Source organism: Anser anser, assembly GCF_964211835.1.
Source record: "Anser anser genome assembly, chromosome: 3".
NCBI classification, from domain to species: Eukaryota; Metazoa; Chordata; class Aves; order Anseriformes; family Anatidae; genus Anser; species Anser anser.
In genome coordinates this window covers 38708306-38848887 of record NC_139722.1, presented here as the reverse complement: position 1 = coordinate 38848887, position 140582 = coordinate 38708306, and the positions used below count along the sequence as shown (strand labels likewise).

The window sequence follows — 140582 nt, the reverse complement described above, 5'->3', positions numbered from 1 at the left end:
ACTCGACAGACTTGTATGGGCAACGAGCTCTTGGTCTTATTGTGGAAGCCAGCACTGAACAAAGGATAATGCATATGTAACAACTTTGGGGATTAGACGTTACTAGAAGTAATTCCTGGAGCTTTTGACACTGTATTTCTTCCATGGCATCTCTGTCACAGGGCCCCAGCAGCTCACAGCAGACATTGCAACACAGTTGGTTTCAAAATAGTCTGCAAGTGCCAAGAACGGGACGCCACTCAGCTGCACCGGATGGCTTCTAGAAGGAGTCCTTACACTGAGGCCAAAGCAACCCTCTCTTCAGGGACTGGCTTGGAGGTGACTAAGCGCTGTCACAGATGCTGGCAGCCAGCAGGGTACACGTCCCGCGTGGGCGGACCTTCTCATGCTTTGCCACAAACCTTCCAGGCTTGCATGGCTGAGCAATCAACCGAGCTGCAAGGAACGGTGTTTTCTGGTATTCCTCTGTTTAGAGGTGTTACAGGAACAGCCAGACTTCTCTTTGGCTTTTATGTAGAAAGGGGCTTTTTTTGTTACCCTAGCTGTTTGTTTGCAAGGCTGTAAACTGAGGTCAGCCGCTTCTTACCCAAGAGTGAGAGCCGAGAAACAATGAGCTGCCTCAGAGGAGCTCAGAAAACTGTCTGTGTCATAAAAAATGTTGTTGGTTTCTCACAAAGCTCATCACCTCCATGCATGGCTTCATTTTGTCCCAGATCACATAATCTGAGAGGCGTCCTCTCATCGATTCTCCAGGGCTGAACAAAACACACTTCCTTCTTGGGTACAATCCCACAGCTGTGGTGTTATCTCTGCCTCCCATGTCTTAAAAGTCTGAATTTTCATTGCTATGCTCAGTCCAAACAGACTAAGTCTCTTTTGATGCTACTATCTTTCTCTCTTTTCATGTTATCAGTAATTGTTGTTGGAGTCATGGCACAAACCCAAGTAATCTACTGCTTTATCTCTGGTGTAGAGTGATTTTACGTTAGTAAAATCAGAAGGAGAAGTGTTTTGCTTTCATAGAGAAGAATTCACTAACTGCTCTGCGCATGTCACTGAGGTAATGAAGAAAAGGAGACAGTGGCTACCCACCACCTGTTAGTTTTGTAGGGGGAGTGTACACAGGGTTCTCAAGCAGTGTGGCCAGTCAGAAATGTGCAAAAACCCTCTCTAGAAAAAAGGCTCCTTCCTTCTCACAGTACAGCAGAGGTGGAGTGGGATGGGGCTAGTGGCGAATACCGCCCCTTCCAGCTGGGAAAGAGCAGTTGTTATGTTACCTCTTCCCTTGGCATGGAATAGCAACCTCATGTGGTTGTTTCAAGCCCCTGCTGATGCCGAAAGTGGATTTCAGTTCCTCGGTCTCTGTTCCCATTCCCATGGTGTCTGCACGCCATGGTGCACTGTGGTTAAAGTGCATTTCACCAGTACTGTTTACACCTTCTGGACACAATGTCTGGGTTCAGCTATGTATTTTTGGCATATGATGCTTCATTTCTACTTTACTGGGAACTGTTATGACATTGGTATTATGAGTATTTATTGCCTGCTCTTTAGAAGCATGCAGATTCCAGCCCCAGAAGTGTCTCAGATGTTAGGTGTTACTGAGACCAGACATAAAGAAGCCTTAGGCCAGAGTTTACAGTCCAGATTAAGAGTGCATGGAGCAGGCTGTTAAGCTAAGAACTAGATACATGGGTAGGGAAAAGTATCAGATGGAAAAAAAGGTCTGGGAAAGATAATGTATAAATCTAAAATATAAGTTTTGAGATCATAGTTGGATTTTACTTATGCATTTATTGTTTGGTCAGAAAACACAGTTTGGAAATCTAATCCACTGACTAGTTTGGTCTCCTCTTGCCTGACCTGTTAAACTGTGTAGTTGTACATATTGTGCCTTCCATTAATAAAGCAGGTTGGTTGTTACTAGCAGTGTGAAATATCACCATATTTTTTAAGCTATGATGCATGATATCTAGTTCTTAAAAATATTTCCCATAAGGAAGTAACTACCAAGACTGGGTCTCACAGTAGTCAGTGTGAAGAGAGAGGCATCCTGCCTTTCATGGTCACCTACTTTAGAATAAAATTTCTACTGATGGGATCAAGTCTAGATGACTTTTGTTAGGTCAAATGAATCCCATGTGCACACAAGATACAAACATACAGTCACAATTTTATACGCGCATAAAACACATCAGGGTGATGTATGAAATTAAGATGAAGATAGATGTAAGATATTTTTAAAAGAAAGAATAACTCAGAGCCAGCATTGGCCATACAGTTTTAATTTGTTTTCATGTACATACGCATTATGGTAGGGTTTTCATTATAAGATCATACAATATGCTTCTTGGTTGGACTTCTGATTCATGTACTGTGCAGGATGGACTATGGAAGCCTTCACTACCGTACCTGAACATTACCAGAATGTTACTTAATTTCTAGAACGCCTCTTTGAGGCAAAGTAACGATGTCATCGCTGTTTTACAAATCAGAGGTTTATGATGCACAGAAGTTAAGATGAGAAGTGTCACCTCCCTCAGTCTCCTGAGACATGGCCTTTCAGAGCACTCGGGTGGGTATAGTCCTTTTCTCAAGCATGGTATAACTTCAGTTGTAGCTTTTGGTAGTCCTACACATTGCAGACCAGAGAGCCTCAAGTCACGTGTACAGATGATACGATCACCACTCATAAAACAAAAGTGAGCAGCGACTGTCTAGCAAAAGTTTCACCAAGTGAATTCCCAAATATCACGGTGAACCTACAAAGGTGCAAAGGTGTTGAAGTAAAGCACTGTTCTTTCTTCAGGGTTTGTCCAGTGGCTTTAACCATGACAACATTCTTTTTCTACAAACCTGTTCCTCATGCCTTGTGTCATTTGTACCTCTGCAACAGATGAGGTCTGAAGGAGGAAACGAATGAGGCCAGAAGGAGGAAAAACACCTTCCATCATTGTATAAACTTGATCATCTCCAAAACATTTTTTTTTTCCATAAAAAGCATGAAAATGTCAGTGGACAAATAGTAGGTGGCCATATACTTTAAGATGCTGTCATTAATACATGGGGCTGGATAAAAACAATTTTAATGCTGGTATTGCCTGATTTATCTATATTTGACCTGGAGACCTTAACAAAGTTTTATTTATTTATTTATTTTTTTAAACAATTTTCCTGCAATTCTGTAGGGTTTTTAAAAAGAAAATTTAAACAAAAATAAAACCCTCTTCCTGCTGTCTTCAGCCAAAATGACAGACAGCAATGGCATGTTTTCAGTCTTCATGGTACAATATTGTAGTTGGTCAGACAAGGGGTTTCACAGAGACTTGCGGGAAGCAGTACAGTGTCACATATACATCCCAAGGCCTGTAGAGAGAGATGGTCTTTACTGATAACAATACGCTCTTTCTGCTTGTTCCCTCCCTATTTGAGTCCTCCTGTCTCATCTCTTCCATTATTTTATTTTATTTTATTTTATTTTATTTTATTTTATTTTATTTTATTTTATTTTATTTTATTTTATTTTATTTTATTTTATTTTATTATTTTATTTTTTATCTATTTTTAATTTTTTTTCTAACTCTGGCTCCAGGTACTAGTCCCATTCTCTTTGCTTGTACTACTGCTTATTTCACTTTCTGGCCCATCAGTCCTACAAGTTCATTTGATTTCAATGCCCTGCACTGTCACCAGCTTACCAGTCAACTTACTACTTCTGGCTTGGGTTTTCCTGGCTCCCACTTCCACTTCACTTGCACTGTAAATCCCAGATTCTTTCTCCTTTCTATCCCCAAAACATGTATGTTGAAAAATACAATTCATCACTTTGGAGTATCCAAGTATTATTCAAAATGCATAAACAGAAAGGTATCATTCTTTTTCTGGGCGAATTTCTTGTTTGCACCTGACCCATTTAATCAGTGGGAAAATAGTTCGCTGCCGTTGCGCCCAGGCACTGCTCGTCTAGTGTGATGCTGCACTCTGCTGGCTGTGGCTTGTACTGTCACTTGCATTTTTCAGTCTGCTCCTCTTTTTCTACAATTAGTTTGTATTAATCAATTTTCAGTATAAATGCAGGTTTAGCACAAATCATTCCTACTTCGCAGCACTGGTTTTCATGAAAGCTGATGGACAACCTTCTTTCTGATTTGGCTTCCATTATGCTCAAGTCTTACAAAAAAACAATTAGAAGAAGAAAAGATGAAGAAGTGGAAAAACGGCCGATCATCCAGGTGTTTCCTACATGTTTGCCAGACCTCAGTTTTGCAGGTGCCATCTCTTGTGAGAAAGGTCTCCATAGTCCATGCCCCTTTGACCAAACATCCCAACTATGATAGGCTCCAGGCATCTTTCTGTAGCTCCTCTTTCTTAGAAGCACCGCTAAGGAAAAGTCTGCATGGAATTTGCAAACAATCAAAGACTCAACTGGTCTAATTAAAACAGAATGTACTAAGAATGTACAGGAAAGCTGGAATGGACCAAAAGGAGCTGTGTGAGTAACTAACTCAGTTTACTCAGCAAATGTCAGGCCAGGGAGGTACATCTTGGATTCATTACAAAGGAAGCAATATCTTACTTGTCCTCTGCTCCTATCCTCGGGCAGCTGTCAGCAAGACAATCTTTTCCTTCCTCTTCTTTCTGATCCTCTTGACTATAGTGTCTCAGAGACACAGCCTCGAGTGTCTGACGTTTCTCGTCCCTACTGCTCCCGCAAACACTGTTCCTTTATAGCCTGTGACCACTTTTGATGTTCAAGTTGTGACAGATTTCATTACCTTATAAGATGGGCTGGTTGCAGTTTCGCAGTTATATTTCAACAACGAAATGTCTGCACCATCTGGGATAAGAGTCTCCTCTCTACAGTGGTTAACACCTTCTAACATGACCCTCATCCCTGCCCCCTCCAGCTAACTCCGGAGTTATATTTCCCAATTTCCTTTCTCAGAACTTGGCATTTCAAAAGCCTCTTTGATCTTGCCATCACCTCGGTATGCCTGAAGGGTAAAGATGTGTAGACCGTGGTTTGCATGTCAGTCTCCCCTCATTCAAGGTGTTGGACTGGCTAGGATGATTTGTCCAGAAAGCAGCAACACTGTTATTTTTGTACTTTTTTATTACTGATGCTTCTCCTCCATAACACTGATGAACTACTGACTCATTAAAGTCCATCCATCCCAGTGGCTAAGAATTCATTGTACCTTTTGCTCCACGGAGTCCTGTTCTTGGGTATTTAATTCTGTATTTTTCATATCTCACGTATTTGATTCATGTTTGACCTCAGTTGTCAGCAAAGCAAAAGAAGATTCCACCAGTGAAGTAAGGCGCAAAACTGAAGAATAATACTGTGCTGCTGACTCCTTTTGTACGGCAGAGACTGTGGTATCTGCATGGTCTCATCTATAAACAGGAAGTCCAGTCAAACTTTGGATTAAAAAGTTAAAACATGTTTCACAGAGGAATGGCATCATACTACCTGCCTGGTAATTTCCAGATTCCTTAGAAGTATAAGTGGCATAAATTTTGTTCCACCAATGCTATGCAGCAACAAAAGACATTATTTTATTCTTTACAAACCCACGACAATTTCAAGCTGTAAAGATTTCACTATAGAACAACTTGAAAACTCTGTAACTCTCTTTCATGAGCTCTAGCTCTGGTATTTTCCTTCTGATGTTGCCCATTTTAAAAGCATTTCTTGATCCTCAAAGGCCATGCACACAAGAAGGACCCAGCAGACCCTGCCCTTTTGCCTTATTATTTTGCACACTCATAAACCAGCTGCTGTTTCTGAGCTATTCCTATACAACCGAGTACATCTGCCAGAAGAGTCCTCTTAGAAAGTCAGAAATATTTCCCCTTAGCTCATCCCTTCACCATCCATCTCATGGAAACAGTTGTTATTAAGCAGCTATGTGATTATTCTGCCTGTTGAAATGTTATCACCATAGCTGAACAGCAACAGTAGGTACTACCAACTGATAGCCGTAGATACTAGAGGCACCAGGATCTCAAAAGACAGAAGAGAGCTAGAATCCCTTGGTACTTATGACACCAAATAGCGTTAGTGACATATTGTTATTCCACTATACAAAGTTGATTTTTGGAACAGAATGCCATGTTAAAATGATCTGTTCCCATTAATATCCTGACTGAAAAGTGTCAGTCTTTAAAAGGTGCAAAGTTACAAACATAACCTGCTTTTTTTTTTTTTTTTTTTTTTTTTTTTTTTTTTTTGTGTTGTATACCCATTTGGAATTTTAGCTCATTTACGCTGAAATGGGTGGAAAAGTGTTAAGGTCAAAATAAAGGTGTCTGTTACTCTTCTTTTTTTCTTTTTTTTTTTTTTTCTTTTCAATAGACCTAGTTTATTTTCTATTCAGATCATTGGCTTACAAACGTTTTTATAGTGTTGGCTTTTAGGATGGGTTGAGAGTAGGACTTCTTGTTTTACGCTAGAAACGTTTCCTGCACTGCTCCAGTGCCCCCCTCAAGGGATGGGTATTAAGCACCAAGACAACAGCAGGCCAAGGTCTGACAACCCGGCTTAGGACATGCACGAGGCAGAGTACGAAATAAACGTGGAGAAGCATTTAGGCTGTCAGGTTGGATGTGGACTCGTATGGGTTTAGAGCGAGTCTTGTGAGGAGCCAGTGCTTAAAGCCCGGAGGCTCGCCAAGTCACCTCAGCTTCTTCAAAATGGCGGCGGTGGCAGTCCCGCCGTGGCCGCTTTCCCGCCTTTTCTACCGGGCTTCGTGGCTGGAGCCTAGCCTGTAATGGCGGGCGCCCCTGGCCGTGCTGCCCGCTGGCCACCGCACTGTCGGTGCTCGCGTGGCGTGAGGCGCTGCTAGGGCTCGCCGCGAGAACCGACGCTGCCTCCGGCGTCCCCGCACAGCTCACCGCCCTCCTCCGCCCCCTGCACGGCCTGGCGAAGCGCCGCGTCGCCGTTCAAGGCAGTCGCTCCACGGCATGGGGCACAGCGCAGCCCAGAGCCGCGGCAGGGCGGATGGAGCCCGCCCCTGTGAGCGCCTTTCCCCCGGCCTCCATGAGAGGGGGCTCCGGCTCTGCTCATGGCTCGGCCGTCCGGCCTGCAGCCAGAGTGGTTGGGACGTGCTGACGGGCGGGAGCGTTAGTGTGAAGCTTCATTAGGAAGTATTTGGCTAATTAGGGGAGACCTGGCGGTCGCCGCACCGAAGAAGAGGGCTTTGGGTATGGAGCGGACAGACCCAGGCAGGAACGCACCATAGCAGGGTCTCTGCCATCTCCTACCCCGGCACACTGTGCTCTTGGGACTCCTGCTTGGAGAAATCCCACAGGTGCAAAAGGAGCGGTTTTTAGAACAGTTTTTTCCTTCAGAATGAGGTGAATCCAGCAACAGAATATTTCTGCTTCGAGACAGCCCTTGTGATAAGCAAAGGACGGTGGCAAGGCTACCTGAGCGGGGCAAAACCCCCTTGGAAGATGGCAGGCATCTCCCCTCAGAAGATGGCAGGCCAGGGGTTAGGGATAGGGAAGGTCCCCAGAGTGTGTGCTCTCATCTGGGGTTTGGGCTGCTTAGACTGGCTGCACACGGTGGAGCCAGAGATCTCCTGGAGCAGATATTGCTGAGGAGATGCCTCATATGCCCCATCACAGACAGGAGTGATGCAATGGCCTCTCTCTCCACCCTGGTAGTACTAGCTGAGCCTCAGTTGATGGCAATCCCAGGTGGAAAAGGATTACTCAAATAGTAATTCCTAAGTATTGCTGTGTTTCAAAATTATTGGGTTCTGCAGTAGACCTGAAACCAAAGTAAAGGGTGGCATGGAAAAGGCATGTCTCAGGTCTCTTTCATCAGAAACTGTTATCTTCTACTTTCACTATCAGAGAGAAAACCTAACAATGACACTTCGTTCAGATTTAAAAAAAAAAAAAAAATTAGCCCTGGGAGAGCAGAGCTTTGCTAACAGTTAAGCAGATCTAGGTGCAAAATGGCTGCTGCCTTTGCCTATCAGCAGAGTTGACAGGGAAAGTGCATGCAGCTGTCTGCTCCCCAGCATCACCCCTTCCTTGATGCTATCCTTCTCCTCAAGCCTGAGAAATTGGTTTTGCTCTGAAATTTGTGGGTATTTGCATTTGTAACTTTGTATTTGCGATTCTTTATATATTGCCTGACTATTTTTAGGGGTCTTCAGGCAGTCAGACTAGTATTAAACTCTTACATAAAATTTATGAATATTGCAAGGGTTTGGATATTACACAGTTATGTTTCTTTTTTCCAGTGTATAGTGTGTGGTTGATACGAGTTTGGTGAGATTTTGTTTCACCAGAGATGTTAGCTCCACTCCTGATACCTCTTCAATTGAAAGGAAAGTCTTGTGTCTATTTTTTGTAGTGGTCATAGTGGCTGACTTAACAAAAAGCTCCAAGTATGTGACTATATCAGCTCTTAACTATGTTTTGAGAGGACAGTTGATATTCTAAACGATAAAATTGAAAATGGTAAATAACACTGAGATGCTGAACACCTGAAGGACAGGTAAAGTCAAAGGTGGGGGAAACAAGTCATTGATTTCCTGTTTTCTTACAGTTCTGTTCTGTATGTAATGTTCTAAGAATATGTGAAACAGGGTTTGCTGAGAGAGTTAACGTGTTTTATTGGACTAGCTTATATAGCTGGAAAAATAAGTGCAAGCACTTGGGCACATAAGTGCTTCTTCAGAGAGCTTGCCTGTTTTTTCCAGTTGTATCCTGTTTTCTGACATTTAGCTGAATATCTGAGTTTCCAGGTGTCTGAATTTGTCAGAGTCTTTAAGACCTTTTTCAGTGCCTGCTATAGAAATTCTCTAATTTGCGTGAAACTTCTTTCAACTCATTTCTTTTAGAACTGTATGCATAAATATTTTTCTCATGCATCCCGAATGCGTGTATGTGCACCCTTTAATATCAATAACTGAAATGGAAAGAAATCTACAAAAAAAAAAAGGTTATTAAAACATTTAAGCATACAGAAGGCCGAAAATTTATAATGCAGGAGCTGAGAACATTCTGTATTGAATACACAATTTAGGATGTGCTACTTTCCATATTCAACTCTTCTGTCTCAATAATAGATAGCAACCATCAGAGGGCACTCCTGATCCTACAAAGAAATAATGTGGTTTGCTAGAACAATAGTGAACAGTCAGACTTTCCTAATCTGGAAACATGCTTTACATGATTTATATCCCATTGGCATCTGGATTATGAGTCAACAGATGATAAAGTCAGATATTTATGACACCTCCATTTACCACCCTTTACAGCACAGTGCTAAATACCGTATAACTGATGCACTTGATTTAAAAGTGACTTGCAGCATAGTAGTTCTAGTTATTTCTTCACAATTTAATATGGTGCTTAGCTAGGCTGCGAAGGAAGTTTGCTAAAAGAAATGATTAACAATAGGGTCTGTGTTTCTTTAGCAATGTCCTTAGCGTCCATATAAGAGTGTTATTTTGGGTCAAGATGCTGTGTCTGGTATAGTGTAGTATGTTCTAACTCACAGTTGCATAAGGATAGCTTATTTGGATATATGTGAGAGAAGAGGCAGTCAGATAGCTTAGGTTTGTGCTTAGCAGAGAAGTGTGGTAAGCTTTAATATTTCCTTTCATATGATCTTACACCTCTGCAAATTCTACCTTGTACGTCTTTTTGTAGTTGTCTTTTTTTTTTTTTTTCCGATGAGAAACACTTCCGAAGTACAAATTTCTTTGTTTTCATTGCGCTTCTATCTACTGGAAGGGAGCACTTTTTTCTCCTTGCAAAAGCAAAAACTTGAAAACAGTGCAATTTCTGAGTTTATAACAGAACACTCACAAAAAACAGCAAATCAACTACCATTTTTTTTTCCTGTTAGGAGCTTTGTATGTTTTTTAAAAAGTTCTGATGGCAATCCCTGACTCTATGACAGGCACGGAAAGTAGGAGTAACCTTGTCATATTTTTTTTTTTTCCAAGCCTCTGAGCCACAAGTTTATTAGTGTTTATTCCTTGAGAAGAGGGAACTTCATGCAATTGATTATAGGACTCCACTTGTAACACTATCAAGATCGCATGGAGAGAGATTCAGGAAAAAGGAACATATCCAAGCCAAGGGAACAGCAGGCACTGCTACATGTATGCTCCAATACCTCAGGAGTAGGATTCTTGTTTGGTGTCTGGTCTGGGCTCCCTATTCTTCCCAGTGTTCCCATCTGTGTTTATCTTGCACTCCTTCCTGGGTTCATGCACCAGCATCAGTGACATTTTAACAGGTAGATCCCTTTGCCTCTTTTTAGGGGAGACAGATTTGGACTGGGTGCGCTGTTCAGTTTAGCTCCAGTACGCTACTGTTAGAATGAGTTGCAGTGACCGTGTGAAATGGTTTCTGCGGTGTTGAAATTGCTCCATGCTTCTGTGTTGGTATGAACTCTGTTGACATCTAACTTGACCCAAAATCCCAAATCCCAGCCCTAATCTGTGGTTCTCCAGAAGAGTTCTGGGGAGAATTTGCTGTCCTTTGCCACTAATGTCCCGTGTCGGCTGATGGCTGAAAAGCTAACACTTGTAGGCAGTTTCAGAGATAGTCTAAGTTGCCCGGATCACAAGAGGGAAGGTTGTTTCCTTTACATTGTCATAATAGGCATAGGCTTATTAACGTAGATTTTACTTTTCTAGAATTTGCCTGCATACTATTTGCAAGGGCAAATAAGACAAAAGACATTACCGTATCTCATGTAGATGACAGAAATACCCAGATGACAGTAAAGATTTTTTTTAGACTACGACTCTCTTTTTTCTTGGATGCAGATTGCTGTTGTGTACTTGGGGTTTTAGGAGGTACTGCTGAATGTTGACTCATTTCTCTGTTTACAATGTAGATTCAGAAATGCTTTTAACCAACCAAACGCATCCAGACCTTTTCTGTGGCTTGTTAAAATGTCTCCACTGATAGCAAAGAGTATGAAAACAAACTGTGGGTTGTGAGGATTCAAGTGAGGACATGCCAAAAGTTGATTTGTCTTCATCAGGTCAAATGTTTCTATGCTGGGAACAAGAAACATTTTTAATGGCCTGCCATACCCAGCAGGAACTGTCTGACAAGAGGGCGTGTGGTGTATGTGATGTGCTCCTAAAGGTTTACGGGAAGCTTGTAGGCACAGATAGTCCCTTGGCTGGATCCATGGTGCTGAGGTGAGCAGAGCTGAGCAGTTGTCACCTGCTGCAGGACATGTGGACACTCAGATACTTAAATCCCATCTCAGTCCCTTTGCCTAGCCTGTGGAGGAAGTTGGGCAGCGCTGGCAGCTTCTGGACAACGATCCAACGAACAAGACACTGAGCCTGGAACTACCTAAAGGAATAGGAAAGACAAGTTGCTTCCAGTCAATAGGAAATACTGAGTGAACGTTCCTATGCTCAGAGGACTGAGATTTGGGTGGAAATGAGGCTATTAGAGTAAGGCTATTCCATTCTGTAATTCTCTCTGCCTCCTTAAGTAGGGAAGTACACGCTGAACTAATGATGAAAAGGCCAAAACTGGTCATGCTCTTAAGAGGGTCAATAGCCACGTGTCTTAGGATCTTTGTGGTCAGAGGCCAAGAACCAATGTGGATCGTTAAGCGTTTTGTGTGCTTAGAAAAGCACAGACCTCCTGTTTTGACATCACTTCTAACCCTCCTGGAGAAGGACTGTACAGCAGGTTTTCTGGGGTTCAGACTAGCAGATTAGTACATATTTGTTTTTTGCCTTTTTTTTTTTTTCTTACACATGGGAAATTATGACAGAACAATTGTAATTACTTGGCTAGAACATTGCTTTAAACTGTCTGGTGTTGACTGTCTGTTTCAAAAGTACTTTATCTTATCAGTGTCCCTTTTTTCATGAGCTCACACTTTCACAAAAACCATTAAATGCCCGCCTGCTGGAAAGACTTCTGCAGGGATTTCTGCTCCTCTTAAATCAAGGGCAGCAGTCATGCGGCTTACGCTGCATCTGATCATAGGACTGTTTTTCATATTTTCCTGAAATGATCTGTTCCTGGGGAAAAATGATGGAGTAATGAGATGCTGTGAAATTCAGAGATAGCATCTATCTGGAAATGGACTTCAAGGGGCTTAGGTATGGTGGCGGCAGGCTTTATAGCCCCGACTGTCTGCCACCTGCTGCGGCTGGAAGCGACTGCCCCCAGGGTGAAGGAGATAAGAGGGGTGTTGAGGCACCAGTTTCTGCCATCCCTGCCGTGAGGGTGGTCGCCTCTGGGACAGGGGAAGGCACACAGTGGGGTGCTGCTGTCTTAGGCTGGCCCAGCTCTGCCAGCTGATCCAGAGAGCCCAAGGAAAGGAAGGGTTTGTTCTTGACAGTTTCAAGTGGCAAAACAAGGGGCTACAACAACAAATGGTGGCTTAGGAGGTTAGAGTGGAAGTTAGGGAAAGCTTTTCTCTTTGGAGGGCAGTGCAGCGCTGGAGCAGGCTGCCCAGGGAGGAGGTGCAATACCTCCCTGGAGATTTTCAGGACTTGGTTAAACAAAACCATGACTGACTTGATCTGGTGCAGTAGTCCTGCTCTGGGCAGGCAGTTGGATTATATGACCTCTAGAAGCATTCCCAATAACAACATTTCTGTGATTATGTGAAAAAAATATAAAGATTTTGACTTCAAATAACATACAGTTTTCAAGCAGCTTAGAAGAGGTGATTTCTTTTTTTTTTTTCAAAATGATAGGCAAGAGTATTCACAGAAAGCTTTTACCACCACTTCTCAGTGTTTTAAGCAATGCTAGTCCAGCTATAGGCTTTGCTTAAAAGTTATTTTCTATTTGAACACTTAAAAACGAAGCTTGCATCACTTAACTTGCACAAAATAAAGAACTCCTTTTCTTTTCTTACCACCGAGTAAGCACTGTAGTTGATTAGGTACATCTCCTTATCCAGTATGAATAGCTGTTGCACGTATGTGTGTGTGTGTGTGAGAGTATATATAGGATATCTCTAAGAGGGATAAATGCAAACATTTTTTCACTCAGCAGACTGCTAGCTCTCAGTTGTCACCTCATAACTATAAATAATAGTTTTGGAGCTAGGTATATTTCAGACAGAGGCACAGAAAGAGCGAGCAAATAGAGTTATTTTTTTCCATATCATTGGCACACCATTGTTCCGCTGTGGTCAGTGGTAGGATGTACAAACAGTATTTGAGATTCCGTAGGAACCTGTTTTGTATTTATGCTAGGCCAGCATCATGTGGTATTCAACCAGCGGGGAGGGATGGGAATGATAACCAGGAGCTTGCTTGGGCAAGAAAGGAGAGGTGCTCTTCCATAGTTAGTAAAGAGGCAGAAACTCGAAACGAAGTCGCACTAACGTGCATGGGCTTAGAATGCAAATTCGCCTACGTCAGCTAAGTTTTGTCATGGCAAAAGCGCAAAGAGGAATGTGGGAACGCTTTCACCAGGTTGTCTTCATCTGAAAAAACAAAGCAAAAACGTGAGCAAATTTTAACCAGAAATTGAATGTTAGCCGCTTTTGTGAGTCTTTCAAATGCTAACATCCATGGAAGAAATACTATATTGCTGTGGCTTTTCCTCGGTGTTTTTGCAGGAAATGCCAAACGGCAATGCTCTCCAGTTTAAAACATGACACAAGGAAGACGCACGTGCAAAGCTGATTACTGGACTTTTACAGTATCTTTTCTGCCTGCTTTAATAAATTTTAATGAGGAAGTTAGCCTTTTGGGGTTGTTGAAGTCAGCTTTTTGTTACGGTGGAGGCGGGGAGGTAACTGCTACTGTAGCAACGCTGGGTGGCACTCAGCAGTACTCTGGCCCAGTCCGGCCGCTCAGATGCACCCCAGTTTGCTCCTGTCACATGAAGGGTGCTTTAAAAACAGCCATCGCTTACAGATTCCACCTATAGGAGTTTTCAGCTGGCCCTATAGCACGTCTTTATGACCATTTCCTTCACTGCTTATTTATCCTCAGAGAATTGTGAAATGTAGAGACCAAGTGGTTGTTCAGGTTCACTGAAATGCACAGGAAGGATTTTTACTGATCATTTCAAATCCTCTATTTAGCTGCATGGAAAAAATACTTAATATCATTAGTAATCTAACCATATAAACCCCCTTGCCACTTTAAGGTATACTTTCATGCAGTTTTAAAGAAGGAGAAAGAAAGAGAAGCCATGTTGGAGTCTAATCTCTAAAATTTGTGGAGATTCCTTCATAATTCTATTCTGTCGTCTCAGGTTCAGGGAACAACTGTTACATATTTATAAATCTGCATCAGCGCAGATTAATTCTTTGCAATCTGCCTTCATAAAACTGGCTTGGCAAAGAAGCAGTGTGGCTGTTTAATTGTACAGTGATGCCCAGCCAGCTAAGCAATTGTTAAGTGGGCTATTCAGGCAGCGAAGGTCACAAGGAAATACATATCCATCGGTTGAAACAAAAATTAAAAAATAAAAATGAATCATTTGATTCAGTTTTATCTTTAAATTCATTCCTGCGGAAGTTTTCTGACATCAGTAATGGAAATACTAAATGACCTTCCCCAAAGTCGCATTTCTGTTTATTTTATGCTTTCATTTTTATCACTAAGAGAATTATTTGGGCAAATTACAATAAAAGTTACTGGCGTTTTATAAGTTTATCTGTACTCTACTATTTATTTCAGTACCAAAGGGCCAATGGCAGTTATGTACAGTAATGCAAGTTCTTACACGCTTAAGTCTGGTCCTGCGAGTATAATAAATGAGATCTACTCTGAAGAATTTGGAAAGCCAGGAGGTTGCAGGGTTAGCCTGCAATGAAATACCAGGGGACTGAGGCCCTGATCCCCAGTCCATTCTTATTTGTAAAAGCACTTCAGCACACATGTATCTCTAGGCATGTGTTTAAGACCCATTGACATCAATGAGACTTTAGCTGATGCTTAACCTCTGAGCATATGCTTAAGTTTCCTGCTGAATAAGGAGGGCCTTGAGCATATGCTTAAAAATACCCTGCTGAATTGCTGATCTCTCTCAGGCCTCTAGCCTGCCCTAAATACAAACCTTTACTTGCTTCTCTAGGTCACTTGTTTTGGCTTGGACTTCAGATTTTTTCTTCTTTAGCATTTCCTTTTCACTCAGCTGGCCAGATCTATTTTCTGCAGCCCCCATTATCACACACACATGGTGTTCATTATCACTCCACATTGCTCCACATTACAAAGTTGAGTACCCCGTTGGCTAATTTAATGCTTTCAGTGAAAGTGCTATCTATTTATAGTTTTCTGCAAATTTAAAATCGTGTATGGGGAAGCTGTTGTCAGTTAAACAAACACGTTGTTTATATTCAGGTGCTGTCGGGATACAGCCCTTTCACCGTAATCCTTTCACACTCTTTCGCTGTACAACATTATTACCGTATTTGCTGGGATATTTAAAAGGTTCCAAAATTCACCGTAGCTCTCACAGACTTTTGGAAAAGTTGTATTAGCTGTTGGCCACAGTATTTAGCGCAGAATATTTTCTCACCAAAAATGCTGTTTTGTTGAAGCTGAATTTTTATAGCATTATTTCCAGTGGAAAATTTCAATTTCCCTGCAACAAATTACATCTAATGGCGTTTTTCATATCGAATCAATGTTTCCGAATTAAATATTTTTTGAATTATTTTATTTTTTGGTGTAAAAAGAATAAAACACTCCTTTAAAATTGTTAAAAATTTAAAACATTTAAAACCTACAATTTCAAAGGAAAATGCAAATAAAGGTTTTCTTCCATAGAACACTTCCCACATGAAAAAGAGGGTTTCCATTTAGTTCTAGTTAATAATGTAGAATTTACCTGGCATCTTTTATTACTACCATGAGAAGCATGTGAAAGAATTACCTCAGTGTAGGCTCTCTGCTCTGAACCTTCGCTGCAGTGTTTGTTGTGTTAGAAAACTGACTGCGCTGATCCAAGTAATGGATGTGGAAACCCCCCCAGATTCAATGGTCACAAGGTAAATGTTTTTCTGGTTTAGTAACACAAACGATAGTTCTTGAAAGTGCCTACAGCTGCTGGATTTCTGTTAGAACATAAAATAATCTTAGTAGATACCTAGCCACATGTGAAAGGGTAAGCATCTTCCAGATACAATGTCCACCTCTTTGGAAATTATAAAGAGCTGCTTAAATGTTGGTTTTATTATCCGATGCCCACTTCCAGACGTTTGCCATTGAAGGTTCATGACTGAAAAGGGTTTCCGCTGCACATGCTGTTTAAATACATTTCTTGGACTAATCCAAGAAACCACCAATCAGTGAACTGAAACTCAAGCTTGTACTCGTCAAGAGATTTGAGATCCTCATGTTACACCAAAACATAACAGACTGTTAAGACTATTTCATGCTTTGTTGGCATCAAATAAACCAGAAGTACGCAGGAAAAGGTTTCCTCCAACTTTGATTTGTCTGAATTTGCCAAAATTGAGATGTTCCGCATGCTTTGCTCTTTGCTTCAATCACTGTATCATACTTCTAGGGTGGTGGATTTTGCTTTCTCTGCAGGTAAGGAACAGAAACAACATTTTTTTCACCGAGGCATTATGGTTCGGGCACGAGGGGGCATTTTTTATTTTACTGGCAATGCAGGACTGCATCTTGAGCTTGCAAGGTGTTGCTGGTGGGTGATGGATCCCTGTTCCTCCTTGCAGAGTGGAGGTTGCAACATCGCTATAGGCTCACGGGTCCCATGCGAGTGCCAGTAGTTGGCACAACCAGCGCGATGATCCCCTGGGGCCATTGGAATCCAGTGTGTATTTTAAGATTTGAGGACAGACCAGATTCTTAATTCAATGAGAAATTCCTTTTTGCTTCCTTTTTTTGCTGACTCAGCATATTGTTTGCAGCTGGACCAGAATGTGAATGCCTCTGTAGAAGACTTATATGACTTTCTGGCAAAACTAACTAGTATGGAACTAATTGCAGCCCACCCAAACCTAGCAGGAGGCAGGGTTTTCCTTTCAATTAAAAGCATTCTGCTAGAAGGCAGCGCACAAGATGTAATATGTGTGTTCAGATGAACATTTAATAATAGCTTTCGTGGGCTTTTTTGAAAAAAAAAAAAGAAAAAAGTATTCAGGAATGAAAACAGGCGGTGGAATTTAAAGAAAAATATTAACTACAGGGTCCAACTCAAAACCAAAACCTGGGAGTATCTTTCCTGACAAATATTTCTCATCTACTAAAGGGATAGATCTGAAAGAATAATTGGAAAGGCCAGTATTAATTGGACTGATCTCATTTGTTCAGGTGGTACCAGTCTTCTTTGCAACCACTCTCTGGTTCTTACAATGTCCTGTCTGTTTGGCAGGTGTAAGGTACTAACTCCATCCTGGTTGTAAGGAGGGGAGGCAGTTAGCTCCAAAACAAAGGGAGCTGTGATTTAGGACAGCAATTTAACCTCTGGAGCAGCTTGACTCAGTTGACATTTATGTTTGTGCTCTTACTGCTCAAACTACCCACAAAACCAACTCATCCCCAGAAGGCTAAAGGGTCTGGATTAAATATGGTGGAGGGACACTCTTCAAAGCAAGCTGCCTTGTCTGCCAGGGGCTAAAAATGAGGTTTCGAGCTGCCTGCTCTACAGAAACAATTGTGAGCAGGGAAGAAGGGAATGGAAATGAGGCTGTGGAAGAGCAGGGGGAGGTGACTTCATCTCTAGTGATGGATAGGCTAGAGACAGTGCTGACTGGATTATTTACTTACATGAAGTAGTACAGGGATCTTTCAGAAAGTGGCAGAGGAAAGGGAAGGGTAAGAAGGGCTGAGGGAGTCTGAGTAGAGCTGGCCTCTGATGGGAAGGGAGCTAAGGAAGGCCCGCGGTGCTATGAGGTGCTACGGGGGAAGAGCATGGGCCACATGCACAATGCTGGCCAGGGTGAAAGCTAAGGTGTGAGGAGTCCTGGTGCCAGGGTTTTGGGGGAGGGAGGCAGAAGTGGTGAGGGCCAGAGGCAATGAGGCATTCCCTGGTTCCTCTTTTCCCTCTGTCTGTGGTGAGATGCTACTCAAATGTAGGTAACAGAAGAAAGGGGCCTGTATTCAGGGAAAGGACGGCAGGAACCTGGTGATGGGTTAAAGACAGAGGCCCACAGTACTACTGCTGGTCAGGAGGGTGGTGGGGAAGGGAACCCAGGAGATCCTACTGTATTTTGGATCCTACTGTATTTTTTGTGGTCCCTCTGGAAGTAGCTGGGCTATTCTGCCATCATATAAAGTCACTCACCCGTTCCTATGTCACTCATTATTTGGGGCATTGCATGGAGAATCCTTCCCCCTCTTTTAGAAATTTACCCAGTAGTTTTCTTTTTTTCCAATGTTTTTGGGTGCTAACTGAAAACACCCTGTTATCTGCTAGGGACCTCTGGCCGCCTGTCTTTGAAGATCACTATTTGAATGAAGACTGTTTTCCATCCAGGAATAATGGAGAAAGACGTGATCTTGGTATTGTGGCACAAGTTGCAAAAATAATTTCTGCTTGCTTGGTAACTTCATCCTTTGAAGTATCCAGATGCTCTCAAGGGTGTATGTGACCTCACCTTCTAGTTACCAAACTTTTCCAAATGTCGGATTACACTCAACACCAGATTAGGAATGTGCTTGACATTTCTTTATAAAGTGCAGGAAAATATCTGGGTAGAGATGAAAGCAGATACAAGTGTAACTGGGATACTGGAATAAATTATATATTGCTACTATTACACTTCTCTTCCTGTGCTTCAGCCTACCTTCGTGCTGGAGCTTTGGCTACCATTCAGTTGTCTACATACTTTCTGAGAACTCATGAAAAATTGGTTCATTTTAAGTCCAAATCACCTCGGCAAAGGAACTGCAGCAGTGCGCTCTGTAGCATTTATATTCAGAAACAATCTGACAGTCTACTTTTACACCCTTGACTACTTACATCCACATCTTAAATTATAGGACACAAAAACCTGCCATTGCTGGTCCAGTAGAGTTGGCAGTTACGTGATCATGGACTAATGGAAATGCCAGTACGGTGTTTGATCCTGCTGCTATTTGTATCCAGAATTTATGTGCAGAAAGCCGTAGACCAGCACCTGAAAATGTTCCAAAACAATTTTGTTATAAAAGCATAAATATGATGAATATTTTACAGATGAGTGAAAGACTGTTCATATAACTCAGGAAGATGCATCATCTGTCTTTTATGGATAAACATTTTAAAAATACTGAGACAAAGCTTCACAATTTGGAATAGGAAAGAAACAGAAATTTGCTGGGAGGTACGCGGGGATATTCCATAGGAATGTTCAGCTCTGGTCATGACATGAATAATAGAGGCATCAGCAAGATAACAATCTCTGAGCATTCAATATTTCTTATTCATTCTTATTCAATAGCATTCCTATGGAGCATTCAGTATTCTTTTGGCATGGTTTATGTTAATACATTGTTGGTTTTCTTAGGCAGAATGGGTCTTAGTATTTATCATGATTTTAACTTGTGTAAATTAGTTCAAATCAATGTGTAGAAAAATAAACTAGGTGTGTCTAGTCTGTTTGCTTTTCTCAGTATGTTTCAAACCTACTTACTGCTTTTACTTTTTCCCTGAACAGTCATCCATTTCCAGCTGACTTTTCTTGGGGATAAAATGACCATTTCATTCACCTCTTGCTTCTTGACCTCTCTTCCTTATGTCATCTTTAGTTCTGGCACTAAGAAAAAGGGCCATTGCCTGTACCTTCTCTTCACCAAGTGCTGCTCCACTCTTCTCTCTTAGCAAGTTCCTGTTCTCTGGCCACTATCTCAGTACTTTCAGAAAGCCATCACTCCTGATTTTCACACTGCTGTTTATACAGAGCAAGGCCTATGTTCTCTCTGCCATTCTCAGGCGCCTTTTTCCTTTTCTTATGTTATGGAAGGATTGTCTGATTGTGAGCAGGTATGCTGTTGAGAATAATGTCTCACTGAGAATTAATGTCCCTGTGTGGGTGAGTTTGTAGCTGCCCATTTGCTCGGTTCTGTCACAGTTCTTGAATTGCTGCATCCCTCTGCCAGGCCTCAAAGTCCACTGGTCTGCCTTGGCTTGAAACTGCTTCGTATCTCTCAGGGAAGACCTCATGGTCCGTGGACTTTGACTCTTCAGAGAACTTTGTTGCTTACTTCTCGATCATTACACTCCCCACTGGTATATTCAGAGCCCATCTTGCCCTCCAGCAGACTAGGGGTGATGTTATGGCAAATCAACTGTATTCTGTTTGTGGCCTTGTCTTATCGCTTCATCTGCTGCTGCTCACCCAGGGACTCCCAGCATGGTGGTTTACAAGGCAGAATGGTGGAGAGAACCTGAAGCTGAGTAACACCGTGATATGAAAGGCTGAGTAGTATTTTTTATTTGAATGTTAACTCTTCATGTTAACTCATTTTGAAACCTGCATGTTTCTTTGGATTGCCTTGTGCTATACTACATACCATGAGGCTTTAGATAGAATCTTGATTTCTGAACCAGGGCTTGTTTGGGCAAGGGGTTCCCTAGAGCTTCTTAGCAAGTGAAAGCAATTTATGAAATGAACAGGTGTCCACGGTGTTTTTTCTTTAATTTGATTTTAGGGGAAGTGATGGGGGTTGCATGTGTGCATCTGAGATTCAGGCAGTGCCTGTGCTCTCACCCTGAATGACCTCTGTCACGTGTCAGTCAGTCCTGCACATGCCATAGGGACTGAAGCATGTGCACAGGATAGGAGCAGGAGAAAGGGTTTGCAGCCAGTCCACTCTTAGGAAAGTTGGTGGCTCAGGGGCATGTTCTGTGGTCACTGAACCCACAAGCAACTCGTACAGTGAAAGCTGAACCCTGTCCCTGGCAGAAACCTGAGAGTGGCTGTGGGCCTGTTGTTATTGTTGACCTCTGTCTGTCAGAGATCATGTTTTGTTTTGTTTTGTTTTTACTATTGGGCGATGTGCCCTATTAATCTATACCTAATTTAGAAGAGACTCTGAGGCTTTTTTGGAAGGCGAAGAGACCACATGTTTTCTGTGCAAGTATTTGAGAATGACTGCTGGCTTGTGGCTACTTTTTAAACCTGAGGGAATGTTGCAGAGAGCACCGGTATCTGCCAATCAGTTAATGCTGATTAAAAAAATTGGAGACGAAGAACACTTGTGATACTGTAATTGCACTTTCTGAATAATGGATCTGGCTGTAATTAAGGCCATGGCATTCCTCATACACAACCCTGCCAGTCAGAGGTTTTGTAAAAATTCTTGATAAATTGGTCCGGTTCAGAACTAGGAAATACAGAGCAAGGATAACAGTGAGAAAGAATGTGAATTTGTATGGGATTCACAGGCTGAGGTCTGGCATTTGAAGAGATAAGGAAGGGGAGATCATAAGCGTATTGGAAGGAGCATGAAGCTATTTATAGCAGTAGTGGAGAGATCAGGATGGGTATGCTCAGCTTTGGGGAACTATTGGGACTATCCACACGAGTTAAACTAGTGAGGCTACTCTTGTTCTGAATCTGCCTCTAAAGGAGCTGTTCTCTACTGACAGTGGAGAGAGTCAAGAGGAATTAACATCTCTAGGCTAAAATTACCCTTCTTCAGTTGTGAAATAAGACTGCTATGGGAAATGACTGAAAGAGCTCATCTACTCCAGTCAATTATATACAAACGTTCATTGCAGGCATTGATTCTTTTCTTAAAATTCTCTGTTAATAGATTGGGACTGTTGAGTTTCCACTGCACCGCCTCACCAACCTTGCCAGAGAAAGAAGTCTGTAACATCTGAAAAACTAAACCTCCTGTAAATACAGAACATTTTTGGCCAATTCAAAATGAGCTACGTTCGTGATAACTGGTTAATTTCTTTACTTTGTGCTACCTTATCTTTAAAGAACTGCAATGATTTTGCAGATCAGTCTGTTCTTTTCTAGACATCAATAACTTGAGGTCTTTCAATATTTCCTCATTTTCCTCCTATTTCTAGACTTCTTCTCCAAACTCCCTGAAGGATGCTCACATCTTTACTGAAGGTCTATGCCACCATCTGATGATGAGACATGGAGTGGAAGAATTACTGCAGATGTGGAGATGCTTTTTGATAGTGTCCTTGTCATTGCTTCTTTAAAGAGCTGCCAGTTCTCCAGGACTCTTTATTTTCCTTATCTGTTAAAATGGCATTTCTTGATGGCCATTTCCCTGAAGTTCTTTATGCGCTTTGCCTCTTCTTCTAAAGAATCCACAGTCAAAATTACACTCCTTTCTTCCTTATCTTGTTCCTCCCTACTCCTTGGAGTGGAGTCCAGACAACTTCTCTCCTTTTCATCCCAGGGCAGACACGTTCCAAGAACTTCCTGGGGAGGAGTCTGCTCATGTATTGTACATCGAGATACTCAGTGCCCAGTCCAGATGTCCAGGCTATCTCTCTGGTCAGGGGGCCACATCCAGGAATGATCCACTCCATTCTATGATATCAGTCTTGGATTAATAGCTCTTGCCAAGTACTTATGTCTCTTCAGTGAGTATGGAAGTATTGAGTATTTGACTAACTTAGATGAGACAGGTCTTGTAATGTTCCTTTTTCAACTAAAGCTTGGGAAATAAAAGTCTCCTGTTAGCACCAAATTGTACAGGTGAGGTCATTTTGATTATGATCACCTCAAGGCTTGCCATGTGGATTTCCCTGTGTGATATTATGCTGTGTTCTGATCAAGGACAGCCCCACTAGCCCTCTATCCTTTCTAACATTGTCTGAAGACCTTAAAGCAACAGATCTCTCTCTGTTTGGATCTTGGAGAAAGTATATATGTGCTTCCCTGTCCCTTCTGCTTGAACAAACTACAGCCTCCTATAAATATGTCAATTCTCTTATGCCAATGAAGTCATAAGTCTGATCTTATGATAAAACTTCCAACATAGTGTTCTTTTTCCCATTACTTCCTTCCTGGAAAAGACACAATTAATTGACCACCATCCTACTTTAGCGTTCTAAAACTTTATTACAGTTTTATCTTTGATGATTTTAAGCCTCTCCTGCTGGTTGTTCTTGCTTAATGCTTCCTTGAGGACTTCAACTTCTGGTCTCCACCAGTACTGATTTAAAACTCTCGTTACATTAGCAAGCCAGTGTGCGAAGATATTCATCTTTGTTAATAGAAAGTTTAGGATGTGAGGAAAGATACTGGAATGGTGGACTACTGGGGAGAAAGCCTGTGGAAACAGTCAAAACACAAAACTAAACTCATTTGATTTGAAATTTATCACCATAAATTTGAAGGATAGAATTAAAAATCTGTTTTCTAGTTTGCAGTTCTGGCAAAACTTCTCAATAAGGTAAAGTATTTTTTAGTTTTTAAAATGTTAGTCAGCTCACAGGAATGATAATAGAAACAGGATCAACTTCATGTTAGCAAAACTGTTTTTTTTTTTTTTTTGCGTGGCTTGTTCCCATTTTCTTTCACAGTGCATTGATGCTTTGAGAACTTGACTTAGTGTAGCAGTGAGGAGCTTGAAAGTGTATGTGAAGTATAAAAGAAGTATAAAAGAGGAAAGTAGAAGATTTTCACTGGAAATTCTGTACTGCAGAGTAGTTTGAAGCAGGCTTTTTCTTCATTCTAAAATTAGTTTGAGTATGAGAGATCTTTTAAGAACAAGCTCGCATGCTTGGCAGTGATCTACGTGATTTCCATCCTGCTCCAGTGTGAAATGTCACATTCTAGACGGGCAATGAAGTTCCCTAATGTGCTCATTTTTTCCACTGGCCACAGAAAAATAGCAAACCTGGTTGTGATTGTACTTTGTTTAATAAAATGGCTGTTAAACAGTGTTTCAATATATTTCAGTCAATATTCAGTTACTAGAGAACGGGCCCCACCTAATGCATCCCATCAAACTTAAACAGCTTAGCAGGTTTAGCGTTCGGCATCAATTTCAGATTTTCCAGAATACCAGAATTGCAAGTAAGATATTTGACTATAGGGGACTCTTCTTGCAAAGAAGCAAGAGCCATTTGGAGCAGTAGCCTAAATATCACGTCAAGCTCTTTGTTCCAGTTTATGTTGCTTTCTGAGTTCTTTTAGAGATGATACATCGTACTACCCAAACCAGGTCTAAACTCAGATTGTGAGTGCCTTTCACTCAAGACTCCTGGTGGATATGCTGCTGGTCTCTGTTTACAGAATAATGATTTGCCATAACTTCTCTACCCTGTAATGGTGGTGGCCAGGGTGTTCTAGACCCTCTCTATGCCTGAAAAATTGCTGGACCTGCTGAGAAATTCTGCCAGTGCTTTGGTACAATGCAAAGAATGGGGTGTGTATATATGTGGCAAGGACGGAGAGGTTACTGATGGCAATTGTAAAGTGATGAACCTATTTGCTTAAGAAATGAGCTTTTAAGAACCCAAATTCATGTGTACAAAGTAACAGTGCTTCAGAAAGTAAAGTAAAATTCACACATTGGTTTCCATGCTCCAGATGTTATTGTTGTGTCTCTGTAATTTGTGGATGTCAGATTTGTGGATATTCAAACATGAAGTCTAGTCTTTGTCTGTGTGAGGATACTTCTACAGAGTGGTCTTATACAGATCTTGGCTGATTATTTTGTGAAGCAAGAAAACATATTATTTCATACAGATAGTCCATAGGTTTATTCTCTAGTCACAGGATAGCAAAGAGTGGTCATTTTTGTGAACTGGGGGAGGTTGGACTTCTTGAAGAACAAGCCCTGATTTGAAACTAGGACTCAAAAAAAAGCTCCTTAAAAGAGTTAACTCTAGAAGCATGAGGACCGGATCCTCTGCAAATTTGAAAGGTAAGTTAACGTGGCTTCACTGATGTCAGAGAAACTGCATCCATTTATACCAGTTGAGGATGACAAATTTCCAGGGTCTGTATTAATAAGAAGCCTGAAAGTGGGTGGAGGCATGGAATTACTTCAGTATTATTACTTCAGCAAGGCCTTCTGCACATGTTCCTACCATGGGACCACCACGGAGCGTTTGTCTGAGGAGAAGTTTTGTCACATCAAACTAAATGAGTTTCTGTTTCTGCTCTCAGCACTCATTCCCATCAAGGGCCCTCACATGGCTATTCCAGCACACAAGAATGCATTCAGGAAGGAGCTGTGATCAAAGCTTCCTGGCTCCACTGAAAATTGGAGGCTCACAACAGGACCAAAGCACTTCTGCAGAGCAACACACCACTGGTGTGTGCTCGCTAAGGTGAGCAAAGAACAGCAGGCGGGCGTGGATTTCAGTTCTGCTCCAAGTCGCATGTCTTGGCTTACATTTCTTCAGTGGGAAGTTACGTTTATATGTATTTACTTTAATGATTTACTCTAGTTTGTCTTTCTCTAATAGACTTTATAGAAAAAAAACTATTCTGTATATCAAAGAAAAAGCCAAGCCAACTGAACTATATTGCCTGATGTTGGGTTTCCAAGAGTCAGTGCCTGCCGTTAGCTATAGCCCTGGCTTTAGTTCATTTTTCAGGTTTTGCTGGGGCTAGAGGTAGATCCTGGGTTGTCTTCTACTTGCAGGTTTGCAGCAGATGTCTCAGCTGAAATAAGCTCGCCTCTCCCCAGAAGCAGAGCTTCTCAAACACGGATTGGCAGCTGAGCAACAAGCTTCATGATGGAAAAGGGTAGGTGCTCCCAGAAGAGTGGTCTCACTCCCTGTCTCCATGCTCCAGCCACTTATTTTGGCTTGGCTGTGGGACTGAGACCCCTGTGGGAGCTGACTCAACTCGCTAAAGTGGCAGAAAACGAGCCCAGCAAAGAAGCGTGTGATTTTCTGCTTTGTTGTGAGCAGTGGCACACAAACAAGGGTCCCAGGAACATCACAATGCATGGCTGGGAGTAAGAGAGGAGGGAGGAGGAATGAGACACCCTCTCTAACTCCTTTTGGGAGTGAACGTATGACTGTAAATTAGTTGTCTGGGGAGTCTTCGGGCGGAGGAGGGAAGTGCCTGACGAATTGAGGCGCCTAAAAGGTTACGCTGCTCTGGAAAGCAAGCTAAGCGGATCACTGCTGGTGTACGTCGGGTTTAGATGCTGAAGTTCCAACTTTGGCAGCGTTTGAGCAAGCCGGATCCCACCCTGAAGGATTTGCTTATAAAACAAACAAACAAAAGAGTTGTTCTGTGTTTTTCACTGGAATGCCACTAACTGTGTTAATGACAATGGGGACCACCAATAGTGTGAACTCCCTGTTCTAATGCAATACTTCCAGGCTTCTTTAAACTGCATTTTATAAGAAGCATCAAAGGAGAAAAAATTCTGCATTAGCTCTACGGGAGCTGCGTGCATACATCAGAGGGCAAATTTGGCCCCCAGTGTTCTCCCTGCAGTGAATTTGAGTCTCTGATAGCATCAGTGCAAGAAGAATAGAGCAGTAGCTTAGGAGGCATGTGGCATTTCCTGGCTGGGTGCAATGGATTCCCCAGCTGAAACCAATAAAAATCAGTTCAGGAAGAATTTTTCAGAAAATCAGTGGTGAAATTGACAGTCTTGAAATGCTCACACAATTCTTGCAGCTGTGGAGTCCTTAAAGTCAATGAGTTCCAGGAAAAATGACAATAGTTCTGGAAACTTTCCCATGACTGCCTCTGGGCAAGCATTCAGAATAGCTCGTTTACTCAACGATGCTAATTCATTAATCATTAGAGATACTTTTGTTCAGTTTCCTTTGAAGTTAGCCACAACTTTTCTTTTCTCCTAAGATGAAATGTGGTCAATTATATCCATACATAGATTTAACACGGGGCAGGTTCTTCTCTCTGACAAATTATTTACTTGCTTTGTCAACCCAGACTTCTAGCTCTCTGATGTTTCTCGGTTGTATATACTGATCAGAAAATGTTGCAACTCTTCCAGTTTTACCGCATTAGATTGGCTTTCCTTTTGGCTCAGCCCTTAATGCCCTCAACGGCTGTGGCAAACTTTGATGTGATTGCTCCTTAATTTTCTTATTGCAGGACAAATCAGTTTTGTGCTCACTGCCAGCTACAGCATCGTTATCCTTTAAAAGACATGACTTGTCCAGCCCCTTCTCCAGGAACTGATTTTTGGCAACCTCTTTGCCTGTCCTGCCCTTCCTTCCATGTCTGAGCTGGTGGGTGATCAGACTTGAAGCCAGTTGGTGTCTCAACCTTCCTCTAGGCAGGCTTATCCTCAACCAGTTCTTTTCTGGTGGCCTGGGCCCTCCAGCACTGCAGCAAGACTGGAAAGAGCCCACGCTATCTCCCCTGCTCCTCTAGTTTATCTGGCCTCTGACAGGCTTTCTCCTCTCCTGCGGGTGAGGTTTCATGAGGCGGGTGAGTCCGCCCACGGGCTTGCTGCTGGTGAAAGGGGCAAGCCCATTCCTGGGCACATGCTCCATTTGTCTCCCTTCTGTCATCTCTGGGATGTGTCTGATCCATTAGTTCACTTAAGTGGTGAAAACTATTCACTTTTTCTTGATTTGTTTTGTTTTGTTGGGTTAGGTTTCTGCCAGTTTAGTGAGCTAAATTCACTTTCTAAAGGGGTCAAATGAATGCCAGAGCTGGTGAAAGGGAAGGGTAGGTCTCCGTAGCCAGCAGCAAGAGGGGGAGAGGAAATGCTCTTGGTTAAACAGAGCTGTTTTGAAAGAGGATGGCAGCTGCTGCTGCATTTTTAGACTTTTTGAGAACACTTGGTGGATTGAGTTGTCTCTGGAGAGATTGACAAGCAGTGCTTGGTTTGTGGATCTGCACAGGGTTCAGGCCTAAGGTGTATGTTGAGCTGCTCAGGCTCTTCATCCTGGGCTGCTACCCAGGGCTTGTCCAGAAATGAAGTCTAGAGGACACAGGGGACTGTGGATTTTGGGGATGGGGTCTCAGTGGGGAAGTGAGCATGCGTGGCGATGGGCACGAAGTACTACATGTTGCAATTTTGGATATTAGTGCCTAAATTTTACCTGAGCTCTCTTTTGGCTGTGTGCATCTCTTCTTTCTTTTTTGCCAAGAAAATTGTGGTGGTGAGGATGACTGTTACTGTAGGACATCCTACTACTGGTAGGTGGAGGCTATATTTGGGCTTGCAGTTTCAGCATGTAGTGTTGAAAATTATCTACAAGGGATACTCAACAACTTCTGCAGTAGGCAAGGGAGCTCTCTACTGTTGCTCTGAAATATGGCAGAGCAGATGAGCCAACTTTCACGTTGCTGTAATGTTAGAGATGCCAGAGCAGGACTTGCTGCCCACTGCTTTGGAGGAGGTAGGAAAATGGCAGTGGGAGCTCCAAGAAAATATGCCATCGGATGGTGTCCGAAGCTCTGAAGATGTCTGCATTGTGTTTTCAGGTGGTTCTAGATGCCTGCATCCCAACTAGTCACTCTAAGTCAAGATTGCATGAGTCATTCCTTATTTTAAGTGCTTATCCTACAAGACAGATTTTGCCCAAGAAATACTTGCTTTTCTCCAGTGTCTAGAAAACCTAGCTTGGACGTAAAATTTCCATATAGATGCCCACATCTGATCAGCTGAATCGGGGTTTGGGTAACCACAATGAACTGTCATCATCAGCAAGGGCAGTACTGTCATCAGTTTCTGTATGATCAACAGTGTTCTCTACATGTATAGGACTGCTATTTGTGTGTCGGATGACTGTACTCAGCTGATTTCTGGGCAAATTTGTGGCTGTAGGAAAGCTGTTTCAGTCCTCACATGAGTAGAAGGGATGAGTCTGGAGCGAGCTACAGGCAACCATAGCCATGCCAGAATTACAGTCCGAAGAGGACACTTAACTGAGGAGGAAACACAGAGATCTGTAGCAGATAAAAAAAAAAGCAGCAATAGGTCATATTTTCAGTAATCTGCTCTGGAAGAAGTCACACAAATTCATTTACTTTAAACCCTTTAGATGAGCAGTTGAAAAGCCAAAGCTTTCTCTCCTGAAACAACATCTTTCTCTAGGGAACCTGCTTTTCTCTAGGGAACCTGCTCTGGAAGGGGGGTTGGACGCAGTGATCTCTTGAGGTCCCTTCCAACCTCTACAATTCTGCGATTTCTGTGATTCTGTGATCTTCAGGACTGAAAAGCTACTGAATTCTGACAGATTTGTGCAAGGGAAAGTTTGCGACCCAATAGTTTTTCAGAGTTTGTAGACTCAGGAATTAGCTATATAGTTAAGTCTAGTAAGTCCTAATATCTGTTTTCTTTCTTAATTTTGCCAATTAAATTGAGGTCCAGACTTGCACCTGTGGAAGGTTTGACATTTTTTGATAGGTGTATCAGTTATAGTTCGCTATTTACATCTCTTTTAATTTATGGGAAGTTGCAAGGTTAATTCCTGTATAAGTCCTGGTGAATTGCTTATACTTTAAGTGAACAGGAATTCCTTTGTCTTTCTGGAGTCCTGCCCTGTTCTTTTCCGGTAGGTGGATTTTTTTTCACTTTTTTTTTTTTTCATAGTCTTTTAACACAGCAAGAACTGTTGAACAAACTGAATTGGTGGTCACTTTGTCTTCTGGATGCATGACTGCTAATTGTGATAATACACAGATCTGTCAGAATGACACATGTATAAAAATTATAGTGCCAAGTATGCTTCTCAACATTCATATAATACAGAGCGCTAAGAACCTTCCACTTGTCCCAATGTTAAATAGACCCTGTGAAGACATTGGCCAAATACAAGTCCTGAGTAGGCAAATGCAGTTCTGCTAAATGTCTCTCACATTATTTGAGGTGGTGGAGTGGATGTTGTGAAATTTTTGTGGAAGAATGAGCAGCTCTGCTGGACATTAACATATAAAAATATGTGACACACATTTGGTGGAGGGTGGAGAGGGAAAGGAAGTAAGCAAGAAGTACCAGGCAGAGAGTGAAAGAGAAAGCAGGCCTCTTTTGTATGTAGTTTGAAGTCATGGGATACTTGGGCCTCTTGGGGACCATATTTACGCACCTGATGCAATCAGCCACTCCTACTGCTGTCTTCAAGTCTGAGAGTTACACCCATCTACATCAGGGGATGGAAATGTTCCTCAACGAATGCTTGACTCTTAGGGGTTTTGACCTTTAAGCTACTTCGTTATTTGTTTTCTGACCTATCCCATATCTGTGATTTAATTCTAACTGCTGTTCAACTTGGCTTGTAGTCCACAGAACCACAGAGACAAAGCAGAGGTAACTGTGAAACTAATTATTTAAGGAAGCACCTCTTTTAGTTACAAAATCAAGCTGATTTTGCTCCAAATCTTAATTCTGAGCTTCCCATGTTATTTCTAACTGATAAAATAGCACAGGCAAGCTTTTGGGCATACAAGCTCTCTTTCAGATATGAAGCAGAAAGAGTAAACTTCAAGTTAAGGGCATAATTTATTGCATGCTTCTCGAGAGTCTGTGCCCCATGCCATGAACACTTGTGCTTCAGGCCAGTCTGCTGACTCCTGTGTTATGCTGACAGATCATGAAAACAATACAGGTGAGAAATGGCTGTGTTTTGCATACTTATTTTTCAGCCAGATGAGCTCTTAGGTGCATTGCTGCCTCAATGCTTGTGTTGGCACAAGGGAGAGGAGAACTGAGAGTGGAGAAAAGAGGTTGATGCTGGGCAAGGGCAGGGTCTGGGTAGGCCACCTTTTAGCATTCGGCTGTGGTCAACACAAAATGAGGATTTATCAATGTGATGCAGAACTTGAATTTAGGAATACTGATCTCAGCTTATATTAGAATGTAAACATGTCCTTTGAAACTATTTTCTGTCTCCCCTCTCTGTTTCTGTTCAACCTACTTATACTGGCAATTTCAGATGTCTGTGTTATGATACATCCCCTGTGTCCTAGTTGTCCTTTCCCCTCTGTTTCCAGTCTGTCATGCATGTTTTTATGAGGTACAACCATATTGAGAACTTGGAAATACATGTATCTCACCATTCTTGCCTTACTATTGCTCTAAGTCATTTCTCGTTGCTTTTGCACATTATCTGCCATTCCATCCATACCTCTTAAAATTCTTTTCCATTCTCTGCAAAAATTTCTTCTTGAGTTACTCTTCTGCAGATTCTTTCTGTGATATCAACCTATGTCTCCCGTTGATTCTAAGAGGACCTGAGGTTATTCAGAACTTTTGAAAACATCAGGAAATTTTAAAGTAGATACTTGAAAATGGATTTAAGTCAAGGTGAGAAAAACTTGTTGAAGCTCATTTAATGAACAACTCGGCACAGTGGTCACTATCTCCACCTCGGTGTCCTGTCACAAACTCAAAGGGCTATTGCATAAAGAATGAGAGCTGTGGTGTGATAGAATTTATCCCTGTGCAGTAATTCTCAGTTTAATTGTGTCCCTGTCTCTAAAACGATGCAAAGTATATTCCCAGGAATTATGTTCCTGAGAAATAGCGGCAGCACAAAATGGCATGTAGCTCTATGCTGCGCTGCAGAGAGTGACCCTTTGAAATAAAATGAATGTTCTCTGACATTCTTTCTCTCTTCATTGTAGCTTAACTGGCATCAATACAAAGGTTTACATCTGTATTAAAGATGTTGGTGATTGCTGAATGCATGATACATGGATGGCCATTATCATCTGCAGAGAGTTAGTGTACTATGCATATAATCAATCAGTTTCTGTTCTTGTCAGGAGCTGGCCAGCTTGTTACAGCCCGTATCACATTAACCCTTGCAGTGAAGTGATAGAAAGCAGAAATATTGTGGAACATACCATGAGCCCCAAGTAGTGAGTGAGCCAGCCTACCTGCTTCTTGCTTGCCAATCCCATAGGTATGTAGATTCATTAGACACCAGCCCAGCTAGCCACTCTTGTCTAGTCTGAGCCTATTTCTGACCAATGAGAGAGTTCATTTCCTGCTTAGAATTGGGCTGATACCCAACTTCTACACAGATTGGTACTGGCTGAAGCCTCCAAGATGGGTTTGAAAACTAGATCTGGCCAGGAAAGCAACTGCCATCATCTGACATGCTGAGATTTGCCTTTTGCAAGGTGGACAAGAGGGAAAAGCCTGTGAGTTTGGAGGTGCTGAGCAGGAGGCAGGAGGTTCCTGACTCTGGTGCTGTACTGCACACTGTGCCCAGACCGAGGGCAGAATTTGGATTGCAGACCATGGTCCCAGGCCTCTGTTGTTTTATCCAATGGCAAATCATTGAATTAAAGTACAAAACACAATTGACAGCATGGCCTGAAAGGCCAGGTTTGTAATGTGCACATTCCAGGAAAATGAGCTAGTAAAATAATAGAAGAAATAATGCACTTGCTGGAAGAGATAAATAACTCTAATAAAGCCAGTTCAGCTGCAAGATATATAGATTTAAGGACATTTATTGGCTGTATTTAAAGGAAATCAGATAATCTATCTGGCCTCATAATCTAGGAAAAGCCTTGATCCCTGGCTTTGCTGCTCTACTGATGCTTTATGGCCATGATGTTGGCTTAACTGGCCATAACAAGCATGGGGTGAGAGAGAGAGCTTCAACAACAGCTGGAGAGAGATTAGCTATCTGGAAATCAGTCATTTAGCCATGACCTTTTCAAGGAACAGGAAAAAAACACAAAGAACCTCATGTTTCAACCGTTGTGGCAGAGTTAGGTTAGCATGACTGTGGCTTTCTATGCTCAAGTAATTGCTAATTTCCACGATGACTCTCAGGCTTTACAGGATGCTGAAGTTGCACTGAGGGACAGCCCAGCCCACATCTGAGAAGTCCAAAGATGTCCTCAGACGTGTGCTCCTACCTTTTGAAATGATTGTGCTGAGATCTGAAACCCTACAAACAGCCGGGGAACATCTTAAAATAGCCTGAGTGTTTGTAGTGAGATGATGACATCTTTGAAACTGAGTCAGGCTTTGAAATAGACAGTAGCAAAACTGAAGCTTCTGGAAATGCAGTCCCAGACCCTGGCACAGATAAATGCTCTTCACCCTGCATTGGTTTACAATCGTTGGCATAATTTTGGAGTCACTGGAATTTCAAGAATAAGAAATTCTTCTAATCTAAACAAGTAAAATAACACTATAAATAACATTTAATCTTCATTGTGACTAAATTAAGTGAAGCAAGAAGTTATTAAACATATTTCAATTCATTGCTATAGCTTCTCTTAAATTTTATGTGAAGCAGGAAGCTGCAGTTGAAAGCAGTAGAAGACAAAAGTCTCTGACTGAGCCAAGGATGTGGCACAGCTGGGAAAAATAGTAAATATAAATCTCAGGCAAGATACTGTTAGCAGAGGCATTAAAAAAAAAAAAAAAAAAAAAAAGAGATTTTCTGTGTGGTACTGATATGACCTTAGCTGAATTCTTACACTATTTTATCTGCCTGTTTTCAAAAAACCCCAAACAATTCAAACTGGAACAGGTGCAGGACATGATGACTAGACAACCAATGGAAGAGGAACCTGGTTTGAGGAGAGCAGACTCAAAAAAAATGGTATTTAGCCTTACTGATAAAGGTTGAGAAGGGATGTGAAAAGCTTTTATAAATACATTTTGTGGGTTATGAGAATGACAGTAAACATGAGTGGGTGTCTAACTCTGGAAGGCAAGCACAGCTCAAAACTGATACAGCTACATTTAGGCTGTATCTATAGCATCTATATCACTGAAGTACCAAAACTGTGGTTATTTTGTTCTTTTTCTTTCAGGGCTAATGCCTAGCCATAACCAGGGTCAAATCTTCACCAATTGGGAACGAGACCAAAAAAAAAAATAAAACCAAACCAACCAACCAACCAACCAACAACAAAAAACAACAAATCAGCCAGCCAACCAACCAAAAAAAAAAAACAACAACCAAACAGGAAACAGAAGGAGAAGAATTAAGTCAGGAGGAGATCTGATGAAAGATGGAAGGACATGGTGTGAGCATTGGGAAGGAGGACACTGAGGGGCGAGGTGGGGGGCACTGAGTGCCCAGGGCACTGGTGGGTGCTGCCTGGTGTGCTGGGCTCTGCTCAGAAATGCGAGCAGAGGAGGGAGTGGACATGTCGCCCTCTGCCCTCTGTGCTTCTGGGACCCTCCTTGCTATCACGTATCCTCCTCCTGGGGACATAGGAGGCCAGCTTGACCAGGTCCAGGAGGATACTGTTGAGGAGAGGTCCCATGACTTGGTGGAAACCACCTCCTAGTAGGGCCCCCAGGGGAGAAAAAGTAAGATTTAAGTTGGGACCTTTCTATACAGGTATACTTTCTTAAATAAAATGCTCAGAGGAAAAATAACTCTTCTTCCAGTCAGCAATGTGACTGCTACAATCTGAAGCCTTGTTTTGCCTCACTGATTAACTATGTATATGGTTCGTTAGAAACCTGCTGAGTAGCATTACCCTGCAATTATATCTTTGAGAAAACTAAGTCTCTTTTTGTATATATATGTATTTCCTAATCTTTTCTAGAGAAGTATGTCAAAAAGCTTCACGTTTTGTATCAAAGTCCAATCGCAGTAATGAGGCTGAGCAGGGCTGGTTGTAATGACAGCTGCCTGTGTGATATTTACATTCAGCAGGGTTCGTGCACAGGGTTCTTTTAACCTAAAAGTGGAAAAATGCTTCTCGGATTAATGTTTTTACAAGTCGGTATTCCATTCACTGTGCAGAGATGGATGAGAGAAAAGACAGTCTTGATGATGTTATGTGCCAGAATCTGTCTTGTAAAGACATCTTTCAAACACTTGGCGTTGCAAAGCTTTTAATGTCTCTAAGAATCAGATAAGAATAGAGAGAAACTGAGGACATTGCAGCAAGAGCCAAATGCAAAATTGCTGAGGTTACTTCAGTAGGAGTGGAAAAGAAATGATTTCCCATTTTCTTTGGGAAACTTCATAGTTCACAACAGATTCATACTGGAAGCATAATTCCAACAGCATTCCTCAAAGATGTTTTATAATTACCCTTTTATCTTTCCTTCCCAGCTCTACAGCTATTTCCAGTCCCTGTGAATTTACTGGAAAAATGAATGCTGCTACAGCTACAGCAGCTTACATGTCCTGAGGATCTCTTGTAGTTTTCTCACCAAAGTTTCTTTAGATTCCAATTGATATGAAATAATTTATTGCTGTGATATGACAAAATAACATATATTTAATATGCAAGTAAATACATCATTGCTGTTGTTGGATGACCTTCTGGAAATAGTATGAGACACTGGAGAGACTCTGGTTTATCCCTGTTTTACCTGAACTGCTTTTTCAAGCCCTAATCATTAAAAAACTTGTTGTATATCCCTGGGAAGGCAAAATTACATGTAGAATAACCCAGAGTGAAAGTGATAATTTTAAATGAGCTTTTAGCTACCAATTATTCAAAAAGGAAAGCTAAGAAAGCCAGTCAGAACTCTCCAAACCCAACCCTTGTTTAAACTTTTGCATTTTAACTGCCCAAGGAAAAAGCTCATCGATACCGTGAAAATAAAATAATGCTCAGAGTATAAGGTTCAGTACCATGACTCAGTTTCGGAAATGATTTAGATGTAGCCACCTTTGCTAACTACAGTGCAGAAACTTGTATTCAGTCCTGAAAGAAGGCAGTTCTCGGAAGGGCAAGAAAGATAGCAGCAGTAATAGCAGAGCAAAAGGACAGGGCAGTGCGTCCCCTCTCTCTCACTGTGCCCTAAATCAGCTAATTGTGCCGCAGCACTTCAGACTCCTGCATCTTAAGGGCTTCTAGTTCTGCAGTTTCTCTGGGAACATTTTTCTAACTCTTCTCTGCCTGTCTTTACTATTGGAAGGGTTTTCATTTCTGTATTTGCCTTACTGTCATTCTCTTCCTGTCCTAACACTCCCAGAGATGGAGAACAGATTTGCTTTCCCCTCTGCCTTTTACCTGTTTGAACACTTACTTGTATGAGTAACAGTGACTAAAGGTAAATTACAGCCTCTTGCTCTGCATCTTTTACACCCAGTAAAAGTGCTGTTAAGGCGCTCAGGTAGCTTCAGCTATCATGTGGAGTAGACATTGAGGAAGACAGCACCAGGAAGACTTTCTTTACAAGCATATAAGCTGAGTGACATACAGTGTGGTAACAGTTGGGGCTGACTACAGGAACTGACACTGGGAAGCACGGAGCACCTCAGGAAAAATGGCTGTAATGATGTCTGCTGGGACAGCAAGTTTCATGGGGCTGTCTTAAGTCTGCAGTCTCTAATGAATGTTTCTCTGACATTAACGTAAATAGTACTAATCTGCACTGACCAGAGGTCACACCAGTTATGGAATAGCGCTCCTCCTGAGTTGGAAGTTCAGTGTTTTCTCTACCCTGTTTTGCTCATTGTCTCTTTCAACACTGCCCTTTTTACAATAGAACTTCTGGACAAGTGTTGAAGCATATTTTGTCTCCATTTTCTTTTATAGTGTTGCAATTATATAAAACATATGCGTTTTGATATTAGTTAAATACAAAGCTTATAATTTTATAATGCTGCAAAGCCCTTTCTTCCAAGAAATAATGACCAAGCAATGCATCTAAAAGAAGTACTTTGGTGTCAGAAAGTCTTGTTGGCTTTGATTCATTTTTATATGGTTTGTCTGGCCCTATTAAAAAGACTGTCCTCCTTTTGGCTGGGATTTGTCTCACCTGAATTTAAGTGTTCGACATACAAATTCAACAAAGGGTTTAGTCTGGGCTGCCTCTAGCACTTGGACAGGCACTGCCATGATTCATCTTGCTTGTTCAAAGCAGCAGGTCTAGGGTGAGATGTCCCACCATCGGAAGCACTTCCCTCCCTCCTTTCACCACACCTACGATTTAAGATGAGCTTTGAATGAGTATTTCACTTCTGAATAATCACCTTGAGATGTCTGAATGAATCTGCAGTGTTCAGATTACGGTAATTTTAACTCCAAGATGTTCAAATGCTGTGATGTATTTAGTGTTAGCTATGGCTAGGCCTATGTTAAGTAACTAGCTTTAATAATGATGCTCTCCATAATTAATATTTTACTTACTGGTGTTGCAGGTTTCATTACTTGCTCATGAGAAACCAGTGTTTCTTTTCTCTTGCTCAACAGTCTGTGTCGATAGGCCATTTAGAAGTATTTGCTTAGCTTGTATTAGTTATGGTATCTCTTGGACGCCATTCGCTTGAGATAAATAAAATGTGGGCAGTTTACACAGATTAAAAACATGTGATTTGAAACAAACATGCATTTAAGGAAAGGAAACATTTGGAACTTGTTAGCTTTGTGAGCATTTCTTGCAAATAGATGTAATTCTAATGGTCCTGAGGATCTATGCAAGGAAAAGAAGGGCTTTGTCTTCCTTGACCTCTGAAGCAGAATGATGGCAAGTATTGGGACTTAATTTGTTGGAAAACAAGTGATCTCATGGTTTAAATGACTTTGTCAGTGAGTGCAGTAAGAATTATGAAGATGCAAATCACAGGGTATGAAAGAAATTTGGTTCCACATCGTTTCGTTATCATGAGTGTTTTCAGTAATGCGTTTACTCTAGCATTCTCTATGCTGATGTACAGTAACATCTGTTAGTCAGAGAAGTCCAATTTTTAATAATTGTCTTGACAAGGCACAAAAAGATCAAGTAGCTTGCTCAAGGTCACACAGAGAGTGAGATTTAGTTTGTGTTTGCAAAGAAATATTGCCTGGATCCCAGCCTTTTTTTTTTTTTTTTAAGCTGGCAGAGCTCATTCTCCTTAATATTTAGAACTTGTTCCATATAACACATGATTAAAGCACTTACCGCTACAGCTTCGAGAGATGCTGTTATTTGAGTTGGAACCTAAAGCACTTCTATTCAGAGTGCCAATTAAAGATATGAGATAGAAAAGTAAACAATGCATAATTTGGTAATATATAGCTCTAATCATATGGAAAAGCTAAACTTGCAGAGGATAGTGCAGCTGCTAGCAGCATAATAACTAATGTGCAGTATTTTAATCCAGCGTTTTCACATTTCTTTCATTCAACCTGGAACAGAAAAAAAGCCTGTTCTTACGTATCTGTTATTTAACACACCGAGCTGGTGATGTTTAAAATATGATACTTCTCATTTCTTAAATTTGCTCTTTACTTATAGAAGGATGTTTCACTTTGAGGTCTTTTGGTAATTAAAATAAATGTTCTCTTAAAGGAAAGTTTTGGGATTTTTTTTTTTTTTTAAGTAGAATCTTAAAAATGTGATAGAATCTTCCATGGGAATAATAATAATTTCAGTCTTCTAATGAAAATTTAGGCATGTGACACTGCAGAATCTAAAACTTGTTGGGTGTTCATTCCCATTGCAAGTCCTTTGGCAAGATCACTGCTCAGGGGTCCAGCAGGTTGAAACAAATTTGTAACATCTGTGGTCACTTCAGAAAAGCCTTAGAATGGTGGTTGTAGTTCAGATTAAGGGTCCCTTTTACCATCTCCCAGCCCCAACAGTGGCCGAAAGCAGATGCTAGGACTGAGCAAGAGCAGGACAAGCCCGTGTTGGTACAGCCCCAACACCTCTGTACTCTCCCAGCTCCCCTGTCAGCTCAGGAGCTATTCTATTTTGTGATCTTCAGTGGTTGTCTCCAGTGAGTATGTGGCACACCTTCCCTTGTGATGATGCATGCAGACCTCATCTGCAACACCGCTTGGCAAGGAGCTGCACAAGTTTAGTGGCTGCCACCACCTCCACCTTCATGCTGAATGTGGCTCTTCCTTGCTTCGCGTGATGGCTCCTGGCTCTGCGTAGTGGAAGAGACTGTGCGTAGTTGATCCTGTCATCATGTTACGCAGAATTATAGAGTCACCAAAAGTTTTCGGGATAAATGGTCCTAGCCTAGCCTGCAAATCTCTGCAATGATGCCCAATTTTCTTCAGGGTGTATTTCAAAATGTTATTTACAGTCTTATCCCGGAGATAATTTCATGCTTTCTGGCTTGCACTGTTTTCAGTGTTTCACAACCCAGCTTTCCACCCTTCAGGTCTGTCTAGAGTTATTTCCATTTGGAAGCCCTACAACACACTGGAGTTTTCTGCCTATGCAGTAATCTCTAGGCTATGTCAGCAGGAAGATTCCATTTGAATTATATTTGATTAACTGATTTTCATTGTTTTAGTGTCCATAATTTAATCTTATGTTGAATCTCCTTAATTAAAAGGAAGTATGCTATGAATATAAAAACTTGGGTCCTCAAATATTACAGTGACAGGACTGGAAAAGTGTAGATATTTTTAGTAAGCTACTATTCCAAATACAAACAATTGTAGTTCCTTGCTGTATTTCTGTGCGCCGTATCAATTCCTGTTCCCTGCAATTGGAGCAGATACATCTGAAAAATTAAATTATAGTGGAAGTTCCAATAACAAAGAATCTATTATAGTCATAAATCTTATCATGTGTGAATCACTTATTTCCTCAATATTCAGCTTTGTGACATTTCAGGCTGTGGGGAGGAATTTGGCTCCAGTGCCAAATAAGTTGGCAGAAACAGCCCCTAAGTGACCTTGGACATTCATCGTTGCATTGTGTCTGGGCACCAGGCTGACTGATGTGCTTCTCCATGAGTAGAAGCAGAGAGCACTGTTACAGGATGGGGCATGTAGGAGAGGTTGAGTGAGAGAGGGGTGGCTTAATCCAGCGCTGCCGCTGAAGAGATGCTTGTAGATGTGTAAATGTGACCTTGGCATTGCAGAACATGCGTTTATAAATGTTCAAAAATGTTGCCTGCTTAACTTTATCCATTTGTACACTTGGATGCTGAAGAAAAAATGGAAAAGGACTGGGAATACTGTGTAAGAGCCTCTTACATCAGAAAGGAAGAGAAGGGAAGAAGGTAGGTTGATAAGTAAGTGCTGCTGGGGAAGGTGATTGGCTCAAGCAGTGCAATGCAAGATGACTCTTGTCCAGAACTCTCCTGAGATGGTCAGCTGGCCAAAAAGAAAATTGTACTTTGTTGTTTGAAAATGCGTTGTGCTTTTGGTAACAAATAGTACTGCCAATCTGAAGTGTTCCAAAATTGTGAATCAGGCTCCAGAAATCACAAGATTAAGAGGAAAAGGAGAATTTTTAGAAACAGTATGCAGCTGAAGCTCTTCGTTTCCTGTTTTTCAAATCTTTACTGTGCATTACGGACATATTTTCAGCTTTCTTCCACATCCTTGAGGAATAACAGGTACCCTTAAAAATTGAGATTTTCTTCATATAACATGACTTGAAGAACTTGGGCTTTGTGGAAACTACTGGATATCAGAAACCTTGATAATACATTCAAAAGGTTTAACAATAATGAATAAAAGAAAACAGAAAGGCCTCAGAAAGATTATACTGCCTGTCTTAGTGAGTTGACTCACATTGTTACTGAAATTAAAGTGAGGCTAGCCAGATGAGAAGAGATTGCAAAGATTTTATTGATTAACCTTTTGCAGGGAATATACATCTCATTTTTCCTGGTAAAACAGAACAGGCTCCAAAGGCTGAAACGTGGTGATTTTGAAAACGCTCAAAGGAGAATCAATGACAGGATTTATGGCATTCCTAAAAATGCAGAAAATAACAAAAATGTGGGAATGTTGCCTCTGTCACTTACACAATACTTGCATTTTAATAGTATTATATAAAGAACTTATAGGGTAGGAGCACGAAATTCCCCAGATCCAGCTAAGATACATAGTTTTCTGTTTCCAGAATTATCAAACTCAGCAATATTTCTTACAGACAGCCTGGCAGAACAATGAAGAGCTGTATAAGGATAAAATTATCTATTTTGATGACAATTACTACCCTGAAGTTCAGAAAATTTGGAGGCACATTGGAGCTAAGCAAAACCAGCTTAGGAAAAGGGGTAAGGTCCTTCATTTCATAATCCTCACAACTAAGATGGGTATTATTCTATAAGAACAAAAGGTTCTGGAGAAGTATTGCCAACACTTGACAGTTCAGGCATTGTAATCCTTGAAACAGAAGCAGCAGAAAGATTAAACATCCCATTAGACTTCTTAAAGCAAATTCACCTGTATTTTGCAAAAAGGCAGGATGCTTGAGGTACCTCAGGACTGCAGAAAGGGAGAAACAGAAAGAAATGAAATACAAAGTCTGGATACTCCACTGTGTCTGAGGAACAAAAAAAGGACACCCAGAAGAGGATGTATAAAGCTGCTTTTTTCTAGGATACAGTGTTTCTGCATCCAGACCCTTGGAGGAACTTCCAGCAAACTTCAGGCTGTTTGGGGTTATGCATTATCTGGCAATAGACTCAAGGGACCACTCAAGCAGCTGGGGATCACCTCAGAGAAATACTGTCTCCTGGGGAAGCAGTAAGAAGAAGGGGAGATTCTTAACCCAAATTCTCATTTTCTAGTGAGTACAAGAGCACTTCTTTATAGCCATGCTATTTCCTTGCAGGCTGGCTATGTTGGGCTTAAAAGCAAAATTTATGGGTCATGGAGCCATACTGAAAATGTGGGCAAAAAGCTTTACAAACATGATGTTCTTCATTGTGCTACCACAGCAGGTTTAATAGCCAGATGTTAGGGAGGAGTATTATGGATAGTAGGAAGGGAAATAACTGACAGGGTGAAGGTATTAAAAAGACAAGGCTGTATTTTGGGTAGGATGTGCAAGGAGCTACTGATAGAAGGGGAAAGAGGCAAAGGAAAATAGGGGGTGGATAAATCAACCCCAGCTATTTCAGATTTGCTGTCTTCTTCCCCCTTTAGTTCTTATTTTGAAAAACAAAGGAGAAAACATCAGCAAAAAAATGTAAAATATATTGCAACATTCTGAGCTGTTTCCTTTTCCCATATTCTTTTACTACAAAGCAAAACTTGTTCAGGGAACTTTCTGGGAAGGTAATTCTTTGCCTACTTTACTGTCAAAAATAGTAGTTGCAGCTCTCAGCCTACTAATCTCTCTGAAGCCAGAGAGATTTTCTGCCCAAATGAATTTTAGCTCATGAACAAGTGATTTAAGTTACTTGTTGATCCTAGCTGAGAGTTTTCACCAGGTCTGGATGGCTCCATATCTGGAAAAAAACCCATAGCCCTTCCGTCCTTCATGTGGGAAAGCAGTTGTGGTGCTTTATGTCCTTTAAATTAGTTTATTTTGGGGAATGTTAATATGAATATATAGATTTGTAGAAGATTTTGTGACTCAATAATGAAACACAAGTATTGATCATTAAAAAGAGTGAACTTAAATCTTTGTAGGGCTATGGTGAAAGAAGCTGTGGATAGTATTCGCATACAAACAATTTAAAGGGCTGAACATCATAGAGCAGCTACAAGATTAAGTGCTGATTAACCTCTCCAGGTGTGGACTTCTAAAACTCAGATGCCAGGAAAGAGGAAAAATGCATGAGATTTAGGCAGCAGGTTGTGGGCTAAAACTTCTGAAAATCCTCAGCCATGCTGTAACTATTTACAGTGGTATGAATGCCAAATTAGCCATGCACTGAGCTTAAGACACAGCCAAGCAGCCATAGGGACTTTAGGGCTGAATAGATTCGGCTTTGTTCAAATATAGCTAATACAAGCAACACATCTGTTGATGGTTAAGGAAGCCTCAATGTGGCTGGAAGACAATATATTGTAAATTGTATGAGCAAATTATTGTTGGCTCTGTCTGTTACTATGACAGTAATGGTGTGTAAAATATGAAGCTATATCCAAGGTCAGGATGGACGGTATCTCACTAAGATACTAAGGTTTAACTTTCAGTGTCATTCTGTCCAAATATAAATTCATGCTTACTGCATTGCTTAATGTGGCACAGTTTAGGTCTCTGAAGACAGAACAGAAAATCATGCTGTGTTTAATTCTCAGTTGATTTATTTGAAGATAAGAATAGATGCAAGTAGCCCTGTATAGACAACAGTTTCATATGGAATATTTACCCCTGCTCTGTATGATCTTGACATAACAGTGCAAAATGTACAGAGGCATTCTGCTTATGTGAATTTAATAGATGACATAACTTATTGATGCTAAGATTCACTTGTATCTGAACTGTCAGAAATATGAGATCATCCTTCTTTCTTACTTAAGTTGACCTTTTCCTCTAGAAACTATTTTAATCATAATTTCCATTACAGTTCTGCTTTAGGCATTATGTACATGCACAAAAAAGAACATCTCAAAAGAAGTATTCTCATCTCCTTTCCAAACCTGAAAACACCACATATCCTGGGACATGTCAGGTGGAAAAGTAAAGAAAGAAGTGGGAACGAGGTAAGCTGGCAACTGGTTGTGAACACTGTAATAAGTAACAGTCTTAGCACCCCAGCTGAGAATTGTCAAGCATACTTGACCTAACTTGCTCCATAAATTATTGACCTTACTTTGGAAGATATGCTCAGTTGCTTTTAATTTCACTACCACAGCCTAACAGTTGTTTCAGTTTATTTTCAACTGTAATATGTTTGGTAACACATCCAAGGAAACCAAAGCAGAAGGGTGAAAGCTTGAACAACTTGATCACATAAACATGTTTTCATTTTGAAGCTATTATTTATGGAAATCCAGGGAATATTTTGGGTGCCATATTCACCCTTCATGGGACTTCCTTGAAGGTCACAGAGTTGCATGAGAAGGGGATGAATTTGGCAGTAGTTCTGTGCAGGGACTTTCATTGCAGGCTCTGGTTAACCTCCTTCCTCAGAAGGGGTACACAAATAAAGACAACAACAGCAACAAACACCAACAAAGAGTCTAATAAAACACTCCCTATAAGGAGGAACTGTTGTGTTATATACGTTCAAGGCAGCCTCCTTCAGTCTCACCTTGGGAGGAGCTCAGTACTGAGATGAGATTTGACCAGATAGTGAAAAACAGCTTGTAAAGAAGACTGGGATCCTTTGGAGCAGAAGATACTAGAAGTAGCTCAAATTGGAAATTGCTGAATCTTGTATCTGAATTCTAGAATGATGATTTAAAACAATCTACACAAACCCATTCCTGGAGTAACCTGAGTAACTTTGGAGCAGCTTTGCCAGCACTGAGCGCACAAAGACTAAGCCAGGGCCTGAAAAATGAGGAGTTCACAGTATGATTGTGGGGATTACTACCTGGTTCTTTCATGTAGCTTTACAATAATTAATTTTCCAGGTAGAGTATCCTAGTGACTTTGTCAAAAAGCTGCATTTTTAGTTTAGCAAAGCGTAGGATCCACTCTCCTTGAGGGGGGCTAGCAGTCCTACAGGACTCCATGGCAGATACTGTCCACCATCCGCTTTTTTAGCCTCAGAGCAATACCTTGGATAGTTAAGCTCTTCCATACCCAATTAAATGCCGAAGGCCTGCATGAACCCAGCCTTACGCTCACTGCTTGTCAAGGCTCGCCCTTTCTTTGTGGTCTCAAAAGGGGTTTCTAATGTCTTTTCTCACTTTGGACTTCAAGCTCATGTGCAAACTTGCTACAATCTGTCGTTTATGCTTATTTTCCCCCTTCTTCTACTTTCTGCTGTCTTTGTCTGGCTGCTCCCTCTCTTTCATCCCTTGCCCCCACACTTCTCTCGATCTCCTCCTGCAGGTGAATGCCCTTTTTCCTGAGGTGCCAAGGCAGGATGTTAGAAAAGGCTTTTAGTTTCCTTCTGTTCCTCTGATCCACTGGCACCTGTAGTCCCTGTGGGCCAAAATGGTAAGCACCAGAGCTGGGCTCTAATCTGTTCTTTTAGTGCCGTTTATGCTATTTTACCCTAAACTAGAAGCCCTAATGGACAGGGTATAAAACACTTCTCTGTAGTATTTTCTGTGGGCTTCCCAGTATGGTCCCTGTTACCAATCTAATCTTCACCTGCCTGACAGTCCTGTGCACAGCATAGAGAGCACTGGTGAACCAGTGTTCCTAAGGGTGGTCCCATCTTCTCTTCACAAAGGGAAAATGTCCCTCTCTTCACCTTTGTAGCTCTGCCCTGTCAGCAGCTTCTGCTCTTTGCTTGGATTTGGCTCAAACAACCTCAGTCTCCAGGTGGTTTGTCCAGCCCAGTGATGGAATCACCAGGCAGGCTAGGGCATGTGTGACATACTGAGCGGTATCTCAAGAGGTAGCAAATATGGGCTTGTTTATTCAAAGGAAATGAAATACAAGATAATGAATAAAATTCATTGGTTTTCGCTTACGAAAATATGCCTGGTAAGATTTATTTGAAGACTAGATCTTTGTCTGTGTTGTTGTTTAAAAAAGCGCATGGATGCCAGAGTTCCAGGTATTTTTTTAGGATAAGTTCATGAATTCTTCAGATGCGTCTTTGAAGCTTTTCCCAAACTTTTGAAAGCATAAGTAATAAAATTGGGTGGGTTCGGTGCCTCAGATGGAATCTCCTAGACGTAAAATCCATCTACTAAGGTGTTTCATATTTTCTAAAAGCCAAAACCGTGCAAACTGCAGCCCAAACTACGAGGTGCTTGTTAAGTGTAGGCAGAAAACAGTGTCAAATGTTCTTTAGGCTGCCTTTCATAATCACTTGTTGGCTCCACTCCTGCAGGACCTCCTACAAGGAGGTCTTGGCCATGTTCTAAAATAATACATTTATCCATAGGCAGCAAAGACTACAGCTGCAGCCTGCTGTTTGTGTGAGATTTAGACACAAATGGAAAGGTCTTTTAACTTCTCTGAATTCCTCATTAAACTGCTGGTGTGATTTTCTGCAGCCACCTCAGCTGAGAGTAGCAGTCCAACAAAGAAGTGCTGGATGAGACTGGCATCGTATACTTCTCTATGAAATATGGAAAACCAGGAATAAACTGGAATCCCCCAGAAAGAAAAAGCTGAAAAAGTGTTTTCAAGCTGCTGTGCTGCAGGGACTTTTGCGGAGGGGGCTCTCCAGCAAGGGGCCGATGGTGAGAAGTTCATGGAAAAACTGTACCCTCAAAACACTGCATGTTTTGTGGAAGCTGTTGACTTAAAAATATATATATATACATAAAACAAAATTGTTTGTATTGAAGTCTTATTCCCTAGATGGGCTTTCCCCTCTTCAGATCTCTGTTTCCCCCATTCGGATCTCTGGGAGCTCAGAGAACATAGGATAGGAATGTCAGGGCTGGATATCTATGAGTATGATTACGAACAGGTTTATTTGTCCAAGGAATAATGAAAACCAATGGCCTGAAACTGAAACCAGACAAAGTCATGTTGGAAATAAGACACAAGTCTTTAACAGGGGAAAGATTAGCCTTTGGAAAATAACTGCTGTGGGGAGCGTTAGTGTCTCCATCTCTGGACATCTTCAAACGAGAAGAGAGCCCTGGCACTAGGGCTGTGTGCTGTCTGGCACTGCCGGCCTCAGCAGAGCCCAGTGCAGGCACCTCAGCCAAGCACAACCTCCTGGACCCAGCACAGGAGTGCCTGGGTGCGATTTAGAGCAGGTCAGGCTATGTCATCAGTTGTGAAACTATTTGAGAGTGTCCAGAGGAGGGCCACTAAGATGGTGAAGGGCCTAGAGGGGAAGACGTACGAGGAATGGCTGAGGTCACTTGGCCTGTTCAGCCTGGAAAAGAGGAGGCTGAGGGAAGGCCTCATCACAGCCTACAGCTTCCTCATGAGGGGGAGTGGAGGGGCAGGTGCTGATCTATTCTCTTTAGTGACCGGCGATAGGACCCGAGGGAATGGTGTCAAGCTGCAACAAGGGAAGTTCAGGCTGGATATCAGGAAGAGGTTTTTCACTGAGAGGGTTGTTGCGCACTGGAACAGGATCCTCAGGGACGTAGTCATGGCACCAAGCCTGTCAGAGTTTAAGAAGTATCTGGCCTGTGCTCTTAGTTGTATGGTCTGATTTTTTGGGTAACCCTGTGTGGTGCCAGGAGTTGGACTCGATGATCCTTATGGGTCCCTTCCAACTTGGGATATTCTATGAGTCTATGATTCTATGATCAGTTGAAGTGCATCCTCCTAGCCTTCCGAACGTGGGATGCTTCGTAAGGAAAGTAAGAGCATTGAACTTCAGTCCAACTTGAGACTGACAGGCTTACCGCTATGACATGGTTGCTTTCACTAGATGTGTAATGGCATAGTTAAAAGGTGTAGGAAATAGTTTTATTTACAGTCTGCTAAGGTGTGTGAGCTTTTGAAAGCAGTTTCTCAAGGTTAGCATGTACCCGGTTTAAAGACATTTCCTAAAACAAATATAGTTAGTTTTGTCATATTTTTTAACACTACAGCATGACAGATTTGCTACCTGTTCTTGTGAAGAGATGGTCCATTGACTAAACAAAGAAACTATGGATCTGCTGTCCATAGGTGTGCTGTGCAGTGCCCTGCAACACGTTCGGTCCTACTGAAATGGATGGGACTGGATGTCTAGTATTAATGATGAGGAAGGTTTCAGAGTCAGACTGGCAGTGAATATTTGTTGCTCACACATGACCAGAAGCATTTTACATTTGAAATATACTGCCTGTTTTCAAATGCTTAAAATCCAAAAGATCCAAGTTGCCAAAAAATCCAAAAGATCCAAAGTGCCATTGTCACAGTGATTATTCTGAGACAAACTTGGGGGGGCTCTGAAGAGGCCAGAATTGTGTGTGGGGTGAGTGACAGCTGAAGAGTCATCCCTGCTACTGGAGAAGATAATTAGGGAGATAATGGGTGAGATGAGTGGTGAGGCCCTGGCACAGGTTGCCCAGAGAAGCTGTGGATGCCCCATCCCTGGAAGTGTTCAAGGCCAGGCTGGATGGGGCTTTGGGCAACCTGATCTAGTGGGTGGCATCCCTGCCTATGGCAGGGGGATTGCAACTGCATGATCTTTAAGGTCCCTTCCAACCCAAACCATTCTGTGATTCTATGATCGTTAGGAAAAACAACCACTTATGTATTGAAAGCAACTGGAACGAGAAAGCAGTTTTTGTCCTAACATCCCTTGAAAAGAAATGTGTGGCCATAACACTGTCTTGGAGGTGAAATCTAGAAGTGTGCTTGGTCTTATTTATTGGTACATTGAGTCTTTGCAACCACTTCATTGCTCAAAAGTTGTCAGTGCTGGCACTTAAGAGCATGGAAATATCATTTCTTCTGCCAGTGCTGATAGTGCTATTTAGAGCTATAATGTTAAGAATATCTGGGATACTGCTGATGCTTTTAAAGTGGCAGTCACAGCCAGTATTGCATGAGGTGATGATGGCTTTGTATCTGAAAATTTTTATTAGATGGATTGTTGCATTTTAAAACCCTACAATTTCCATATGTACTTGCAGAAATATTTTGCTATATAAAGTGTTTTTTTAGGGATAAAGTCATCTGGTGTTCCCCTGACCATGGAAGGGCCATGAGAGTTAAATGGCCTAATAAAGATTTTAGAGTCAAAATGATAATTTTAATGTAGAATTGGGAAGTGAATTGTGGTGAGGAGTATTTCTCTTAGTGTGGACAGGTAGATACTGAGCCTGAAAACTTTGTGCTGCTAAGGAAACATTATTTGTGGAGGAAATAGAGAAAACCAGCAGTGGTTATCCACTTCAGAAAACAAATGAAAGAAAGTGTTGTATATAGCAAATTGTCCATGTGCAGCAAATAACTGAAAGGGAAGAGATCTGCAAGACTTCACTTGGCCTTGGTATATTGGTGTCCCAGAAGAAGTGAAATCTGCCTGGGAAATTGTGGTAGAACACCTATGTGAAGGGGTGACTGTTGGTGTGGGTTCAGTAGATGCACCAGTCGGGAAGGAAGGAGAATTCAGCCACGCAGCTGAGGACATTACTGAAGGAGGCTTTGGAAGACAAAGGTTGTAATCAAACTGTACCACTAAAAGGCACTGTGTAGGAGTTGAAGTGTAGGTGTAGAATTGAAGGAATAGGAGTTAAAGTGCTCTGTGTGGCTCAATGTCTGCTGGCATAATTATATTGCACCTTCTTGTTCAGATTCAGTAGCATAAAGCATTCATCACATCCTAGTCTATAATACTGTAGAGAGCTTCTCTGCTTTGGTAAGCATTTACGACAGGTTGTCCTAGAGGCTGAGCACATTTCAGCAGTGGATGGAGCGGTCCCTGTGTACATTGGCTATGTATCAGTTTAAGTTTGCAAAATGCTTTGGAATCCTTTGGGGCAAAAGGCCATGCAATGTAGGGCCATTATCATGTTTGCTAAGAAAGCTGGATTTGGTGCCAAAAATGACAAAATCTCCTTTAAGCTTTGAAAGTCTATAGCTAGAATCCACATTAAAATAGTGCAGGAACAAGGCAAAATGGGACTGACTGGTAATTTTATTGTTGCTTTGGCTCTGTCTCTTCCTGATGTAGGCAATGTTGATCCTATTCCTTTTCACCTTCTTCCTCTGGGTTCTCCAAAGTCCGTGGCTATAATCATGGGGTGGACTTGGCAGCGGTGTGTAGGACCTGGAATGTGTTTTTCCAGCAGCCGTGTCTGGATTTGTGGCTGACTTCTTTGGCTGACGCCACCGCTGGCCCTGCTGGCAGACAGATCTTCTTGGGGGCTGTTTTGGGTTCACAGTGCTGTCAGCTCACTTTGTGTTCTGCCCTGGATGCCATTTTCCTTGAATCACACTTTTTTTTTTTTTTTTTTGGAAGACTGCATTTGTGGACAAAATTCCTCATATGAAAACACATGATATGGCAAAAATCTTTCCATATTTCAGGGCTCTTGTAAATGTTTCCGTGTGAACCAAGAGTAAATTCACACATTTGCTCAGAAAAGTAACTCCTGCTGCAGACGTGGTCATTTCCAAATAAAACTGTTTGGCTGGGGAATTCTGTGGGAATTTCTGTCTCTTGTATTGTGGTGAATCCCAATTCCCATGACAAAAAACGCCCTGTAGTGCCCTTCACTGAAATAACACCTCGATCTGCAAAGGTATTTAGGTGACTAACCATTATGTAGATGCCTCATTTCCACTGACTCACACGAAGTGCACTAACTACTTTTAAGGCTGTGGGCTTAAACTGTGCACACAGGCAGCGCCCGCAAGTCATGTTGCTGATGCCAGCTGGGCAGGAAGGATGCTAATTCAGTCCTAGATTTCCACCTGATCACTTCTTTGCTGACTGGTGGCTCTGCAGAAGTTTTGGTGTATTGCTGTGAGCAGTTTCACCAGAGGATGGGGTATATCCATTCACAGTCAACTGAAGGAACCTCACTGGATCCCAATGAGAGCTGTCCAAGTTGTTGCTTGGACAATTGTTTGGTTTTTCTGAGATTTTGAAACATATTTTCGTCAATCCACTTTTTATTGTGGATTTATTTTTTTTCATCCTCAGTTATTCCCTTTCCTTTCTTTTATCTTTTCTTCCTTTCTACCTTCCATTCTTTTACTTTCTAGGTTCCTTCCTTCATGGATAACACTGAGAAGAAAAAAACAAACAAACAAAAAAAGAAAAAAACAGGAAAGTAAGAAAAAAGCTAAAAAAGAGAGGAAAATGGTGTAAACCCCAAATCTTTCAATTTGGAAAACAGGGCTCATTTTTAGAAATGCTTTGAACAGAAAATGCTCTTACCTTGATAACTGGATCGAGGCAGTAATTATTCTCCATGTATGTAAAAAATGTTTTTGGGAAAAAAGGATTTTCCCTTTTATCCTAGAAGCATTTTACCTTTTGATATCTGTGCTCCTTAGATGAAGTTATGAGCCTGTGCTCCAGGCCACATTGGCACACTAGCAAAGTTCATATAGCTGGTACCATCTTTCGACTGCGGGCCCTGGCTTTCCCACTGTCCACACAGCGGAGACACTGGTTTATTCCTGGGCTTTTCTTCTCAAATGAGCCGGCTTTGATATAAGGTCCTTTCTTACACTGCTGAGCAGCTAACTGACTAGCATTAAGGTCAACAACCATACCTCCTTTACATGGCTGAGCTTGATTCCAAGTATTTCCAAAAGAGATATATATGTAGAACATGTTTTTGGTGGGGATCATTCCCTGGAGTCTGTCTTGAGTACATTTTTATCTTTTGCACCTTCTAATCCATCTCTAAAACACAGAAGTAAGACTAAGAGGGAATTAGTAAATAACAATATGGATTTGTGTAAGAGTAGTGGGAATATCAAGTTCCTCTTTTGAAATAAATGGGAATTCCAGCTTTTTAACAGGGAACAAATTTTTCTTGTTATAAAGGGAAGGCTGAGCAGCAAAGGAGAAGTACAAAATAACATTTATTGAAACTGCAGAGGAAAATGGGAATCCCTGACTGGGATGTATGCGAATATAATCCCTCTGGATTACAACCACAGTGATTTATACATTCATTAGGTAGAGACATGAGGATGATGTAGTAGAATACAGTGGTTTTCTGACAGTAATTCCAAGTTTGCATGCCTCTTAAACAATGTTTGTTTGTTTTTAATATGCAGTGCAATGCGGTTTTATTCATGTTAGAAGTACCTGACAGAAAACACCTTCAGGAAGTGTTTATGAGGAAAGTACACATAAAAATAGTGCATGGTTTGCTTTACTGTTTTAGACAAGTCAGGCTAAGTGACATAAAGTAACTTATTCAATTGAATAAGACATCACTTGTATTTTGCATTTTGATTTATAAATATCATAAAGGAAAAAATTATCAAAAAATAATAGCTGGCAAGCTTTCTTGCCAGCCAGCCCTAGATAGGTCCCTATATCTTTCTTTCTTTTTCTTTGTTTTTCTTTCTTTCTCTTTCTTTCTTTCTTTCTTTCTTTCTTTCTTTCTTTCTTTCTTTCTTTCTTTCTTTCTTTCTATCTTTCCTTCCTTCCTTCCTTCCTTCCTTCCTTCCTTCCTTCCTTCCTTCCTTCCTTCCTTCCTTCCTTCCTTCCTTCCTTCTTTCTCTCTCTCCTCTCTCTCTCTCTCTACCTCCCTCCCTCCCTCCTTCTCTTTCTTCCTCCCTCCCTTCCTTCCTCTCTTCCTCTCTTTCTCTCTCTTTTTATAATATATTTTTTAATTATTTCAGTGATTTGTCCAGTTTGCTCACAAGGATACTAGGAAAAATAAAGCTGCTGCTGCTTTCCTTCAGATACCTCTCTCCAGTTAAGAAATCTTGTTGTTAGTCATTTCTCCTAGTATTCTCATTTTATACTTCATTTGGAATTTTAAGTTACACCTTTTTGTTCCACACTGGTTATTTATTCCTTTCATTGGTGTTTACACTCTTCTTATATTTGAAGTGGTTAACATATGGCTGTTGGACATTGTACAGACAATCAAACATCATTCCTTTAATCTCTCCTCATAAATCAGCTCCTCCAGCTGTTCAGTCATTTTTACTGCTTTCTTTTCACATAGCCATCATTCCGTTCCTCTCTTTCTGATATTGGAGTGCCCAGAGCTGTGCAGAGATTCCTGCGTATAATCTCCTCAGAGGGAGGCAGAGTGGTTTACTCTCTGGTACAGAGTCTGTGACCACATGCACAACTAGCTATGAATTCTGCTTTGGGTTGCTGTCTCACATCTGATAATTTGGTGCCTTCTTACACTTCTGTCATGCTGGTTAATTCTGGAACAGCATCTTGGACTGCCTGAAAGCTTGATTTAATAAATTTGTAGTATTTAGAAATTTTAGGAAAGGTGCTGTCAATTAGTGATCAGAGATTTGCATAACAAATAACAACACATAAGGGCTGGATGTGATATTGCAATGTCAAGAAGAGATGTATAAGGAACAAAAGTTGTGATGTTACTCAGGAAGGAGATGTAGTATTTGCATACACTGGAGGATAATTAGTAATATTACTGGATCAGAAAAATAAGCTGGGAAGGATCTTAAGGCATCACCTAGTGCATTATCTTGTCCAGAGGAAGGATCTATTGTAGCTAGGTTGCTCCTGATGGGATTCTTTCTTGTTATTAAGAATGTCCACAAGGGAAGTTCTGCAGTTTCTACAGGAAGTCTATTACAGTATTTACAAACAGTCCTGCTAGAAGGCTTTTCCTGTTTTCCAACCTGCATAATTTTGATTTTCAGGCTTCTCAGGAGTATTAAGAGTTGTCTTTTTTGCTACTTTAAACAACAACAGTGATGAAATATGGGACTGGGACTTGGGTGCACCTGTTCCTTGCAACAAAAAGAAGACATAAGTGATGAAAGAAATATGGTGACTGTGTGGCCTGTCATTATTAATCTAGTTCTCCAGTCACAAAATATCTGAACAGCCACCATCAGTGCTCTTGAGAATGACTGTCTGGGAGTGAGATGATGACAAGAAGTACTATTAATTCAACAAGAAAGGGTTTATCCATGCCAGAGTCCCAGCTGCTGGCAAAGATGATTGCAGTAGTGCTGTGCTGATTTGCACCAGCTGAAGGTCTACAATCTCTGAGTTTGTTTGAAAAAAGACAGAATTGTGGTACAAAATATGCCTCAACTCCTTGCATGTATACCCACAGTTTCCTCTGAACTAACTAAACTTCACATGTAAAATACTATCAATTCAGAAATGTCCTCTCAGTTAAAAATAGCAGTGCAAGAGGCAAAACCTGCACAAGCCTGGAAATACTGTAAGAAATTATTTAATTTCAGGGGATATTTAGAATCACCTCCTCCCCCCCCCCCCCCCCCCCCTTTTTTTTTTTTTGGCTATAAATACATTGTAATTGACTAGTGGTTTTATTGATGCTTTGATCCCATATTCTAGCTAATGTCAGGAAATACAGGAAGAGATCATGGAGCAAATGCTACCCAAGTCTAGAAAGTGTTTAGTGGTCTGGGAGATCATCCAGACTGGATTTTCAAAGCAAAATATAGCACATATCTTGAACAACTCAAAAGTATTTCAGTTCCCCTCGTAGTATTAGCATTTACTGAAAATGTAGTACAGACATCCACATGGGCCATGTTTGTCCAAAAAAGGACTCATTTGATGAACAAGTAAACACACTTTTAAAAGTAAATACTCAATTTCTCAATTTTGAGCTGTTGTTACTGAAGAAATCATGAGTTTTTGTTACTGAAGAAATTGCGTGCCATACTTTCTGCCATTTGCTGCTCATAAATGTACTAGTTGTAATATCCTCTGTTACCAGGATGAGCCTGGTAACAACAAGAAAATGTTTCCCCAGGTTAAGAACTAGGAAAACATATAAGAAATGCCTGATACCTCAGACAAGGGTACCACAGGTAAGAGTAGTTCTTTGGGTATGCATCAATCAAGTAGGAGCAAGACCATCAAATATGTCAAGAGTGTGCACTAACATCCTCCCCAGTGTTGCCTAGAAGTCAATACTGATCTTAAAGTCTAAACACTAGTGTTGGTAGAAAACAGTTCTTTTTCCTTCCTCAAATTGAACCTGAATATATAATTTAATTAGAAGAAAAGAGTATTCTTTTTACTAACTAAACTAAAATTATAAACCTTAATAGTCTGCTCAGAATGATTTTTTCCACAACCCCCTTCCAGTCAATCAGCCTCCCTGTGGGGTTCTTTGGGGAAACAAGTAGTGACCCAAGGGACCTCAGAATCAGTAAAATCAGACTCTGTGGAGAAAAGGGAGGGAAAAAAAAACCACTTCAGAATCAAGAATTTGTCATTTAAAATGACCAGTATCTAATATGATAATTTCTTATGTAACATGGGATCCAGTCACCTGAATGATGGAATTGCTGTTATTTAAGATGACACTTAGAAAAACTGTATAGAGGATTATTTTGTACCACTCAAATTGCTTTAAGTCCACAGCTAAGAATGTGTATTTCTGTGTATTATGAATTGTGTATATAAGTATATGAGTATATAATGTATATGAGTATATAATTATATATTATATTTTTCAAATGTCTTTTTGTGTTGGTAAGCCCATGCCACTACTGAATTGTTTTAGCTCTAGTGAAATACATAGTTGGAGATGACAAAGAAACTAAGAGTTAAAGCATCTACTTCTAATAAACTAGGAATTTTTTCAAGGATAGCATATCTAGCAGTATGTACCTCACTAAAAACTAATGCTCTACTAGTATTTAGTGTACAGTTCTGTTCTCTGCCTCTATTTTACTGAAGTTTTCTGTTCTAAGGGTAAAATTTCTCTTCTGTAAATTAAGCATTTAAAAAGTGGGTTGTCAATGTCTAAGCCAGTCAGCTTCATATCCATATGTATTCAATGGAAAGAAATGAGCCTCCCAGGGGTCAAATGTTAGTATTTGGTCAAATACAGTGTAAGTATAGTATATATGCTAGTGTAGGTCAAATCTGTCTTTTCCTAAAACAGGATCACAGGTTGGAAATGAACTCTGGAGTTATTCTAGCAGCTCAAAGACAGCTCAAAGACAAGCCGGATGGACCAGGTTGCTTGGGGACCTGTCCAGCCTGGTCTTGAGAATCTCCTGGGAAACTTGTTCCAGTGTTTCATCGTCCTCCTAGTAGAAAGTTTTTTCTTTTTATGTGACTGTAATTGCTGATTCAACTGAATTTCAGCTTGCATCTCTTGTGTCTTGTTTCATGCCTGTGCATCTCCGAGAAGAGGCTCTGTCTTCTGTAACTCCTCCCATAATGTAGTTACAGACAGCAGTAAGGGCACCCCCAGCATGCTCTTCTTTAGGCTGAACATACCCTGTTCACGCAGTCTCTTGTACATCCTTGTGCATCAGCCTCCTGCCCACCTTGCTGGCCAGACTTAAACCAATGCATCCATGTCTTTGCTGTACTGAGGAGCCCCAGTACTGGTGGGACCAAACTGCGCCCAGTACTCCAGGTGCAGTATCAGGAGGGCCAAATAACAGCAAAGAATAAGAATAACTGGCTTCAGTAGCCCAGCTGGGTAGTGCCAGCTCCCTTGGACAGGGAGCAAAGTCCTTGATCAAGCAACAAAATCATGGTTTTCAGTCTTTTATTCTTTGCTGTTTTCTGACTTGTATACTGGTTTTAATTGTAGAGAGGTTCATGGCAGAGAAACAGGGCTGTATGATCAGCATGGTCACAAGCAGGTAGGTAGTCAGTAATGTGGATCATGAGAAGCCTTCTTGTTCTTCAGAGGTCACATACTGCAGTTTTGTAGGAGCTAACTTTTGACATGAAATGTGATTAAATCTGATAAAGATGGCAAAGTTACTTATGTCTTATGAACTAACACTAAAACTGGGGAAAGAAGGGGGTACAGAAGGCACCTGTAAAGTATTTAGAAGCACTTAATGGAAGAGTCACCTGCATGAAGTTCTTCTGCTGTTGCTCTGCAATGCTTTTCTTTTAGGGGCAGCTGTACTCACAGGAGACACACACTCAGGGCAGATGTTGCCCCTACTACAGGTTCTTCCAATCCTCATTGTGTCCCGAATGTTAGACTGTGTGGTTGGTTGGCTGATTTGTCTTAGGTTTTATACATCAAGATTGCAGTGAAAGTCAAAACACGTGTCTTAATCTAAGCAGAGAAAAACAAGGCAGTAAAGCATTTTCCATCCTAAATCTCCTAAAAAGAGTAGTCTATATATCATATATTTGGGGGGGTTTCATCATCACACTAAATGGAATCAGAAGAGGTATCTGTGAGAGTGTAAAAATAAATCAGTGAAAAAGAAATAGTTTATCTCATGAACATCTCTGCCAGTGCAGTCCTTCCTATAATATATGTTGTAATAACTATTCCAGGTGATTTTTGCCTGCCAGGAGAGAGGTGTTTCCATGGAGTGTGCAACCGCCGAGGGCCTGAGCAGCTCCCAGCAAGGGCCAGGGATGGATTCCAGGTGACTTTAATGCCTTTTCAATCCAGGTCTAAAGCCTACAGTTAGCCTAAGACTACAGTTAAATAAGACCTTCCTGTGCTTAAATGCCCAGAACCGCTATAGCAGGCAGTGCCAGATTAGCAAGGCAGAAATGACTTTATAGATCTTTAGGCTGCTGTAAAACTGCTATAAACGAATCTTGGCTACCTGTGAGCTCCAAGAGTACATCTGGTAGCAAAGCAGGAAGGCAGTATCGAAACTGTACCCTCTAGCTAGAGGAGGGAAGGTGGCATTAAGCTGCTATTGCTGCTTTGAATTACCAAAGTTCCCCTTCTATGGAGAACCATCAGGAGAGAGAGCCTGATGGGTTTCTGGCTCTTTTGCACCGATGAGGTGGCAAAAAGCAGCTGGAGCAGACTTGAGAACCAAGCTGTACAGCTCATTTCATTTAGCACACTAATATATTTTTTTTCCTGTTTCTGAGCTGTACAGAAAATGGCAAAACTTTCGATTGGCTTTAATTACACAAAATGTAACTAATCACTCATCATGCATTAATTACCAACAGATTTTTGAAGACACTTACTGACATTGAATGATTATGTAGGAGATGCATGTTGCTTATAAAATGGATAATCCTCAATAAGTTTATTTCTTGCAATCATTCTGTAATTATTTGACACTATCTATATTTAGGTTTGGTAGCATAAATCATAAAATGCTAAATTATTATTTAAAACAATATTTTAAAAGTCAAAGCTATGTAAGCTAATCCTACAGAAATATGTCTTCAATAATCAACTGGGATTTTTTTTTAAAGTGCAATTAGAATCTTATTAAATCTAAATTAAAAGCTTATATGAAAAACAATTTAAAAATAGATATTGAAACCTAAGAATTCACACTCTTCAGTGTTTGCTCCTATTACAATGCACACTTAAGAATTTCATAATTTTTTCCAGGTGGACAAAAACAAAAAGGGTTTAAATTTGTAGCTAGTTTCAGATTTTAAAGTAAACAGGCTATTTGAATGGAAGGACGTGGTTTGCCCTGTTGTACCCATATGAGAACATTTAATTTTAAACACATCATAAAAATAAGACATTAACATTTCTAAGCAACTTTATGCCATTTGAAGGGAGATTTTATTTTCATTTCAGACACTGAACTTGACAGACACTGGACTTGATTTTTCCAACATGCAAATTCTAGGTCAATGATAGTCACAGGGAAGCAAAACCAAGGACATGGTGGGAAGGCATTCATTTTTGCAAAAAGAATTAAAGTGAAAAAATCTGCAAAAACCACAGGGTATTAGAGTATAAAGTACAGTGAGTGTGCTCAGTCACTGGAGTGATGCTGAGCTTGATGCCACTGGTTAAGCCTAAAGCCATGGTTTGCTCTCCTTGCTTTAATGGAAGGGCAAAAATCCCAGCTCTTAGTTATTGCTAAGCCAGTTTTTGGTCACTGCTTGCAAACTGGGCTATTATGAGGTTCTCTTACTATGCCGTTATGTTTATACATTGAAATCTGTGGTTGACATTTCTTCTATCATATCCACAGGGCAAAAGCAGATTTAGACATAGAAACAGAAAGGCTCCTGCAGAGAAAGCAGCAAGAAAGGGCAGCTTATGAATTCTTTCTGAGATTGCAAAGAATTATGTGATATATGATTTGTAGTCACAGGCTGTGCCTCTTGAGCTCAGATGTTCATTAGCTGATACTCTTCCATCCTGACATATCTAATGGGATAACATAATATCTATATGACAGGCATGATTTTACTGACTTTCATTCACTGCTAAGTAATGTTGAGGCTTTCTGAAAAATTTTACCATCTTTACTATATGTTCCGTGAGCACAGAAGTCTCTCAAATATCCATTGTTCTCTAAGAATTGTCTTTGGTAACTCAAAGGGTGCTTGCTTGATTTTCTGGAAGATAATGAGCTCAATGGAAGAAAATCAGGCTTACTTGAGCAGGGTGTCCGTACAGCATTCCAGACAAGTTGCAGTAGGTTTTCTGAAATGTAAATTCTCTCCACAGCCACAGGATTGGGTCATTCACCTGCTTACCTCTGGTGAGAGCAGTGAAGTGACTGGTACACATTTTTGTTCTTCTAGAAGTTTGTCATAACAAAATGGCCTGAGCTGGTACCCTATCATCAGGTATCATATCAAGGTCTCCTCCTCTGCAGGGGGAACTCTTGCTTTCCTTACTGGACCTATTGAAGCGTACTGTAGAAAATACTGGTGTGAGTATCCATCAGCATTGAAAAGACTTGTGTAACATAATCCCAAATGTTTTTCATGGCCTGCTCTAGCTGCTGCAATGGATAGGTTTGACGTTTAAATCCTTCTTTGGTCTGTATACTGGAATCCTCATTTTCTGCTTTACGGGACTTACATTACAAGAAAGGGTTTGTAAAAAGTGGTTTTCCATCTTCTTGATGGCCTCAGAAGTCAGTTACAGTTACTAAATGCAGATTTCCCAATTGAAGTATCTACTTATGTAGAAACAGCTGATGTGGTTTAAGTACCTTTTTGATCCTCTTCTGAGGCTTTGGTATGTGTTTCAGGTAAGGGCATAAATATCTTACCATCGTGCTCATGTGGAGGCCAGCAAAGAGTTCTGCTGGCTATAGCATTTGTGAGATGAGATGCATGCTCTGTTCTTTTTCCCCCGTCTGTGGAAACTCAAAGCCCAAAACAGTGGATAAAGTCATCCTTGGGGCAGTGCAGGTGGGCCAATCTTGAAGAGCCTGTTCAGGGAGCTCCAAAATTAATTTGTTCTTCCACTTTTCCAGAAGCTCATAGTCTCTATTGAGTACAAAGAGACTTTAGATATCCAGTTTAGTCGGTGTTGCTTTATAGAAAAATAAATGCATATATATATTTTTCAGGCTCAGTTCTAGTATTGTATGCACTGACATTCTACTTTTAAAATGGCTTTTGTATGGTGTGTATCTTTTGGATTTCTTAAACCTTTCATATACCCTATGATTAAAACCCAGGGAAGTCAAAGGAGTTGATTCATTTCCAGATCAGGTGTTGTTGCTTTAACACTGTTTATAAGGAATGAGCAAAATGCTCCTGCTTCCCTCTTCTCATCCTCTTGCTGGCATAGACGATAGGTGAACATGAGCTGTTGATTCGCAGGGTTTTATTTTTCATAAGCTGTAATGTGAGAGGGCTGTGAGAGAATGGGTCAGTCATTTCAACCTCTCTTCAACATTTTACCTAGTGTGGGTGTGTCAGCATTACAAAGGCTATCTCATGTCAGAACAGATGAATTACTCAGGGATTTTTCAGAGGCTGAAGAGAAAATCCTTTACTGGCTAAATTATCAGTCTTGTTCATTTATGTATTTAAAGAATGATGAAATTAAAAATGCAGTATGAATGCAGTAACATTTTTTTTTTCAACTGTAGATTTGCTTTTGCTTCCTGATATGTTTTTCTAAGTGTATATTTGTACTCCATCCCTAGAATTTCCTGTGGTTTGAAATTTTTTTGCCGACATGAAAACAGTTGTGATTTGAAAAGCAGAACAGTGTCGAAACTGGTAATTCATAAAGCAGTTGAACTTATTAATATGGCTCAGCAACAGGATAGTAGTAAAAGGTGCCATTTCCTATGTGTAAATGGAAAACCTATGAAATGGAGGGCTGGGAATCTCTTGTGATTGCAATGACAGAGCATTCAAAAAGCAGGACCCACTCACAGGGACTCATTTGAGGGATTCTATGTGAAGTTTGTTTGTAAAAGGACTGCTGTAGATGTAACGAAATAGCTAAATGAGCCCTTAGAAGCTGTCTCTTTGGGAGCCTGTTATTGTGTTTCCTCTGCCAGACTACAGAGAGGAGGTGTGAAAGCCTTGCTTCCTGTCTTCACCTTGCCCTGCATTCTATTAGCGTTGGCTTTTTATCAGAGTTGTAATAAGACTCTACTCAGTGTTAGGTATTTTCAATAACTCTTCCTGAAGTGGGGTGCTGTGGGACTCCTGGGCAAAGCATTCAGCTTCCCTCCTGTCCGCTTCCCCCCACCAATAAATTACACTGGTCAAACACTGCTTGATATGACTCAGTGCATTTATGGCCAACTGCATCTTAATGGACATTTCTTTTTGCCAAGCAGCAATGTCCCCTTCCTTAGTTAGAAGCATGTTTTTTCTTTAAGTTGTTTTAAATAAAAGGGTGGATTCCAGAGTCCCTCATTTCTTTCTGCAGACATCGCATCCCTGAAGCGTAAATTTATCACCTGTTGAAGGGAAATGATTTTGTGGGAGCCACTTGTTAAAATATTGGCACCATCTCCCTGGCTGGGCCACCCATGCAGTCTGGCTGCCCGGAGGTGTTTCCATCGGCGAGCGCTCCATTATCGGCTGTAACGCACAGCACTTCCTGCCCCTTCCAAACTCAACACATGATCGGGGACCAGCGTTTATGGCATTGACCCATTAACCACACTCATCCGTTCTCCCATTCAGGAACGAAGTGGCTTGTATTTCAAAGTGTTAATGTACGTGGTGGTAGATGAGGGTTCCTGTTCAGATAGGGCTGCTCTGTGCTGGTGGCAGATGCGTTTTTCAGTGTTGTTGGAAGAGCTCAGGAGAAGGCCAGGTTGAAGCTAGCCCTTGAATCCATGTATGGAAAGGAAAGGTAGAAAATCTTTTTTCTCTCCACATGATGTCTGTCTATAAAGCAATACTCAGCTGTGGAATGTTGAAGAAAATTTTATTTCTGCGCTCTGACCTTTAAAGGGCCAAGCACAGCGAAAGGCATACTCTTAATATTCCTTGCTTTTTAGTAAATCAGTCCTAGAAATAAGAAACCATACTGCCTTGAGGATGGAAAGAATAAGGAGGTGGCAGAGACCCCACAAAGACACTTACTTAACATGGATCTTCTGGGCTTCATTTTAGGTAGGTGCTGCAGTGAGGAGTGGGTGTTCGCCTGAGGCTGCGTCTCCTTGGCACTTCCATGGGGGTGTGTAAAGGAGAAGCACAAGCTCATCTTGTCCTCTCTCCGAGGGCTGTTGGAGGAGCTGGAAGATGGTGTTTGTAAAGTGGAGTTTTGACTCAGTGGAAAAGTTAGAGTATTCTGATGTTATTGTCATCTAGAATTAGGGGATAAAGACAAAATATTAAAAAGTGTAAAGGAAAGAAATTTTTCTTGGAAAAAAAGAATGATGCTGAGGAAAAATATTTCAGACATTTATGGCCAAAATGAAGTAGTTCAGTATTGTGAAAGGAAACAGTAAATTGAAATGTCAACTTACAGCTGAAACCATTTGTTTCAAATAGTATATTTAAACAAAAAACATTTTCTGAGGCAGATGCAAAGCTAAAAATATTCTTGAGACATAAACATTGTATAAATCCTAAGGAAATCAGATTTCCCAATAAAAACATTATCTGGGAATCACTCAGCTACCTCCAGGTTATGTATTTCATAGTCCCACAGTTACATGCACAGTAAATGTCCTCCGCACTGCTTGTTAGCTTGGGTCCGCATAAGGCAAGTGCTGAGTTTGTGCTTGCTCACCACCTGCCCCTGCCCAGAGATCAGGGCTCCTTCCTTCCCCTCGGTGCTCTTTGTATAAGCCAGTGATTAGGAGGCACATAATTCTACAGATCACAGCTGCCTTCTTCCCCAGTTGAAAAAAGAATCAGAAATAATTGAGCAAAATCTAAGCCATTAAAGTGTAATGGACTTAGCAGTGCTTAAAATCTAGGGAGGCAAAGAACTTGGATTCATAAATGTACTCAGCTTATGAGGGAAAACAAGATGCCTATAACTTGTCAAAATCTGTGGTTATTTAAGCAATAGCAATGTCATGAATTTAGTTGTAGGGATGACTATCCACTTGACACCCAATTATCATCTAGTATTACTTAGAAACCCTTTGCGCATCTGTTACTTCTACGTGTGAGCTTACAAAAACTCCGTGGCAGCAAACATGAAGACTCCCATTGTATCCTTACCTCTGTTGGAGTAAATCAAGTTTAAGTCTGTTGAAATTGGGGGATTTAGACTGATATAAAATTGATTTGAGTACAGAATCAGGCTCCAAGCTTAGTGCTATGAAAACATAACTAAGAAGTGTAAATCATTGAAACTGAAAGCAAATGTGTGTTTTCAATAGTCAGGGACAAATGTTGCAAAAGCACACAGTTGCAAGTATGCAGTCCTAATTAAGCTGTTAAATTTACATGGAAAATGTGTTGATTTGTTCCTTTCAGGGGAGTTAGGTTGCATGGTCTCCAATAATAAGAATACACACAGTTAAAATAATAAATTAGTAAAGATCAGTGTCATGAGTATTTTATTTATTAAGGTAATTAAAAAAATCTATTCTTCCATGTTTGGTACTGTTTGTTTACCTCTCACATTATATTCACAGCTTAATGAAAATCGCCTAACCAGATTTATTTCCTGAATGCCATGTGTAAGTACAAGTGACACAAGGTTGGGATAATACAGGTGTTAATTCAAAGTAGTTAAAAACATATCTTCTGCCTGCAGTGTCCACTTTTTCACCTATATATACTTGATGCTGTTCTGTTACAGTGGTGTCGATTCTTCTGCATCTTTGGTGTGCTCTGCAAAATTGGTAACCCAATGTGTGATAGATATCAGAGGATATGCAGCTGAAATCTTATTATTCTTCCCTGTATTTGGAGATGTCTCATTTTGAGATTTGATTAATGTCTCCTGCCTTTCTTTTCTCACTTTTTTTTCTGTCCCTCCTTGTTTCTTACCTGTCCCTTCCTCCTATTTTGTCCCGATGCTCTGTGGGTGTTTTACTTATGTGAAATTTAACCTTAAAATCTCTGTTGTTTTTTTTTTTCTTTTTTTTCCCCCGCCTGATTTCGTATGGTGGAGGTAAAACTGGAAAATGTAGATCTGTAGCTTTAGGTGTATGTCTGAGTTGGATGAAGTTTCTCTTAGTTTTCTTGCTGAAAAAATGAGCTGTGTTTTCTTGAGACTGCCTCATACTTCCTATGGTAAGTGTTTGCTGTTGGGACGTGGGGAATGTTGGTGGTTTTGAACAATTGACCAGGGGCCAGATATTTGTATGGTGCCGTGATCCCCCCAGCCTGGAAATCTTTCTAGCCATGATTTCTCTCAGGGCAGCCTGGGAAAAGGGGAGATCTGGGGAAAGTCAGTCATTAGGAGGTTAATATCTTTATCAAGGTGCCACTGGGTTGACGTGGAAATATAGTTATCTATGGCCTTCAGAAAGTCCTTAAATCTCATGTCCTGCTGAGGCAAATGACTCCTGGTAATAATTCTGTTTTCCATTATGAATTGAGGAGGCAGTTTGCTTGTACTTGTCATTGCTTGGATATCTGAAGATGGAGGTTGGTTATTTGTTACTGTGGGTTGTGATTTCTCATGAAGACATAATTTTCTGGCTTCAGTAACGTCCTTGAAATCATTCAGATTCTTCTGGGATTCCAAAAGCAGTTGATGTGTAGGCTTACATGGTGTACTTTCACTTGATGACTTAGGAGGTCCAAGGTGAACCAACTCTCTGTCTGCAAACTTGGAAACTAGGTAGAATGTAGAATGTCAGACCGGCTTCTGCTGCAATGAAGAAAAATAACATGTTAATATCAAAACAGCTTCATCCCATAATAAAAAGTCAGTGTGATTGTAAACAGAGCACTTGAAAAGGCATAAGTAAGAATGGGTCTTGACATAAGATGTAATTTTGCATTGAGGATTTAAAGTAAATGTTGATCTGGAGGTAGGCAATCAGCATTTTTTGGATGAGGTGAATGGTCTCAAATGAACGTCTCAGCATAAAGCTGGCTGGCTTAAGTGGCTATTATTCATTTATGCTTCTGAGGCTATTTATCACATTAATTTAACCATGTCACATGAGTGAATAGATGTGGGCATGCAATAACTGAAGCAGAAATAGATCTAAATTCAGATCTGGAGTTTGATTATACAGCATCATGCATTGTGTACGTTTTTAGAGACTATGGAAAATGGTGCCATGGATGTGAGTGCAGCCCCTTCTTGAGGGTAGAAAATGTATGACTCATGCCATGTTCACATTCAGCTTGGGAATTTAAAGCACTTCCTTTCTTTACTCATAAATGTCTATTCTTGGAAGCACCTTAGCAATACTAGCTACTAACTTTAATGACTTGCAATTATTTGTGATCAGTACCTGCACAGTATAAACTGGATCAGGTGTTTGCCTGCTATTTTTTCACCTAATCAACATGAAATTAATCACCAAAATTGGGGCTGGGAAACAGTTGATCAAAATAACTTGCCATTCCAAAGCAAAGTGAAATAATATTTCTGTAGCATTTTAAGGAACAATGTTCCCTTTTTTGCCCTGACAGATATCCTAGAACCTCTTCAGACTAAGACAACAAGACTATATTGCAGAGCAGTATCTTCTGGCAAGTTTTCTTGGTTTTCCAATGTAATTGCAATCTCATCTTCTTGAGTAGCATCTGGCACTGACAGGGTTAGTATAGAAGGAAAAGCCTTATTGTCATAATTTCTGAGATTTTCCAGGGTGTCCATTTCAGCCTTTTGGGAAATCAGGATTTTTGACTCCTTATTCAAGTGTTTATTAGGATTAATACTGTGTTTTTCTATGACATTTTCCCTCTGCAAAATTTTCAAATACCATTCAATTAGTATGGGACAAAAAGCACCCTGAACTTCAAAGGAAATCACGGTATAACATGTGCAATGGGAAATCTTGCTTTCACACAAGCCTTATTTCTACACACCATCTTTTTCTCAGAGCAGACCCCGTGTCAGAGGTTCTTTAAGCTGAGCTGCTTGTGGAGTGGCATATTCTTCCTCCTACCATACAGGTCATAGGAAGCAAGTCTTCATGGAAATCTGCCGGAGACTGGAATACCATCTTTGGAGAGTTCATAGCATCTCCTTTGAGGCTTATGGCTCACCAAGTCTGCAAACAGATGTCTAAGGTTGACCTGGGTACCACAGAGCCTGTGCTGCAGAGCACAAATATTACAGGATGCTGTGAGCTATCCCTCAATCCAGGAGAAAGGTTATTGTGGGACTGTCGCTGTCTGCTGTGAGGGGAGGCAGTCAGCATGGTGCTGGACTGGTTCCAGAAAGGTTTTGCAGTGGAACTACACCAAGAGGACCTCCATGGACAACCTGGCTAAAACAGTACTGCAGTTTTTCCCCACTAAATGCAGAGAATTCACACATATAACGATGTAGTTTATGCATTTGCTGGCCCATGACAAAGGCACACTCCCCAAGTACCTGGGAGAGACCCATTTGGTGGGAGACCTCCTGTCTGTTGGCAGCATCTATATTTCACACCTTCAAAGTGCTACACCCTTTTGTCTGCTCTGTGGCTGCTGGTACAGATGTGGCTTTACAGGATAACCTATTACTTGCTGACCAGATAAATATAACTTCCAAGATCCTGAAGCAAGAATGACGCTGCAGTGCTGCAATGTGGTGACAGGACTGTGCTGTCTTGCATGAACATGGGCTCCAGGACTTCCTCCTGCTGCAGTGCCATCAGACTTCCCCCCGCATGCAGCTGGGGGTATTCTCATCTGCAGGACACTTGTCTGTCCCACGATCCAAGTTTTCAGAGTCCCACCTCCCCACTGTGGTAACCCCGCAGGCTGAGTTTCAAGGATCAAAACTTTCTGCAATAAATCTCTTGCTACACAAGGTCCCGTGTGAGCTATCTGCACCATGTGCTGCTTCTGCCAAGACCCTCTTCCCTTAGGGCTGGAACTCCCGAAAATGAAATTTCTGAAATGCATTGATTGTCGACATGGATGTTCTAGTACCAAGCTTATTTTATATATTCTCTGTAGCATCTCTGTCAGACCCTCCCTGTTATATAGCTGATGCTTCAAGGATTGTCAGTAGTCAGTTTTGATCTTTTCACTGGCATCCGCACCTAATACAATCTTCTGGCTTCCAGAATCAGAAAAATGTACAGCAAAGTACTCCCTGTGTGAAAGATACCTTTTTAATATAATGTGCCATTGTAAAAAGTGGGTGTAATTTGTGAAGAAAAGGCACTTTTTAAAGCTTGCATGTATATAGTGAGTTAGCAAAAATGTTTGGAAAAATTTGAAGGGCCCCAAACCTCAAGCTTGTGGGGTTACTCCATCCTTCCTACATATTTGTAGCATCCAATCACAATTAAGGAAATTATTTTAAAAGTATTTATAAAAAGAAACACAATATGTTTAAGTTGACAACATATTGCTAAAACCACACTAGATCAGTAGGGAATTTGAGATGTCATAAGCATTTTAGGCTATGCAATCAAATAGTCTCCCAGGATTTTACACACTGCTAGTTAAGAAAACAAATTTTCATCTTACATTTTGCAAGCTGTCACCTTATATACAGTATATCAGAAAACTTGCCATGACTGCTTTTACTGCCAGACCTCTTAAGAGCTAATTGGTTAAGCACCTGGGCAGGAAGCTTTTTGGCAGAAATGCTATTTTCTGCAAGGACTAGCTATAAAGTTCTGGATGGCAAATTGTAATCATTAAGGCTCCCTCTTCTGCAACAGAACACATAAAATGTAAATACATTGCTTGGAGAAATTACAATGCATAAAAGGACAGGCTGTGTTTTAAGTTTATCCAATGACTTATGGCCCAAATTTGAACATGGAAAGGATCTTATGCCTTTTTCAGGGTCAAGCTTTCAGCAGGCTTCTCTAATTGCACCCAGGAAAATGAGAATCCCATCTGTTTGCATCTACCCAAACTATTATTTGCATGCACAAATGCTAACTTGTGTATGCAAGGAGGAGTTGCAAATACAATGACTCGTACTGTTTTTTTCAAACACAGGTCCTGTAGTACATGAAAAATAATTTCCATGGGCTTTTTTCCAGTTACAGATTGAAAGTGCTGCTGAAAATTTGTCCCCAGGAAATTGTACGTTTTGCTGGTATTGTGTTAGAAATCACAGCCTAGCCTGCTGCCTGGAATGAGTTGAATGCAGCGGTTTGTGAATACGTGTTTGAATTCCAAACATGTTTTGCTCTGATTGTATTGGTAGGGCTTTTTATTACTTGTTATTCATGAGCGCTGTCATGAATGCAAATACTTTTTCGTTTGTGTTGATATTTGATATGTTTGTTTCTTTTGGGGCAGAATTTTCAGAAGAGGTGGATGCCAACTTTCTCTGCAATTTGCTGAGGGGAGGGAAACTTTTAGTTTGCTCGCGTTCTTCTGAAAATGTTAGCTCTCTGTGAACATCTCTTTTCATCGGCAGACAAGAACACACAACATCCTTTACAGAAATTTTTTAAATGACTGGCAGTTTGTTTTCAGACCACTTTGTTTTACCTGTGAATTTGTTAGTTATTACTTGTTTCACTCAGATTTAAATTGGCATGCATTTAGATGCAAAAGATAATGTTTATGCTTTAATTTTATGCACACAAGCTGTCTTGCTGAGCTTGGTCAGAGTTAAAGCAGATGCACACATTTGCAAGATCTGGGAAGCTGGAACAATGTTATGTGATTTAATGACGGCTCACACATTGCTAGTAATAAATAGCGAATAGTTGGCACTATCCAGAAAAGAGAGAACATCGATCTATGCGTTTTGAAATATCCTTGGCATAATTTACAGCACAAGTATCAAGTACCCATGCTGTTGTAATTAAGCTCCAGTAACATTAACAGGGTATCAACAAGAAGACGAAGAACAAGTGGGAAACTCCCCCCTTGCCCTCTGTTGACAAACCTCACATTTCTCCCTCCGTTTGAAACCACGGCTGAGAGGTCGGAGGCAAGCACAGCAGCCTGCTAAAGAGGTGGTTGCGTTTGGCCTCGCTCAGACCAAAGCAGTGAATCCTCCCCGGGGCCGATGCCCTGCCAGCTGCCCCCTGCCAGGGCTGTGCCAGCGCAGCGGGGGCTGGCTCGGGGCACCCGGGGGCTGCTCTGGGCTCTGCCTCTGCCCCCAAATGCCATGCCACCCGTGCGAGCTCTGCCCTCGCAGCCAGGGGATGCATTCCTCTCTTTTCCCTACATACTCCATGTATGCTTTGGGCTAAGTTTTGCCTTTGTGTAAGCATATGTGCGAAGTAGCTTTTGCTGAAGATAGGTCCAGAAAATACTGGAAAAATAAATGTTGAGCAATAAAGCTCCACTTAATTTCTTAGCCAGCCTTCCCCAGTCTTCTCCCATTTTTTTTTTTCCCCAAACCCCAGCCTTTATGGGCAATAGGAATATTATTGGAGAAACCGACAAGGGGGTGGCAGCACTGGTAGTATCATTTAAAAAAGCTCTTTGGGCAAATTGACTACACAAGTTAATTGTGTGTAAGGCTTGCATGTAAAGCAAACAACAGGTGATCATTGTTGACTATGAATATTTGCAGAGCCTGACTACCAGCAAGGGAGAAATACTAATTTTCGTAATACAGAAGAATATAAGTGGGATTAGAAGGATGAAAGTAAGAAACAAACAATGTGGAGTGAATATCTGGGGGAAAAAATAACTATGAGTTTTACAAAAACTTTTTGATAACAATTATCTCTAAATGGTACTAGTAACAGGCTTTGAGTTTCTGAGCTTAAACGTAGCATTTACAAGCTCAGTGATAATAAATAACAGGAAACAAACATTTAATGGCAGAAAGTTGGTCTCTTCTAATTTTCATGATTCTTCTGTAACAGATATTAGAAGGCATTATTTACGATAGAGTGCAATCTTCCAAATTTCTTCATCTAGGTCATGCCTGTATTCCAGGGTCTCAGCAAAACCATCCCTCTAAAACTGAGTCATTTCCCTGCTAAGCCACCAAAGAGAGACTCTGTCTGCCTAAAGGCCAATTTCAGAAGTCCCCATAAGATGGAACCCGGAGTGCGTAACTGGTTCACATGGCAGACACATCCCTGTTAGGGTTTGAATGGTAACACAATGTTGGGCTGGTGACTTGGGTAGGTAATTTCAGGTCAATACTAGCTGGGATTTTGACTGTTGACTGGAAAAATGTAAACAGAGAGAGAGAAAACACAAGTCCTGCCTTTTTAAAATTTCCCCTCTTTTCACCCTTGCTCTACCAAATGCTGCCGCTTGCCCCAAAGACTCCAACTCCAAGGGCTGTAAATCGGCTTGATATCCAGAGATTCAAGAAAGCTTGTCAACAACCTTCGCAATACTGCTCTTTTTGAGTGACCTGTGATTTAGCGTACCCAATTTAAAACTGTAATATGAAAAAAGTCACATATGTGAAGAGGAACCTCCTCCTCCTCTGCATGCACACACTCCCCAGCTCATATTTTTGAGTTACGGCTCTGCCTGCAAACACTGCGCAGGCTGCTGCGACCTTGGGGCTGTGTGCTGGGATGGAGATCTGGATCTGCTCAAGCTCATCTGAATAATTTCTGGAGGAGTCAACTGGACCTTCTCAAAATACAGCTTCTCCGGGGTGAAGGCTTTGAATGGGAGGCTAATCGCTGATGTGTGTTGTTTTGTAGCTGAAACTTTTCCCATTGCACTTGTGTGTTAGAAGCTGGAATTTGGCTTCCTGTCTGCCGAGTTTCTGCCTGAAGCAAAATTTTTATGACTGAGCTGTGAACCCCTGAGTGGAGACGGTTGTAAAAGAAAAGCTTACAGCCTTTTTAACTAATTGTGGCCTTACCGGCGATTACCGTAAGTTTTTCAATTTATTTTTTAAAAAATTTGTTCCCTCTGATCTCACTCCATGTTCCTGAATGTGTTGGAGCTGGTGGTGTCTGAGTGTAAGAAGGTAAAGCGGTAAAAATGCCAAAAAGATACCAGGAAAAAAAAAACGAAAAAAAAAAAAAAAAAGTTACAACTCACAGTTCCCCACTCACCTCCCCAGACTTTGGATCAGGCCCTCACAAACCAGTCTGAAAGGGCAGGGATGGCAAGGTCATTGAGATGCTAATGCTCCTTTTCCTAAAGGAAAAATAATCTTTTATATAAAGCAAGAATAATTCTCAATCCCATTACTACCAGCAGCCCATTTTTTAATATTCATTATTCATTAAAAATATATATATATATTTGTCTCTGGAAAAAATCTCTCAAAATAATTACCTCTGAGAATGTCAGAATGCAGGTTTCCACGGACTGCACCCAGACCTGCAATTTCTTTACTGTTTTGGGTAAGTGTTGTCTTCATTCCACAGACTGCCACCCTTTCATTTTGCTGCAAGTCTGTAGTGATGCTCCTAATAAGAGGAATCCAGGGAGGAAGGTATGTGTTGTGATTGTGATATCTTACCTCAGCTCTTTTCTGTTCTTTCTGGTGCTTGAGCAGTTTCATCATCATTAAGCAATAGGAAGCCATGGCAGAAGAGGGTGTGTTATTTATTAAAATGTTGATAACTTCTGAAAGACTGAATTCCATCATTTCTGTCATATAATTTAAAACAACAGGCTTCAGTTCATTGAGGCAAAGTCTGAAACATTAGGGAAAAGGACTTAAGGTGATGCATCCAGGCACAATGTCAGGATTTACAGCAAGTAGGCAATGCACTCCTTATGATGTAGCTGGAGGAGGCTGGGAAGATTATACAGGCAAACTGTGACATGCTGTTGCACAAAAATATTCTGGCTACACTAACCTCACTGGTGGGCTAAGGCTTTGTTACTGCATTATTAAATACCTGATTGTTGATATAATTCATTACTCCAAAAGGACACCCACCAGGATTAAACTTAAAAAATGGAAAACAGCATTTTCTATTTTTAAGCAAGTCTGAGCATTTGGGTTCTCAGTACAGTATTCTTGAATGGATTAATGGTGAGAGATAGCATGTGCAGGTTACTAAGAAGACAGGTAGAGCTCCAAAAGCAGGAAAATCTCGAAGGACAAAACAACAAGAACAAGACGACAACACCTAAGCCTAAGAAAAGTGCAGGATGATTTTTGGTTTTATAGAAATGAGATTGTGAAATTAAACCGGTTATGTTATAATGATAAATATTTTACTCACAGGCTTTGTGGGCAGTAAAGTCCACTAGAGGCGTTTTAGAAATGGTGTGTTCTACAGCTGCCAAGACATTTCTTTAGACTTGTCCAACTTTTGTGTTAATGGGCACAGACACATCTGAGCAGTTGGAGGATAAAGGTAGGAACAGTGGACAATTCTCTGAGAAATGAACAACACTGCAGATAGATTTCCAATAGCCCTGGCTGTGCCTGATGGTAGATCACAGGAATTGTGGTAGGAGAACCTGCTGTGCTTCTTGTAGACACCATTGCAGACAGTGAAGATTTTAAGCTTTTATAAAAATCTTAAACAATACAGAGGCTTGCTAAGAAAAAATGGAGACTAGTTAACACCAGTTACAAAGATGGATGAGAATCAAAATCATCAGAATGAGAAGAACTTCAGTGTAAAATAAAAATGACATTCCCTCAGTTGGGAACGTGAGACCTTGCTTTGCAGGAAAGGATTGAAAGCAAACTCTAGAAATCAGTGGCACCAGTGATGCATGTCAAGAGCAAAATTATTGATATCATAGATATAAGCAGTTCCATGAGGTTGTTTCCTTTTGTATGAAATTCATCTACGGTTAGAAAAGTTACTGTACCTTCTGAAATAAAATTCAGTCATTTTGGAACAGCCTGGAGCTGGTAACAAATATCTCAAAACAACCAAAACCAAACCAAACCAAACCAAATCCCAACCCTGCTATACCCAAACACGAAATTCCAACCCCGCAAGTTTTTTTTACCTGTTCTCATTGGTAGCAGTTTCACTACTCGCTATTTTGCTGGCAAAGCCTTCATTCAACCATTTGTCTTTCATTGTTTCTTTGACTTTTAGTAGAGTCAGGCTCAAGTAAGGACTGCATGAAGTGTACAGCTCCTGTCCAGTATTTGGATGAAATGATATGATTTTAGTAATCTCTGATTATTTGGGCAGATCAAAATTTTCCTTCTTCTTCAGAAATGTAGCACTTTCCCTGCCTCTTCACATTGTAAGAACGTAAGCTAAAATCCCCTCTCAAGGACTACCTCCTAAATAAAACAGCTCCACTTCTCCTCTGCGACTGCTGTGGGCCCCTGTGGTGCCCCTGTGCCCTCAGGGACACCTGGGCAGCTTGGGTAGCATGAGCCAGACCATGCCAGGAAGCATGCTATGGACCAATGGATGCTGCTATGGACATAGATCTCAAACTTGCTTCCAAATTTGCTTCATTTACCCCGGTGAATGCAGCGTCTGGCATCAATCACAATCACAGCATTGTGCCCACTCAGTGTTTGGTCAAGGCTGCGGGAGGGGGCACATGCCCTGTGCCAGCTGACTGCCCCGGATCTACCTCACTTGCACAAAGAAGCTAATCACATTGACAAAACTGTACCAAGGGAGGGAGATGCACCCCGGTGCCAGATGGCATAGTGCACTTGGGCTTCCTGGAGCTGGGACAGCAAGCTCAAACATTCCCATATGTCAGCCTCTCAGTTCCAGTACTGCATAAAGTCCCTTTTTTTTTCTTTTTTTTTTTTTTTTACTTCTTGGGAAAACTGAATTCTTCCATATTCCTTGGGGATGCTTTGAAATGAGCAAAATGGCAAGTGAGCGTTAAACTGGGGGAGTAATGCTCCTTTCACTTGCAATCTCCTTTGGAAGGACTTAGATCAAAAATATGCAAAGTTTGTGTACTACTGCTCTCTCACTAAGTTCCCAGTGGGCAAGGGAACAATGGAGTTATCCACAATCTTCCACTAACTGTGTGGGCTTTGTAGAAAAGCAGAGATAATGCATTTATTAGTAGAAGCTATAACAATAGCATAAATAAGAAAAATCAGAAATATTATAATTGCATCTATGGAGAGCTTGTAGAAAAATGGAGCTGTTATCTGGTAGCCAATCTCCAAAGAAAGATAAATGAGAAATTAACGTACAAATGGTCTGGACAGCTATGGTAGATATCCTCATACCATTTACTGGGGGAGAAAAACAAATTATATCATCACTTTATCTTAATATCTTAATATTGTGACTGAGGACTAGATCCAGCTAGCTTGGTCTGGAACTGTCTGCTGCTTCCCAGTGATTAGCTGCAGGCAGCCACTGCAGCTCATCTCAATGCCTCCACTGATCCTTGCTTAACGCCACACCAAAGCTGCTCAGAACGATGGGGAGATCTGAACTTCGGCTGGTCAGCAGCTGGGAGAAACAGGGCTCATTCTCTCTGCCTCCTGGCTTCATCAGTGAAGCTGCAGAATTTGAAAGGGCTGTGAGAAGATACCAAATCCTGCCTGTGACAGTTGGCAGAGACGATGCTAGTTGAGGTGTAGAGGAGGAAATAGGGACTAAACTCAGAGGTGTATTGGAAATTTGAGCTTTGTAAAAGTAAATTTGGAAATTTGAGCTTTGTAAAAGTAAATTTTTGAATGCTGACCCAGAATGCATGTACACCAACATTGTTTCTGGGTTTTAGAGCCATGGGCTCTAATCCAGGCTGGAGCTTCTGAGAACTGCCTCTGCCAGTTGTCCTAGAAGACTCCATAGGCTGTACCACATTAAAGACTGTCAGTAAAATTCAGTGAAAAATGCATTTCAGTTTTGTCTTTTTTTTTTTTTCCAATGAAAAATATGAATAATCTCTTCACGAAAAGAAAAACACCCTCCTCTTTCTTTAATTACCTAGGTGTTGTGGGTTGTTTGTAGGCAAAAGATAAGTTCTTCAGGAGAAATGATCTAAGGTTTTTATAAATGAAATTTGGGAAAGACAGGAAAGAAGGCCTGGCTATAACCTGCATATGGCGCACTGAACCTAAGGGTGTTCTTATTTACTGCAAAACTGCTCTGCTTGTGTAAAAGTAATGTACATTTTACTCCACCTGTATATAAGGACCAAGCACAGTGGTCTTCTGAAAAGAGACAAGTGTCATCTTCTTATTGGCCTGTGAGACAAAGAGATCTTGCCTAAAACACAGAATTTATTTCTAAATTGAAACAAACTTGAAAAGGTACCTATTAACCACCAGTGAGAAAGTTTTTGTTATTAAATTCATTTTATTTCATGGATTAGACCTTATATACATTCGTATTCTTTATAAAAATTGGAGTGCATTTCTGGGGGAGATATCTGATGGAATAGGGCTGATTTCTCCAATTACCATCTTTTGATGTAGTTGCTTGATATTAAAAGGCTCCACTGTGAAAGGTAATGTGCCAGTTAGCATAGCAAACATGCTAACACCTCTGTCAAAGAAAAAGTCAAATATCAGCACTCTATATAATGCTAATAAATATCTTGAAAAAAATCCAACAAATCTCTGAGTCAGGTTTTAGAGATTTGCCTTCAGTATCAAGAATGAGGTTACAAATTATCCCTAAACAGCAGTTTACATTGAGTAGATGTTATGCTTTTTCTTTTGTGTAAATGCCATTTTATTGAGAAAAGAATGCTCTGGGAAGTGTGCATAAAAAAGGCTGTACAGTGAGTGACTGGAAAGCCTGCAGTGTTGAAAGTGGAAACCTGCTGTTTATTTTTAAAATAAACTCATTGGAGTGCTAGTGTAGGGTACCCAGCCCATCAGAATAAAGTATTTCAGTTTGGAGGCTGAGTGACAACACAGAGCTGCGACTGATCTGGTAGATCCTGTTCCAAATAGTAATTCAGTTCTCTGTGCTTTGCTCAGATTGCTAAATTAGGTGTGACTTACGCCTAGAAGGCATTCGTTTGGTAACAGCTTGCTGTTGGCTGGAGACCTAAAGCTTTAACTCTATCGAAATAGTAATAGTTTGCTAGCAGTGATGAGCAAGCTTTATGAAGGTTTGCCATTCAGGATAAGTACCAGCATTGGGAAAGCCAGCTGGGATGTTTCGAGGCTGTAGCTTGGGTGCTTTCCCTGGACACTCCATGGTGCTTCCTTCTCCCAGCTGAGCCGCACCACTGCAGCAGCACTGCTCCTCGCAGTCCCTTGTCACATCTCTGCTGAACTCAGCTGAGATGCTCATTTTAGGAAATCAGGCAATTCCAGTGTGATTGATCTGGTTCAGATGCTAGTGCAGATGATGACGGTGTTATTTGTGAAACCAAGATCTGCATGTGGAGCGCTTGCAACCACAGCCTTTTTAAAATATCTTCAAAGAGCTGAAAAATGTGAAGAGATGATGTCACTGTTAAAATAAACTATGTGATAAAGGTGGCACTTTTTTCTAATTGTTGAGCTGGATTGCATTTGAACCAGCAATCTATGGATAAATGGATCTACGCTTTTTATTACCAGGACTAGACTAGGACTTACCTTGCCTCACTTTAAGCAGCTAAAACCTAGGCATCAATCATTATCAATGGAAAGAGATGGGCCTCCCCAAGAGAGTCATCACAGCTATGTTATACAGCTATTTTATGCTACAGTTAAGCATCTTAGGAGATCAGCTTCTTGCACTGACAATAGCAAGACTGCCTGGTATAACCCGGATGCCTGGTTATTGGATTGCCAGAACTAGGTGACATCATTCTCTTCTCACTTTACCAAACCTTCCTATAAATCTAGTCTTTCAATGCATTTTTTTTTCCAAAACTTTTTTGATGAATCCTCTGAGTAAAGAAGTACTGAGATACAAAGGAAACTTATTGCAGTGAAACAACACCTATATGCTAATTGATTGAATAGCAAGGATTAGAGTTCTATAATGCATAATATTGTGTAGGATAAATGTAGCTGAAGTTAAAGTGAGAGGCCCTGGTGAGTGGGAGCAGCATGCAGTACAAATGGATCTGTAATGTCATTACAAGATTAAATACATTTCTCTTTTCAATGCATCAAACACTATCATGCAGTTTAACTTGCCGGTGATGTTATACACAATTGGTGCATTACACTGGCAGTAGTTCATTTCATCAGCCTACTGGATGGGGAAATCTCCATGGCAGAGGAATTTGGGGAATGGATGAAGCTGCTGTCCTAAAGTCTCTTTCAAAATCTTACACGCAAAAAGTAGCTAGTTAAGAGTAATGCATGAAGTAGCTGGCATCTGATGGTATGTTAAACTCGAAAGTATTAGCTGTAACAGGCTGCTTCTCCTCTATCCCACTGATCTCTGTGTATTTGTTTGAATACAGCAGCTGCTTTCTTAACTCAGCTGGTGCACAACAGCTAAGCACTCTGCAGTCCTCCTAAGAATCTTTAAAATCTTACGCACGACAGTCATCAATAGGCAAAACAGGTGTTGCTGTTTACTGTTGTCTCATAGGAGCCTCAGCTGTATTGCAGTTGAATTTGGTTGGTTTTCTGAACGTGCTTCTGCCAGAATATAGCTGCCTTCTTCCCCATGTTACCACTCCTTGTCAGCCTTGCTGCATAATGCCAGTATTTCTCCACTACACTGGAATCTTTTGATGGCAGAGTCCAGTCGATCTGAAATCCTTTACTTATTTTGTGACAAGTCACAAGAAATATAAAGTAAATTATCTAATTAATATTTTAGTCCATCAGAATTCCTTCTTCCGTGATGAGAATGTGAACAATTCAGGTTAAATTGTGAATAGGTTTTATACCTAAGTCTCAGAATGTGTCTGTGTTAATACCAAGGGCCTTGTACAAATTTTATGTAGCCCTTGACCTATTATGCGATGTATATCAACAGAGTGAGCTCGATAGGTGGTTCTAAGGTTACTGCTTTGCCTTCATTCAGCCAACTGAAATGTGAAATAAGTATAATCCTATTTAAGTGCTGACAGCATCCTCTAGACCTAATTTGTCTGGGTTATGTCTAGGTAAATTCAGAGTAGCACTTCTGAAATCCAGACATACTGAAGTAGTTCAGTAGAATTTGTCCTTCATCCTTAACATTGTGTACTGTTCATATCCTGTAAATTTAGAGTAAGCTGAGGTGTAAGAATCATAGCTAGGTCAAAACCCAAATATATATTTTATCTGTCAGAAGTAGGTCTTGAAAAGAATAATGTACATTATTTTGTTATGTATGCATACTCTTATAAAGTTGATTGAGAGACGTAGTCTCTTAATGCAGATAGTTTGAATCACTCTCTGGGTGATATAATTCCTCTCTCTCTTTTGAGCATATAGGGATGGAAAGCTTCTACTTTAGACATCCGAGTTAGATGCCTATATGTAGCTACCAGCACCACTGTAGATCAAGCTAAAACCCTTTGCTGTCTCTGGATACATGGTTTAGTAAGGACTGCTGAGAACTCCTGAAGGAAATTTCATATACTTGTAGCTGGGCAATGGTGTGGACATCCCGCTTCAGAGGAGTTCTGTACATCCAGGCCTCTTTTTCCTCCCAGCAGGTGTCCAAAAAAAGGTGGTTTGGGTTTGGATCAAGTGCAGTGTTTTGTGTTGAACAGCAGCAGAACATTAAGATCCGCTGTATCAGTGCAATTGTGGGGTGGGATGGGAGGAGGCACTTCTAAGCCAAAAAGCACAGTTACTCTTACATGCCTTGTGAGCTGTCTGAAATCCACTGGCTTTTATCACTGGCTTCAGTAGCACCCTGAATTTTACCCTACCACTTGTTAGTTAAGATACTGAAGGAATCAAGGTTGCAGTTGTGGGAGTGGGGTGGGAGTTGTGGGGTGGGAGGAATCTGGATGAAGGTGCATTTGATCAGCTGCAGGATTTTTTAATCTTAATGCTTTCTATCAAGATTTAGCTTAGTCTATATTACTCATATGTACCTTCTTTGCCCTGAATCATATCTGCTAGAAATGGGCCTGGTGTGCCAGAATGGCAGGAGGGTGAGGGATTCTTCTGAGGGGTTGGTACGTGCAAATTCTTTCTGTCGTTTCAGAGCAGACTCCCAGAGCCACATGCCCTACCTTCTGCCAGCTTCCCTTGACACAGGGTTACTCTAGAACAACATGTGTTGCTCATTCTTTTTTTTTTTTTTTCTAATGTTTTGCAATGGACACACATTTCAAAATACATTTGTCACGCTCTTACATTATTTTTCCTGGCAATCCTTCTCTGATGTTTCTCTGCTTTCTCTGCATTGATGCCCCATAGCAGAGTGCCACCAACCCATTTATAGCAGAGTTTTGTCTAAACCATTCAGTGCTGAGAGTGTTTAGATAAGTGTTCTTTTAGATCTACTTACATGGACCAGATGTCCACCTTTGGGTCATATTTCCTGTGAGGAAGGAGTTCTGGGGCAGCGTAAGCTGGGCTCCCACACTGGGTATGTAGCAGCTCCTGGAAGAGACCCTCAAACTTCACCGTATTGTTCAGTCCAAAATCTGATGGTCACAAAAACAAAGGTGAAGAGGTCTGTTCCCAAGATACTCTACCCATTGTCCAAAGACAGGAGAAAGATAAAGAACCAATACATGTGGTGAGTCCATGCTACTTCCCTAGTAGGCCTAACATGGTGGTCGATGGCATGCCTGAAGCAGCGCGGTTGAGGGACTGGGCCGAGTGGAGACTCTCCTGCTGTGTGACCACCTCAGGAGACAGCCAGGGGTTTTCATCAAGAGGCGTGGGGCCTGGTGGTCACTGCTGGTGGCCCAAACAAATCCCTATGACTTGCCTAGAGGAGGAGGAGGAGGAGAAGGAGAGCTCCTATGATCATTTACAAGAAGGAGGCTAACAGAGTAACCGTCCCCTCAGGCGTCATCTCCTCTTGGCTGTATTTACTGACCAAAGCTGCCCAGCCAGCATTAGCATTTGGCCACATCTCAGCTGGGGGTGCCCGTCTGGGTTCAAATAAATGTGCCATGGAGGAGTAGAGGAGAAACAGACGAGTTACCCAGCCGTGAGGCTGTACTCCTGCTTTGGTTGGGTTTGGTTCTAACTCTTCTGGCTTGCCTCAGTTGACTACATGCTAGTACAAGAGCTCAGCCCCACAGCTGCGTGTGCATGGCTGAAAGAGTTACAGCATACATCTCAGTGTCTGTGCTTTGAGCCTGTTGTAAACGTGGGGTAAAATGTGCTGGCGTAAGCCTTTTTCTCTGTATGTGTGCATGTGTGCAAGGGGAGGGAGGAGAAAGGTGTGATTGTACAGGGCTAGCTGGCTGTCAGCCTGGGGTGAAGAGCTGGTTCCTTTTTTCTCAGAGGTGTTAAGCTTTTAAAAGTTTGGGAAACACTGGGTTAAACATGTGGCGTCTCTAAAAGTGAGCTTCCCTTGTGGGGATTTTTCCGTGTGGTTTCTATAGAATAAAATTAATGTTTCTCTGAGCTGTGTTAACTGCCTGGTGCAAATTCCCTCATTTTTATAAATGTTTGCTTCAGAACCCTAGCAAAGTTTCTTTTAGTGACCAAATGATGAGGTTTCTAGTTGGAGTAATGACTTGACAGAAGCTAATGCACCCATACCTGCATTTCACCCCAAAAGATTTATTTCTTTGTCTACAAATCACTTCTGCTAGGAACAGCTTTCTACACATAAAAGCTGTAATTGTTTCTTGCTTCTCAGCAATACACCAGGGAAAATGCTAGACAAAATTGTTTGCCTTGCTCTCCTAAAAATATGTTTTAATTAAAACTCAAATAAACAAGCTGTGAAGTTATACTTCGTAATTCTTATTTATACTAAAAGCTAAACTAGATTCGTTGAATAATCATAGGTTCAATCATACCAGCATGCTGTTTAAATAGTAACTGCATTGTCACTGAAAGTCACCAAAAATATAAAGTTGAAAAGACAGGTAATGTGCACCTACCAACACTTTTGATGTTGTTGTTCTCATCAAGAAGAAAATTTTCAATTTTGAGGTCCCTAAAATGAAGACAGAAAGCAAACTTTAAGATGTCTGATGTCCCAGCTAACCATTTGCAGATATTTTTTAGCAGAGCTTAATTGAAATAATAACAATAGTTCTGCACAATTGTAACAAGATCCTGAAGTTTTCAGTTGGGAGAATGGAAACTTTCCGTATTTAATGGAGTATTTTATGAGTATTTTAAAATAGATTGTTCCTTTTAGAAATCATCCATTCTACTGGTGTATTATTTTGGAAAAGAAATAGTATTTATTTCTTTGTTTGAGTGAAAAAGGAAGTTGCAACGTGCTTGGACCTGGAGTGTTTTTGTCTTCGCTTGAGGCTCTGAGCGCTGTTGAGTATTTCTGCTTTCCTGTGGAGTAAATTGTGTCCGTGAGATTTGAAAGACAAGGGGGGAGCTGGGAAGCGAGACTTGCCTTGCCCATGGAGGTGAGCCTGAGCTGGGGCAGGGGCAGATGCCCTGAAGGTGGAGCCATCCCTGCAGTGAAGTCCATGTAGCCAGGACCAGCCACCCTGCTGAAGGAGGACATAACTCAGAGCTGCAGGAAAAATGCTCCTCACTGGCTCAGTGGCTTACTTGCTTATTGTGGGAACATTTATAACCTCACAAATTAAAACCAAAAGCCAGAACATTGCTCCGCTGTGGGGAGTGCCCAAAGTGGCAGCTGAAATGTTTCACAGTGCAGGGGAATCCTCCGCCAGTGTAGGCTGGGTGCTGGGAGCCGGTCCGGCAGCCTGCGATGCTTTGCTGGCTCCCATCGTGGCCCCCCTGTGCCACTGGGGTTGGCACAGCCAGGGGCAATGGGGAGGTTTCCCTCGGCTCTGCGGGGGCACAGAGGGGAGAGAGCAAATTTGAGAAGTGGCTCTGGGTATGTGGAAGCAAAGACCTGGGAACGCAGATGAGGAGAAACCAGGAGGAAGTATGGGAGGAAGGATAGGAGCACAGAGTGAGACTTGGGAGGGCCAGCACCATGCAGCTGCCCCAGGCTGAGAGCAGGATGGGGATGGCTTGAATGATGTTTTTTTAATAGCTTTTCATTTGAATAGATTGTGTTCTGGGCTGGCAAATCAGCCAGCGCCCAAAAGCTCCAAGGTAGATTGAAGATAACTTTATGCATAGCCTACCCCTGTGACTGAACCCTGTGCAATAAACTTGGTGGTTTAAAACCAGCTGGGCTTCAGGACGCTGCAAATCTGACATTTCTATCAAATCGAATGCCCCATGTGCAGTCTGATGACTTTCACTACTCTACAACTAAATAATGTTACTTTGGATCCCCATATCCGCTGGTCTATAGACAGAGCCGAGTGTTCAGTGAATAAAAACATACACTTTCTTGCCTGATAAACCTGATAGAGAGCTATTAACATTTACAAGGTGTCTGAAGTTATCTTGCATCAAAAATACATCTTGCTCTTTTTTTTTTTTTTTTTCCAAAGGAGAACCTTCCCAGAAATGGTGCAACTTTAAGCAACATCATGCAACTTTTCTCATTCCCATGGGGACTTCAGAGAGAGTGCTTAGAGTTCAGCCTGTGATGTTTGTCCAGATCTTTGGTCCAGTTGTGATTCAAAAGGATATAAGTGGGTTTTATATGGGAGAGGGGAAATTTTCCAGGAAAAATATCCAGGAAAACTTAGGAATTGTACACAGAGGCAAGTTGCTGACACTTAGCAAGCACCAGCTGTAGGAGTTGGTAGCTGACTGTGTGCATGCGCTAGCCCAATCCAGTTGCGAGGTAACGTGATTTACCTTATATGCCTTTATTTGAGGCTTTTAGACTAAGATACATTACCTCACGGCTTGGGCATGTCTAGAGCAGGCACAGAGATAGTTAGCAGAGCTCAGCTGGTGAGTGCGAGCTCGTGAAGCTGCTCAGCCTGGTCTTGTGCCTGAGCCCTTTTGTATCTGGGACAGCAAAATGCTGTGTGCAGGGTGAATGGGCAAGTGGGACCGTGCTCCGTCTCGTTGCTCATTTTGGCAACTCTGGCATATAAATCTACTGTGCTCTTACGTGAATGAGAAAGGTGTTACCTTTGCTTTGAAAAGTAGGCTTAGCTTTAATTTAAGCCATAAGCGTTTGTTGGATCAGTGCTGATTTTAGTGCTGAATAGGAAAAGTAAAGCTCAGGGAAAAAATTAGCTGTCAAAACATGGCACAAGGTTTCTGATGAGCAATATTAATTTGGACTAAAAATAGTTAAGAAACTGGCTAGCTTTTCATAAAGTATCTTATTAAGACAACGGAAGATACTATTTTTAAAAGGTATATCCCAGGGTTATAAAGCAGAAATGTCCATATGAGCAAAAGTGTATTAAATTAGCCAATTCCTAAGCTCACTTAGGAATGAGATCTTGCAGTCACAAGCATCTCCTTTCTAGCAAAATAAAGAGGCTCCTAGCACTGGCAGACAGTTCACCATCTCATGAAGGTGTGAGCATGATGCCTGGTTTTACCAGCACCTCCCAGCAGAGCCCTGACACCCCCAGGGTGCTGGAGCAGCAGCCACTCCCAACAGACAGCTGGGGATCCCTCCCTTCCTTTGGTGAAAGTAATGCAAGGAGCTGAGCTCTACTGAGCGTTTAGATGAGAAAATCAGACTGACTTTGTGAGGTAACTTTCCTATTCCTGTGCTCATCTTTCTGGAAACATTGATGCCTTCTTTTCAGAAGAGGATACACCCACAATTATCCTCATCAGTGTAACCTCCGTGGCGAGTCGCTACAAATCACGGCAATTAGAGCTGAGTGGTGAAGCCCTTCCAGATCCACAGGATGCGCTGAGGATGGCAGGCCATCCCTGCAGTGGGACAAATTCCTGTTGATGCTTCATGCCCATGGTCCTGTTGCTTGGCTCCCTCCCAGTCTGCTTCTGGCATGGGATAAAGGCCAGCACTCTGACCCCCAAAGCTAGCAGTGGGTCATGAGCTGAGGAACCCATCCCCACCAGCTAGCAAGGCAGCTGGGCACCTGCGGGACCATGCAACTTCATAAACCCTATGACAAAGTGCTTGAGAGACAGGGATTTCCTTTGCTTAGGGGGTTTGATAGTAAAAGAAGTATCCCGAGGAGCACTTTGCACCACCTAGCACCTGACTGCTCTCAGGGTGTGCAGCATATTTCTTCTCTCGCAAATCTTGCCCAGCAAAACAATAACAACAGTTCAAGAGAGAAGCAGGGCAAGAAGTCAGGCTACTCCCCCTGCTCACTGGGAAGAGTTGTTTCTAAGCAAAGAGAAAGGAAGAGGCTTGTGAAATTCATGAGGAGTATTGTCATGGGAAGAACTTAGATGTTATGTTCATGGGCACTGAAGAAATGCTGTAAAATAGATTATCTAGGGAACCAGCAAGGCAGAGATGTCATCCTGGACTAAATGGGTGAAGCCCCTGGGGTTTCTTTTCTGGTGTTTTTTTTTTTTTTTTTTGTATGTTTAAATTATCTAGGTCAGATAATGACTATTTCTTTCTTGTCCATTCATTATTAATTAAAAAATCCTTATTAATCCTTATTAATCCACTTGCAAATGCTGAGCCATCACATTCACAGCTTATTTGTTTCATGGTTGCTGTAACAATGCAGTCAACTGGATTACTTGTTAGGTCCTGGGGGTTTTCTTGATGAGTGCATTTATCATCTAAAATGAAGGATCTAGTTGACTTTGAATTATTATATAAAAAAGAAAAATGGTGGGAAAAAAATGCTGCTTGCCTATTTTGCTTAAAATGGAAGTCCTTATTCAGCTGCTTTTGGCATACGCTCTGGGATTCGCAGTGGGGGGAAGAAGATCAGCTCTCCTTGCACGGACTGCTCAGGGTCCTCCAGCAGCGGCTGAAGTCGTGATCTGTCCCCATAATGCAAAAGCCAGCCTGGCAGGTCACCTGATGTGACCCACAGGATGATTTCTTTTTGCAGCTGGTGAACTGTGATTCTTCAATCACAGCTCGCTTGATTGCTGGTCTGTCCTGGGTGATGTGTGGATGTTTCAATATGTTGTGGCTAACCAAGTGAAATCACTATTTATATGCATAGCCACACTGGAATATTTGAATTTGATACAAATTTGTCATCAGCTAATTCTGAGATAACCATAACAAAGTATTAATTTGTCGTGCTCATCAGCTCTTATCCCTGGACTTTGTTACTTTACTCCCCAAGGACTGCATAACAGCTTATCTTCCACCACCACTTCTTATCTTCTCCACCACTGCAGAACAAAATGCTCTATTAAGATGGGCTGAGAGAATGCGGTCTTCTTTGGAAACCCTATTTTTTTTGAGGTAAAATTGAAGAAATTCTCTCTGTGAAGAAGAGCACTCTATATTCTCGTAGGATCATAGATTCATGTATGTTTTTGCATGCTTGCTCTCTTGCATGCTTGCTTTCCTTGCTGTTCTTTGGAAGGGACCAATGTCTTACCTGTGAACAATCCCATGGCAATGCAGGTGCCCGACTGCAGACAGAATCTGTCTGGCGTACCTCCTTACTTCCCTTTCCACCAGCCTCTTTTTGTCCCAGATTCTGTCCAGGAGGTCCCCGCCGTGGCACAGCTCCATCACCATGTAGTAGGAGCTGTCAGTCCCCAGGGTCTCATACAGCTGGACAACATTGGGGTGCTTTATTATCTGGTGTATCCGGGGCTCCTGCTTCATGTTTTTTAAAATGTAGGAAACCTACTTGGCTTTTCTCTTGTCAATGACTTTTATAGCTACCTAAATTATGGGATATGTGTAAATAAACAGCAAGCTTTGCAACCCTTTCAAAAGGATGGGTGGTAAGCTGGCATGTGGGACAAGCTGATGTTGGCATGGTGTTGATAATTGCTGTCACCGCAGGACACATTCATAGTGGAAGAAAACTCTTTTATTTCTCTTGAAAGCCAAACCAGAAAGGTTGAGCTCTGTCTTATCTACTCCCTTGATTGCAGTAAATAGTATATATGTATGTAATTCTCTCAAATGCAAAAAACCTACATACTAACTGCACCTGTACTGTTCCACACTTTTTTTTTTTCTTGCATGTTGCCGTCTGACTTGGTGTAAGAGCCATTCACGATATAGTGGGCTGGGATAAGGCCCCTGCAGTTTGAAAAGGCGGTAAAACAGTGAAGCTACTGAAGCCATGAGGAAAATAAAAATCAAAAGGCCAGTTTAGGTATGATGGTAATCCACCTTTCCACAGTTACAGTTTGTGGTACATTATGTTAGCCCAACTGAGCTACAGGCAGCAGGTGTTATCTGTGTCCTGTCATGTAAGTGATTGCTGTAGGAGTGGCTGGCTTTTCAGTAAGTGTTGTCCATAGCTTTAAAGGTCAGATACATGGCCCTAATTACTCAGCAAGGATTACTAGGAAGCAGATTTGAAATTGTCCTTGTGCCATATCCTTTTCTCTTTCAGTGGGAGGATATCTTTGTTGCCTATATTGTCTCATAATTGTGAAAACAGTTGCACTCAGTACATGTTCGCACATGTGACTGATTATACATGAGCAATAAACTCTATTTATGAGGTTAATTTATGAGGATAAGGTTCAGAGGATAATAATTCGCTGAGTAGATTGTGGTTTGCAGATCAAATGGTCTGCAATTCTCTGACATAAGCTACTGTGAGGTTACTCGTGATGCCTGGTGTGTGGTACCCTCTCACCAAGAGCCTACCTTCTGCCCCATGGGGATGTGCAGCCCCTCCATCACCTTGGCAAAGGAGCCCTTGTTGATCGTTTTGCCTACTAGGTAAGTCCCAATTTATTTGGTGCGAGGAAAATTCTTCCCAGTCTCTTGGGACTTCTCGTTAAAACAAGCAGGTATTTTTATATCCTTGATGTTTTTCTCCCATTCTGGTGCTATCCCATCCAAGTAACCAGTGTCTGTCATTTTGTCTTCCAAGCCTGCTTTCGTTGCTGTGGGCATCCCTGGAGAGCCAGATTTCTGTTGCTACCTTCCAGATGTAGCTTCTGATTCACAGCAGATCCAGGCATTAAGTCTGCATGTCTTGTGGTGCAAGTGCCATCCCACTGAGCACAAAGCAGCTAGTCCTTTCCCTCTGAGACTCCATTTTTGTCACTGGTCTCTACCCTGGGCACACGGCTCTGCTCAAGCAGAACCAAGAGGCAGATGATTAACTGAACCTGATATGTGGTGCCAGTGAATGCCCCAGAGCTGCTAAGTCAGACACCACATAATCCTAGCATTAGCCTGCAACACAGTGCTCTCTTCCACCTGCAATAGCTCTCTAAACACATGCCCAGTGCAAGTTGCACCAACCATAGCATTCCTTGCATGCATATTGCTGGTGTGCAATTCCCCAAGTTCATTCTCAAAACACTGTGGTAGCGAGTGTGAGTGCAAAGCCGAGTTCTGTACCTGATGCTGTGCAAGCAATCATGCATTTGCTGTACAGAGCACATAAATGTATGTGCACTTGTATCACATCTAAGTCCCAGAGTCCTGTGAGCACAGGTCTCACAGAGATATCTTGCATTTCCTGGGACTTGATTCCTGATCTGTAACGTAGCAGAGTGTGTGTGTGCGTTTTTCTCCTTGCAGAAATGACTGATAAAAACAAGAAAAAATTTTTTTTTGTCTTTTTTTTCTTTTTTTCTTCTTTTTCTTCTACAGCTGTTGTCCATCTATATCTGGCTTCATTACCTTGGTCCTTTCCAAAGTCATGGAGAGAAAAGAACCTTTCCAGAGTGCTTTCACATACCTGCAATTTGAGCTGGGAGTTGCCATCTCTCTCCACTGACTGCAAAGAAATCTTAGGGAACCAAACCTCTTCCCATAACTTAGCATGATGACGAATCCTTTCTCCACCCTTCATCACTTGGAGATGAACAATAAGCAACGTTCTGCTTGCCTAATTTTACTCATGAAGCTCGAGAGGGGCAAAAATTTGCCAGGATGAGTGAAAATGAGAAGGATTTTTTTTTTTTTAAAGTGTTTAAAATTCAGAATGGATTTACTGTACACTTTACAGTTTAAATTATTGTGGACAAGTTCAATGCATCACCATATGCATGCAGCTGCTGGCAAGCACAGGCACTCCTTGCCTTTTAGTGCCCAAGTAAAAGATAAAGCCCCACAAAGGTTGTCTGTTCACAACACAGTTTTCATGCTTTGAGCTGTATCAGTGGCTCTGCTGGAATGGGACTTTACTAAATTAAGTGGCTTTTTTCTGTTCTGTACAGCAATCCAGAAGCAAAGAGACATGTTTTTTCGAGGAAGCAACGAGGGAATTCTTGATTTGTACTTGCTATTTGCTCTGCCTCCTTCCTGTCTTCCTAGACTGCTGTTCATCAACTTTCCCACTAAAAAAAAGGAAAAAAAAAAAAAAACATAAGTGAGGGGAACCACTGCATGGGACAGAAACCCCATATTTCTGGCACATTTCAGAAGAAAGGAAAAAACCTCTTTAAAAATATAACAAACCTTAAAACATGATATCTAGCTAAGTTAACTATTGCTATTGTTGGGGAAAGGCCCAGCCTGACACCTTCAAAAATGTTGAAGTCGAAAAGCTTCCAAATATCTTCTAAAGTAATTTTTTTGGCATATTGAAGGATTAAAAAAGGGAGACAGGGCAGAAGGAGCAAAAGAGAGGCTTTCTCTGTGAGGGAGTCCACTTTTGTTGATCCCAAGCCAAATGAAGGCCTCACAAAGAAGAGAGCCATCAACCAGTGGCAGTAGTGCCTTTGTTCTGCCATACGACTATTACATGTCTTGTGGCATTGCAATGTGAAAATAAGAGACTAAATAAAGCAGATCTCTGAGAGAAGAGAGTTGCCAACAAGGGATTATCTCCAGCAAAGAGGAAGGTTTAGCACAGCAGAAGGAACGACCACCTTAATGGCTTCAGAAAACCAAACAGCCCTCTTTCTCAAATAAGCCCTTTGCCAAACCATCTCGTATTTTTACCACCTTGCATTCATTTGGGTGGCAGTTATGCTGCTGTGAGAAATAAAAAAACAAACCAACAAAATCCCAGATGTGAAAGAGGTATACAGTTTTCCTATCAGCAAGTACAAAAGAAGGCTTTCATATAAATTGGAGACTAGTTCCAGGCTTGAGAAGAGAAAATTTGCTTTATCACTCCATATTCTAGTAGATTTCAAGGGAAACTGAAAAGAAAAGTGTTTCTCCTCATATCCGTACTGCTGATCCAGAAAATTTGAGACAATGTGTATGCAGGAGTTACTTTACTCAAAGGCCAGACTAATTAAAAAACCTAATTATGTTCAGCAAAAATAAAGCAGCATGAGCAGGAATTTGTCACTTTGCAGGCACCATCCTGGATTTCCTCCTGCAAAGCAAAATCCTGCCTGTAGCTGTATCCAAAGCTTTTCTTGTCTCAGGTTAGAGAGGAGGTAACATGGTCCTGGTTTCTGCTTTTTGCCATTGCAGGGTGAAGCCTTGGCCTAACGAAAGGCTGGTTTTTACTTCTTAGAGTATTTCTTTTTAAAGTCCTAATTTATACCCTTGTGAATATTGCTAGTTATGAAAGTTATAGCATGAGATTTTTCAAAAAGTCCAGAGTCAGACTGTTAGAACTGCTAAGTCCCACTGATTTGACTTGAGTTTCCTGAAAGTCCATCCCTGTGTAGTTGCAGAGGATATGCTATACCTAAAGATGTGCTTTCCAAGGGCATGAAGGGCATGCCGATGTGGTGGGGCTGCGAGCAGCATCGCCATGTGGGAGTGACCCTATTGTGCTCTGGGAGACAAGGCTTGTTAGCTGGGATGCAACATCCAACCCTCAGGATAAAAGTTAGCATCTTCTCCTTGATGGACATTGTCACGGTGATGTACCATCCAACAGAGAACCAATTAAAAGATCTCAAAGTGTTGTGCTTCAATGCATACAAATTCCTGGGTGCCTTGTTAAATCTCCCCACTCCCTTGACATTGTGTACCTTTCCCACTAACCACTGCTCTGTGCTGCAGGAGGTACTAATGGTGTTGGCTTAGTTCCTGAGCTTGGCCTGCTTTGGAGGACTTGAAATCTGTGAACAGTTCGTGTTTCCACATGGCTTAGGTTACCTGGGTGTAGGACATAAGCTCGGTAGCTCCTGACTGAAGCTTTTCAACTTTCACACATAGAAGTGGGGATTTCCTTTTCAGAGAAGGAAATCCAAGATGGTGGCATTTATATGTGGTGAATGGAGTGAATAAGGGGAAAAAATGGCTTGAAGAAATACTAGGAGGAATTTCAACTAAATAGCAACTTCACGGTCTGTATTGTAATAATTCTCAGGTCCTGGAACCACTTCAGCCTATATTTTATAACGTACCTAAGACGTGCCCTTATTGCACTGTAACACCTGCCATATTGTAAGTTATTTCTGACTTCTCATACTCTTTTTGGCAGCTGTGGAGTTTACTTTAGAAGTTACTATGTGTGCAAGGTCAGCAGCTTTTCTGCAGGATTTACTTACTGCCACGTGCTAAGGGGTTAAGAAGGCATGGAGGACTCAAAGGCAGTCCAGACTGTGCTTCCAGAATGGTGCAAATAAGGGCTTACCAGAGCAGGCAGTGCAGTTACTGTCTTGTGAGAGTCGTAGTACTTCCTTAGTCAGTGACTGCTCTTTGCCACCAAGAGGTTGGTGGAATCGGAAACATATGGGTTGTTATTTTCTCGGCATCGATCTGGTCCAGCACTGACACAAGTGAATGGGAATGTTTCTTTTGTCTTCATAAGGAATTGGATCGGGCTGTAAAAGTGCTGAAGACTTTGTTGTCCATAATATATTAAATTTTAATTCATGTAAGTATGTTTCCAAGATGTCACTTAACGAACATGTTTTACTCGCACAGTCCATATCTGCACTGGATCTGTCTGATTCTGTACTGATTCCTTAGTCTAGCTGTTAAATTAAAAGAAAGAAGAATAGGTTTTGTTTCCAGATAGACTTTGTCCTTCTGCCAAGCAATAGGTGCTTACAAGACTTGCAGAAAGTTTCTCATGCATGTGGATATTCATTTTCATATTATTTTCCATTTCTAGGAAAAAATTCTTGCACCTTTTATTAATCATCTGTGAATATTGATTCATGGTACATTTTAGATGGAATATTTATGTCAGACGTATTTCCTTCAAATGAGGGTCTTTGTTCCTCAGGCATATTGGCAACTTTGTTCTGGTACCACTTACTCTACTCCTGGAGGTAGACTTTATAGTTTCTTTCATGTTTCACTATCATGTCTGTTTCTTGAATGTATACAAGAACATCAAAACCAAAAAGCATCCATACTGGGTCAGACTGAAAGTCTATCCAGTTGTTGTCCAGTTTCTGAGTGTGGCCAAAACCACATACCTGGAGTTAAGCGTATTAGGTGAAACCTATATGGTAATTCCCGGTAATACATCCCAGCTCCAAACCCTCATCGCTCAATGGCTTCATAAGCCAAAAGTGTCTTCTGTGGACACAGTAAATGTACACTGTTTACAACAAAGTCTTTCAAAGTTTATCATCAAAACCAACACAATCTCAAGTGCTGTGCTATAAGGAGAGGAAATACTCTTCCATGGATCTGGACCAGGCACAGGAATGGCAGAAGTGTCTCAGTAACCTACTTCCAATTTGGCTTGAAACAGTGGTAGGAGAAGAAAGAGCCATTTCCAAATCCAAGCCATATTTGGCATCTACCACCAAATGTGCCCACAGATGATAGCTACACCCATCTTTTGGAAACCAAAATGAAACATTCTGCTCACTTCATGAAGACATTAAGGATTTAGGGTCAGAGGCATGAGGTGGATTCTGATGGCTGATAAAAGTGAAGAGTTTCAAAGCCTTTTGTTGAAACTGGAACTCTTTTTTTTTTTTTTTTTAAATCAATTTATTCTTTTCTGATTAAAATTTGTTCTAAATATTTTACATTAAAAACCAACAACTAAACTTGCTAGGAAAAAAATCTGTAAATATCTAAACTTGCATTGTCACAACAACAATGATCTGTTACCACATGCCAAAGGAAGACAACAACAATCAGGAGGAATTACAAATCTGCAGGGGATAGAAAAAGTTATTTCAGAAAAGAACAAAATTGAATAGATGCCTGTATCATCATAGTTCAAAATGGCAAGGAAATTAATGAGCTGGTTAGTAGCATACAGAAAGCAGTAAAGAACAGATAGCTGGAAATAAACAATGTACTAAACCAAAACATATTGCATTGTCACATACGGAAGAATGTGGACAGACAAAAGGTATTCGGCTGCATGAACCCCCAGATGGATCCAGATGCACATGGAGAAGAAGGGCAGATGACTGGCAAAGCCTCAGTAGAGGATGCCATGCTCATTTCCATCATTACCTGACTTTGCCCTGATTAACTTTCAAGGACAAAAATAACACTTGCAGATTTTCTCCAAAAGCTGTAAGTATCCACTGCAGTTTGTGAAGAGCTGCATTATTTATTTTTTTAGGTGACTAGGAGAAGATACTCACGAAGGTGACCGCAAACCCTACAATGTCTGGATTGTTTTACCAGTTTTCATATAACTTGCTGAAGAACAAAATTGTTATGCATTCATAGAAGGAGGCATTGCTGCGAGTATTTATTCAATTTTTGAGTTCTTTGGCGTCTTTAGCTGTCATTGGTTGGGTTGGTTGGCTTAAGTTCAAAAATAGGACAGTTCACCTTACCGAATTTATAATTAGATTTCTTCAGGAGGATCAGCAAAGGGCCCCCCTAAACTTAGGCACCTAGTGGCATTTGAATTGCCTGCAAGTATCCCTTCAGCTTTCAGCTTCTGCTAAAGATGGACACAGGTGTCCCCAGGAACCCATGTCAGATCTGCCAGCCCCATCAGGCTGTCTTGGGTACCACAGAGCATCGTAAATAACACTACCCATCTACTTTTACTATATTTGCATCTACTAGACATCTTCCAACCCAAACCATTCTATGATGATTTAATTAATCGAACTAATCTCTCAGTGACAAACTATGGATGAGATGAATCACTGCCAAGGCTTCCCCAGCAGCACTAGGATCTTTACCAAGAACAGTTGGAGCTTGACCCTCCTTTCCACACATGCCAGCACATAGATGAATCCATGTGGAAGCTTTGATCTCAGACAGAAACCACTCCTCAGAGTACAGAGCACATAGAATCATAGAATCATTAAGGTTGGAAAAGACCTTCAAGATCATCTGGTCCAAGTCTATGCCCTTGATAACCTGTTAGGTTAAAAATTACTTTTATCACTGCAGCATTGTAAAGTTTTACATGTAATGCTGTGATTATCAGAAGCTTGATAACTTCAGAAGACAAAGCTGTATTGCTGAGGCTATTCATTGATTAGATAAAGTCAGATTTCATTATTACCTTTCCTCATTAATGCCTTTTGGAAAGGAAGAGACCTTTTTTTTTTTTTTTTGGTGAGTTTCTGTTTATTGAACTCAGGGGAAATCAACAGTATCAAATTGTAATTCTTAATAGAATGAACTTAGAATGAACTTACATTTTTATCTTTTTTGTTGTTGTTTTTTATTTTATATCTCCTTTACTGCTCCGAATGTAAGAAAGTGATATTATTATTGTCTGGAGCCAATTATAATGGGCATTTTTTTCTCCCTTAAAACTCTCAGTATAGGCTTACCGCTGTCTTTGCTCAAGTCAATGAAAAACTACTTCTCACTGAAATGGGAGCAGAGTCATGCCGAAAAATAGCCTTGAAATCCCACTGAAGGTGGGCAGAGACCGTACCATTTCCTAACACACTTTAATGCAAACATATGTTGGACTTTCAATTAATAATGATCACCAGAGGCCAAAAGCAGGGTGGACAATTACAAAGGAAGATTTTCTGGAATATTTTGATTGTATTCAGCCTGTTGACAGCAAAGAACTAAATAGGATCCTTTAGTTTGTATGATTGTGAGATTTCTCCGTATTTACCTTCTCTCTCTTTCAAATCATTGCTTTATACTATACAGTATCCATGTTCTTGGTTGTCTGTCTGCCAGCTGAAGTGATATAGTTCTGCTTTGCATTGCATCTTCTGTTTGGCAAACTATCTTTTGCAAGAAATGCAGTATGCTGTTTACATGTTGCTTTTTTTACAGTGGGGTTGTAAGGCCAGCTGGCCACCATGTGCATGGTCACTGACCATGGGGAAAAATCAAGGTTGAAGAGATCTTCATCTTTGCAAGACCCACCATTTCTGAGTTGAACTCCCAGTTGCAAATCTTGCAAATTGATAGCCAGTGCTTTAGTGAGAGCCAGGTTTCTCCAGCGGTAATTTATCAGGCAAGCTGGAGTCTGGCCACTTGTACGTGGCTGAAGTGTATGAAGGAAGGGGAAAGAATGAATCCTTGATCTTACTGACACCTGTTTCATTCAGTGGGAAAGACTGTGTGCCTTTTATGTTTTCTTCTTTTTAAGGAGCTAATCAGCGTCTTGAGGAAGACAGCTCTGATTTTGACACTTGTCCATCCTCCCAGCTGACAAAAGGATAGATACCAGTGGTGCCTGGGTAATTTAGTGCAAGTGTAATAACCCAACTGATGTAACTTTGCAAGGATTGACAGGCAAAGGAAAAAGTCATCTAATTCACTGAACTTCTCTTTTTTCTCACACTGTGGAAAAAAGGCAGTGAGTCTGTCACACAGATTATAATAGTGGCCAGAGCTTACCTATTAACCACTTTGCTAGCCAGATCATCAAAGATTAGAGTTCTGCAGTAAGCCCTATACTCTGTAAGAAAGTTGTGGAGGAATTCATAGAATATTTTTTATCCACCCCTAAAAGCTAGAGTTTAATAATCTGCTCTTGAATGTTTTCCATAACTTTCCTGATGACAAGTTTACAGATGTGAGAAAATCTTTGGCACAACCATGTCCCTTCCCTTTGGATGCTCAGCGGGGCTTGCCCAAAGCTGCAGTGTCAGATATCTTAAAATCCAGTGTCATGTTTCACAAAATTGTGAAATAGATTAATTTGGAAAGGGTATCTGAAGGTCATCTAATCCTACCCCCCTGCTCAAGCAGGGACAGCCAAAGCTGGTTGCTTAGGACCACATCCAGTGAGGTTTTAAAGATCTCCAAAGAGGAAGACTCCACAACCTCTCCATGCAACTGCTCTAGTGCTATGTCACCTTTGTAGTAAAGTGTTTTTCAGAAGGAACCTCCTATACTTCAACATGCACACACATTCTTCTCTCACTGGACACCACTTGGAAGGTTCTGGGGAGGCCAGAACTGGGCCCAGCACTCCAGATGTGTCTCACCAGTATTGAGTAGGGAGGAGGCATCTCCTCCCTTGAAGTGCTGCTAAGACTCCTGCTTGCAACCCAGGAAGCCGTTGGCTTTCTTTGCCACAAGGATGGCTTGGGGTCAGGAGTACGTCATGGCAGGATCAAGGGCAGGATCAAGAAGCTTCTTTCTGGCTTTGTCTTCGTTGCTTTTGTGAATAGTTTTTTGGTGTCCTGAAAAGGGATGAGGTAGGCAATGAGAGTAAGAAAAACATCAGAGGAAAAGGATATGAAAGGCATTAAAAATACAAACTTCCACAGCAGGCTTGTGAAGATCAGTAAATAAATTAGGAAACACTGTAGGATGCATGGTCATGACTTTACAGTAATAATAATAAGCTGAAGAGTCCAAACAAGACTCTAGATGGTATATTCAGGAAACGCATCCTTTTTCTTGCATATTTGGGGAATTTTGTACTTGTGCTTGTGTAGTTTCTTTGGACAATCATGAGATTTGATGTGGTAAATCTGAGAGAAAAAATTCTTCAGTAGGAAATATGATAAACAAAAATAATGGGAATCTTTCAGTGGGTAGTAGCATTTAAGAAGTATTTCTACTTTTTAATTACTTAGCCAGCATATTTATTAATGAAGAATTTTGAGCAGTACTGTGGAAAGAAGTTTTAGACCTGTCAGAACAGCAAATGTTTGGCGTAATTTATTCAGCCTACATATTAATTTCTCAGCAGCTGCTAAGACAAGGATATCCACAGGATATCTAGACAATGTGAAAGCAGTAAATCTAGGATCAAATGACAAATGAAGCCCCAATTAGAAGACTTTGAACTGAGAAAAGAAGCTTCTTGCAGGATAGTGCTGATGGCATCCCACTGTCTTATAGCACGTATTCCTATACGAACAATTGCTGAAATTTAGGAGGGTGAAATAGGAGTCACAGAGCAAAGAGAACTTCAGTGCAGTGAAGTCCTGCACAGCAGATCATGGTTTGGGAGCACCATGTGCCTCCCAAATAAAACCCCAAATCCTGGTCAACCTGAGTAGCCACAATCTACTGGCATTTGTGAGACTGGAACAAGCTGGATTTTTTTCAGGGAAAGAAATTTTCACTGGGCAAATATTAAACTGATGTTTTATGGGAATGTACCAATTCCAATGAGAATGATTTCTCTGTTCCAGGGTAGAATTTGACCTGAATATGAAAGAGATATTACAGGACCAAGCAAATAATAATTTAGTACTAAATCTTTCCTGTGGACTGTGGGAGACACTTACCTCCCAAGCCCTGTTCCAAAGTCCTCTGGCACTGAGAGAAATACTTTAACAGGAATTATGGGGAGACTGTCCCAGTTTTGTAAATGAGGAAAGGTTCATTAAACCAGAAAAGTCAAAACTGGATTACTGACTCATGGGCTAAAACATTGTCTTAGTTGTAAAAGCAGCTGGAAATAGAAGGATTTGCTCCTCAGTTTTTCTTGTCCTAGCCCAGCTGGTGGTTGGATGGAGGTCTCCATCCTTTATCTGTCTTGGTACACTTTTTTTGGGGCTCCTCTGTAACCTACTATAACCTTCATACACATAGGTTTGAAGTCCATGAACAGCATTAAAAATAGTAAAAAATGAAGGGGAAAATATTAACACATTCTCTATCTTTCTCTATCTATCTTATTTGGGTTCTCTCCTTGCCAACTTTCCATTAAATTGATAATTTTTGAATTTGAAAGGAAGAATTATGATTTTAAAGAGCACGTTTCCATGCAAGTTGCTTTCTTTATTTATTGAAAAAGATAGCTGCAGATTTAGTACCTAGAAACTGGGCAACAAGAATGAACCGGAGAGTAAGGTCAATGTGCAGCACCCAGGCTGTCACGGTTTAACTCACCTGGAATTTGTTGTACCGTGACAATATTCTGAGACCACAGCAGAGGTGCCCATTTTCAGAAATAGCTAGTTACAGGAAGGAAGAAAAGATATCCCTCTTTTTCCCCCCCTCTAAGAACCTATGGAGAATGCAGTTTGTACTGCCTTTGGATTCTCATTCCTCTGTGGATCAATAAATTAGGTAACACATCAATACCAGAGAGTAAATGAATCTCAGCAAAAGAGAGCTCCCTGCTGTGGGTTTTCTCTTGGCATGAGGAGCGTTTGATCTAGGTGTGCCGTCATAAAAGATAAGAGCTACTTCATCATCTTTGGGGAGTGTGATTTACTAACTAAAACTGACGGCGTACCTGTTCTACAGCCTGTATCTGAAAAGGTAGGCTTTTATTCATTTATTCCTTCATTAAAGTGCTGGCTTTTGGGGGGAGAACAGCAAACGGAGAAGAAAATATGCAGAGGGTTTTTAGGGGCTGCCCATTGAGCAGCTGCTATGCAACAGGCAGAAGTCAGAAGAAGGTGCAGCATTACCCCCTGAAAGCCTGCTCTGTGTGTGCAGTGTTTGCCAGGGCCAGACGCTGCTAAATCAATGCCGGATGCAGGATTTGGGAACTGGTTGACACTCCTCATGCCTCATCAAACGTCCCCCTGTGCACAGCCTCCAGAAAGAGCTGCTGGGCTCTGCTGCCGTCCATGGAGCAGTCTGTGGACAGTCTGGCAAATCCCTGCGTGGATGTGGTTTTGTCTCCTACAACACTTCTGCTTGGTGTATCTGGAGCTGCTTTTTATTGCCGTTTTATTTGCTGGGGATAAATGCCCTGTGCTCCAGGGCAATCCTGGCTTTGATCGGCTTGGGCGCTGCCGCAAGAGGGAGCGCAGCCGCAGGCAGGGCCGGGCAGCTCACTGGAAAGAGCATCCCTTGACACACAGAGCAGCTCAGGCAAGGCACTCGGCATGTTTGTCAACAAGCAGAGCTATTGGAGATGAAGAAGCAGTGTTTTTACAGAGGGAAATGAGTCCTTCCCCTATTCACTGAGTCAAGGGTGAGGTAGGGGTGGGTTAAGCCCACAGCCCCTTCCAGAAGGATAATTTTCCATGTTACATCTGCCTGGAGCCAGCTGGCATACCAGCGTACGTAACACATTCAACAGTTCTGGTAAGCCTTTTATAAATCAGATAATTAGAGATGTAGCTGACTGTAGCATCTTGAAGGAGGCTCAGCGCTGGGCAGTGACTTCTATTTACAGTCCGGCAGTTAAACGTATTATACTGCATAAACCTCAAAATGGCTTGATTATAAAATGTGTTTTGGAAATTCCGTGTGCCTTCCCCACAGAGTGCTAAACCTGGTGAAAAATGGGTAGCATCAATAAACACCAAACCTTGTACCAATAAATGTGTTCCCTTCATTACTCAAAGAGCCCGGAGCTATGGAGGTATAAAAGGCCCCATTCTCCCCTACAGGGGAATAACACATGTAGGGTAGAGGAAACTCAATGAATTTCAGCATGCAGTTTCCTGCTCATTTCTGCATGGGAGGGGGATGGGGAAGGACTTAGGGCTTGCTTTCTCCATAGGACAAAAACAATAATAATAACAAAAAAAAATAGCTGCCTGCCTAATTTACAGACACTGGGAAACCCAGAGTCAGAAACATCTTTTCTTGTTAACTTTCCTACAGACACTGCTCTTGCAGCTGTCCTCAGATACCCCTCATCAGTGGTTTCCTCTGCTGCATATTTTAAAAAGCCCTGCAGAAAAGTTGTGCAGCCCAGCCCCATCCTTTGCACTGGAGGGGTGGGAGCTGTGTGCCCATGCAGCACTCCAGGCACCCTGGCAGACCTTTGCAGTGGCACAGGGCTTGCACATGAACTGCATAAAGCCTTTGAGTTCCTGCAGCCCTGGCAGACGGGGAGATCAGCTGTGTTTTGGGATCGATTCAAATTGCATTGTCACCGTGGAATTCTGCAGGATGGTTATAAAGCTACCTATGGTACACATAGAGACAGAAAATGTGTAATTTCTGTTAAGCTTTTAAACAAACCCTCTTGTCTGACACAGCTGAAGTGCAGGAGCATTTAAGGAATCACATCAGCACTACAGCAGCTACCTTCGTTAACCCAGGAGCTGAACTGCCCCAGACCCAAATCTGTGAGTGTGAAGTCGTCTGATGGCAGGCAAGTGCTGGCCCTGTGGGGGACACAGAACAGACTTTGACAAGCTGGTCCACTGTTTTCCATCCTGGTTGGGGTCTTTTCCACCTTCCTCTTGCACTCTGCAAAGCTGGATTCCAGTCAGACCAGGGTAAAACTGGGGTATATTGCAGCGGCTGAGTTCTCAAGACTTCATTTTTTTTGGAGCCAGATTTCTTCCTTTGGCTGGCCCAGATCTTAGTTTGAGTCTAAACTTTTCCCGGACCTTGAACTAGATCCAGAGATGGCCCTGTAGACTGTCTATGCGTGTGTGTGTGTATGCTTTTAGGTACCTGCAGAGTTCTGATGACATGAGTCCTTTTAGAGGATTATTCCCATTGCGTCAAGTGACTTTTTTCCCTGATTCATAACTTGAGTAAAGATTCTCCCATGCAGCTTTATCCCTGGAAAAACCTGTTGGATTTTAGTTCCACTCTTTGCAGCTGCATGGCAGGGGAGACCTTGAGGAGCTTCCTCCAGGGCTGGAAAAGAAGCTCTGGCAGGAGGGAAGAGCACCCGGCAGGGATTCACACCCCCAGGGCTCGCCGCCTGCTGGAGTTTTTCTCATTACGGCTGCTGAATTTTCTCAGTGAGTTTGTTTTCAAATGAGCTTTCCCTTTCTCACCGTACTTTCCCAAGCAGGATGGGCTGGCACAAGTGCCCCCCAGCACGCCCTTGCTGCACAGCCGCCCTGGAGGGGCCCGCAGCACGGCAGTGGTTGCAGATGCATTGCCCCTGTGTGGCAGATGAGAGAATAAACAACATATGGCAGAGGCTGAATGCCGCTCAAATGCCGCCACAATGAGCACAGGATAGGAGCCCCTGTAAAATAAAAGAGACTTTTTGCCCTAATCTGTTTTAAAGTGCCGTAAAATTGCATTTATTTCAGGCACATGTTTTCATTACGTCGTTCTCAGAGAACAAGTCGGTGCATCTGAGCGCAGACCCCATGCAGTGACTCGGATAATCAGAGGGATGCTTACCCTAAAAATTTAGCTGAGCTGCTGAATTTCACGAATCAGCTTTTCCTTTTGCAATCCAGGGGTTGCTTTCCCCATACCACGGTGGCAGCCTGTGGCTCCTAGTGGTAACTTGTGTTGGCCCCAGCCTCACAAGGGCCCTTGTTACCCTCAGGAAAGCTGCTTCTGCATCTAAATATCTGAAAAAGTTATAAGAATTTATTATTTTGGACTCCTAACCCACCAGTGAAAGCAGGAGGCGGGTAGCGCGGTCTATTTGTTATTTGCCCAGTGCAGTAGACAGCTGTAACAGTTACAATAACTTTGATCTTTTGTTATCCCCACTCAGAGAAGCCCTCATTACCAAAACATCACCCCTGACCTTCTTTTATATTTTCAGCGTGCGTTTTATTAACTCCTTTTTCATATGGGACATGTGGTGTCTGCCACTTGGTAGACAGGAGACGAAGTTTGCGCTTCTGATGCAAAGAACAGCAGCGAGGAATATGGCCCCTCGCCAGCAGTTTATGCAAAAAACATATTCTGGGGAGGGGTGAATTAAATCTCTGCATACAGAGCCAGGCTCTCTTTGGGCTCACAGCTGGGACAAACCTATTGCATTTAGGGGGATTCAGCCAGGGAAAGGGGGATGCATCTTTGCCCCTCCCCACGCATACACTTTACGTGGACATGATAAATCTCAATCAGTTGCCCGAGGAATTTGTTTTTGCAGCACCTCTTTACTTCCCAGGCTAAGAAATAAGGCATCCGCCCTCCCCTGCTGGTAACACTGGAGGTTTTACGCGTATTATACGTTCTGTGAAACAGTATGCGGCAGTGAAAATTTACTAGATGTTGCAGAAAGAAACAAGGGAAAGCTAAAGCACAGCCTAGCAAAATAAAATAACTGCTGTTTGCATGTGCTTTTATTGATTTCTGACAGCCGTGTTATTTTCAGGCACAACAGAAGGGAAAATAATTTCTCTCTTTGAATGGATGAGTGATACAAACACACACACACACAAGCTTTTAACTAGTCTTGTATATATATATATTTTTGTCCTGGTGTGTGCATGTGCAGAAGGGTGTCTACCTAATTGGCCTCGAGAGGGGATTAAACTAAATAAAATCACAGTCCACAGGGGGCCTCTAAATATGGCTTTTTAATTTGAAAATTTTTGTGGGTTACAGTGTAATTCAAGCTTTTCAAGCTTTATTAGTGCATAGCCGCTCGTGCAGCTTGCAGAGCTCCCATCTCAGCCAGCCCAAACAGCCTGCCGCTGCTGCGGCAGAAGGCCGAGCGCTCTCCTTGGCTGCGAGGCACGCTCCGCAACACAACAACCCCCCCGCCCCGTAAATAAAACACGTGCTAATAACAGCGACGGGAGGTGGCCGAAAGCAGCAAGGCGCATCCGGACAGCGATGCTGTTTGGAAGTGGTACTGAGCGGAGGTAATGACAGTCAGCAAGCATCCCTCTGCTTGGCCTGCGACAGAGGCGCGGGGAGCAGATACGAGTGGATACCAGCGATTTTGCATGTTCGCTTGTAATAAAAGTCAAAATATGCAGCTTGGTGTAACTAATTGCTGTGGAAGGAGAAAGAACCAATAGTGCTCGTTGCTGTGAAACTGTTAATGGAGAACTTATGGAGAGAAAGTCCAAGTTCTCTCGTCCAAATTGGAATGTGAAAGAAATCTGTTGGAAGGTGATGACAGAAATGAAGTAAAACAGTTGTTTCCTGATCCATGTGCCAGATGTGTCACATACTGTGATAAATAAGATCTGCATCTTACACTCCAGAAATTGGGGAATATTACAAGCGTTTATTATAGTGAGGTACAAAAAATGTACTTGAAATGCTTTGTTTCTCCTGGCACCAAGCAGTGAGAAGTTATTGCACAATGCCTGGAGCTGCTAATTCTTTTGTTTAGGTTCAATCCAACACAGCCTATTAAAAGCTTAAATTCAATTTTATTGTTAAGGTATTTATTAACTGATTATGAAAAGACATTAAAGGGCTCATAATTAAACTACTAAATTGTTCCTTACCTTGACGAATCCCCCCATTTTCCAAGACTGACTTCCCTAGTATAAAATATCAGGGTTTTAATTTAGAGAAGAATGCTGGTCACAGGCGAACCCTAGCTCTTGCTTCAGCTCCCGAGCCAGTCCCAGGCTGCCTTGCTGCTGTTCTTAAGCCCAGAATATCATGGCAGAAAGCCTAATGCATTGGTGGCATTTCTTGGGAAGACAGCTCTGCAGGTTTGTGGCATGTTGTCACACATTTGCAGAAATAGCTGCGTGTTGATGTTGGATAACCCAGGCTTGCTGCTCAGGAAAAAAAAAAAAGTCTCATTGACTTTTGGCCCAAGTGCTTTTAAAAATGTGTGTTGTGAACAGCCTGCTAGCCCTGCTGAGATTGAAGGCACACGCTTCCAGGCGAAGCTGGCTCCCATAGTAGGATGTGGTTCCTGAAAACCTGCTGTATATATATATTCCCCCAAATCCAAAGCCCAGGGAGGCAGGGTGACCTGAGTGACTGGACCTCATGAACCAGCTCCGAGTAGAACCTTGAAGAGACTGCTGGCTCTCTGAGCCAGTGATTTTGTAGAGGCAATTGAGTGGTGCCTTCACCCAAGTGGCTATGTCTGGGTGGGGTGGATGGATGCAGGAGGCATCCAAGGGGGTTTGAGACTTTGGGGGTTTTCTCCTTGGGATCTGCTCTGGTCATGAAAGGGGTCATCAGAAAGTACACATCTGATTACCACAGGTAAAAATCAAAGTTTGAAATCCTGGGTAAGAATCATTTACGTGAACCTCTGCAGTCCCAGGAACCTGGCGGTGAACAGCAATAACTTGAATGTCATCTGTGTTTTGAAAATAAACCCAATCTCATGGTCTCACCATGCCCATGATGATTCAAGGCAAGCCTTCTGCGATTTGCTTTTGGGACTTTCCCTAGACAGTACCAGTGTTCCCAGAACTGTCTTAGGGATGTGGGGCAGCTCACACTTCTCCTGCCTGGTGGTTCAGGTTGTCGACAGTCTCAGGGTATTGGCCCAGGCTGAATGCATCTGGCTGAAGGAACTGACCCTAAGCACCTCATGTGGGCTGAGGTGAACTGCACCTCTTGGTGAGGAAGGGAGCCTAGTGCCTAACCGCGTGTAGTTGAAGCTCCTCCCGGTTATCATCCATTGTATTTTCCAGGGTTACTTCAGAGAGATTGTTTTGAGATGCATTTCACAAAAACTCCGTGGCTTTGGGGAGGTGCCAGCACCCTGTCTTGGTGTGTAAGAGGTGTGGGTGAGTCCTAGCTGGGAGCAGCTCCCAAGTCACCTTCCCTTCTGCTGGAAAATGCCCAGTTTACCCACACAGGTCCCCTTAGAGTGGCTTTTAACCTTTTCACCTAACCTGTAAGTTAGTCTGTCCCACCCTGAAAATGTGACATCATCTACAGTCTTCATCTGTATCGCATCAGCCTTTACTCAAATTTCAGAGGGAAATACCTCTCTGTTTTAAAGTTCTTGGAAACAACTTTAATGTTAGGCTATGTCTTCATGGCTGGAAGTGAGTTTGCGTACCCCGTGGTGGATATCTTGCTCTAAAATCCCAGTTTGGAACAGTACAGGTAGCTTTTACTTTGGGGTAGGTATTTCATTCCTCCTGGGACTTGCCTTCATTAGTCGTACAGATGTAAAAGCTCTCTTGCCCTCCCCTCCACTGACATATCTCATTGAGACATTGAATTTAGCAACCCCCTTTTATCCTTTTATCTTTTTTTTTTTTTTAATTTATTATTATTATTATTATTTTGGCAGAGAAGCTGCAGCTGTGTTTATGGGAAATAAAGATATCTGATTTTATTTTATTTTATTTTATTTTATTTTATTTTATTTTATTTTATTTTATTTTATTTTATTTTATTTTATTTTATTTTATTTATTTTATTTTATTTCTACACACTAAGCTGCATACCCTCTGGTAACCTTATTTGTTATCCCATCGGAGGCTGGGGAAGAGTGGAAAGGCTGTGGTGTCTCAGCAGTGCAGCGTGAGCTGGCCCCTCTGAAATACAGAGGTATGGCTGCTCAGAGAGATTTTTTTGAAGAAAGTGATACTGCTTTTGACAAAACCAGGCACAGCCTTGCAGTAAGGGCTAGTTAGGAGCCTCAGCAAACTGTTATTGTCATACAGAGCCATGTTTACCCTTAAGGGACACATTAGGGAAAACAATGGACAATGGGCCATACTGACAGTTTATGGGGGGAAATAAATGAAAGAAATAAAGCCTAGTATGCTTTTGTGAAACTGACATGAAGACAGCTGACAGAGGTCAGTATGTTACGGCTTTGCAAATGGTGAAAATATCAGTTGTCCTGGCTTGTCACAGAAAGTGCAAACACCTCCTGTGCACGCCAAGGATATATATAAAAAAAAGGTGATACTTGCTGCAGTGAATAGCCAGTGATGAATGTGGTGCATAACTCGTGATGCACTTCATCCAAGCCAGGGAGGGGATCCCCGTGGGACAGGGACTAGTTTTGTGATGCCTTTTTTATACTGTGTGGGATTTACTTCTCCTAAATTGTGACTCCAGAACCTAAGACCAAAAGTCCAGTCTAGCCACGTTCCTAACCTCATAGGCAGCTACATTCATGCTCCTTAGGTTAATGGATCCTGGAGCAATGAATTTTAGGGGCCAGAAGTAGCTGTTCTGGGACCCAGAGGCAGCTGGAGAAGAGCATCAGCTCCACCTGGGGCCAGGGCAAGTGGCTGAACCCAACCTGACGTGACTGTAGGTCCCTGCAGGAGCCTAGGAGCTGTGCACTCAACAGAGAGAGAGTGCCAAAGCTGGGAGGAATGGCTCTCTGCCTGTGGCTTTTCAATTTTGGCAATTATTTTAGAGGGACTGAGACTCCCTGGGATAGGGACCAAAAACTGGAGCTAGAAATCACACGAGTCCAAAGGACCAGGTGGACTGGATCCCTCCCAGTGTTACCAGTGGAACTCGATCCCAGTCAGGTTCCCTCAGCATCTGCGCAACGGGGGCATCTGTAACAGCTTGGGGTTATTTACACCACCGCAATTCTGAAAGATCACGCCGTGGGTTTCTTGGCCCAGCACAGTTAGGCATTACCAAAAATGTACATTCCTAACTCTGGTTAGATAACGGAAGTTTGCTATTTCAATCTGAATTCGCTGTGAAATCAAGATGACTTGCTTGGGTTTTAGGCTGTTCTTGTATCGCAGCTTCAAACTTACACAGGAGTCTGTTGCAGCTCATTCAGGCTGCCCCAACTTTTGGGCCATTTTCACCTCATCCAGGTAACCTGGGACAGCAAACTTTAAAGTCCAGAAAGCTCTCGAGATCTCCTCAGAGTCCTTCCCTCAGAGCTGCACATTATATGGCTGGATGGAGGTCCCAAAGGGAACGTGGCGCTGGCAGCACCCTCACGACCCCTGCTGAGGACTGTCAGTGAAGAAGGAGAAGCAGCTTCAAGGTCTGTGCTATGGATTGTATGCCTGGTTTTAGAAAAGAAAAGCTTGTTCCCTCCTTATAAACCCAGCCCTAAGTACTGTCAATGGGAGCTGGCAGCAGGAGGAGGGCAATATGTGGTGTAGGGGCAGTGTATGAAAGGTCTCCAGTGTCTGGAAGTGTCTCCAGTGCAAACCAGGCACTGCCAGCAGCTCGACTGAAGAAATGTCTGCCAGCAGGTCCCGTCTGTAGGTGTTACTGAGTGGCAGATAGCTGTGGAGGCAGAAAAACGTCAAAGTGTTAGAAAAGTCAATATTATTAAGACCTTGTTCCCCTTGCTTCCCTGTTCAGAGTAGTTTCTTGAGTATGACCAATTACATTCTTTTTTTATGACCAGTCACAAATGCAGTTTTTATGAGCTGGTTTGTTCAATGATTCAAATGTATAGACTTTATTTCAATCTCATTTGAGTTGGAGGAAAGCATACAAAGATTTTTGCTGGCTTAAATTAGTGGAATTGCCCCTTTGGCTGAATGACAGGGCCCTCGCCTCGCGGAGCAGAGCTCCAGCCCCGTCTCTGACTTTTGCCTGTAAATTAGTTTGTGAAGTGGTGTTTATTGCTACATTGGGAGGTTAAGACAGCCTAATTGTATGTTTGTACAGGAGAAAACATCACGCCAGAGCCTTGAGCAATTATTCTTTCCATGTCCTTTCACTGTTTAATCTTGACACTGTTCAGAGGGGAAAGGAGACAATTTGTCTTCACCCCGCAGCCAATTAGCAGTAAAAGTGCAGAATAGCTAATGCAATATCCGCTGGAGTGGCATCGTCCATTCATCAAGATAAGGGCCCTGAAATAGCAGGCATCTAGAACCCCTTCCTGGGAATTGTTCTGAGCGCAGCCAAGGACATCGCCGTGATTTATAGCCTGGCGCCGGCTTCCAACCTATGACAATGTTCAGCACCTCTCCTCCCAATTTTCGTCTCCAGTGGCCATCTTCTCTTTGTGGAGGAGTTGTTCTCCAGCAGATCAGTCTTTTTCACAGGCTGTTAACTCACTGAAATGTTTTGACTTTTCTTAATAGCTGAGGTGAATCATGGGGAATTGCCTTTCTTTCCCAAGTGCCAAATATGAGCCAGACAAGAGCAGTGTCTCTCTGAGTTGGCTAAAAGGTGTGGCACAGTAAAGGTAGCCCTTCGATATGACCCCCCTGTGTTAAAAGAAGAAATTTCTCTTTCTGACCATGTCTCATTTATGGAAGTGTCAAATCTCAGGTCTTGTTGCCCCATGTTTATGTGCAATACACCTACAGAGCCAGTCAGACCCGGTGTAAATGACTGATGACAGCAGAGCTTTGAGCAGTTCCACATGACCCGTATTTGGTTCTGGATGTCCAGGATACAGTTTCCTTGAAAGTGCCTGCAGGCAGGTTCTCTCTATGTTTTTCTTGTCTGCAAAATACTTCTTTAATAAGTGCTGGATAAAATCCAGCCATCTTCCATCTTCATTGCATGGTCCTATGGCCAGTACAGATATTTTTTGCTGGATGCCTAACTGTATGCAGAAAGTACAAGCTCATGCTCAGTTTTTGTTTTGAATTGACAGACCAAAAGTCTACTGGGCACCTCTGCTAGAGTGATCTATTCCCGTATGTTTTAAAGATGTTAAATTCAGCCCCGGACTGTTGATGCATGCTACTTTGTTGCACCAGGACTAGGCACAACCCCTAATTTCTATAATAAACAGTACAGGAAAAAACTACCCAGAAATGGTTCTTAAATCCATAGTGTGCTTCTTTGTCATCCCAACTCAATAAAGTTTTCACTTAAAGATGCTGAGTTTTGATATAGAACAACTAGACATTTTCAAAAAGACTTTATTTGCTGGATGGAATAAAAGGGAGACACCAAGAACATTTTAATCAAATGCTCATTACTGAGGGGATCCAAGAAAAAAAAACCACTGGCTCCCCAATCCCCTTCCAAGCCAACAGACCATTTTGAAGGCTTCAGCATCTATCTAGCTGTATATATGTATACACACACACACAAGATGTTCTTACACTTCCAACAAAGGATAAGGTGGAGGAGGACTGGTGGTTAGCAAGATGGGAACAGGGCTGCATGTGAGACTGATCTGGGAAACATGTTAGACAATTCCAAAGCTTCAATTTTGACCTTTCTTCAGGAAAAAAAAAAAAAGAAAAAAAAGTGCTTTATGTAAAATCCCTCAGATCTTTAGCTTCTCAGTGAAGCTGTCTTTTGCCAAGTAACACAGTCACTTACTTACATTCCATATGTCTCTGCCAGAGGGTATGTCCCAGGCCTGATGTGCTAGTAAAACGGGAGTGTAAATCTAGATGAGGTGCTCACGCCAAGCTCAGTGATGTGAGAGACAGGAGACAGGCTTAAAAAGCCTCACTGCCCTAAAACACACCTAGGAAGGCGGTCGTAGGGTCTGTGTTGTTTTGGAAGCCCTGCTTCTTCCTAGGTTCCCCAGGGGCAGGAGTGATAACATCATGATGACGTCACGCTCGCCCTGATCTCCCTAATGTTATTCACAGCAGCATCTGCCACAGGGAAGCATTTCTGTGAGAAAGGTGTCAAAAATATAACACTTTCCAACCCTCGTCAGAGAGGGGAGTTTCAAGCAGCAGAGCGCTGACGCCGCATCCCCCGGGGCGTGAACCACTTTTCTTCTAGGTGTCTGACTGTCAAACCTGGTGCTGAGCATGTTTTTCCTCTCTTTCGTTTACTTTATTGAGGACGGCATCAGTTACAGCTATTTAAAAAATATCTGAGCAGGTTATGATGGGAAAGGACAGAAGAAGTTCTTGCTGTGCAAATGCAAAGCTCAGATGGCTTTCCTTGCAAAGACGAAGATCCTTAGTGGTTTTAATTCCTGGGCTGTTTTGGGGAGGAGAGGCATCTTTGGTGTGAAAGAGCTAGCAGAATGGGCAGTCAGGCATTTTGGAGCAATAGCTGCAGCTCTGGCACTGATTCCCACTGAAACTTAGCTAAAAATTTCAAATTGGAGTCTCTGAAAGGTCGATAATAATAAGTAATAGGTCTGGATGGAAAACAAGAATTCTGTTTTGTGAAAAATGTTGCGGTTTCAAAATTTGTTTTCATTCCAGCGCAGAAAGAATATGAGATCTTTCTTCCTTTTGTTCCTTTTCAAGGGTCAAGGGAAAAAAAAAAACTAGGCAGATTAAAGAAAGCCTTTACTCTAATAGATTAGGGCAATGCTTTGGATGAGGAACTTGACCTGGCATCTCCCCTCTACTACATGAGACTGGGATCTTGGCTGACCAAAGCTGGGTTCCCCACACAGAAATTTTATCCCAGAGCTCACTAATTTCTTGGATTTTTTTTTTTAATATAATTTGTGTTTCTTAAAAAAATAATCTAATACTATAACTTCATTATTATTACTATTACTATTTAGAAGGAGGATTGGGACCTTTCTTGATCGTTTCTAATACACAGCAGCATGTAGTCTTTTATTACTTACAGCAAACGCCAGGTGCAGGGACAGTCCTTCGTCCCTTGGACACTCTCCAACTGCTCGCTGAAACTGGGTGAGTTACAGACCTGCCACACATCTGAATGTTTGGCCATTTCTGTATAAGGTTGTTTAAAATTCTGATTGCGTGTTTTGCTCTGTGACTTCAGGCAGATGTGTTTGAAAAAAAGATCTTAGCATCTCTGACTTCACCTCTGCCACCTCTGAAATGTTGCTGGTTATACTAGGGTGTCTTTTCCCAGCTGGTGGGAATGTTGTAAAGTTTCATTCATATCTGCACACCTCATGGAATATGACAGCCTCAAGTGCAGGTATGAACACCTCACGTATGGACAAGTGGGAGCCTTACCCAAAGGTGCTATGTATCAGCAACAGCACTGCAGGCTTATCTACACTGAAGCAACCAAACAAAGGTTTGGTCAACAGGCTGGCTAATGGCTGTTCTTGGTTTTGGCCATGGCACAACAACATGAGATCATTTATAAATAATCAATTTTTGTTTACCCAAGTGTTTTATGTACAAGCTTTGGAGGGTTCTCCTAGGCATAGTGAGCCAACATGAATTACAGTGGGGATGAGGTGCAGCTGTAGCTACTACTCTACTTGAAATAGCCAATAGCCAGTGCTATTCGTGGTGCTACAGGAGATAAGATTGCATTTGCAGGGAATTCACACAAGAAACAGACTTCCCCACAGAGCACTGCAGACATTAGGCCTACAGGTGCAGCCTGTGAACTTGTAAAGTCTTTTCAAAATTCAGATGGGATTTCCAGAGCAAAATACAATTTCTATAGGCAGAATAGGTTTAACACCTATTCACACATAGCTGTGAGTCTCCTTAGCTACTGCTGAAACCAAAGAAATTAAAAATGCAATATTGGACTTTTGGTATATATAGGGCCTATAATAGTTGTAAGATGACTAGTTCTCAAGTCACCATCTTTTAGCCAAGCAGAAAATGAAATACTCAAGCAAGACTATAAAATTCTTTTGTAGCCTTTCATCCTCTGCTTGCATCAAGCCATGGCGACTCTTTTTCAGCTGAACTGACTTCGTGGAGGACTACAGGAAGGCTCAGTGACTGCTTTCGCTTCTACATTAGTGATGTCTCTGGCAAGCCCAGTAAAACTCATCAACAGTGAGAACAAACCGTGAGATGTCACCCTGTATGTTCATAATATAGCATGGAAAAATGAGTTAGTACTTGCATCACAGTCTCTGAGGTGGCTAAATATCTTCACTCTGGAATGGATTGGAGTGGGAAACTGGGGTTAAAACAGTCAAATTTGGGTGTCTGTTGTAAGGCAGCTAAGTACGAACATCTCTTTTTTTTCCCCCAAAAAGGCACAGTGCTTTGGCTGAACTGCTTCACTTGTTAATGCTCAGGTTCAGAACAGCTTTGCAGGTCACAGGATTTACCTTTTGATCTTTCTCAAAGAGGTCCCACGTCTGTTTCCTCTAATGTGAACATTTCCCCAGCTGCCTGGGGAGCACTGGGAGGTTTCAGCCCTTTGTTTAGACCTGAGCGCAGGAGCACGCCTTACCTTCCCTGGCTAAAAAAAGATCCTTGAACCTTTACCCTCCAAGACTCAAAACTCAGGTGTGCAGAAGAGCCCTTTATACGAAGCTGGTGGTTGTTGGAAGAGATGGTCAATGTGTGTGAAGGCACCAGGGTCTCACTTTTAAGGAGCTCTTGTTTGAGTGTGAATGAGATCTGGGCCCTCCAGTTGCTAGACAAACCTCTGTAGACTTTCCAAGGGTGCTGTGAAAACATGTGCTTCTGCTTTATCAGGACAAAATAACCTGGTAGCCTTAGAACAGGCCAACCTCAGGTACCTGCTGTACTTGCTGCCATGTCCTCTCAACCCCAACCATTTCTGCCTGTAGAAGTCTGATGGGACACGCTGTGTCAAACCATCACCACTATACTTTGCCCCTTGCATTTCCCTTCTGTTTGCTCAAATCCAAGCTGTTTATAGCAGTGGGACTAATGGGCTGCCCTTGGTGCTGCACTGAGCCTGGAGCACACACACCGATCAGTTCGGCCCTGTGGGAAGGCATTTCCCTGGCCAGGCCACCGGAGGAGGAAGAAGAGGAGGGTGAAGGCAGCTCTTGATGGCTCAAGAGCTGGGTGAGGAGCCCTTTGCTCTGCACTGCGATATCCTCCTTGGCAACATGGGGATGCCTTCTGATGCTCAAATCAGAAGAAATGAAGGACTCACCAACAGGGTAGCTACAGGACCTGAGCCTCCCAACCCGGCAAATCAAAATGGTCTTGACCCAGCAAGTCAAAACAAGAGAGTGGGCAGGACTTTGGGAGTAGTTCTGTGCTCAGGAAGCAAAAATTAGTGTTGCTTTGCTGCAGATTGGCCACTTATTTGGAGCTCCAGTCTTTCTAGTGGAGGTGGTGGCAACCTCACATTTTGCATTTGCCAGAATCGCCTCAGGTGGCTGTGCAAGGTTCAATGCTCTGTGCATCCTGAAGGAAGGGAACACATCTCCAGGGCAGAAAAAAAAAGAAGTGGATTGCAATTGCAAGCAATTAGCCAATGAGATATAAAAGTTCTCTGTGTTTAAGGCCACAAGCCTCGAAATGGTTTGGATGGGTCTGTGTTGCCGGACGGAAGCTGAGCCTAGCCAGAAGAATGGGAGAGAGCTAAAGGGAATGTGAGGCCTCAAGCAAACAGCTCTTCCAAACATCTTAGGTTGTTTTGCCTGCTGTTCTAAGAAATATTGTCAGCAATGTTAGGCAAAGGACTATATATATTTATGTGATGATAGAGTTATGACTTGAGCTTAGAGAGATGCAATCAAATAGGTGGTGATTTCCACAAATGCGGGAGAATAACTAAAAGTTCCCTGCAAGGGAGGGGATGTACTGACGGAAGATACTTACCCCAGGAAACCAAGATTTGGCTGCTGCCACAGATCCATTTTCCCAAGGTTAAAAATAACACAGGGGAAGAGCTTGTGGAACCAGCTCCTGAGACATCAGGTTTTTGGAATTTGGAATCAAAAATTGATTCTTTTGGCCCATGTTTGGTGAAAAGAGTGGAAAGACTAGATTTATTTGAAAGACAAATAAAAAAAAACATGAGTGGTAATAAAAAATAGTACTGACTATGATAGTAGGACAATTTATAATTGGGGGGTCAAGTATCCTATTAGTTTGGGGCTATTTCTCTTTAAACAGAAGACCAGTCACAAAGGATTCCTGAGAGATGATATAATCTGAAACTATATTGGAAAAAAGTTTGCTTCTCTCTTAAATTACCAGGGCCTTTAGTATCCTAGTAAAATACTTTATTACTTGATCTGGCTCTAGAGAAACAGTGATTCCATAACAAACCTTTCCCAGGACTTTAATTATTTCCTTTATTATATCCTGAAAAGGGACCAGGTCACTTCTGAAGGCCACAGAAAGAAGAATATATATATATATATATATATATATATATATATTTTCCTGGGCAAACAAACAAAAAACAAAGGAATGTTTCTTTATATCTCAATCCTAAATTAAAGTTATGTTGCTAAGTTCTGTTCTGTTTCTAGGATAGTTCTGAATAGTTCTGTTACCAGACACATCTCAGAATATGTTTCAGAGAATTATTTGATAGTCTTCCAGTGAAACCCTTAAAAACCAGCCCTGCCCCAACATGACTGTGAATCTTCTTTGTCACTAGGAATATAAGGAGGGATTTCAAATGAAAGCCCCTGTGGCTTGTGAATCATTTAGTTGCTTCTCCAAAGGCCCTGATGTTTGATGTTGCAGTGACAGACCCAGCTGTGCAGCACAGGGCATGTTCCTGCTTTCAGCAGCCATAAATATCTGACAGCGCTTGACCGCTTCCTCGTGTGATGGCCAATTACGGATATTGTCCCCTCTGAAAAATGCCTGTGTGGGGGAGCACTCTGTGTGGAGTATCCAGGGAAAACTAGAAAGAGATGTGCCAAAACATTTGCCACTTCTCAAGACAAACGTGCAACACAGGGCCCTCCTGCATGTAGTTCTGCTGAGATTTTTCATGTAAGAGAAAACTGTAGCTTGATTTACAATGAAGTTACTAGCTCTTCCTTCCTTCCTTCCTTCCTTCCTTCCTTCCTTCCTTCCTTCCTTCCTTCCTTCCTTCCTTCCTTCCTTCCTTCCTTCCTTCCTTCCTTCCTTCCTTCCTTCCTTCTTTTCCTCCCTCTTATTTTTCTTGATAGTGAAATGAAAAAAACATTCGATTATCTGCAATATATGTTTTCCTATATGTGAGGGTAGGGATTTACTTCCCTGAGGAATAAGAAAAGGAAGAAAGAAAAACCACAAGCCATGCCACCGTCTCATTAAATGCATAAAAAATTAACTGTTCTCATTATAACTAACATCCTGCTTCCTCTAGTATTGCCTTATATTTCAGGGCATTTGAAACCTGCCATTTATAGAAATGCCCCAAGTGAATAATATGTGGTCCCTGATTGACTGCAAGGGTATAATTCAATAAAGGGCTCCTACTGACACTGGGAACCACCAGGGTAAAACTTGAGGGTTTATGAATGGCAGGAAGGTTCCCAGGTTGAATTATAGCTTTGTTAGTCAATCTGAGAACACATTTTGTTACTTATAGCCTATAGAAAAATGGTATGGACTTTTTTTCAGGTGAAAAATGATAAATCAGAGTAATGAAATAATCACTTCTGATTTCAAATGGAAAGCCTATGAAGTAGGGAGAGAAGATTAATGTGCACACGATGCGAGGTTATGGAGGTGTGATGGGGAAGGCAGAGGATGGATTACGGGGAAATCAAAGGGAGTGTTTCACTGGAAAGTAAGCCCTTTCTGTGGAAGTTATTAGATGACCAACTACTTTAGCTAGTCCTAAAACCATAGTAACAAAACCCAAACAGAAAGACAGACTTCACCAACGGCTTCTCCCTCCCAAAACACTACAGGCCTATCTTTAGTTGTGTGTGTTTATATATTTGCCAGTGGCTGTGCCCTTCAGCATCTCCCGTACTTGTTGCTCTGGGAGATTCGATAGATTTGTTTATGCCAACAGGTCAAGCATTGTGATGGGAAACCAAGAAAACACTGGTCTGGCACGCAGAAACTCTTGCAGGCTTCTGACAATATGACCTCAAATGTGTTTTTTTCCTTTGTTTCTTTCTGTGTGTTTTACAGTGGGAAAAAAAGAAGGCAAATGGTCATTACTGGTTATTACTGGTTAGCTGTGAGTACTTTTATAGCCAGTGGTGACTCTTGGTTATTGATTCTCAGGCACACACAGCCTGGTTCTTCAGCGTACCAATTTAAGCTTGTCTATGGTGGTTTTGCAATCCCTTTACCTGATCTTTCTCCCCCACCATCTTTTCAATACTTTGAGACTCATTTCCTATATAACAGTTAATAAAAACAAACTGGCAAGAAACCCTCTTTCCAAATTTATGAAACTTTTGTCTTACTGTTATTTCACTTTTTTTTTTTTTTTTTTCCCCAGGTTTTACTTGCCTGTCAAACTCATTGAGTTCAAACCTTTTTGAATTTTAGAAACCTAAGTTCATACAGTAATTGGAAGAACAGTCCCATAATTTCCAACTCCAGGGGGAAGATATCTTGGAACACAACAGCAAAAAGAAACCCTCAGGTGAAAGAAGAAACCTGGTCAAAATAAAATCACAGATCATTGATTGAAAATGTAGATGTGATTATTTCTAATAACCAGTGAAGTAAGACAATTAGTAGAAACTGTGTACATTTTTGGAGCCTAGCTGCGTAGTCATTTTTAGAGTGATGAAGATTTATAGAAGATCCAGTTTAAAGAAATAAAAACAAATATTATGGGTCTTATGCTGGAAGTTATCCTTTAGGCACATGCTTGACATTGCATTGGTGGGGTTTATGTGGTGATTAGACCTGGAAACCTTTACTCCTCCTACAACAGCCTGCAAAACTGCATCTTGAAGTGGGAGCATTGCCTCACAGAGAGCCCCACCAACCTTATCAGCAGGTGGTGGGTTTATTGCTGTCACCAGAGAAGCTGAAAAAGCAAGTGTGGTCCAGTGCTTCCCTGAGCAGAGCCAAGCTGTGGCTATTGGCATTATTTATTCCCAGCCTTTGAGGCTGCAAGTTCTGCTCGGTTGCACAGGATGTGGACTAGCATTGGTGCTCTTCTCCATGCTTGAAGTGGCTTGTCAGTCCTCTCTGCTGCAGATTTTCTCTGTCTTAGGAGTGAAGTGGGCATAAATCGTTGAACAGAAACTCAGCCATTTGCAGTAAAATCCCTCTCTTACCCCTCACTGACTTCTCTGTTAGTACTGTTATTACTCTGAAGCTGGGAGAGGTAGCCCTAAAAACTTTCAGGATTTATTTATCATATCTAACACTCTGGATTCTGCCTAATAGCAACAGCAAGCCAGTGTAGACTTCAGCGATGTGGTAGAGTTGACCCACACTGCTTCTTCTGTACCAGGAGCAGGTCCTGTCTCCTTTCCTCCCCACCAGTTCTGGGCAATGCTGCTCAGCACCGCTGACGGCATCCTTCTACTTCAGGGTGGCTTCTGCCGCCTAAGGTAAAAGGGGAAAGGTTTAGTGTCTCTCCACATCCCATGGACAAGGTGGCCAGGTGGTGAGTTTGTCTGGGGAGCCAGCAGCTCGGTGTCTGCTCTTGAGGTGTGGGGTGTGGGATTGTACCCGTCCTGCCTTTGTTTTTTCCTGACCCAGACTGTGATGTTAGTGGATCGACAAAGGAGGCAGGAAGCTTTAAGGCTTGACCTATGTCATCTGTGCTCAGAAAGGCTGGGGACATTTCATCCCACATCACCTCTGCCTTTGCTGTGAACAGCCTCTTGCCCCCAGCCCTGGCTCTGCAATGAGGAGACACTTCCCTGCCATCACATACGTTTTATCTGTCAGAAAGAGGCAAGGAAGGAAGCTCCTGGATGCTCTGTTCTGCTTCCCATTTGTGACTGTGCTGCCAGTGGGCTAACCCAGCTGCCTGGGGAGCCACACAGAAATGAAAATAGCGAGAATAATCCAGGTTAAAAAAATAAAATGTCTTTTCCAGAGAAGGTCATTTTTGTTTTTAGCTTAGAAGATGCATGGACTCCCCATCCATACTTGCTTCTCCAGGTAAGGGCTGGTAAACAGGATGTAGAAATGAAGAGTTGCACATAGAAGGGAGCAGGAAAAAGTGACTTTACTGCCAAAGGAAGAGTATCCTGCATCAGCTTGGCTACTGACGTTAGGCAGAGCCAGTCCTAGCCAGTGTGCTCTCCAGGTCTGACTCCAGCCCAAACAAAGGAGGCAGCCCTGGCTGTCCCTGGTCTAGGCTCTGTTTTCATACCCCTGAAAAATAAATAACATAACACATACTTCCTACGGAAAGTAGCCAAGGGCTTGTCCACACTGCATTGCATAATGTCATATAATCTTCATGTCCAAGGGAAGTTATTCCTCTTTTTTCAATATGTGAAATATATCTAGCATGCTCACAGATGCGGGTGACAATCAGGAGGTGTATTCCTCTTTGTGAATTACCTGGAGATCTAGTCACACAAGCTGTCATATACAAAGTAAAGGTATGGAAATTCAATCATAACCTCTGAATTTAATCAGTAGTGTAACTCCCCTCCTGCTTGGAGGGACCAGGATTTCACCCAAAGCATTGCTAATACCCAATTCATCAGCTGACACAGAGTCAACAAATGCAGAAGTTTCCAAGCACAGGAAAACGAAATGCCATAAGAATAAAACTTTACAGCGGCCGAGCTCTCTGTGAAGCAGAGCATGAGGGTGGCTGCAGTCCCCATTGCAATTAGGGTCATGTCACTGTTCCCTGTCAAAGGGATGGAGCTTGCCACTGCCCTTTCATTTCATGGAGCCGTTCCTGGGAACGCAGAAGCTGCTGGCAGGCTTTGCTCCAGGTGTTCTCTCCTATTAAGCTGTTCTTAATCTCTGCTCTCTGTCTTGAGCTAAACAGGCAGCTGCAAACTAGAAGAAAGGAAGTGGTTACTCCAATGCCTATGGGAAAGGCATTGATGTTGCAAGAGGGCTTATCAACAACTTCTATGTGCACAAAATTCATGGAGCGCCTGCCTCCCCAGGGGACGGCATAAGCAAGTTCCCACTTCTGCTGCTTCTGAGGCTGACCCTGTGCAGAGACTTCTGCTGACAGAGCGGTGTCGGTCTGCAGCATGGCAGCTTTTAGGAAATCTCTCTATTGATAAAACCCTTAGTGGAGGCCCAGCTTGCAACGGCAAGGCAGATATTCATACTATAAAATACTGTGGGCAGCATGGACTCTTATTTCTGTGACCACTTCTGCCCCGGATGGCTGTGAGAGCTCCCAAAGGAGGTGGGAGCTGAGGTTCAAACAGCCCTGAGCAATAGGAGAGGCCACACGCAGGTGATACTGCCTTCCAGTGGTACCACAGCTTAGATAAGGACGTCTGTGTCCCCACACACAGATGGGTGAGAAGTCTTTTATGGATCAGGAGAAATTCTTGGACTAGCAGCACAAGAGGGACTGGTCTTATTTAGCTCCAGGCACTCTTAGCAGCAGGCAATTGGATGCCCAGAGGTGTTACCTGTGCGAAATATTGGTACACGGAGACTTCGGGGTCTCCAAAGGGATGGGTGGCAGCCAAATTCAGTTCAGAGGAACTGGATTTGTGTCTCAGACCTACAGAGGCATGGAGGCAGGAGTTGTGTACCTAAGTTATTGCATGGCTCTGGCTTTTGAATGTTCTTGGAGTGGCCTTTGCATATAAAAACTCGTGAGTCAATGACAGAGCATGTCCTTGGGACCATTGGAGATGTGCTTATAAATACTCTGCCCCTAGCAAAGTCACGGTGGTTTAGCTCTGCACTCTTAAAGCAGAGGGAATTGTACAATACAGTCCTATGGCATCAGGACCAAACCACAGGAGACTTGCTACCTGTCCCTGTAGTCTTCCAAAGTTTGTCCACTTTGCCTATGCCTGTGATTTTTCCTTTCCATCTTACACCAGAATATTCTTTGTCAATGAAGAAACACAAACACAAGTTTGAAGGTTACATATCTATGATAGCAACCAGCCCATTGCAATTCTGATCTATGGTCTTTGGTGACAGCACCAGTACCGAGGGAACAGCATGGAGTTGCAACAGGGGAGGGTCAGGCTGGGTGTTAGGGAAAGGTTCTGCATCCAGAGGGTGGTCGGGCACTGGGACAGGCTCCCCAGGGCAGTGGTCATGGCACTGAGCCTGCTGGTGTTCAAGAAGTGTTTGGACAGTGCTCTCAGACACGTGGTCTGATTTATGGGTGGTCCTGTGTGGAGCCAGGAGTTGGACTCGATGGTCCTTGTGGGTCCCTTCCAACTCAGGATATTCTGTATTTCTATGAATTATACCAGCTCTTGCTGGTAATGTATCCATTAACTTCAGTGTAGTAGGATTGGCTTCCGTGTAGTAGGATTGTAGAGAATTACACAGCATTACACATGGAGCCTTTCTTCTGCCAGGGTTGGGTGCATACAGAGACAAAGAATTGAATGAAGAGACTGGAAGGTACAGGAGAGACTTCTGACAGAGAACTTATCTTAGTTGCTTCTGTCTCCTCTGTTCTAAAGGACATTATGTGACATACCTTTTTTGGTAAAAATGTTTTTTTTTTCTTCAAAAATCCTTGATTGAGAAGAAAAGCATACCATATTTGTCCAATTTGGGAGTATTTTCTCAAGGCAATGGATGAAATTCTGTCACTCAGGAAGTCAACAGGAGTTTCCAAAAGGGGAACTCCAGATTTCACCAGGGCCAAGGTTCCATTCTCTGAACTGTTTGATTTATCCTGCAATACATGAATATTTAAAAATGTTAGACTTTTATTCTTTGAAATTTGATTAGAACCTGCTAAAGCAAAATACTTAATCCATTAGAATAATCTAAAACCATGTGCTTTTCAAATCACCCTGAAAAGGGTCAGATCTGCATACAGTTTCCAACGTGTTTAGATTGTGAAATGTTTCTTAATTTATGTTCTTTGGCTTGCATCCAGCAGCTTGAGCCTTCAATATTGTATTGATGCCACCCCTAAGACATCTAGTGCTTTGGATCCACAGGGACAGCTGTGGTCTGAGGTTACCAGCTGACATGGCTTTGAGTACACATCGCTACGCTCAGGTACAGGAAATCAATCTACAGGTCTACCAATAAAAGCTTCACTGCTATAAGGCAGATCGTACCTTGTGTCTTCATGCAAAATCATATGTTCATTAGTATAAATAATTCTTGAATCCGTTTTAGCTCTATTTTGGGAAACAGGTTCATGGAGATCTGTTAAGGGTCTTAGGCCTTGTCTGTGCATGCAGAATTGACTGGCCTTGCTAATCTAAAATAATGCTTCTGCTAGAGCACTTCCAATATAATTTAACAATACCAGGATAACTCCCATAGTCTCTCACATGATAAAACTAATAGGATAAAACTACTTATTTTGAAGGATAAAACTAACTTTGTTCGAAAATAATGAATTTTCCACCTGTAAAAAGCGTCCCCTGACAAGCTAAGGGATCAGGAAGGCATAACTCCACCTCAGCCTCTTGTGGCTGGGGTTGAGTACAACAACTGCCAAGATTTCGGAGGCTTGGGAGGTTTTAAAACTTCCATGGAAGACCAATGGGCACAGCTGTCCACTTGTGACCGTGAATTATAATGAAGAGCTGAGCCCCTCAGGGCTCATCTTGCAGATTAGTGCAGTCCTATGCCTTTTCTTCAGGCACACTCCTTCACACTCTTCTGATGCCATATCCAGTTGTGGAGCTGACACAGCATTTTTGCTTTTTTTGTGGGTCCCATCCTAGCCTGTTCTCTGTGTGCTTTTGCTGAAGATCTGAGGTCTCTGGCTGCTTGTGGTGTGTGAAAGTGTAGGCGCTGCAGTACCGGGCCTAGCCCTGTGCCATTTCACATTCAGCTTATGTTTAATATCAGCTTGCTCTGCTTTAATTTCCGGAAGCTCTGCCCCCAGTGCCCTTTGGGAAGCTGTTCCTCTATCTGAACATCTGCAGCTGCAAGCCTGCCCTCTCACACAAAACCTAATAACTTGTGGGACAGAGAAGGAAAAGAAGTCTAGAGAAGTTTTTCTGCTTCGATACTGAGGACCCCCTGCCCCTGCAGCTGAAGAACAGAGTAAAAATGAGCATTTTTACTTCTCTGCTAGATTCGGAGATCAAAAGGATGACTAACTGATCAAACCTGAATGGCTCTGATTGACCTCAGCCCTAGGGTTATTCACTATTCTGCACCTGTTTTGGAGATATGATTCAGGGTTTGATCCAAAGCTCTCTGGTAACTTTAATTTTCATCAGGACTCACAGATGAAATGGAGCATTTCTTGATGATTTTGGTGAATGTCATTGCAGGGTCTCGGTCCTTTCATAGTGTCCTAAGTAACTTCTAAACCTGCATGGTGAAGTTGATACACAGGGTTAATGAGCACATGTGAGTACTAACAGGACAGGAAAGAATATACCGTAAGCCATATGGAGTACACAGGTACGTCGGACAGCACAAGGATAAGCTGAAGTAAACAAAGTGATGGATATCTAGAGTTTCTATTCTACTATACTATTTTTGTTGTTGTTGTTTTTCAGTGTGGAGAAAAACAGTGTTTTATTTTCTATTTGCTTTACAAATGTTCAGGTTTCGGTAGTAAAATAATGTTATCAATCTCTTTTATGTTAATCATTCTAGCCTTGTAGCCGAAAACAAGGAACCATTTTGGTCTTATGATGATTTCCTAGGAGGTACTGGTAGCCTGAGAGCTTTCATCAACTGTTTTTTCTCTCAACCTCATTCTGTGTGATGCCTTCCAGTCCAGTCTAACCTGAAGGTCCTGTAGAAGATGGAGGGGCTTTGGAGTCTGACCTCACAAGAGCCCTAATGTATCTGACTGATTTTAAGGAAGCTTACAAATTTGTCAGTCTTGCAGTCATGTACTGGAAGCTGCTGTTCTATACTCTGGGTTCTGGGTACAACAAGAGGTCTGCAGCACCCATCAGGTGTGCAGTGTGCCTGGTGGGGACAGCTCTTCCCCTCCTCCACCACACCAAGTCCAAAGAGCTCTTGAGGATCCCATATCCTCCCAGGATCAGAGACTTTTGTTCTTACCGGGACAACAGCTTCTGTCAGAGGCAGATGATCTTTATACCACTGAAAGTCTGAAATTCTACATTTGCAGTGGTGTGAAGCCTTTGCAGATATGGGACATTTCCCCTTGTCCTGTCCTGTCCTGTCCTGTCCTGAACTCTTTCTCTTTCTTTTTTCTTTTCTTTTCTTTTCTTTTCTTTTCTTTTCTTTTCTTTTCTTTTCTTTTCTTTTCTTTTCTTTTCTTTTCTTTTCTTTTCTTTTCTTTTCTTTTCTTTTCTTTTCTTTTCTTTTCTTTTCTTTTCTTTTCTTTTCTTTTCTTTTCTTTTCTTTTCTTTTCTTTTCTTTTCTTTTCTTTTCTTTTCTTTTCTTTTCTTTTCTTTTCTTTTCTTTTCTTTTCTTTTCTTTTCTTTTCTTTTCTTTTCTTTTCTTTTCTTTTCTTTTCTTTTCTTTTCTTTTCTTTTCTTTTCTTTTCTTTTCTTTTCTTTTCTTTTCTTTTCTTTTCTTTTCTTTTCTTTTCTTTTCTTTTCTTTTCTTTTCTTTTCTTTTCTTTTCTTTTCTTTTCTTTTCTTTTCTTTTCTTTTCTTTTCTTTTCTTTTCTTTTCTTTTCTTTTCTTTTCTTTTCTTTTCTTTTCTTTTCTTTTCTTTTCTTTTCTTTTCTTTTCTTTTCTTTTCTTTTCTTTTCTTTTCTTTTCTTTTCTTTTCTTTTCTTTTCTTTTCTTTTCTTTTCTTTTCTTTTCTTTTCTTTTCTTTTCTTTTCTTTTCTTTTCTTTTCTTTTCTTTTCTTTTCTTTTCTTTTCTTTTCTTTTCTTTTTTCTTTTCTTTTTTCTTTTTTCTTTTTTCTTTTTTCTTTTTTCTTTTTTCTTTTTTCTTTTCTTTTCTTTTCTTTTCTTTTCTTTTCTTTTCTTTTCTTTTCTTTTCTTTTCTTTTCTTTTCTTTTCTTTTCTTTTCTTTTCTTTTCTTTTCTTTTCTTTTCTTTTCTTTTCTTTTCTTTTCTTTTCTTTTCTTTTCTTTTCTTTTCTTTTCTTTTCTTTTCTTTCCTTTCCTTTCCTTTCCTTTCCTTTCCTTTCCTTTCCTTTCCTTTCCTTTCCTTTCCTTTCCTTTCCTTTCCTTTCCTCTTCTCTTCTCTTCTCTTCTCTTCTCTTCTCTTCTCTTCTCTTCTCTTCTCTTCTCTTCTCTTCTCTTCTCTTCTCTTCTCTTCTCTTCTCTTCTCTTCTCTTCTCTTCTCTTCTCTTCTCTTCTCTTCTCTTCTCTTCTCTTCTCTTCTCTTCTCTTCTCTTCTCTTCTCTTCTCTTCTCTTTCTTTCTTTTTTTCCTTTCTTTTTTCTTTTCTTTCTCTTTTCTTTTCTCTTTTTTTTTCTTTCTTTTCTTTTTTCTTTTTTTCTCTTTCTTCTCTCTCTGCTTCTCTGTTTAAATCTTTCTCTTTTTCCATTTCTTTTTCTCCCACCACTGCAGTATTTTAACACTTCTGTGCACTCAGAAAAACAAGTCACAGTCTGGTCTTTAAGATTTTGTGAGAACTGACAAATTTGGTCAAGGGTGAGATTTCGCAAATGCTGTTAAAAACACAGCTTTTCATGTGGCAACATGTTCTTTTATACTGGAACACATCCTAAATTTTCACACATGTGCAGGAAGTGAAATCACACCTTTTTATGGCAGAAACAGCTTAGCACAGTGAAATGACAACTTTTCCTTATAAAAAAATGCCTTTAGTTTTTGTGAAAACCAGTGAATTACTTGAGGCAAAACCACAAAGTGTTTCATCAGCAACACAATGTTTTTTAATGCAGCTCTGCCTTGAAAAAAAGCTGGGGGAAGATGGAGATTGGGGGATGTCACCACTGGATGTATCAGCCTTACAGCCCAAATATGCTGTACAAGATTTGAGTGTTTTTTCAAAAGATTTTTTAATCTAATGGTGTCTTCTAAGTCTTCCTTTTCCCTCCTTCTCCCTCTTCAAAGTCTTTTATTTCCTCTCCTTTGATCCCAAATTTTCATCCCATGGTATTTTTAACCCTGCCTACCCCCACCAGGCTGACGCCCATCCCCACTCCCCTCCACATGTGGCTGCACACTTCCCAAGCGCCGAGGGAAGCCGAGGGCTGCTCAGGCTCTGGATACAACTGCAGCTTTCTGACGTGCTTTAGTGTTGTGTGCATCGTCCAGTATGTGTCCTGGCCAGCAGGACATTTGATCCCCCTGCCATTGTGATTTTATTGCCTTCAGAAGGAAAAAGTGCAGCAGTTTCTGGAGGACCAAGGCCATTGCTTCATTAGTGGGAAGTCTCTTCTGTGGATTCTGTGGGTTGTCATGAGTTGGCTTGGTCTCTCCCAAGATACATCATTCTCAAAGGTAATTTCCCCTTCCTCTCCTTTCTCTTCATCATTTGTGTGTACGTCTCTTCCCTCAGGCCGTGGGAAGACCTGTAGCTTTGGAGGAGCCTTACAGTTGTCTCATGGATTTATCACAGCAGCCCCTCAAGATGTTTTCAGCAAGTTGGTGCCTGGCAGGAGCCAAGAAAGCCCTCAATGTGACGCAGAGCAATTTAAGTTTCTGTGCTGTCACTAAGGACCTAAGCTGTGACACAGCGCCAACAAGGTGAGAAGCCCAATTTGCTATGGTTGAAGTGCAGAAGTAAATCAGAAAGCAGCAAGCAATGCTACTGCCCTGCATCTGCAGGTACATCTCTTAGTGTGAGAAAAGGCATAAGTGAAAAAAGCATTTGTACAGGCTAGAGGATATTGGGCAGGTCGTATATGCAGTTGTACGACTGCCTGCCTGTTGGAGAGAGAGAGATTTTAAACCTGCCTGTAAGCCCAATAACCAGCTTTCTAACCACACACATCCCACACCTACATTTTTGTGTTCTGCAGCTTTCATGTTGGTCAAATAAAAAGCATCAGCACCACATCTACTTGTTTGCATTGAGGACCAATATGTTTTCTTTGCACTTTAAATGCTGTTTAGAGCTCTCTTTATGAGCTTCAATTAGGAGTTTGCTATGGAGGGCTTATTAGAGCAGTTTTATTGGTACTTTAACACATTTTCTTTGTTAAAAGCTAGTTTAGAAGCTAGTTTAAGAAGCTTGTAAATGGGAGCCACAGTGAGCTGTCTGTTCCACTGACAAAACTGTATCAATTGGCCTCCCAGAGGGTCCCTCAGGTCACCTGGTCCACCCCTGTTTGAGCATCCGCAGGTGAGTCCCAGCATCTGTTAAGTTTTCAGCAAAGGGGGTCAGGCGGGGACATCATGGAATAAATATAAATTCTGGAATTATGGGGAGAAAACATCCCCAAACTGGGAGTTCTACGTTTGATATAAACTTAGCGTTTAAGAGGCATCCAGTTAATTCAGTATCCAGGGCACTCAGGTCAATAAAACGCAAAGAGATCACTTGGACTTGTCAGAAGCGGAGGCCAGGAGGCCTTTCCATTCAGGGTTCAAGCTGGAGGAAACCACAGTGTCAAGCCCCTCCCTCTTGACCAAGATCTCAGGAAAGCCTCCTTCTTGTCATTTGTGGACACCCCACACTGTGGACAAAGCTGAGAAGACCCCAGGCCTGGCTGAGCTGCAGTTGGACAGCATCCAAAGGGGATGTGCCCACCTTCATGTCCCTGGAGAAGATACCTGGTGTGCTGGCTTCCACTTTCAGTTTCAGTTTCACGTTTTTGTTTTAAAGGTACCTAGATGTGGAAAACCATCCCCACAAGGGTCCCACTGCAGAAACCCAAGCGGTGTTTGCTGAAGTAAACTTAGAAGAAGGTGGAAAGTACCTCCCTCCAGATCCCTGAGGGAGTGCTACAGAGTATCTAAACAAGTCGATTTCATTAGCCACATTTATATTTTCCTACAAAAAGTATGCAAGTAAATATTTTCTCCAGGCTTTTTTTCTCTTCTCTCCTCTTTTTCTTGGCTCCTTTTTTCTCCCTAAACCTACAGTACATCACTCACAACGACTTAAATAGTGAAAACTGTCTACAGTTTATCTAAGGATCAAACAGCTGTTGTCTTCACAGGCCTTTTTTATTAATATGAATTAATGTTTTCCAACTTATTTCCTACATTTCTGCTGGGAAGAATAACCCTTCCCAGAAGCATTCTTTGGCAGATAGCAAAATAATTTGAGTAGCAGATATATGATCTCATTTTTTTCTGGACAGATTACAAATTGGATATTGGCTAAAAGTGGATGAACACAATAAGTATTTTAATCTCGCAGTGATTTCATGTACCTAAATACTTCAGCTGCCTACACTTTCCAAGCTATGAGCTGCATCCTTAAGCAGTTAAACTGTCTCTAGTTACAGAGGATACCATGGCCCAGACCTACTGTAATGGAAGAGGGAGTGGGTTGTTTCCATTTGTATGTCACTACAGAGGTTTCTAAGCATTAAATTCTTGCCTGAAGAGTGTTTCTGAGATGAAGTGCTTTGGAAATATCAATGTTCAAGTCCTACTCCAGCCCGACAGTCACAGAAATATGTTGCTTTTGACGCAGGTGGACTGCTCCTTCTGTGCAGCTGGATCCTGCACGGTGGGTCTGGAGGTAAAGGCCCAGAAGTGCTGCCTTAAAAATATTCTACTCTTATCTTCCAGGGACAGTCTTACTACTTTAAACAGCTTCATGGAAAGTCAGTCCTTCTAAAAGATTTCTGTTGAGTCTGAGAGTGTTCCAGGATTTATTCATGTGAACTTTATAATCTACATGTGCATCATGGAGACTTTTGTCACTTGATGTAGGTGCTCTTGGAGCTCCTGTTGACCCTAACAAGTTATTGCAGTGACACGTGAACCAACACTCCTGTGTTTCAACATTTCTAAAATAAGCAGTTGTGCATGGCTTTTCCACTGTGAGCTGATGGTCTCTGTGATTTGCACCTGAGGGAGTGATGGACGGATGTTTGTCAGAGACACAGCAGATGAAAGAGAAGCTATTGAATCTTAGCTCCAAAAGTTTCTCCTTTTGGAGAAGGTTTAGAATTAATTTCCAACTGCATTTGCTCAATATACTCTTGGTTATAATAACTCTTTTCATGTAAGTACTGTGTTCCTTAATAGTCCTTGCTTTTTCAGTGCTCATCTACAGCCAAGACAGGAATGATAAATAACTAGGAAACCAGTCTCCTCTGCATCCCAAATCACATTCCAGTATAATTTTTGGAAATCCTGGAACAGGTAGTTCATTTTTCTTATGTGATGTTTGATATGCAATGTATGTGAAATGATAAGTTGATGGGAAAACTCTCAGCAATCTCTTGGAGCCTAGTACCAGATCCCTGCCGTACTTCTCTTTTCTTAGATTGTGTGGAAGGACTGAGTGTAGTAATAAAGTATTGGGAAGATTGCCCTCTTCATTCTAAGAAATGACTGAGTGGAGGATCCTGCTCAGCTGCAACAGGCGTTGGTACGACCGGGAAGGAACATCAGACCCTGGAGCTGACATTGGTGGCAGGTCCAGTATGCCTATGAGGTGAAGCTAGGCTGAACATGATGCTTGTCCTGACCAGCACTGTGCTACAGTAATTCAAACTGGAGTGATTTATTTAAATCTGTACCAGTTTTCCAGTTTTACAGCACACTTCCTTTTTCTTTTTTTTTCTTTCTTTACATTTCATATAATGCTCTCTATTTTTTCTGTTTGCCTCCTTGATTATTTTTTAGCTTAAGAATGCTTTCCTCTGTGCAGGTGATAGCGGCAGCTAGACGAAACAAAGCAAGACTTTTATGTTGTAAGAAACATGTCATATAACGGTGACCTTCACAAAACTGATTCTTGGCGCCTTGATTCTTGGCCTTGCACGTAGCAACAAACTAGTGGGCAGGTTTTCATCAGTATCTTTAATCAGGTTTCAAGACACTGTAAAAATACAACAAAAATCATAAAAATTCCTTTTGTCTCAAACACATACCTTAGCAGTAAGGGATGTATCCCTAAATATTTCCTCAGGAAAAATTAATGAAGCAAATTAAAAGAAAAATTCTTTCAAGCTGTTCCAAACAAACTCATTTCACAGACTTTTATCATGCTTCCTTGCCGTTTGGGAAATTTATTTAAGTTATTAAAAAATTCCCTAAAATTCTCAGCTGAAAAGTTGGCTTCTGTTTTTTCTACAAAGCTAACTCACCTGATTTGTCAGAACAGCTCGAAAATGAAGTGCTAACTGGTGGGTTTTATTGAAAGGAAACCAAGTGGAACAACATATGTATTTTCTTAGGAAACTAAAAAGCTCACAGTCCTGTGGTGTTCCTTGGGGTAAATTCTTTGTTATGAATTACAACCTGCTTACTGATGAGTTGTTAATAAAAAGTAGACCTGCTGGGCCATTATTTTTTTCCACACAGTATACCCAGTTTAGCTTTTTTTTAACGTTTTCATTAATGCACTGAGTGTGAATAAATCTGTTTCCAATTTGTAATTGTTTTCCCTTCATCTGGACATTAATTTATTGCCAAATCTAACACTCTTCTATTTTTAATATCCCTAAAAACTGAAGAGCTGTTTTAAAAACAAAGAGATTACAAGAATGCAGGATAATGGGAAGAAGGATCTCTTTCTTTCTTTCTTTCTTTCTTTCTTTCTTTCTTTCTTTCTTTCTTTCTTTCTTTCTTTCTTTCTTTCTTTCTTTCTTTCTTTCTTTCTTTCTTTCTTTCTTTCTTTTTCTTTCTTTCTTTCTTTCTTTCTTTCTTTCTTTCTTTCTTTCTTTCTTTCTTTCTTTCTTTCTTTCTTTCTTTCTTTCTTTCTTTCTTTCTTTTCTCTCTCTCTCTCTTTCTCTTTCTCTTTCTTTTTTCTTCCTCTCCTCTCCTCTCCTCTCCTCTCCTCTCCTCTCCTCTCCTCTCCTCTCCTCTCCTCTCCTCTCCTCTCCTCTCCTCTCCTCTCCTCTCCTCTCCTCTCCTCTCCTCTCCTCTCCTCTCCTCTCCTCTCCTCTCCTCTCCTCTCCTCTCCTCTCCTCTCCTCTCCTCTCCTCTCCTCTCCTCTCCTCTCCTCTCCTCTCCTTTCCCTCATTACCTGTCTCTCCCTCACTCTCCCCCACTCTCTCAGTCTCTATTTCCTTCTTTCTCCCTTCCCTGGGGAAGGGGCACTGGGGGTCTCTTGGGGCCCCACGATCTTTAAAAGCAACAGCCACCAGCTGAACCTATGCACAGCTGGCAGAATGGTCTGAACGAAACACTGCAATCAAAGTAGGATCTGATGGTTACCTGAGGTGGCAGCACAACTTTATTTAAGAAGGGATGACTTTTTACTTGTTTGTTTTCTGTCTAAGCATCTCTTTGCACGGGAGAGCCTCCTTCCCCACTTGTTACTGCACTGTAATCTAGGGAATAGCAGCAAATCTTGTTTGTTATAGAAAATGAAGGGATTAAGCAGGAGGCAGGCGAATGCCAGTGTTTTTCAATGGATATTATTAGCAGGTGGCTTTCATGCTATTTTAGTTCCACATATTTGCATGTATTCACGTGAACTAGGGGCATGAGTCCAACCTCTGATGATGCAGCATTACTATCACAGTCAGGAAAATCTGTAGAATCGGCAGAGAACACTGTATCAGTTTTCAAGGGAGGGCTGGTCATTCCTGGGGTGCTTTCAGAAGCAGCAGCCACTGGAGGTGGCAGATCTCTTGGCCGGTGTTAAGCTGTGCTGATGCACATGAGGGGCTGAAGCTGGATAAAACAGAAGCAGCTGCTTTGGGGCCACGGGATCAGTGCTCTCAGCACACCCTCCTTCTCCCACTGTCGTAAGCCAGGACGAGGACACTACCAAACACAAATTCCTCCAAGTGCTTGTGTTTCACCAAAGCACATCTCAAGCCCTCTGGCCCCAGCAGCAGAGCAGGATACTGTGCCCTCACCACTCGAGCTCTTTCCTACCTCATCTCCCTTTGCTATACTCTCCTTAGGCCCAGGGGTACAGCCAGGACCCCCAGCATGGTGGCTTTGAGGGATGCTGCAGGTGGCCAGTAGCCAGAGGGCTACCAGGAGCACCAAGACATGTGGGTGGCACATGCCCCACCATGCTCAGCAGTGTCTAGCTGCCCTGGACCCAAGAGAACTACCTCCAAAGGACGGGACATTTGCACACAGTCTCTCTGGCCTTCAGCCTACCTGTTCGGCTTCATGTCAGCTTCTCTCTGAGACTTTCCACTCAGCCCCACTGGAAACAGGACTCTGACACGACTGATGCTGTTCTTCAACATACGAAGTATGCAGGAGGTGGATGAAAATGCCAACATAGATGACTGTATGTGTTGTGTTTGTATAGCAATTGCACCCACTCCACATACCATTGCCTTTTTGTGACAGGCTGGATGCACTCATCCTAAAACTTCAGGCAGCAGTTGCAGGTACTTTTTGCTGTGCAGGTGGTACCATGATATCAATAGATGGCACAAGAGAAAGACAAAAGAAAAAGCACAAACATTAATAAATGCCTCCCTCCTACTCCCAAAGGGTGCCAGCAGCATCCACTGCCCCTCCATCACCCACCGGGGTGCGGGAGCAGGGGGTATGTGGCATGTCACAGAGAGCACTCACAAAGTTTCCTAGTCTCAAACTCTTGTGACAGCAACTTCTGTGCTCCCTCCACTCCCCCAGAGATGCTGGGTTTCTCACTGTGTGAACCGTGCTCTTTGGCAAGCTGGAGAAACTGATGCAGCCACTTTTTTTTTTTTTTTTTTTTTAGCCACAGTTAATTCTTCCCTTTTGCCCTGGGTTATAGGACTTATGTCCGGAAACAATAGGAGCCTAGCACCTTCCCATATGATCTCTTTCTTCGTTTTAGCTGCTTGTAAAAACCTATCTTGGTCCCTTGAGTCCTAAAGAGTAATAAGTCCATTGCCTCCACAATTGCCTACTCCATCTGGGACTCTCATTGGGATTCAGTCCACACATTCAGTTCAGGTGGGATCTTCAGAAAAATCAATAACCAACATGTCTGGCAGCACTTTACTGCATGGTATCTGTGTCCTGCTTCCTGGCTGGGACTCTCAAAATACTGATGTTCTGTTGAACTGGGGTTTTTCCAAGGTTTCCAGCCACCTTACAGTTGCTTTGTGATTTTTTTTCTTCCTCCTCCCTTTTTTTTTTTTTTTTTAACCAGTTGACTGTAATATGTCTTTCATAATCTGTGTGGAGATGGCCATTCTTCCTGCTTCGCTGCTTCCCCTCCAGTGGAGGCCCTGCTGTTTTTGGTGCTCAGATTTTATGACCTTTGGTATTCCTGACTCCCACCACCACATTGGATGGCCACGGGTGAGCACGGCCTGCGACTTCCATCAGCTGCTGCTGGAGGCTTTGGGCCGAGGGTTGGGCTCTGCTGCTTGAGGGGGGGGACCTGCTCCAGCACAGTTCGCCCTCTGACTCTTATTTAGGGGTCTGCCCATGGGCTGTAACATTTAAAGGGAGGGTCAGCTTTTATTGCAGCTATTTGAACCAGCTTTGTTAAATTATGAATGAGGCAGGAGTCTCCCTGCAGCTCGCGCTGAAGGAGTCTACATGGCTGGTGTAAAACCAGAGGCCAGGTTTACACCAAAGCACGGAAATGGAGTTGTGGCAGCACCCACATGCTCTAAGCCAGCTTTAAACTCACTTGTCTGGGCACAGGTAATATCTGCCTGGGGCAGCGCAGAGCTGTAAAGCAGCAGAGCTGTAAAAGTGCTCAAGTACCTGGATCTGGTCCATACCGAGCTTTGGGATCAGGGTTGAGGGCTGATCATGGAGCTCTGCAGCCGATGCAAGGAGCTGCCACACAGCTGCACCCCCAGGAAGCCAGCAGAGCCCCGCGTTGAGCAAGAACCAACAAAGGCATGAAAAAGTAGAAAACTGTCTCATTTGGCGTAATTATTCATTTTGCTGAGGCTGGCCCTGAGTCAGTGCCTCCAAATGCTTTTGAACCAGAAGCCTGTAGAAAGCAGCTGGTCTGTGTGGTGGGGAGCTACCATCTTTGTAAGCATCCTTACTCTGTAAGCAAGGAAAGCTGTTAATGACCCTGGGTTTCAGTTTCCCCTACCATCAGGCTTGTTGCCCTTCATGGAATGGGAAGGATGAGTACTGAGGTCCCCTGGAGAGGTGGTTTCTGTGGCATTTCCAGGCAGGACAAGAAAGCACCACGTAATTCTGACTTTGTGCACGTTGCCAGGCAGCTTCCCAGAGTGAGTGGTTTGGATAAATTTGGAAAACTGAATAAACAGGCCAGAGTTACAGGATTACCTAAATCCAGCCTGCAGATTACCATATTGGTGAAACCAGACATGGAAAGCAAATCTGTGAGCTGCTCCAGCCAACTGCTCTGCTGATGCTGGCTGGTTCCCTAGTGCACACTTTGCAGAGTTTTGGTCTGCTCTTCTTTTCATGACTTAACATATTTCATTCTCATGAAAGTTTCTGCATATTTCACTATAAAATGCCTTTTCATAATATCCCATTAATTCCACTTTTCTCTCTTCTAACATCCTAAACAATCCCTTTGTCTTTTGTGTAATTCTCTCTCCAAATAACAATAAACAATTGCACCATTGCAACTGTACCGCTGAACACTGATACAATCTTAGCTCTAGACATTCCATTACCATCAATCAACACGCGTATAACCAATTTTAGTCTGGCCTTTTCCACCATTCTGTGTATTTTGTTCCTTCCATAGCTCCTGTACAGTTCCTTTGTAATTTGTTTTTCTCTGAATTTCTTGACACCCACTGCATACCTTGACGTACAGAGATATGAATGAAGTCTGGAGAGCTTTGGAGGTGTAAAACGAGATGGTGAACCAAATCCCACTACTTTTTTTTTTTTCTTTCTTTTTTTTTTTTTTTTTCTGGGAAACCTCAAAGGCTGTTGGATTTTATCAGAGGGAAAGACATCATTTTCAAACCATCACATTCAAAGACGTCTTCATTCTCCATTAATTGCTGCATTTGTTTAACAAAGTATCATTAGCTGACAATAAGGCTCCTCACTAACAATAAAATCAGAAAATAGCTCTGTTCAATGTGTTGATAACTTCCTATCAAGGAAATTTTCTTCCAATTGATACTCAATCAAAGCAGTCATTGCTGATTTCTTCTGGTCTTTCTCCCAGAGCTTGCAGAGAAGAATCAGGCATATTGTATTTTTAACTTTTTGTGTGTAATTAGGCTGTCCCTAGGCTTCCATTTATGATCAGTTAGTCTAGTACTAGGTTCACGGTAAAGCAGTACCACGGCACTGTGGTACTGTAATGATCTCCAGTTTGGCAGTTTCAGAATAGAAAACACTTATCCAAACCCTGAGGCCTACTGCTAAATATTATAGATATAGATGATATAGATATAGATATATAGTTATAGTTATAGACAGATATTATATATATATATATGTATGTATGAGTAAAAGGGAAAGTACTGTGTGAAGATCCCATTTGCTACAAAAGAAAAAAATATCCTCAAATGATCTGAATATCAAAATATAACTTTTTGTGATATATTGCAGGGAAAAAATATAATGAATACAATATAAAACTTTTAATTAGATTTTTCACCTCACCTGTCCTGTGATTAATGTTAAAAGAAAAACACATGAAAAGTAAAGTGAAAAATAAATACTTATTATGCTGTTACTTTAGTAGTGTGGTTGCACTCAAAATACTCTTGACCACTGAAAATCCAAGGCACTGTATGTTTAGCAAAGAAGTAGTTGCGGAAAACTTCTGCTTGAAAAGGTGTGCAAGTAGCTTTATTCATCTGTATTTCATGTAGGCATTTAACTGAGCATCAGCAGACGCTGAAATCATCAACATGGTTTCTTTTCATATCATTCTTCTGTGTCCTAGCCCACATCACATGGCCCGCTGTACATCAATCAGCCTTCCTAAGCTCTGGTTCATAAAACTGCTATGAACTGCATGCCTCTGCATCACCTGATATTTAGTGGGGAGTAAATTATCTGGGATTAAGGAATTTTAGGCATTTTCTTTTCAAATAAATATCTATATGATTTCCTTATGGCCAGGCTGGACTTAATGAATCTGATCTTATTTCATCTCAGGAGCAAAGATGTTTTGGGCTGGTTAGTGGAGAAACTTGGCTCAGGACACAAACTCTGTATGAGAATTTGATGATTATTAAACCATAGAAACAAAGTGGAAACACTGTTTTAGGTCCCATCATCACTGCAGAGCAGATGGACAGGAAAACAAATACATAATTTTCCCTGTTCTGTTACTGAAAATTAGAGTCCCACACCTGCCTTTGTGGTAGCTTTCTTGTACAACTAAGAATAAATCATTCTGAAAAATATTTTTGAAGACAATTGTGGCACCAGGGCACTGGAGTGTCAGTGAAAGCCAAAGGGAGTAAGTGAGCAAGTGTAAACCTCTGAGCTGCGATGTCTGTGTCTTGGCCCTCCACCCCTGAGGTGGCTATAATTCTTTCAAGCTATTTTGTCTTTTTATAGCACAAGCAGCTTTTGACCAGCCAGGAATGGCTGGAAATTCAAGATTTCCATTTTGCGTGACATTACGGCATGTCAAAAAAGATTTCACTCTCACCAAAAGGAAAAAATCTCTGTGTCTCATGGAGAAGAAATTCTGGCAACTTTTCACTTCAGGAATGTCAAGATAATTTCATCTGACTCCTAAAAAATGAAACAGAGCGGCCAGCTACCCCAACACAACTTCCTCCGTGCAGGTTGTCATGGAGCTGAAGCGATCTGGAGGATTTGGATTCCAAGGGGAATTATTTCCTTCTTGAACTAAAATGAATTGAAACAGACTTGAGATAGTTGTCCTTGTCAAAGATATTTACTTGTATTTACGCTGTTGAACAGGTCTGTTAGACAACAAAAACGAAGGCTGTTTTCTAACTCACAGGTCTCCAGACAACATCTCCATCCTGGCTGATGGATTGTCTCTGCTCCTACATTGCTTAAATCATTCTCCAGTTATGAAAAGCCCATGGCTTAAAGTGCTCCCCATGATGACAGTAGAGCTGCACTGAAACATAAAAAGGATCCAGCTTTAGCTCAGATCTCAACAGCTGCATCCCTGATACCTGCTCCAATAGCTTTGCTTAGTTTATGGATGCTTTTTTAACCTCACCAGTGTAACTGGTTCTTGGTTGGACCTATATGCACTGGATGTGAGGTCTTTGGGGTGTCTTTATTTTGATGATTTTTGTCAAAACTGCCACAAAATCACAATTTCTAGAAGACCAATGATGAATGTTGAACAAAAAGTAGCTCCTTAAAGTGTCTTTGTTAAATTATGGAGCGCTTACTGGCAAAGCAAATTCAGTGCAATTAATTTCTGATGGTTTAGAGAACATCCTATAGCTATATATGGAAATATCATGAGAACAAATTACAAAAGATAAGTCCCTTTGCAAGAGGTCCTGCTTCCCACTGAATAGAAGTGGAAAAGTGTAACTTTCTAAATGCTTATCCTTAGCTTTTGAAATAAAAAAAGAAAATAGAGGGAAAAATACAAGATACCTAGTCTATCCTTCTGCCACGAGAAAGGATCGACTGTTCCTCAGACATCTTTCCCACAGAACCTAGGCATTTTTTCCCTATCCTTTACTTGTCCAGGTGGTTATTTCTGGCTGAGAGTACCATGTAGGCAAGAATCCTAAGTGAACAACACCATATCTCTTTTGGGCAAACCATTCCTCCAGTTTGTTCTTATAGATAATTTTGTCTCCTGCAGCTTCTCCCATGTTGATATTATGAAACCTATGTGACATATATGTGGCATCCAGATCATTCATGAAAATAACTGAGGGCCCAGTACCAGCCATTTTTACACTCACTCAGTCAGGATTTCATCTAGATCATGTCTCCATGGATTGCTTTTATGAGGCCGTGTCAAAAACTTTTTTAAAATCACTGTATACAAACACTTTCTAGCTCTTTTCTTTTCAAAAGACCTGCTCTGTTGTCAGAGATGGAAATAACTCAAATTTATGCAGTGTGTCCATGGGGCTGTTATTTGTATTGTTAACTTTGAGGTGGATTATTTTTATTATTTGTTCCAGCCCTATTCTGGGAATTGAAACCAATGTATCACATCTATGGTTCCAGCTGTGCTCTTTTAGAGACAAGAATGCTGCTTATCCTTCTCTCTCTTCTGGATCCTCACTTGAACTCTTCCAGTTTTTGCAGAGTACTTGCAACAAGAATTAGTATAAGAGGGTTCTAGCCAGGTACTTAAGATGAATGATGTGGCTGATATGAAAATATCTAATCTACCTAAGCACTCTTTAGCTTTTTCTTTTGCTATTCTAGCAGGACATCTTACCTTTTGTCTGTCATACTGTACTTATACTACCCAATTTTAGTCATTACATTCAATGAAAGCTGAAGAAAAAAATCTTTTGGCCTTCAAAATATCAGTCAAGAGCTTTCCTTCAGCACTTACTTTATTTTCTTCTTACAGAATGATTTCTTGTTATAATTCTGTGCCTTTGCCTTCCTGATTTTGTCTTTTACAGTCACATTGCTTATTTTCATCTTTATCAGTCTAGCCTGGTTTCCACTGCTTGTGTGTATTCCAGTGTCTAAAGTCAGCAAGAGCTTGTGCTTTAACCAGGTTGTTTTATTACCATTGCTTCTTCTTCTCCTGCTTTGGAATGGTTTGCGCTTCTATCTGCAATATTTATATCTCCTAAAAGAAATTCACTTTTCCTTTTCTCCTTTCTACTGTAAACCATCCTCATATAAGTTCTTACCTACCTGTTCTCTGAATTTTCTGAAATCTGCCTCCCTGAAGGCCACTGTTTTGATCTTGTCCTCTCCTTCATTTCCTGTGGATCATAAATGCTTTCATTTCATTGTCACCCTCATCTTGATTTCCACCATTGTGTTTTCAGCCATTTATTTCCAAATCTGTAGAAATCTTTCTCCTACTCTCTGCTGGCTTTTATTTACCTACATGTCAAGAAATTGCCATTAGCACATTCCTAGAGCTTGCTGAACATTCTGCCTACATTTCACTACACACGAAACATGCCCACAACTATTCTTTAAAACTGAGACCAACTGGCAGAAAGTGCACCACATCTGGACAGCTAAACTCACCTTCCAGCACTGGGAGGCCCTGCCCTGCCCACGGGAACTGGCTGCTGCTCTCTCCAGGCAGTGCTTGGGAGTTGTTCTGGGATGGTGCCAGTTACCTGAAGACAAAACTATGTCAGGGAATTTCAGCGCTGTGAAGAGCAGTGCACCAATGCTGAGGAATGTGCTCTGGAGCAGTTTCATTTACTGCAGCTGATGGAGTCTCTTGTCTCTTGGTTTATTATTTTCTCAACAGGTTGCTGAACAGCAAAGATCCCCGGAGAACATCACCTCCTGCAGGCTCCTGCCAGGAACTCACAAAATGCCGTCCCTACCTGCGCTTGCTGGGCGTGCTCTCTGCAGCAGATCCTTATCCTGCGAGCACCTAAATGCCGTTCCTTTGTGATCAGAAGCTCAACAGCTCTGCTTCCCTCTGGATTTTGGAGCTGAGAGCAAGCACCACATATTGGCCAGAAAGTACTCCTTTTCCCCCTTTCTCCTCCTTTGTGAGCAAACTGCATCCTCTTTCACTAGGACGCCTGTCACATGAGTTATCCCACCATGTGTGTATTTCATGGCTATAAATTTTGGTCTTTTATATAGACTTCCTCTTCTTAATCTCAGACTTTTTTGCCTTAATCAAAGATGATCAAGATGACACCCCCCAAGTGTACACAGTCTCTTTCATCCCTCCTATGACCCTTTTGTGAATAAATCTGTGATTCACTTTGGCTAGAAATAAATATTGGAAATGATTTTGGTGCTGGGGGCAAAAAAGAAGGGAGTAAATCAGATATCTTATGCCTAGCGTTAGATCAAGAAAAATTGCAGAGACAGGACAATGACACCCGCCCTCCATCTGAATGTGGTTCATCCTCCCGGGTTCGTCCGTGCTGGAAACACGTGATATCCTGGCAGCAACGCAACAAATGTCCAAGAGGGAAATGACACGTTAAAACGAAAAGACAAACACATTTTTCACCCTGACAGACAGCTGGCTTACATCTGTATTTTCACAGGCATCAGCAGTGTTGACTGTTATTGTTAAATGCTCTGATGCTGCGCCGAAGTGTCAGAGGGCCTGGGTTCTCCACAGCGTTCTTGCCCACGTCTAAGACATCCTGAAGTGATTAATGGGCGGTGGGCTCGCCAGGCCCCACTTGCTGCAAACTGGCACCGTGCTAAGGTGTCCCATGTCCCGTCACGATGTCCACGGCAGAAGGGGGACAGGGGGACAAGGGTCGGGCGCCCACCTGCGGCTCCCCCACCGCTGCCCACGCGTGGGCGCCCACGGGCCGGGCCTGGCCACGGGTTTCCACGAGGTGGCAGCAGCGTGGGGGCCTCGGGAAGGCGATTTCGGAGAGGGCTGAGAGGCTTCAGCAGCAAACAGCTTTGGGGATAAATCCCCCGGCAAGCCCTCCTGCAGCGAGGGGGGAAGAGTGGTGATGGGGAATCGCGGCTCTGGAAGAGCGTGCTGCAGGAAAACGAGAACGCAGGCATGTATTTGTGAAGTGTGAAGTCCCGGCTCCGGTTGTTGCTCATCTGTTTCCACATTGCAGGAGTTAGGGTGTCTGAGGGTAATGCAGAAAGCCTCCTCCAGCCCTGCCTGTCCGCCCTTGCAGGAGGATTTGCAAGTCTTGTGACAAGGGGCTCTGACAGGAGAAGGTCAGCTCCAGTCCAGCCACCCACCACTCACAACAGCCCCGTGCTGCACCACGTCTCTGGCACACACAGCCAGAGACACCAAACAGCTCGGGATGCAAGGTGACCAAATGCTCACAGAGAAGGTGTGCCTTGGTTTGGGAGCCCCTAACACCCGAGTCATCTGAGGCCGAAGGGCAGGAAGGTGAAGAGTCGGCTTCTGCCTTGCCCCCGCTCCAGGTCACTTATCCTCCACACATCCTGCCGGCTCTGCGCCTCGTCTCTAACAGTAGATGCCATTTATCTGTCGGGGGTGCCAAGAGAGATTTGTTTGGGATTTAAAGTTGTGTTTTTATGGATTTTGGCTAAGCTGTTGCTTTGATTTTATAATCCTCCTAGAAGAGCTTGGAGCAAAGGCAGGGAACATTTTCCAATCAGCCTAACAGAGAAAATACCACAATGAGCTATCTTGTTGGTGCAACAGCTGCACGTGTGCCAAAGCTTGTGTGCTAAAATGGTTGTGAAAGGTGTCAAAAAAGGAAGCTGCAGCCTGAGAACAACAGGCTCTGGGCCTATGGCCGTAAGCAGTTGTCCCATCTCAAATGTGACCTTGTTCTGGCTCACGGTGCCTTCATAGCAGCCAGCTCATTGCATCGTAGGGTTTGTAGGTCAAGGGGTTAAGGGGAAGGTCGAGCTGGATACAGAGCAGTGGCCTGCTGCTGAAGGGGGAGACAAAACTGGGGGCAGGAAGGGGAGCTCTTCTGTGGCCTCTGTGTAGATCTCTGGAGCGGGTCTGGGGGTTCCTCGGCAGCTCCTGTTTTAGTGCCCATTTGCTCTGTGGAGTGAGGAGAACTTGGCTCTGCTCCTTTCCTCCCCTGCTGCTCCTTAGAGCTCATGGCTCTGACACCTGCCCACCTCTCGGAGCTGCAAATGCTTAGGGGGCCTGGGTGACAAGTGAGCCCTGAAAGCTCTTTGCTTCCTCCCAGCCTCTGAGTGAGGCTTTGGGTAGCCCACACTTTATATCCCCCCTCTATGCGGTATAATAAAAGCCTTAAATGATGTCACATGAGCAATGGAGGTCCAAAGTGCAGGCTGATGCATGGTTATATTTCTCTTCCATGCCCTAGGAGATCTTCTGGAAGGTCCCTCTGTTTCTCAGAGCCCAAGATCCCATGTCCTTACAGTGCAAGGGGCTTTTGGAGGAGAAGAGACATCACAGCAGGCTCCGCATCCACCCAGGCTTCTCCGGGTGAAGGAATTTGCTCAAGAGCCATGTCTGTCTGTCCCAGGCATGAGCCAAGCTGCTGCCTCCTGGGGACCAGCACCATTTCAAAGGTGGACCCCCCCAATCCCCAAAAGGTGAGAGATGCCAGCCCACCCTTCTCCACCAGCTCCTGAGCTGTCCTGGCCCCTGGAGAGGCAAAAGGTGGGGATATTCAGAGCCCACCATAAGACACTTCTGTTCTCCAGTGCTTCTGGGAGGGTTCAGATGCACAGAAAGCTGAGGGTCTCTGGGGAGGGCAGGATATTTTTAGTTGTCACTTGGCTGATGTCTGCTGTCATGCAGAGAGAGTTTGTTTTTCTTTCCTGTATGGATTATGTTCTTTTAGGGATAGCAAAAGCTCCAGGACTCTGGGATAGGTGCTTGTCTCACATTCACATAGGAATAACAGTAATAATAACAAAAATAATAGTAAATTAATACATTTACAGAAATACCCAAGGCTCCCCCAGAGCCCCCCCATCTTTTTTAGGCAGCATAGTGGCTCCATTTTAAAAATACATAGTCTCGTGTTAGCCTTTCTGAAAAATAATTTAAAAGAAGGATTATGCAACTGCCATTATAGACCAGCAGTCTGCCTATTGTGAATTTGCGTAGCACTTGAAAACAGTAGTTTTGGCCCAAATTCAGCACATCACTTAGGCATATGCTTAACTTTAAGCATGAGAATAGTCATATTGAAATCAGGGGGACTGTTCACATGTTTACAGTTAAGTCTCAATCCAAATGCTTTGCTGAATTTTGGCCTACTGGGAACTGAGAATGCTAATACAGTTTTCAGAGCCTGACCCTGTAAAATATTAAATACAGCTGAGCCCTCTAATTCCCAGTGAAGTTAATGGAATTGAGGGTACTCGGCATTCCTCGGATGTGTTCAGTGCGGCACCAAATCAAACCCCAACTGTGGCAGTGGAAAACGTGCTCATGTGCTTCTTGGAGCCCAGGAAAGATGCTCCTTGAGTGCAGGTCTGATACCCTTCACCTTAAAGATGAAGCTTCACCCAGAGCTTTGGGAGTCTGGAAAACCTGAGGTTATCCATACAGCACAAATACAGACGTGAGAAAAGCAAAGAAGGAACGGGGATGGTGGTGGAGCTCTCAGCAACATACCTTTTTGGCCATGCTTATTAATTGCATTCAGAAAGTGATGCTTCTAGAAGTCTTGTCTCCTGACTTGTATTTGCCTTGATATTTGATGATTTGCCAGTTTCTTGTAGCCGTTGAGGTGGAGTATTGATGCAGGATTTGGAAAAGGAGAGCAGGCCTGGCTGCAAAGTCTGTATTTTGAAGATTTTATTTTCGTGTTTTTATTTTTATTGGCTTGCACTTCTTATTTTTATTATATTTCATATTGGAAATAGCAATTCTGATGAGGAAAAGCTCCAAAAGTTTTCAAACCACAAGCTCAAACACATACTTCAAGTTTTTAAACCAGTCTGCAGAACAGGCTGTCAATTTCTGGCAATCAAGAATGTTGTTGAAAATTTTAAACATTGGTAAGAATTGAGTAAAAATGTATTCATAGCTTGTTACTTATTTTTTTCCAACTATTTCAGGGAACTGCTGAAATTGTTGACAACCCTTCTGAAACTAGTAACATATTTTTTAAAAAATTGCCAGAAAATAACATGCAGGTTTTTCAGCCAAGCTTAGAAGTTTGAATGGCTTTGCAGGTTGGTTTGGGCTGTGAAATCAGGAAAGGTTGGCTGCCGAAGGAAAGGCTTCCACAGGTAACATCGGGGACAAAAGTGACAGTCTGGAGTTGGATGCTGGAGAAAGCGGTTTGATGGTAAAGAAAGAAATATGAGGAATTCAAAGAGACATAAAGTGGCTTAGATTAGAGCAGCAGCAGCAATGACTATTTTGGCAGCTGGACAGGAGACTACTGGACATTTTTATCAGGATATTTTTGCAGTCGAGAGCACAGCTTCTCAGTGATGGTTTCTTTTGCTGTAGCAAAAAGAAAAAGGCTTCGTTTAGGGTAATTTTGATCCAGTTAACATACTTTGTTAAAAGGATTTAAAAGGTTTAATTTCAAAAATGTTCAGATGAAAGCGTAGCATATCCTTTAGGGGAAAAGAATGGGATGTGGAGACCCGTGCCTGCCATTGTGTAACCCACAATCCACTCCTCAGGTTGCTTGGTACAGAAATGAACA

The 140582-nt window shown here is 41.9% G+C and overlaps 1 protein-coding gene and 1 pseudogene across 3 annotated transcripts; one reads left to right on the top strand and one right to left on the bottom strand.

The window, feature by feature from the left end:
• Positions 1 to 39479: 39479 nt before the first annotated feature.
• On the top strand, positions 39480 to 136374 carry LOC310896252 (uncharacterized protein). Of its 2 annotated transcripts, none has more exons than XM_083828302.1 (4): positions 39480 to 40050; positions 42967 to 43102; positions 122894 to 123081; positions 135758 to 136374. In XM_083828302.1, the coding sequence occupies exons 1-4, from the start codon at positions 39956 to 39958 to the stop codon at positions 135888 to 135890; spliced, it is 552 nt and encodes a 183-aa protein (XP_083684428.1). In that variant the 5' UTR covers positions 39480 to 39955; the 3' UTR covers positions 135891 to 136374. The 2 variants fall into 2 exon arrangements, with proteins under 2 accessions (XP_083684428.1, XP_083684429.1); XM_083828303.1 differs by lacking the exons at positions 122894 to 123081; positions 135758 to 136374 and adding exons at positions 56368 to 56462; positions 113859 to 114841.
• LOC310897456 (hormonally up-regulated neu tumor-associated kinase homolog A-like) lies at positions 63311 to 86039 on the bottom strand (annotated as a pseudogene). The gene is made up of 9 exons (XR_014589222.1): positions 85788 to 86039; positions 84550 to 84842; positions 80074 to 80129; positions 78513 to 78651; positions 74518 to 74645; positions 72166 to 72299; positions 70496 to 70883; positions 64861 to 65080; positions 63311 to 63996 (listed from the first exon to the last, which is right to left on the bottom strand). The product of XR_014589222.1 is annotated as a hormonally up-regulated neu tumor-associated kinase homolog A-like (transcript).
• Positions 136375 to 140582: the final 4208 nt, after the last annotated feature.

Bases quoted from the DNA above. Each gene is read 5' to 3' on its own strand.
- LOC310896252 (XM_083828302.1), top strand. From the start codon at position 39,956: ATGCAGCTGAAGCTCTTCGTTTCCTGTTTTTCAAATCTTTACTGTGCA. The intron at 40,051-42,966 runs GTACCCTTAAAA...TTTCCATTACAG, and splicing joins ACATCCTTGAGGAATAACAG to TTCTGCTTTAGGCATTATGT. The intron at 123,082-135,757 runs GTGAGAAGCCCA...TTTTCTCAACAG, and splicing joins TGTGACACAGCGCCAACAAG to GTTGCTGAACAGCAAAGATC.